General features: G+C 44.3%; 3 protein-coding genes across 3 annotated transcripts; all 3 read right to left on the bottom strand.

Moving 5' to 3' along the window:
• Window positions 1-4487: 4487 nt before the first annotated feature.
• On the bottom strand, window positions 4488-13167 carry KLF11 (KLF transcription factor 11). Its single transcript, XM_075707361.1, has 4 exons — window positions 13120-13167; window positions 10555-10809; window positions 8217-9210; window positions 4488-6200 (listed from the first exon to the last, which is right to left on the bottom strand). The coding sequence occupies exons 1-4, from the start codon at window positions 13159-13161 to the stop codon at window positions 5896-5898; spliced, it is 1596 nt and encodes a 531-aa protein (XP_075563476.1). The 5' UTR covers window positions 13162-13167; the 3' UTR covers window positions 4488-5895.
• Window positions 13168-28400: 15233 nt separating this feature from the next.
• Window positions 28401-74656, bottom strand: GRHL1 (grainyhead like transcription factor 1). Its single transcript, XM_075707553.1, has 16 exons — window positions 74637-74656; window positions 70764-70950; window positions 67660-67730; window positions 65745-66135; window positions 64871-64947; window positions 63897-64053; window positions 63296-63407; window positions 62224-62318; window positions 49183-49341; window positions 39281-39332; window positions 36858-36997; window positions 35410-35447; window positions 35219-35307; window positions 33341-33426; window positions 29731-29795; window positions 28401-28515 (listed from the first exon to the last, which is right to left on the bottom strand). Exons 1-16 carry the CDS (start codon window positions 74654-74656, stop codon window positions 28401-28403), a joined length of 1854 nt encoding a protein of 617 aa, XP_075563668.1.
• Window positions 74657-83371: 8715 nt separating this feature from the next.
• Window positions 83372-135347, bottom strand: TAF1B (TATA-box binding protein associated factor, RNA polymerase I subunit B). The gene is made up of 15 exons (XM_075708126.1): window positions 135330-135347; window positions 134363-134461; window positions 133780-133867; window positions 131819-131916; window positions 131430-131525; window positions 130591-130723; window positions 127023-127179; window positions 120332-120431; window positions 96024-96171; window positions 93743-93920; window positions 93395-93441; window positions 90479-90569; window positions 89953-90023; window positions 87676-87901; window positions 83372-83564 (listed from the first exon to the last, which is right to left on the bottom strand). The coding sequence occupies exons 1-15, from the start codon at window positions 135345-135347 to the stop codon at window positions 83372-83374; spliced, it is 1743 nt and encodes a 580-aa protein (XP_075564241.1).
• Window positions 135348-144179: the final 8832 nt, after the last annotated feature.

Here is a 144179-nt window from a genome sequence, read left to right as displayed (position 1 = left end):
ATGGATGCTGCTTCTTTTTGCACAGTTCTGCCTTTTCAGGAGCCCAGTAAATGGGCAGAACTCTTTCCCAAAGAGCAAGTAAGAAAACAGATCAGTGATGGAGTAGTTTTAGGAAGCAAGTTGTCTTTTTTCTGCTGTGTAGTGATCCAGTAAAATCTCCTACAAGCTTCAAGAATTCAATCGGGAGCTGTAGGTAGACTGGAGTGGGGAAAAAGCTGTGACCTGGTCCATGCTTGGGTGAGATGGCTGGAAAGAACAATGAAAAACAGCCAGTCACCATAACTATAGCTCCTCAGGATAGGTCTTTATAGCCCACCTCCATCTCTGGAACTCTGAATGCCAGTCCTTTTGCCCAGTGTATGTGAGGATGGCTCCCATACGTGTGTATCCGCCAGCATCCCACTGCCAAGGCCTCTGAGAGCAGAGCAACTAATAGTTCCCTGATGCATCATGTCCAGCACCCTGCTGTCATCTACTCGCCTCAACAATATTAGAGGAGAAAGGAGGGTGGCACCCTCACCACCCCAGGGATGCTCTTCCCCAACCTCCTTCCTCTGAGGATCAAACCCCGAGAAGCTTTCAGCCAAACTATTTGTGCGCACACACCCTAGGAGCTGATTCGGAGCCACCGCCCGGACGAGGTGCAGCCCTGGAGTTGTGCCACACGAGCATGGCAGAGCTCCCCACCGCACTTGGCAGGGGAGGTGGAGCACCAGCAGCCTGGTACGGACTTCATCCACAACAGGGGTTTGTTTTTTTTCTTTTTCCCCACACTTTGGACACGGGGCATGGCAATTATTTACACAGGGTGAAGTGCGTTTATCTGGACAACAATAACAAACAGAAAAGAAATCGCTCTGAACTCGAGAGATGCTACAAGGGAGAAAATTAAACCTAAGGTATTCTTCTCATCTAGGAAAAACTCTCCCAGGAAAGGGTATGCTCCAGATTCCTCATGTTGTCTGCACTGCAAGATGTGCAAGAGGGCCACCTGCACACATCAGAAAGTAAATGACACCCGATTTCCTCCTCCTACACTCAAGGACTGAAGCAGAAATTGAGGAAGACTGCAGTTGACAGAGGATGAAACCAATCTGGAAGGAAAATGCCTCAGTACTAACATTCGCTGTATCCCCATGGACTGCAAACAGACATAGCTGAGGCTTTGCAGCACCCTCCTGAACCGCCTTGCTGTTCCCTTAGTCTGTATGTTGCTGGGTTTTGACTCATGATTTACTCTTTCTGCATGCACAGAAGAAGTTTGTCTTCTCATGTCCATAGCCTGCCTGCCTCAAGCTGCCTTGCCAGACACGAAAGGAAGGTAAGCAGCCAGATGGGCTCACAGATTAAACTTCAAAACCAGTTATAGGATTTATCCCAGAAGATGAGCTCAAGACAGATGCAACCCTGAGGCAGGATTCGGCTCACAACAGATGACAGATGAAGTGCCACCTTCATCGTTCACAGGATGTTGAGCACAGCTTTCACAGCTGGAATTGGAGAGTTGGCCAGAGCTGTAGCCTAAGCCAGAGGAGCACACCAAGCGTGCAACCACCCAGCAGCACGGGCCACCTCTGCCCACCCCCATGCACCACAGCTTCAGAGCGGATTCATGCTTCCAGTATCCTTAACCGCAAGCGGATCAGCGCTCATCAGGTTTGTGAGCAAGACGAGGCAAGCTGCCGCTAAGCTGGAGGTTTGGCACATGCAGGAAAGCAATGCTGGTCTAACTGCAAAGTGTAGCATTAAACCAATGGACACGTTTGAGCACACACGCGTTTTTCTTTAGAAAATTACTCATTTTCATGGATTTAGAATAGCTACAAGACAGAAAGAGTTTTGCCCACACGATACTCGTTAACACAGCGGTCGCTGGGAAGGCTTCCTCACACGTGAGCTGTTTTCTCTCACAGGATGAAGCTGTTCCAGACTCCAGCTCCGTTAGGATGTGTGCCAACTGCACCTCCTGGCTGCACATAACAGCTCAAACCACAGCTTGGTTCTAAGGAAAAGCAGAAAGATAAGCACAGAACTGTGAAATCCATAGTCGTGCTTCATGTAAGCAAAGCAAGGGAGATGACAAAAAATTTACAGGTATTGTTTAGGATGAAAGATCTGCCTTGAAAAATAGCAGTAGGAACAGACAGGTAGGACATCTTCCCCTGGGAGACAAAAGCATTATGGAGACCTGCAGAGCCCAGGGGCTGAAGGGTTCGGGCTCCTCTACCAGAGCACTGATCCCGCAGAAGCCTTCCCTTCCAGTTGTTCTCCTGAGAGGAAGCAGGACCATCCATGGGATCTTCTCTTCCCATCTTCTGCACGCTTGCAAGAATGACGTGCTCTTCTGTGCACAATGCCGAATCACCACTCCCAGTCTGCTCTCCGAGGGCTCTGACTGCAGAGCCCAAGTCACCTTGCAGTGAAAGGCTGTGACAGAAAGCTGGTGTCCTTACACCCGGCTCCTCCTCTTCCATTAAAACGTGACCCTGCTAGAAATAAACATTGCTGCAGTTTGGGAACTGGTCAGAAGGAAAGAAACAGCAGAGATGGTTAAATTTTGAAGTAGTTGCTGCTGCTGTCACCGTCACTAGACACCTCTTTCCCAGCTGAGACCTGGAGGTGACACCCAGCCTGCCAGGGCCACTTCCCCGCCAGAGCGCAGGTACGCGGGGACGGGAAGAACCAGGGCTAACGCAGCCATCTTTTGAGTTAAACTCTCATCTCTCCTTTATTTCCAGTGTTCGTGCCATGCACAGCTTGCAACGCTAACAGAGCAGCACTCAGACCATTAGCTTTTGTCGATAGCTTCTAGAGGCCATGCTGGAAGAACAGTTATGAACCCCAAGACTCTTGTTTTCAGACAGCATGCAAAAACCCCAAACCCTGGTGGTGGTGCACACGTTCTAGTAAATACACAAGAAGCGTTGTGTAAAATTATAAATGGACAAGCACTGGTTGATTTACAACAGGATCCAGAAAGTCCTGCCTTTACAAGTAAGTGAACTAGTGAGCCCCAAAGTCTTCCACTGGCCTAGATACAGAACTTAATCCAGATGGATTTACATAGTTCTGGAATGGACGTGTATGAAACCTGAAAATTCACAATTTTTTTTATGATTTAAAACCAGTCACATTACATACTTTTTATTTAATAAAAGTTAAAAACAGGTACAAAAATGTGATTCCATTTCTTTAAAATATAGGCTCAAAATAAAAAGGCTGAACAATATAGTTCAGGCAGTAAAGTGCAAAGAGAGGAGCTATCCCAGTCATGCTTAATCCATAAATAACCCTTACACGGCAGGAAGGAATAGAAAGAGCAAACAGAGCAGATGCAGCCACACAGCGGCTCAGCTATTCGTGCACATCCACAGGGGAAAGAGCCGCGCATCCCGGACACGGGTGGTAGGAGGCAGCGCACACCCCGCGGGAGCGGGCTACCAGGAGCCGCAGGCCGGGTAAAACTAGCAAAGAGGGAGCCGCCGCTATTCCACATCGTGACACACATACACGACACACATTTTTTGAAATTCCATATTCTCCAGTCCACCATTTCCCCGCCACGATGCAACAAACTAACATGACAACTTCTTAAGTTATGACACTAGTTTCCAAACTGGTTTTGCTCAGGTGAATATTGTAAGTCTGTAAAAAAAAAAAAAAAAAAAAAAAAATGAAGTGCTAAATTCGCTACTGGACTGAGACAGGATGCTCTTCCCCCAGTTATAAGCATGCTAAAATGGCATCCCAAAGTCAAACTTCTTGTTCTAAGGGACTTCTGGGGGGGGGGGGGATGGGGAAGCAGTAGCGTCATCTCTTTCTTTACCACACAAATTTGGAAAGCTGGGTATCGACACAGAATGGCACCACTACAAGCATCCACTTTACCAGAAAGAGGGGTTTCAACGGAGCCCTTTGGAGAGCACAAAGCAAGGTTTGCATACGCACACACGCTCACCAGCACGTACGCTGCAGTCAGCGGGATTACAGCGTGTGTCGAGCGAACAGGGTGCGGACACTTTAAAGGTCAGGCACAAAAACTTCAGTACACTTAGCACAATACTCCAATTTAGTGCAGTTTGAAAACCTCTTACCGTTACTTATAACTATAGACTTAAGTATAAAAAATAATGACATATTCTGCTTTCAACTGAAACGGGTCTCCGCTGATTTCAGGGGACTGCTAGCTGAGATCAGCAAGTCTGCACTGACGCAGATGAGAATCGTGCTTTGCCCACACCGAGAAGCAAGACCAGGATTTCAGAACAACAAAGCAGCACAAGAGAGCACGTTCCTAGTTATCCACATTTTACACATCCAGAAAAAATAGTCCTTCCTCAGTTCTCAACTACGCTTTGGCGTAGAAGTGGCTGACGGGAGAAGAGTTCAGAAGGAACAAACACTACAGAAATATTTAATCCAGTAGGTGAGCTGTTACCCAGCAAAACACCTGGTGCTTCACAGCACAGCAGCTCTACTGTCAGCTCTGCTACAATACGTATGCACATCCTTCCGCACCACGGAAACCGAGCAGTCCGATTGTGCTACGGGCATTTCATTTTATTACTCATACCATGCCATTACAACACAGCACTCCTGCAGCCAGCAATTCCACTTCTTAGCCATATTTACACTTGGTGTAAAAGAAAATCCATTCAACAGGGAGAGTATCTCATTTAATAGAAAAGGGTGATTTCATACAAAGTACTGTGGAGAAGTATAAGGCCACATGAAGAGCATCATCAAGTTGACATGGTGGCTATTTCTTAAGTCAAGACATGATTAGTACTTCCTCTGGTGCTTTGATACAGGTAAATGAAAGCCTTGAACAATTTCCTATAAGGTGCAAAAGCATCCACGATACATAAAAAAACCTTAATTTTCTATTTCTCCTGTACTCAGAAAAAAATATATAAACAGAGACCCAGCTAATTATTCATGGGTTATCTTGCCATTTTTGCATTTTTCTGTAGATTCTGATATGCTGGTTTAGTAGGACTGAAAGTAAAGCATAATTTTTAGTGTCAAAGCTTCTAAACAGTGTTTGTGCTTCTACCTCCATCAGAGCAGTCTGGCTCCTCCAAACTTTGCTCCGGTGGAGCGTGGACTCAGGAATGCCCAGTATATCAACCTTTTACCAACAGTCACAACAGCTTCCACTTGCAAAGGGTATGAATTTATAAAATGTTGGGGATTTCAACACTTGTTTTCCAAAAGAAAGTCATTCTGGTTTGGTTTGTTTTAAAAAATGATGACACACTTTGATCTCAAACCTCCAGTGTCACCTGCGTAAGGAGGGTGTAACAGCACCAGCCCATTGCAGGATCAGGATCTGCAAGTGTTAAAATCCCAACCACTAGGAATCATCAAATATTATGTGTTTACAAAATGCTCTGAATGCAGTTCCTTAAGTTCACTTAAAAGGAGTTTCCAAAACTCTGGGTCTCATCCTGCACATGCCTACTAACGCAGGTCAAGTAATTAGCCTGCATATCAAGACCAAAATGAATAAATACAAAATATATTTGGTATAGAAAATACTAGTATAAAAATTAAAAATCACCCTGTTTTACTGTCCATCAAAATATTAACAGCAAGCATTACAAGTGAATTTTTTAACCTATTGCCAAAATCATTTCCAAAGAGTTCTGCTTTCCTGAAGTGCTGGTGATTGCATTTGCCCAAGTATTGGGGAAAAAAAAAAAAACTAATAGGGAAGGGATGGGGAAAGATATGATAGATTTCTCACATAGCATCATTAACAGAGGACCTAAACTGAACAAAACTAAAGTATGCACAAACACAGGGGAAAAAAAAGCCATTGTCAGTTCTGTTGTAGCCATCAGAGCTCTTTCCTGATCTTCAGAAAGCTTGTAGAGAAGGTGCTTCCTCACACTAGCCCTGACAGACAGACGACGGCACGGGGATGAGCATACTCAGAGCACTGCTGCTTTTCGGTTTCTCTGCTGTGGCAATTCTGTTGAGTTTGCCAACCTCTGTCTGCCAGCTGGGGATCTTCTTTGTGGTCATATGGCGGCGGGTGTGCTTTGTCAAGTGATCGCTGCGCATGAAGCGACGCTCACACACAGGACAAACGAACTTCTTCTCTCCCGTGTGAGTTCTGCGGTGGCGTGACAGTTCATCTGAGCGGGCAAACTTCTTGTCACAGCCTTCCCAGTTGCAGCTGAAAGGCTTTTCTCCTGCAGGACATAAAAGAAGCATAACTTACTTTTGAGAAGCTGTGTTACAGTTTTGTCAAAGAACTAACTTAAATCCTGCCTTGCAAAAACTGATGAATTCCACAGAACTGCTCATGTGGACAGTCAACATTAGCTTAAGCTCAAGTTGTGTTCCAGAGAAAAATCATAGGCATCATTTCTACTTATTCCCTCATATCTCTTTAAATGTTATGTAATCGAGTCTATTTTTTTTTAATTGTCCAAAACCCCCAGTTTAAAGATTCTTAATAAAGCCACCTTATCCACTGATTGAACTAGAAGCAACCCCCTGCCCCCATCCACAGCTCTGCGGCTGCTGCATGTCATCAGCAAATACTGTGGGCAAACAGGAAGCCTGGAATCGAGCCTCAGAGTCCTGCTGCTCCAGTGATCCAGTCCTGCACACAAACACACTGCCCCAGCGAGTGCTACGGAGGAACGGCCTGTCCTGCCATCCCCATGCAGCTGGAGGTCCAACAGACAGCTAGGGGAGTTCTGCACGCCCAGGAATGACAGCAGTCGGGAAGGCTGTCCACGTCAGCTTCTGCTCGTCCTGCTTAACGTCAGATCTGTCCTAAACAATGTGATCTACTGCCTGCAACCCCCGCAAAGCTCAAGATAAATATCTACCACATGACCCAAATTCATGGTAACACTTTGGAGCAGAACAAAAGTGTCCAGCAGAAAAGAAACACCACAGAAGCATTGTTCTTACTTCAGATACGGAGAGTAAAGTTCCATGTCTGGTATCCATGATAACACCTAGCTACTCAGTGAGCAGGACAAAAGCGGGAAGAGAAAGCTGAACTGCTCTGCCCCCCGATCCTGTCACGTGGACTGGCTAGTGAGGGGTGGGTATGCTTCACATCCCATAGATGTCCTAGCCTTAGTCACAATACAGGGACACACACAGCTTCCCTACGGATCAGCAGCAGCACGCGCTCAAAGCGAGACACTTGTTGCTAGTCTACATTTATCCTGTAGTGCCAGGTTAATTCAACAGCCTGCAGCACTTACTCTCAAGCCAGAAGTAGAAGCATCATCTACCTCTGAGCTCCGGTTTACAAGGATTATCCGCTTCATACAGGGTTTAAGCTCTTTCCCTAAAGGAACTGTAAAGACAAACTGGCAAACTAATGCAAATCCTGCCATGGAAGCTGACATCCAATAAACCACAGTGTCTGTGGGGCAAGGAAGAGCAGGGGAAAAAAGCCAAGGAAAAACAAAATTAGGCAAACTTTTGAATGAGCTGTTCTGCACTAATCTCCCACTACGCCTGTCCCTCAACATCAAAAACAGTCCCCGACAACTCAAAGTTAGTGTTAACGTAACACGACCTTGGAACTAGAAAAAGGATAAGTAAAACTCACGTATGCTATCTCCACACTGACCAGATTTTAAGGGAGCAAATCAGCTCACATTAATTACAATTAATTTTCATTTACCTTTAAAATTCCCTTTCTGTAACTGAATAAACCGCTACATTCCTGCAGCAGCTCTACTTCGTAACACAGTATCCCAAAATGTCAATGCGCTCCCATTTTGCCTAAACACAACTGTGGAAAAACATGCAGCTTCTGACCTTCTCTCTTTCCTTTTACTTGTGTAACAATTAAGACCAACTACCTGTACTATGGTTTGCTTACACCACTGCTCTCCATGCCCCCAAAAAAGGGACTTGCCCAATTCATTTCAATCTAGTCCAGATGGCAGGATTCCACTCAAATCTAAACACACACACAGACGGCAAAACTTCGCTCCAACTAAAGCACGTGAAATCCAACAAACACTATGGGGTCAGCTGAGGTCTCAGAACAAAGTCTGTCTTGTTTTGTTTGCCCACGGAGAATGAACATTCCTCCCTTCTCTGAGATGAGCAGAAGTTTCCTGATCACCTGCCTCTTCCCTTTCCCACCCCCTCCCCCCAAAAATGTGCATTTCAGCACCCCAACGCAAGCCAGTGCGGGAGCAACAGAGGACCCGCCCTGTCGTACACACCAGTGTGGGTGCGAAGGTGGGCTTTGAGGTGGGAACTTTTGAAATAGGTTTTCTTGCACCCAGGGAAGTTGCAAACATAATTCCTCCGTCTAGAAAAGTCCATCTGTGGGGTGCAGCTTTGACCAGAAGCAATGAACACAGGAGCAGGAGCAAGGGGCAGTAATTTGGTGTTGCCAACAGTCATTACTGTTTGCGGGCACTGCGGTGTCTGCGTGACAGCAGTCTGTGGAAGAACCAACATGACGGTCCCCTGAGGCACAGAAGGTCCCATGAGTACAGGCTGAGAGAGCGGGGCTGTCTGCGGTAAAATAGGTTTCATGGGAGTCGAGACTGTTGGAGTTGAAGGCTTGACATAGGCATTGATCATACTGCTTTGTCCATTTAAAGGGATCATTTGACAGAGAACCTGGGGGCTTGAAACGGGGGCAGGTGTCACTGGGGTAGCTCTTTTTTGCAAGTCATTCTCACAATTCTTTGGTAAGTAGGTCTGCGGCGAAACAGGCCGGACTGGTGGTTGTCCTTTATTGGTCATGCTATCACTGGAGTCACGTGCATAAGGTTGATGTACTGGAGAGGTTTTGTTAATTAAATCATCTGCAGCACACGTGTCCCGTGGCAGTCTGGAATGTCTTCGGCCATCCGCTCCACAGCAGTCTCTGGAAGTGCTGTAGCCTGAAGTTACCTTTGTTTTCCCTTGCACAGCAGGAATGTGATGGTAAGCAGAACTATCACCTGTGTGACGTATCACACTTGTTGCCATGGCCCTGCAAGGCTGAGGGGCAAAGGATTCAGATATCACTGGCTTCTGGCTGCACTGTTGCTCCATGTTGATAACAGATGGCTTGGTTATGGGAGAGGCACCGGTCGCTGATGTGACTGAGCAGGCAGCTGTATTTGCCATGACAGTCCTTGGTTTGGAGTAAGTGACTTGTGAGGAGAGGAGCATAGCAGCTGATATCTCAACAAAGTCAGGGCTGTGCGGAGGGGTCATGCACTGCAAAAAGGAGAACACCATTATACAGCAGTGTAATTTCACAGTCCGATTTTTCACTATCTTTACCGTGAAAAATAAAATTACAACCCCTCCCCAGAATCTCAGAACCTGCCTCCTGGGGCAAACTGATTAAAGCATACATTGCCTCATCTGATGGCCATTCTGAATACGTTTGAAGGCATGTTAACAAAAGGAAGGCAACAAGGCAGATGTAAACCTGCATAAAACTTTGCATGTCTACTCACTGCACTACAAAAAAACTCTCTCATTCCTTTCTCCTCAGCAATAGGTGCAGCTGTAAGAGGCTATGAGCGCTCTGCTGATCACAGAAAACAGACTAGCAACAGAGCGTGATACTGTACCATTTCAGTTTCAACTTCCAGCGAGCCCTAGATCTTTTATCAATGATCACCCCATCAGCCAGTGGCTGCTTCTGAGATGAAGACAAATGAAACTGCTCTCTCCCTTCCTATTCATCCATTTCTCTCCACGCTCTCTTGCTGCCACCCACCTCTCCTTCCTCCTTTAACACTGACTACTCATGCCTATCTCCTGTGCTGCTCAAGAGACAGTGCCAACACCAAGCGGCAGGAGTACCAGAGAAGTCCGTCAACCAGCTGGTCACCTCAGCCTCTTTCCTCTATTACTCCCCTTTTTCCTGACATAACTGCATACTAGAAGCCTACTGGTTGAAACGGGCCTTAACCATCTGAAACCTGAATGGCACCAAGCCCTTTTTTAACACCTACTTCTGTTACAAAACAAATTGCAACAAAAAAAATTGTGATTCAACGGACATTAGTCAGTCAGAGTAGACCAATGCTCTGGAGAAATAACAGACTACGTGTACAAACACATAGCACAGAAACTAATTAAACTGTCTATTTCATAATGGTAACCTGTGCTTTCTCTTATAATGACCAGAGCGAAGCTGAATGTCATCAAGAGCCTTTTTCATATAGCACTGCAGATAAGTCAGTGCCGAATCACTGAAGCTCACTCGGCCATTCTTACTCAAAGCACTCCAAGAAATCTACAACAGCCACCCAGAGAGCATCCTCAGGGCACCTGTCAAATTAAATAACCTGTCAGCAAGGGCTTTCACATCCAGATTTAACAAGGGATCAAATTCCTACATTTGCCATTCCAGAGAGAGCAGAAAAACCCAGACTCGGCGTGCCCACCTCGCTACTCTATGTACGCACACACAGAGCACTGGCTGCGCCACAGCTATTCTACGCAGGGACACACGAGCAAGCTCTCTTTTCCAGCCAAGTTAAAACTTTGCAGAGATGTAACATACAGATGTCCTGCATATTTATTTTGCCTTCATGTTTTTCTTACCAGTGTAGATAAATAGTCCTTTGGTAATTCAGACGTAGCCTCAGCATGCATTGTGAAATCACCAGAATCCGAAAAGGGCGTAAGTGGCCTTATCTTTAATATGTCACCTTTCTGCGACCTTTGACCCCAGGAGCTCATACAAACAAGCGCTTCAACGGCTTCAATGTCGTTCTGCTCCAAGGTGCTGCAGGTAGATCTTTCGCTGTCGTGACGCTGCCTTTCACGGATAGACTCATAGATGTCCACAATGTCAACCTAAATGTAATCGGATTACTGGCTATTAGGACAAGTCAGAATACAAAGCTGACACCACCCACATACTGTCTGCTCACGATGAAGGTCATCTGAAACAGATCACAAGCCCACGGCAAGACTTTTACCAACTAGCTCAACTCTCACCTGCCCCCCACCAGCTCGTCTCCCCACCCCTGTTACTCTTTGGGGAAAAAAAAAAAAGTGTGATTTGCAGGAAAGGAACAGGTATGTGTGTAGCAAGTTTCCAGAGCTACTTTCCTGGATGACACTGCTCTGAATAAACACATCCCACACCTGCACAGAAGCAAGAAGAGGGGAAAAAATCCTGACTTCCAACCTTGTTTAGAGAAGGCTGTTTCCTAGACCCAAAAGACAACTGCTGTTCAGCACTAATCTCATTCTGGTAATATTTAGAAGATAAATTTCAGCTGACAGACAGATGCTTTAAGGTATGATCACTGATTCAGAGTACCACACCTTGCAAAAGCATTTTAATCTTATTTTTACAAATACTGAAGCCAGGGTGGGGGGAAGGAAGGAAAATAGTCTTCAAAGTGCAGTGGGAATTATTTGTATTGTACTTTAGAAAGATATGGTACTGGATAGGTGCTAGGGGTACAAAATGCACTACGAGTAACACGATGACAAATGTAATCTTATTGATTTGTTTCCAACTGCAGGCATCACAGAAAATTTGTGTGCGTGTGTGTGTGCATGCGCATGCATGCAAAACGCTTCTCTGCAAAAAGACACCCAAACTTCATAAGGCGCTCTCAGTGCTCGGCAGCGGCTCCAAAAGCTACGTTGCGCTGTTGGTTTATCGCTCGTGTGCTAGCTCAGTGTCAGCTAGGTGTCCAAACTCTTCCAGCCTTTAGGCACACCAACTAACTGTGAAGGCTGGGATTCAGAAGCATGGACCAAGATTCTTGAGCCTAATGCTGTCATACAGCGTGCTTACATACTGCAGCACAAGAGTTTTAACTAAAAAAGCACCACCACGCCGTTAGCACGGCCTAAAGCCCTAGAGGGAACTATACTTGTTGGGTGACATCACTTACACACCTAAGTCAACAAGTTTTGTCACAGAGTTACGTAACGTGGAATGACCCTGGCTCAACAGTACCACAAAGATGCAAAGCCGTGTGACATCGTTTCCACTACAGGGAGGTGCGTGGCAAATGTGTTAAATGTAACGGACCCAAAACGTCAGTACTGGACTCACAGAGGACTTTCACCTAAAACGAGAGGTACCACGCATGGAGATGACAAGGCTGGGGGCAGGAAGGGGTATAAGCGCTCTAGAACAGGGATCCAAGCGATTAACTGCCCGGAGAGAGACTTCTAAGAATTTCTGCTAAAACCAACGAGAACAGCAACGAGGGCACGATGCCGCCTGCAAGGCTGGAGCTGGAACGCCTGTCACACAGGAGCCACGCCAGGCCAGGCTCTGCAGCAGGCAGCCTGCGAGGGCTCCTCAAAGCGTGACTGCAGGCAACCAAGCCAGCAGACTTTTTTTTTTTTTTTTTTTTTTCCCCCCCAAACCTAGGTTTCAGGAGAGCATTTTTCCCTAAAGCAACATGAAAAAATATTCCCTGCTTCCAAAAAAAAAAAAAAAAAAAAGTCACAGAAACCCTAAAAAAAGCCCTTTCTCAAGGCGAGCGCTGCAGCCCGGGCTCCCCCGCTGCCAGGGAAATGGCTCACGGCGCCGGGCCGCCTGTCCTCGCATCACCCCGCCGGCTGCCGGGGCCCTACGTGCGCGGGCAGGGGCGGGCAGGGGCGGTGCGGGCAGCGGGGGCAGCGGGCGGGGGCGGTGCGGGCAGCGGCGGTGCGGGCAGCGGGGGCCCCCAGAGCCGGGCAGCGCCGCTTCCCGCCCGCGGGGCCGCGCCACCCCCGCCCGCTCCCCGCCTCACGGAGGTGCCCCCGGCCGGGCGGCGCCGCTGAAGGGCGGATGGCGGGAAGGGAAGGAGGAGGAGGAGGAGGAGGAGGAGGAGGGGGTGGGGGGGGGGAGGGCAGCTCCCGCCCCGCCGCCGCCCCCACACGGCCGCTGCGGGAGGCCCCCCCCCGCCCCAGGTGACCGGGGCAACGCCCGCCCGAGGGCTCTGCGCTGGCACGGCCGCCCGCCCCCCGCGGCGGGTAACGGTCTCAGCCCAGCACCCTCCGGGGTCAGCAACGACCCCCGGGGTCAGCAACGACCCCGCTGAGGCGATCCCGGTCCCCGCGCCCCGGCCCGCCGCCGAGCACGTGCCCCGCGCCGGACCGGCGCCGCCTGCCCCCGGCTCGGGAGGCGCGCGCCGCCCGCCCGCTGCTTACCGCGGACGCATCTCCCATCTCCGAGCAGGGCGAGCCGTGCATGGCGCGGCTCCGGCGGGCGGCGGCGGTGCGACCGGCGAGCGGGAGCGGGAGCAGCAGCCGCCGCAGGAGCAGCGCGCGCGCGCACACACACAGAGCAGCAGCAGCTGCCGCCGCAGCGCACACAGCAACAGCAACAGCAACAGCAGCAGCAGCAGCAGCCGCCGGCGCCGGCTCCTCCCCCTCCCCGTCCCCCGCCCGCCGGGAGCCGCGCGGCCCGCGCGCCGGGGAAGCGCTGCGGCTCGCTCCCTGCGCCAGACAGCGCGGGCGGGGCGGGGGGGGATGGGGGGGAGGCAGGCCGGGGGAGGGAGAGGGGGCGGCTCCTCGCCAATCACCGCCCGCCGCGGCCCGCGCCCGGCCAATGAGCGGCGGCGGCCGGCGTGACGGCGGCGTGCCGCGGGGCCGCCGGCAGGAGGGGCGGCGCGTGGGCAGGTTCGGCGGCGGGCGGGGCGGGGCGGGGCGGGGCGGGGCCAGGGCCGGGCCGTGGGGGGGGGGGGAGCGCGCGCTGGAAACTGGGGGAAAGGTCGGGCGGGGGCGGGGCGGCGGCCGGGAATGCCCGTGCGCGCGGGGGTGTGGCGGGGCGGGGCGCGCGGCGCGGCGCGCAGGCCCCCCCCTCCCCCCTCCCCCTTCCCCTTCCCCCCCCCCCTCCGCCGGTCCCGGCGCCCCCTCGTGCGGGGGGCCCCGGCACGCGCCTCCGGCTTCTGCAGCGGGGCCCGGGCGCGGGGGCGGCCCCGCACCCCAAAGCGCTGGGCCCGGTGCCCTGGGTGTCTCCCCGCCCCGTGCCCTGGGTGCCTCCCCTCCGGGCGGGCGCGGCGAGCGGCCCCGCAGGGCCTGCCCTGCGCCGGCCCGCGGGCGGCCTTCGGAAAGGCCTCGAGTCACGACGAATCCCAAAAACCCTCCCTTGTATTCCTTGTGTTCTCACCGTCCAGCCCCCAGCCCCTCGGGGGTTTTTAATGGAAGCTGGAACATACCGGCCACCCGGTTCCCAGAGGGGTTTGGGGGTTCTCGGTCTCGCCGAGGGCCGCGCTGCTCCTGCGGAGCCTCGAAGGGACGGGCCCGGGGCCCCCCGAGTGGAGACGGCTGAGGGCCCTGCGAGTGCTTTCCCAGCCTGGCCCCCGCTGGACGCCTTGCCGCCGTCTGAAACAAAACGCGGACAGTAACAAGCCATTTTTTTCCTGCTGGATTATCTCTGCTCTTCCCTTCCTCCGTTTCTCAAGACGTGACATCCTCCTTGTCGATGCGGAGGACATGGGAGGGATCAGTCTTGAATCTTTCATCTCCTTTTGCTGCTAGCTTCCTTTGACCACTGGGGCTCATTTTTTCCATTACAGCTCTTCTCAATCCTGGTCTTTCCCTGCTGTCCACGTAGTTCCTAAAGCTTCACCACACCGTGCTCGTCTCCGCTCTCCATCGCTGCGCATTTCGTGTACTTTAGCTTCCCCAGCGCTATTACTTCCCAGCCCGTCAAACACCAAATTAAAACAATCTCCCTGGCCCATCCATCCGGGCATTCCCCTTGCCTCTCTGCATCTCTCCCTGCTGCCCCCTGTATTTAACCTAATCTCTCTTTTTTCCCCCCATTGCCAGGCCTCCCACCACCGTCTCCCCCACGGGGGGTCCCACAGGGACTGCGGCAGCCGGAGCAGCTACAAGCCCTTCACCCCAGAAGGTCCCACGGGGTTTCCTGCACGCCGCTGTTCCTGCCTGCGTTTTGCAACCTGCAAGCTCGTGCCTCTGCCCGACGCCTCGTGCTGTACTTAGGTTGCGAGCAGCTTTCTGTCTGTGTTTGTGTGGAATGAAACAAATTCGGGGAAAATGCTGTCAGTAACTAAAAAGCACGATGGGGGGTAGCACAGTGGGGGCACAGGATATGTGCCTCTTCTATAAATCACTGGCTGTTCCTTGTAAGGCCAGAGCCACTCGCACGGTCCCATTTTGGGGGAAACCTTCAGGGAATTCTGGAACTAGGAAAATACTGTGCCATTCTATTTTGCATTTTCTTCAGTGCTGCTGTAGTTGAGAAATGACTGTATTTGTCTCTATGCTGCTTGTTGAAACACATGCAGTTTCTGCTTAAAGCGCTTACACGCACAGCCTTACTCATTTACAGCGCACATTTTTAATTGAGTAATAGCATCCGAAGGCAGCACAGCAGCCTTGCCAGTGAGGAAATGGTTGCAAGTAAGCAGAGTGCATCACTTCGCCTCCCGACTCCCAGCGGGATGTTTTCCCATGTCACAGGCTGTGCCGGCGTGTTCTGAGTCCCCAGGTGGAAGCTGCTGGACCGGGGGTCCTCACAACAGCGTACAGATGCAAGACCAGTTGAAAGAAATGATATTACATGTCTGCACTCTGACTTGCACCACAGGGAAAAAGTGTGTGTTTCATTGTGTTCCCTTTGCTGAGCTAAAAATGGCAACTAAGGTTTTTAATATAATCCTCAGAGTTCTTACCAAAATCACCTGGTCTGCCCTGTTCTGCTGCTGCCAGCTAAGGCAGTGCTAGATGAGGAAGGGGCGTCTTCATCCTCGCATCAGATGTCAGCGGCAGAGCACGGGCCTGAACCCCACGGAGCCCGAGCCCCCGGCCCTAACAGCCTAGAGCTTCTCCTCCTCTCTTCCCTCTCACTTCTCCCCCCTTTCTCTTTCCTTTCCTGAGGCTGCGCTAAGGTGAGTTAATGCAGTTAATATTATCTTGCTTCTCTGTACTTCTGCCTACAGCCACCCACTTCCCTGTGGGTTCCACCCAGCAGCACAGCTTCCTGAGCGACGTAGGAGCGCGCTCATCGGGATGATCCGTGCTGGCTGTGGCTTCCCTCCTGAAGCCAGTAACCTGGAACAGGGCCCACATATCCCCAGTACTCCTTTCCGAAGAGCTCGGAGGAGCCCGCCCGTGCCGGTGTCGGTGGGGTGCCGGTGCCCCTGCCCTACCTGGCCATCCTCCACCAGCCGGCCCCTGCCCTGCTGCGCCCGTGTCCTCGGGATCGGGCTCTCCCAGTGCCATTTGGTTGTATAAAGGCGTATTTAACTTCGACTGTTGGCAAACACTTCAGAGAAAAGCTTTCTTTGTCAAAGACAGACAATGTCTTTGTTCCGGTGTAGGAACCAGCAGATGTAAGTGGCTTCGGCGGAGGGTTGGGAAGGCTCCGCTCGGGTTATCTTATCCTCTCGGCTGGGAAGACAAGAAAAGAATCAAACATTGCGTGTGAGTAGGAGGGAAAATATTTAATACTGTGGACTGGGAACAACAAAAGGGCACACAGGCAGCTCTCCCCCATTCCCTTTTTGCAGATAATTATACAATAAACAATTCAAAAGAGACTAGAGGAAGAATATTATGGGCTCAGACAGTTTTCCTAATGTTTACCAGTAGTTAAAAAGAGACCAAAGCAGTTGTCTTGGGTGCAGCTTTAAAGTCAGTGCAATTTGTCAGCGGCATCTGGTCTGGCTGAATGCAGCAGCAGGCTATTGTAGCAAACGCATATAGCCGAGTAAATGGGGCGGGATTAAATAAATATAGATAATTACAATCAGAGCTCCCACACAGGAGACGTGAGAAGATGCATCGGAAGAAATGAAAGACTGCGATGCACGTATAGGATGCGTCTCTCCATCTACCCTCCTTCCTCTGTAGTGCTCTTGAAGGATGGAGCAGTCGGAGCTGCCGCAGCCCCGGAGTGCCCCGCAGCACGCTTGCCGGGCCGACAGCAGCAGCCAGAGGAGAAACCCCCACCACGGAGCAAATGAAGCAGCTCTGCCAGGTGGTGCCTGACACCAGCCGATGGACACAGCTGCAGCAGCCCCTGGCCCAGGGCAGGAGTGGGACCAGAGGGATTCACCCAGGGGGTGAACGCACTGACCTCAGCGGGAATAGCAGAGTTATAGAAAGGATTTATAGTCACAGAGGTATATATGGGATATCCAGGAAGAATAGAGGGGGAAAGGGATATAAAGGATATCCATGAAGAATAGAGCAGGGCAAAGGAAGAAAAAGAGAAGGAAAAAAAAAGGCAGACAGACCGACAAGGAATATTTCTTGCTAGAGTAATTTCTGAATGCAAAAGTGATGATAAATCCAGGGGCTTTTATGCAGACCTTGGTCCCAGCTGACAGCAAGGGTCTGTGCAAACGATGTTTTGATGGATGGCGTCTTGCCTAGCGAGCGAACGGGTGCAGCCGTAGAGACCATCCAGCCTTTGGCTGCTCTCGCGCCTGTCGCCGTGCCCGGCAGCATCGCGGAGCCGAAGGGACGCGCTCCCAGCGTGCCGACAGAGGCGAGCGCGGAGCTACACAGCGCCTAGGAGGGAAGGGGAGTGCAAACGTGCAGTCCCTCCGCACTGTCATGCTGCATGCAGGCCAGCTGCCGAAGAGGAGATCTCATTTATCGCTGCGGGCTATCGAATAGCACAGCAAATCCCCCCGCCGCTGGGCGAGGAGCCCCAGCCCTCCCCGGCAAAGTGCGTACGTGTCTGCTCGCAGGGACAGGCTGTGACACAGCAGCCTTTGCCCACAGGGAGGACGAAAAACACGGTCCTTGCGTGCCATCCCCAACTGGTGTGAGTGGAAAGTCGACTTCTTCCTCACCTGCATCTTTCATATTCGCTTTCAGAAACAGATTGAGCTTTCAGTACGTGGATAAGTGTCCAAGGAGCGGGTAAGCAGACAGCACGGCATAAGGAAACATAGCCAGGTTACGGCAAAAGGAAAGGGTTTAAGAGAAGAGTCACGCAGACTGTTTCCCACTCTATTTTGGACCCTGGGTGCTTATTAGAAGAAACACACGCTGCCAATTTTTTTTTTCTCCACTCCCAAAAACATGTTTCTACCTGAAAAAATACTGACTGCATCAAACGCTTCCTGAGACCTGGCAGTACTAGAGAGAAATCACACTCAGCCAGATTTTTTCCAAGTATGTGAAACATAATGTTTACTGAATTAAAAAAATCCAATCCGCAAATATTGATTACAGGTGAGGACCGTCCAGAGATCCACCATAATAGAAATAATAAAGTAAGTGACAGTAATAAGTATGACACACTAACGCACCATCTGCTCGCTTGAGTGCACCATCTGGTTTTTCTACTGCTGCTATTCGTGCCCTGATCCTATTTTAGTGGCACCAGAAGATGGATTCAAATACCAGCAAAAATAAAAATGACATGTTATTTATTTATCATTCTGCTTAAGTGGATGTCTTCATTGTTTTCACCGTTCTCTTGACCTCAATATTACTGTTAGCTAAACCCACGCGTATTTTCGACACACAGTATATTAAAGTATTAGCAACACTGACAGATATTCCCCTCTTTTGGTCATCTCACGACTTGCTTGGGCAGGTATCAAGCCTCTGTGTAAACATGTGTTTCATCCTGAATCATCTTTCACATTTTATTAACTCTGAAGTGTTTTCATGCAGCAGTCGGATGCTGGGAAGATGTCACTGGGCAGGAGCGGCCTCGCACATGGAATTTGCAATGGTGTCCTCACAGGCAGAGAGAAGGTCCTCCAGTACCAACACTGCCATCTCCTCTAGATGTTGTCCGTATTGACCTGCGTACCTGTGCAGCACCCAGCACAGCGCGGTGCCAAGCCCAGGGGAGGTCTGTGGGCGGGGGGATTTGCTGATTGCAGGTGTCCAGCTGTCTCAGCAAATGTCTTCAGTTATCTCTTCACTGGCTCCTTGGCCAAGGGCCATGTGTGGTCAGAAGAGATGGTCGATGCGGTCTTCCCACACGGCTGCAGTGGGCAGCTCACCAGGGGTGTTTTGACACCAAATGGGGTTTGTTTAAAGATCCTGGCACTTTTTCCCATTCCTTGCACTGCTTCTGGATTAACTCGCTGGTATCAGAGGGGCTTTCTGCATGGCTCAGATGTATAACTTCCATCCCCCGTCATGTTTGATAACCTGAGACAACACTGCTGAGCATCTTCAAAGGCTTCCCCCAACACCTCTTTCTGGGAATGGGCCCTTCTTATGTGCCTGGGAAGGGCCATGACATCCCAGACCTGGTTGCCCGGTGAAAGGTTGCTGCCTCTCGGATCACATCTCTAAGCAGATCTTAAAATAATTGTCCGTTTTGCTTCTGGGCTAGTGCCTTATCTGTATTTTTTCTCCCTACACCCTGTGGTGACTCCTGACCCTGCACATCCCAGGGAATTAATCACTCGCATATCCCTCATCCGCATCATCCATCCTGCAGCCTCCCTTGCTCCTCCCTGAGCTGCGTCTCCCACCCTTCCCCTCCCCAGCCCTGCAGAAAGAGCCTCTCCCTCTACCTTCTCGGCCTTCTCTTGGTAAAACATTAAGAATAAGGAACATCCACGTAAAAAAATAACTGTCTTGGGTTGCAGCTAATCACCATCACTGGAAACAAGACAGATGAGGGGGCTGAGGAGGGGCAGGAGACCAGCCAGGGCATCCTTGGACAGAAGAACAAGAGCTTGTGTGGAAGAGAAGGGGACAGATGAGATGGCCACCTTCAAGCGACTGACCTCAGCACCAAACACACCTCTACTGCTGCCCTCCTGCACATGGATGTCCTCACAGACACCAAGGCTCTTGCTTGCTCCCAATGTTTCCTGGCCAGGGCTCGAGAACCTGGCTGTAGGGCCACCAGCGCGGTGGGAGCATGGTCCTCCCCACCTTGCCGCTCACAGATGCATAGGGTCTGCAGGAGTAGATGAGCAAGAGATAAAAGCTGAGCTACCCCTGCTCTGCATGTTCAGCTTCACTTGCAGCTTCCTATAACAACAGAAATACTGACAACACAATGTCTGAGTGAGTGCCACAGTGAATTTTGCTGTATAAAACCTTCCCCATGACAGCTAGCTGTCACACTACCCTGACGTCCTAACCGAGATGCGATTGCTAACCCATTTTTATAAATAAACTCCTCACCAACCAGTGTGGCTACGGCATCACCTTCTTCCAGTTTCCTTGGGCTGCGCTGTGCCCAATCCTGTCTCTGTTCCTCGCTGCAGGGTCTCCGTCTGCGCTCACCTGATGCCTCCCTTTGCCTCCCCAGATGCTGCTGGCGGGCAAAGCAGCGGTGCTCTTAAAAACGTGTTGTCTCCAGCTCATGTCAGCCCATGCTCCCTCACGGGTGACGGGGTTTCTGTGGCCCTCTCCAATGTCACCTTCCTGCTGGGGGGCCCGAGCAGAGCTGCACATGGCAGGACAGACGGCAAACCCAGGGACAAGGACACGTCCCTGGTTAATGGCAGCCAAAGCAAAGGGGGGCACGAACTGGGCGTGAGATTGCTTGCAAGGGTAATACCCCACCCCCCAATGCTTGCACTCAAACTATACAACTAATAATTATATTCCCTGACTGCCCTCTGTATATATAATGCTGAATTAACACTGTGCTTTACAATTAACTGTATATATTAAACAGACACAATCAAGAATAGGATTTTACTACTGACAAATATTTTTTCCATTAAGAGCTGAATAAATAAAACCCACCTATGTTCTGGCTTTTTAGGGGAGAAGTCAGTAGCAATTGAGTCGCTTAACAGTTTAAATCCCTGCCCTAGTGTCTAAGGGGGGTGGCTCACCCCAGTGATGTCTGCATCCCATCCCTGCCCCAGCTAAGGATCTGAAAAACAGAAATTCCTGCTCCTGAGACACTTCCCCAGCAGTATTGCTGGTTACAGATAACTCAGTCTCCTCTGCCCCCTTGCTCAGAAGCAGAACATACCCCACTTGCTGCTTCCATAAAGGATCCTGCCAGGCTGGGCTGCTGAATGTGACTTGATGCTTTTTCTTGTAACTGGTGCTTCCGGGAACCTACTTGCTGTTACTCCCCTTGCAGAGTGGAGACCCTAATGCCCTTAACTTGAAGGTTTGTGCTTCCATTTCAGTGCCAAAGACAGACTTGCTCAGCTGAGAGCTTATTTTTTCCCCAGCTCTATCAGTCTCTGGCCAGGTCTTCCTTCTCCCTTCACCTGGGCATGAAATCCCAGCACTGCTGCAGGCAGCCAGGTCCCCGCCGGCCAGATTTCCACCTGCTATCTCTGCACTTTATGGCATTCACACGGTCTGTCACGCTGTGTTACATCCGCCCGAGCGCCGTCGTCAGGGAGCTCGAATATGCTTGGTAAAAGCCTCGAGATGTACCTTTGGAGCAAAATAACAGCAGGGTAATGGATAGATGTAATGCAGCGTGAAGAAAACCTTGAGGATCAGAGAGAGAGGCTTTTCAAAGCAGGGTGATGGGGAGAAATTCTGCCAAGAAATTAAATATTGACAAATTTGATGGCGTTGAACAGCACCATTAACCCCAAGCGTTTAGGAATTGGAAGATGCACCTGAAGCAAAAAAAAAGCAAAAGAGAGAGATTTAGGGTCATAATTATCTTCTTTATTTATCTTCCTCTTGAGGCATCTTCCAAATTTCCTCCGCAGTCCCAGAGGAGGGCTCAAAATTTTCCTTTGAAAAAGCAACAAAAGTTAGCATGGGGTCCCAAGGGAGCTGCTGGCCACGGATGGGGCAGCGCCGGCACCGCAGCACATACGGACGAGCAGGGACAAGCCGCGCCTCTGCAGAGATTGGGTGGATTTGGGCCCCTCTCCTGACGAAACCATCGCCTCTGCTGAGCTCGGGGAAGCCCACAGGCACGCAGCATCCCCACAGGCACGTCTCAGCCCCTGCTGAGGCCGGGCTGGGGGTTGCTGACAGGCAAAGCTCCGCACAGGACTGCCACGAGGTGCCAGCTCATTTGGGAACAGCCACGTGGCATGGCATGCATCCTTAAATAAGCAGGAACAGATTTTTTTTTTTTTTTTTTTTAGCTTGCCATTGCTGCTTTTCTAACTGTCCTGACCATTATCCTGACCTGGGGCTTCATACGTGGCAAGCCTTGACCAGCCTCTCGCCTGCAGGCTGGGCTCCTTTTTAAGCACACAGAGCAGAAGCAAGCAGGAGAGCAAGGGCTGGTTTAAAGCCCTGACACCCACAAGATGGGGGGCCCGGCACTGCCGCCCCCTGAAAGCCCATGGCCAGCACTGGCTGACAGGCTCAAAGCAAAATATTTCGAGCGAGAAGAGTCACAGAGCAGAGACTGTGGAGACACGACCCGCAGAGCTGACCGAGCGATCATTGTTACTTTATTTACTTATTAATGTTTGCAAAGCTCATGTAATTATTTACTTTACGGAAAAAAGAAATCAAGCAAACCTTATCATGACAGAATTAAAAGCAGCATCAAACCAAGCGCTGGCAACAACTCCTGTGCCACCGGAACATCTGCCCAGCAGAGCTGGTGCCGAATCCTGCGCTCCTGCGCCCTTGTCCCCTGGCACCCGTCACCCCTGGAGCAGGGCCGAGCATCGCCGTGCGGTCTGGTCCCTACCGACGGCAGCCGCTCCAGCCAAAGTGCCTCCCCGGGCAGGGGAGGGGGCTCTGCCCGGGCACGTGCCGATGGCTGGAGCAGGCGAGCTGATTCAAGCTGGGCTGCCTGGCAGCAGCGGCAGGACTGCCCCCTCTTTGCCCCAAGCCATCGAGCCCCGAAACCGCGGGTGCAGACTCGACAGGTTGGCAGGGCCAGTGCTGCCCGGCCGGGGCTCCATCCAGCTCCCCTTGCCCACCGGGCACCGAGGAACCATGGGACTTCATTTCCCTGGTGCTGGGGAACCACAGGACTCGATCTGCCTGCCTTTCCCCACGTCACTTCACCCCCACTCCGGATTTCACTCCAATTTACACCGTCTTTTCCAGCCTGGCGGCAGCAGCCACCCACACACCATGCTCCATCATCCCTTGCTGCCATCGATCCCCGAGCCCGGGGCTGTCCCCACCTCCCAGTATCAAACCCCCAAGAGGTACAAACACTTTTCCACTGTGTTCCCGCTCTCCAGAGCTGCTGCCGGGCTCAGCCACGCACCTTTCCTCTGCCCGGCACGTGCTTCCCACCCGTCAAACTGCGACAGAGGTGACCGACCTGCAGGCCAGCGCCAAGCTCGGGATGCCGCCCGAGATGACCAGTGCTGCAGCAGGAGCACGCAAGTTCAACGCTGTTGACACTGGTCACCAGCTGGTATTTGCACATGCATCCGCAGCCTGCAGGATGGCCATGCTGGAGAGATGGCAAAATAAATAATGCTTAAGCCAACAGGCACGCCATCCATCCACACGCTGTGTGCGCAGGCAAACAGATCGATGGTGTAATGGAGCATTACCCTCTGCAAACAAGAAAATGCAAGACGCACCGAAAACCCCGCAACCACCCTGGCCACAGCAGCTACTGAAACTAGCCAAGAAGAAACAAAAAGCCAAAATGCCCCTTCTGCAGTATTGTGAACTATGCAAAGGTACCCAACGAAGAGCGCTGGTGGCGTAGCAGGGTAGTCCAAGGACAAACAGCAAAACAAGTTGTAAGAACTCGTATTTTTTTATTAGAGCAATTAATCTAATTGAGGGGTCATCTAAATATCATCTAATATTTAGTAATTTAATTATAATAACAAATCAAATAATCTAAAATAACAAACCAACCAAATAGAGGAGCACATAAGCTCCATGCTATTGCAAAGCCTTGAGAAAAAGCTCCTGCAATTAATTTGTATAGACAAAAGATCCTTGAGTAAGCTGCAGAATTCAGCTTTCCCATACAAAAAAAGATCGGATCTTAAAAGCTTAACTAAATGTTTGTGATATTAGAGCCCCAAGTCATGCCCCAGGGAAGTAGCACGGATCTCCCTGTAAGGCTGCCTGGCTCGGGAGTTCAAAGCTGCATCTTTGGGAGTTCACCTTTCATCCACTGATGCTCTGCTGAGGTAACAGCTGCTTAAAAACGCACTTTAAATTCACTAGGTGAACAGAAAAGGGCCGACGGGGTGGCAGGAGGAGGAAGGAGGGATGGCGTAGGCGCACGCACACATGCTGCGTAAAGGCTTGGGAAGACAAAGCTATCACATGCCCGAAGAGGCAGTGGCGCCGCTGCCATTTTGCAGCCGGCCCTGCAGCGGGTCCATCTTCACGCTGAGGTTTACTGTGAGATGGCTGCCACGCCACAAACCAACTGTACGGGGGCTAAACCCCGCTCAGCCTTTCAGTGGGCACCAACGTGGGTGGAGATGACACTCGGCATCACCTGGCACTTCTGCACCACCCAGGGCACCGCAGGACTTGCTGGATGACATCCTGCAACATCTTCCTACATCTGGGACACAAACGCTGCGAGCACAGCCCACACCTGAACTTGAAATGCATAAACAAACAGATAAAAAGCGTTATTGCCTTTTTCCAGCCCAGAAATCTGCTGCCACCCACGCTGCTCCTCACCGAGCCCCGGGCACGCTGGCACAAGCCCAGCGACTGGGAAGGTGCCAGCGCAGAAGCTGCCCCAGGCAGCCCCCTGCAACCGCTGCAGGGGCTGGGGAGCCAGCTAAAGCAAAAGCTTGTCGAGGCATTTTCTGTACGGTGAAAAAGAGGAGGTGAACACCTCTCCAGACACTACAGCAACAGCAGCATTAGGATTATTCTGGAGAATTAGTGTGGACTTTAGAGTGGTTTTGTATCAGCAAAGTCAATGCTTGCAGCTTCACCGGTGGTCCCCCGTGGCACCTGGGAAGCGCTGGTGACGACAGCTCCTCCTGGAAAGACACCCACCGCTCCCGGCGGCGACGGCGGGCTAGCGACTGTGTGAAGCACCTCGGAGCCAGCAGCCAGGCACAGCCGCTGGCCCTGCCGTGAGCCGCGGCTCCCGCCTCCACGCCCGCAGCCCGGGAGACCCCATCCACCGCCCCACGGGGCCCAGAGCACAGCGATGCCCCCGCTGCTTTTGTTCAACCTCCAGCAGAGACCATCAGGCATCACCGACCCACTACGCATCCGAGCTTACCCATGGCTTTTTGGTTTTGTTTTGCTGCCGAAGGAAAGGGTCCTACTGAAACAAGATGCTACACGGCTTCCCCACACTCAAAAATGAACAAGGTCAGCTGAAATCGAGCAGGGAATGAGAATGGGACTAGCCATTGCTTATGTGGGAGGAACAGCAAGGGTAGCATTGGGATTATTTGCTTCTGCAAAGAAGAGAAACTAGTAAATGATCACTGGGGTTTTGTTTTATAGATCCCCTGTCAAATTAAAAATACAGGGGGAAGGGCAGATGCGTTTGCTAGATAAAAGACTCATCATTAGAAATGAACATATAAAATTTAATAGCTTGGTTTAAAATACATTTTCAATTAAAAAACAGTAGGCAAAACCCAAAAAATCAGTTTCACAAAACATACGTGACATTGCTGCTACTGTTATAAGACCCGTGTCCCAGAATATCTTATAGTGGAAAACAATCGTCAGATTTAGTTCACATACTTCATTAAGCAGTAAAAAGAAAGAACATTCACATCAATCCTACCTCTATGGAGACTAAATCTACTTCCCTGACCCTAGACTGAGTTTCTGTAATAAAACTTCCATTTTCGATAAAAATGTGTAAATATATATGCATTCTATATATCAGGTTTAAAAAAAATTCCCTTGCCATAGTAACATTATTCCCCGTGACTGATGAAGGGAAGCCCAAGCGGCGGGTTGGTGTTGGCTGGGTACAAGTGCCGTGGCTGCTCTGCTCCGCAGGCGGTGGATCCCTGTACAGGGTGGCATGTTGTGGCCAAGTCTCTGCAGGCCGGCTTCTCGCCTTCGGCTTCAAGCCCACAGGCTCCATCCATGTGCCCACAGTGGTGGATGCATCCACGTGGAGTTTGCTCAACTCCAGCCACAGAGCGAAGAGAGGAGCATGTGGTGCTCAGAGCATCGGCAAGCCTTTATAGGGCCCGTCAATGGAGGAGGAGGAGGAAGGAGGGGGGAATGGAGTGGTCTATGAACTAGCTCAGGGATGGTCCGAACACAAACCCCAAAATACTATGTTTCATGTAAATCACTAAAAAAATATGGGGGGGGGGGGGGCCTTAAAGTGGTCACCTAGCCTCAGCACCAAGGGAGCTCAACTATCCCTGTGACAATCCAGAGATACCTTTGCTCAGCCTGGCTCTGAAGACCTCAGAAGCCAAACTCCACCACCTCCCTGGGCAACCTGCTCTTCTCACTAGAGAAAACCACGCTGACACCTAACCTGAATTTCTGCAATTTACGCCCACTATTTCTCGTTGTGCTTGTGATGGACCGGGAGAATGCTTGCACATGTTGGGAGGCTGCTCCCCTCAACCTTCCCTCCTGAAGATGACCCCTCACACCAGGCAACTCATCCAGCCCTTCCTCCTCAGAAGCCACAAGCTCTGGCTGAAGGACCAGGCGGGCCTGGCCTCTCCGGGACATCTGATAGCACCAGGCTCTGCTGGAAGGGCCGGGCTCAGCACAGGGCACAGCACGCCAGGGGAGGCCTCGGCGATGCCAAGTAGAGCAAAAGGCGGGTCTCCTATTTCTTGCAGGCCATGCTCCTGTTTATGAAGTCAACGTGGCATTTGCCTCCCTCTTCCAAACAGCAGCATGACACAGCTGAACAGCATTTGGTTACGATCCGTTAACTGTTAAGTAGAATCGTTAACCATTAAGTAGAATCATATCCTACTTTTCCAGACTATTTCTCCAGCCTATCCAGATTGACCTTCACGTCCTAGGTGAGGCACGTGCAGCTTTGTGCTGCCTGAAAATGTTATAAACCTCTCTTTCGCTATCCAGATCCCTAACAAAAGCACTGAGGGACACCGGACCTGATACTCATGCTCATCTGCTCACCCTGTAATGCAGGTTTTTGCCTGAGAGCCAAGTGCTGCTGTTTAAATGTTCCTCTCTCACTTGCTACTAAACAGTGTGCCTTTCCTTCATAAGCACATGCACGCAATGAGTAAATACTGTATAATCTACTGCAGAACAGTATTTTTTGGAGGTGTTTGGCACTCCCAGCTGGGGCTTGGCTCAGGACACCTGCTACCAGCTGCCCGTTTGGTCTCTCCACCTCAGCAGCAGGTCAATGTGATGTACATAAACCAGGCTTGCAGCCCCTAGTCCCTGCTAATGCTTGGCCTGCCGAGCCGGGATGCCACCTTCCTCTCTCAAAAGCCTTGCCTGTGTACCTCCAGCTGTTGACATCCTAGGACCTTGCAAGCCGGCTCCAACCCATGGGTTCATCCAGCCTGAGATGCTGTTGAGGGCAGCATCCAGCTGAGCCTGAAGCGCACTGCCACAGAAAAAAAATCCACCCTCCGGGAGACCTTCTTCCTGACCCCAGAAGAGAGATTTCAAGGAAACTGCATCTGCTCAGCTCCTCTTGGGACCCAGCTCTCAGACTCAGCCCAAATCGCCTCCCAGGGCAGCAGTATGCAGCCATTTCAGGGCTCAAACTGGCAGTTCATGAGAGGAGCCAGGACTGCCATTGCCTGGCTGTACAGGAGGGTTTAGGAGAGAGCCAGTACCTTTTTCATTCCACACAGGAAGATCCATATTGAACAAGCAGGTCTCTTGTGCCTTCTATGAACGTACAAATGTGTGCTCACCTTTGGTGCGTGTTAAGGGTTTGTCTGTTTTTAAATAGCTATGTTAAATATTTGTTTTCTCTGTATATGGCATCCTTTCAGATGGGCTTCATTGCATATATTCATGGTATATACAGAACACCATATTTTATATATATTATATATCACTTGTATGTACACATTTACAAACCTTCAAAAATATATTGCACTTATATACAATATAGCTTCATCTGATGAGAGTTCACACAGTTACTAAGGCGAGTTCTTCATAAGCAAGGCAGTTTTACATTCCCCCCAAATGACACAAGTGATTTCAACAGTCTGCCCTGTTCAAAAGTAAACATTTTAAAGACTTTTCTCCAACCTGCACGCAATGCCTACTAGTATCAATTAGTAGTTTTGCAGCTCTACCTAGCAGAAAACAGTCCAATAAAATGGTATTAGCTGATAACGGGCTCAAACATGGTTACTGAATAGATAAATAAGATATCACCACTCTAAAAGGCCACCTTCCAGGAGTTTTCCCCTCCTGTATTTACTAGTGTTTTATACATGCTCTCTTATTTAATTGCCGATCTTTGCTCACTCATTTCAAGTGCAAATAAGGTCATGAGCATTACAACGTTCTTTGGAAAGAACAGAAGCACGAATGTATTAAGCAAAACCACTGCTCTGCTCCCCAGAACAAGTCAACACCTGGCTTTCTTCTGGAGAAGGTGATTAGTGTTTTGCCCAACATACTAAATTCTGGGAAAATGTTCACTTGAGACCTCTGTTAAAATCCACAGAGGATCCGTGATCTTAGATCTCGGTCAGAGTGAGCTTGTAAGATCCTCCAACTTCTTCAATCTGCAACTGGAAGGTATCTTCATTAGAATAGTGTTTCACGATGTTATCATCCATGTTGACCAGAATTCTGGAAAAATAAATCAGGGATATATTACCGTTCTAAATGCCAAAGACAGCAAAAGTGCCCTCAAACCTCAGAGAGCCTGGACTGTCCGGGGGTAACACAAGATCCCTGCTCACTTATCTCTGACTCATTGCTTCCTATAGCAGCTCTATCTGTCCTTACCCAAACTGGGCATCAAGGCTTGCAGCTGTGCTTCTAGGATCTGAACAAGAGGGTTAAGTCTGCCTCCTGGACCAGGGAGGGAGAGAGCTCTTGGAACTGGCAGAAATCCTTCTGAAGCTGCAGACACTTGAGCAACCTTGGGGCTCTGAACTGGTTGGTTTGACTGTTATAAACAATCAGCACAAAACCCTGCAGAGCTTGCAGGGAAAAGGCCTCTGATGCTTGGCCACTTCTTTCATTTGCCAGAAAGGTCAATACCTGTGTGTCTGTGTGCACGCATGCATGGGAGTCTGTGTGCACACACAAAGCTGTCCTTAGCAGTGGTTTAGTTACCATAAATTCAAAACTTTTTCAGTTATTCTGGTGGGGTAATTCTGCTATGAAAGCACAACCCTTGAAACTACATTCCAAAGGGGACTAAAGGACGTAATTTTCTGGCCAGAGGGGCTTTGGGGAAGGGGCTGAGACACTGAAGTGACTTTAGAGAAAAATCAAGAAAATTACTGACAGATTGAAAGGAAAACCAAAAGTGGACCATGTTCAGGAACTCAATTATTTATGCTATAAAATAAAAAGATGGTGGAGTGCAGCCTCTGTGGGGAACGGGCACTTCGCAATAAAGTTCTCTTCAATTTAGCCCACAGAAAGACAACCAGGTTTAGTAATTGTAGCCAAATGCAGATATAGTGAGTACAGTTAACCACTGGAACAATTTAACACGGGTTGAAATATGTTCTTCGTCACAGAGAGTCTTTAAACAAACTGAACTCTTCTTCCTCTGACATGATCAACTCTGGTTCAAATAGCAACTAACTCAGAGAGGTTCTGTGACTTGTATTTACCCAGGAAGTCAGACTACATATTTCTATAGGTTTCTTCCAGTCTTCAGCTCTATGAATGACATTGGAATGTGTATACGTTGCGTGCACATACACATATCTGCAAATGGCATTTGCATACGTGCAATGCATGGAGGAATTATAAAGCAGATTTGCCCACAGGTTTGAAAACAGGAGTTCATATTCTCAGACAGTTGCTCCATAGGTACATACTCACCCCTTTTTACATTTTTTGAAGATTTTTCCTATTTTATCAAAAGGAACGTCATACTTGTCAGCTATCTAGAACAAAAGAAAGCAAGCATTGGTGAAGCAAGGAGACTGTTGGCATTGTCTTCCACTTACTATATTACAGAAAGGAACAAAAAAAATGTCTGCAAATGAAAACAACTGCTCTGCCCTATAAAGGCAATACTAAATCCTGAACTATAGCATAAGCCTACAGACAAATCACAGAATCATTTAGGTTAGAAAAGACCTTTAAGATCCTCAAGTCCAACCATTAACCTAACAATGCCAAGTCCACCACTAAACCATGTCCCTAAGCGCCACACCTACACATCTTTTAAATACCTCCAGGGATGGGGATTCAACCACTTCCCTGGGCAGCCTGTTCCAATGCTTGATAAGCCTTTCCGTGAAGAAATTTTTCCTAATATCCAATCTAAACCTCCCCTGGCGCAGCTTGAGCCCATTTCCTCTTGCCTATCACTTGTTACTCAGGAAAAGAGACCAACACCCACCTCACTACAACCTCCTTTCAGGTAGTTGTAGAGAGCGATAAGGTCTCCCCTCAGCCTCCTCTTCTCTAAACTAAACAATCCCAGTTCCCTCAGCTGCTCCTCATAAGGCCTGTGCTCCAGACCCTTCACCAGCTTTGTTGCCCTTCTCTGAACACACTCCAGCACCTCAATGTCTTCCTTGTATTGAGGGGCCCAAAACTGGACACAGTATTCCAGGTGCGGCCTCACCAGCGCCGAGTACAGGGGGACAATCACCTCCCTGCTCCTGCTGGCCACACTATTCCTGATACAAGCCAGGATGCTGGTGGCCTTCTTGGCCACCTGGGCACACTGCTGGCTCATGTTCAGCCGGCTGTCGACCAGCACCCCCAGGTCCTTTTCCTCCAGGCAGCTTTCCAGCCACTCTTCCCCAAGCCTGTAGCGTTGCATGGGGTTGTTGTGACCCAAGTGCAGGACCTGGCACTTGGCCTTGCTGAACCTCATACAACTGGCCTTGGCCCATCGATCCAGCCTGTCCAGGTCCCTCTGCAGGGCCTTCCTACCCTGAAACAGATCAACACTCCCACCCAGTTTGGTGTCATCTGCAAACTTACTGAGGGTGCACTCAATCCCCTCATCCAGATCGTTGAGAAAGATATTAACCAGAGCTGGCATCAAAACTGAGCCCTGGGGAACACCACTTGTGACCGGTCACCAACTGGATTTAACTCCATTCACCACAACTCTTTGGGCCTGGCCATCCCTCAGCAAAGAGTACGCCTGTCCAAGCCATGAGCAGCCAGTTTCTCCAGGACAATGCTGTGGGGAACTGTGTCAAAGGCTTTACTAAAGTCCAGGTAGACAACATCCACAGCCTTTCCCTTGTCCACTAAGTAGGTCGCCTTGTCATAGAAGGAGATCAGGCTTGTCAAGCAGGTCCTGGCCTTTGATAAACCCATGCTGACTGGGCCTGATCACCTGGTTGTCCTGTACATGCCGTGTGATGGAACTGAAGATGATCTGCTCCATAACCTTCCCCAGCACTGAGGTCAGACTGACAGGCCTGCAGTTCCCCGGATCCTCCTTCCAGCCCTTCCTGCAGATGGGTGTCACATTTGCTAACTTCCAGTTGACTGGGACCTCTCTGCTTAGCCAGGACTGCTCATAAAGGATTGAAAGTGGCTTGGTGAGCACTTCCACCAGCTCCCTCAGTCCCCTTGGGTGGATCCCATCCGGCCCCATAGACTTGTGTGTGTCTAAGTGGTACACCAGTTAGCAGGTCGCTAACCATTTCCCCTTGGATTATGGGGGCTTCATTCTTCTCCCCATCCCTGTCTTCCAGCTCAGGGGGCTGGGTACCCTGAGAACAACTGGTCTGAGTGTTAAAGACTGAGGCAAAGAACGCATTAAGTACCTCAGCCTTTTCCTCACCATGTGTCACTATGTTTCCCCCCACATCTGACACAGGATGGAGGGAGATAAGAACCCCTCTTCTGCAGTTTGCCAACTTCTGTGCAAAAAATTTAATCATGTTCCAAACCTGGCCACTGACTTCTCATACAGCAACACCCTGCCCCACACCAAAAAGCCCACACATTAAAAAACCACTCCACACCCTGGTTCACATCCTCTCTTGGCTCTCTATTCTCTTAGCATACCACAACCATTTTTAAATTCAGTGTCAGAGGGATCAAGTGAAAGCTAGTCATCACAGCGGCTGGTGTAGGAAGAAAATAGCAACAGAGCGAAGACCTCTGCTGCTAAGGACACGAGCTGATCAGAAATGTCCTCCCTTACCCAGCAGGGTGACCTTAGTGTGAAACCATAGCCACTAACTATGGCACTTCACTGTACAAACCTCCAGAAAGTCACAAGGTCAGAAACCTAATCCTGGTTTACTTTGGCAAATTGCTCTATCACACCGACAGCAAGTACCAAACCAATATGCTGTTTCAGAATGCAAAAACACAGGAGGTTTCCTCCAAGCTACAGTTTTGAGCTCTTGGTTCCTTGCTTTAAGAAGTCCAAGTGAAACAACAAAGGTGCAGCTTCACTTCAGGACCATGGGGTAAGGGAGGACTTCACAGCCTTCAATCCCCCTCCCCATTAGCCCCTGCCTCCAGCCTGCCTGTGCTGGCAAAGCCCCACAGCCAGGAAGAGAGAGCTTCAGGTTACAGAACCATCTCTGGGTCCCAAAGCTAATGGCAAGACCTGGCTGTACATCCCCAAAGCCTCCATCCTCTGAGCATGGATGAGGCGTTAGTCACAGAAAGAGGCAGCTAGAAACGTCAGTTTTGAGCTCGCGCCAAACATTACACCATTCCTTGGCATTAAGCTCTGTATTTCCTTTGCAACACTGCAGCAGCAGGGGTAATGGAAGGCTATTTTGGAAGTCAAGTACCAGACAGCAATTTCACACATATGTGCACAGATATATAAAAGTCTTCAAGCACACTCAGAAGCTGAGACTTGGAGCTCTTCATAAGCAGGTTATGAAAGGGGAGGGGAGGCCCCCAAACAAGGCTTTGAAAGACTGAAATAAACCCAAGCCACCGAACACATTCTGGAAATCACTCTGTCTTCTACTTAAAATACCCTCTCTGACATGAGGGACATCCACAATGGGAGTCTGTTGACCATTTTTTGATGCAGCTAGGAAAAGACCTACACAGCTGCAGAAGCAGCTTGGCCAAAGCAGAGCCTGCATAAGAAGGGAGCCTAGAAAGCTCTCTCTCCAGCAGCACCTATCATTTTGGGACTATCTCAGGTATCCAGTCATCAAGCTTGACACACCTGGATTTTCAGGAAGGGTGAGAAACACCTTCTTACACCCAGACCCCACAGCTGTGGGATAAGGTACTCAAAAGGGAAGCTTCCTGAAGTCCCTTAATAATGAATTAAAGCATTATTTACATTAATTTCCACGTTACTGAAAGGAAATCAGCCTTATGCTTCTTATCCAGAAGAGCAGGAATATGTGGACACCAGCTGCGATTGAGAGTCTAGCTCCTGTGACTGTCCAGTGTATAAGACTGGATAGCCAGGGACTAGACGTGCTTTTTCTCAAACTGGAGGCAAGGACTGTAAACCGGCTTTACTACTTACCGCTTCCATTAGACCTTTCAGAGACGGTGTCTTTAACATTAGTGCATCAAAGACTTCCTCTGACTCTTTTCGGACATACAGCAACACTGAAAAGCAAATTGGAGAGGGGAATTAACTGCATAATTGCTCCTCAGAAAAGATCTGTATATGATAGAAGCTAAGCACACAGTAACATACACTGAGGATCTTATGAAGCGATATACATACATATATTCAATACACATTGAAGATTGCATCACGAACATGCATAGCTAGGTTAGCTTAAAACATACTTTTTGCATACAGAAATACTGCATGCTCAAGCATCTTTATAGTCAAAATACTTTTAAATTTCTATTTGATATTTTCTCTATTATTTGAAAAAAGGTCATATTTGAAACATGGAAAGGAGGAACACAAAACATGGAGCTTTGAGACTCTTGGGTCCCTCCATATCGCACAGGTCATTTGCCATAAGATTTTGCACAATAAAATGATTTGACAGACGCTGCCACAGCGGGTGAAGCCATCCTGGCCACCTCCTCATTTTTAAATAATTTATTTGTACAGTCCTCTGCTCCTCTTACATTGTCTCATCTCTCTTCCTCCCCTTGCCATGTTTCAGTAATACTCATACCACCACAGCTGACATACAATGCAGACTTAGTCTCCTGCTAGAAGGGGAATGAAAGAAAAGAAACCCAATTAGGTAAGCATCCCTAGCGTTCTCAAGCTAGCACAGAGTCGTTGTACGTAACATCAGCCTCATTAAAAACTGCATTAAGGCTGAGGAATAAGCCATGAGAGCAAGAAAGCTTGGACTATAACAGCTTTGCTGCCTTTAATCCATCTTCTAATGACTAGGTATTGCAGCCTGGGTTGTTTACAAGGGTTCATCAGCCACAGCTTTGACACACCTGCAACACAGAACAACTACTGGCATATCTAATTGAACAAGGTGAACTCAGGACAGCACAGCACCTTGATGGATTTCCTCTGCTAAAGGCAGGTTTAAAAAAGAAGGACTGGAGATTTAAGAAATGAAGACAGCCCACAGACACTCTCAGTTACAGCACAGGTCGGATGATACACTGGCCAAAGGAGAGAGAAACCCATGTGTCTCGTTTTATGGCATACAGCAACAAGAAAAAACAAGTGTAATTTCCTTTTATAAAATCCATCCTTTCTTTTTATCCAGACTACAGAAATGCAGCCCCATTAAGGGCAGACTTGCTAGACTTAACCTTCGCTGCATCACAAGTTTAATACTCCTCTTTTAATCCCTTAAGCTTTCTCATGGTCTTTCCACACATGACTGTCATCAGGCAGGTAATCCTCTACATCTCCAAAGGGACCTCTCATCTCCTTCCACAACACCACAGCAACATCTGATCCTACATCAAATTGCAAAGGTTGACAACAGGTTAAAAATAAGCCAAATATTCTCTCAGTTTGGCACTCAGCAGTGAATAGCCCGTTTTCTGGCACCATGAAAGATGCAAGTTTTATACTCAGAACCAGTTCTTAGCATTCATTGCTTAAAGTCCTGGAGAAGATTTCCAAAGTATTTTGTAGTGGATTACATGATGAGTTCTCTCCCCCAATCCACCAAGGAGACTGGTAAGCTGCTCAACTCCTCTGTGTCTCTTTCCTTACAGGTTCAGAGCCAATTAGTGTCTGAGTTGGCAGAAAACCCCAGAAATTCTGAATTGTAAAAGATTTGCAGAGCTGAACTACATCCTGATATACAAACTCTTTCTATTACTACTCAAAGCCAGAAAAATCAGGCTAAAGTACACTCCAAAATAAATTAAAACAACTCTTTAACCTCAGATGCATATCTCTATCATGATGGACAAATACTCCAGTAATTCAGTCTCTGAAAGAAGAAAATAATACCTCTTTTTGGTTCTTCTATTCTGGCCATCTTATTCGGAGTGGCAATAAAGTCCTCTTCACCGATATAAGCTCCTCTCTTCAGGTTGGAGCTGTCATTGACAGGGCAAAAAGTTAGCAGTGGTACAAATACAGGGACTTACCCCTCTGTCTGAGGGCAAGACTTCAGCAGGCTGAAGTAGCACAGCTCTTACCTTTCACCCTCCAGTTCTTCTGAAGCAACAGGAAGGACCTTTTAAAACAAAGAGGAGATTTTCTTGACATACACAGAAAAACACACACTGAATTAGCTAGCTAGTGAGAACCTTATGTGGCACTCAGTCCTTGGAAAACACTATAAAGGGCTCTGAACATTACAAAACAAAGTTGCATAAGGACAGACCCATTAGCTGGCGTAACATGGTCTTGTCAGCAATGCTCTCCCCATCCCTCTAAGTGCTATCTGTTAATAGTGACTTAGCAATAGCTCTGTTTGCACCGAAGAGTCACTGGCACAGAACAACAATCCTGCTGCATCTGGCATGAGCAGAGGTCTAACAGCATCAAGTTAAAGGAGAGGGAACCCCTGAGCCCATGGCAGGAGCTGCAAGGAATAGGCAGATGGCTCACCCACCCAACTCACTCGTAAGCACATCAGTAGAGGACACAGGGGAAACCAAGGCTGTCAAGTAGGGAGCCAGCCACAGCTACACTACTAGGAGAAAGATGCTTTGGTCTGAGCAATGAGCATTGGCCTTCATTTTAATACACAGATACTTGCACTTAGGGTTCGTGAAAATTTTATCCAGAACTGGAATTCATTTCCTCTTATTATCTTTCAACCCTGTATCAAATGACACTTTGGCTCAATCTTCCAAAAGCCAGTAAGCATCTTCTTTACCTTTTTTTCATAAAGAGAAAGGATCTCAAATGAGAGAGACAGGAACGTACAAGAGCTAACCAGCTTTCTATATGGACTGGTGTGGAGTCTTCTGGCAGACCTCAGCACTAGAGCCTTCATAGGAAAACATGCAGAAAAGTCAGCCTTAAGGATACAAGTTTATTCTCCATCCCCACTAGGAGTTTAGGCAATGCTCTTAAAAAGTAAGGCTTAGATTATGTTAGAGCACACCAGAACTCCCAGCACAGCAAGGTTCAAGATTTTGAAACTTGGTTGCACTCTAATTTTTTCCCTTCCAGTTTCCTGTCAGCTGGGACTTTCCAGGAATGCTGAGGCAGGGTGCTCTGGCATCGGATCACAGAGTTCACACACTTGCCAGTTCCACAGAATGGATTTTCACCCTGCAGCAGCAGGCTGGAGGAGCCGGTGGTCTACAGCAGCACACCAGGAACCCACTGGACTTTACAGGAGAAAAATCAGCCTGCAGTTCATTCAACGAACTCTCAGCTGGCGATGCTGTGGAAAAATCCTTTCAGGTTCACAGAAACAGGAGTACATAGGAAAATAATTTAATCAGAAAACATCCCCAGTTAACTTCAGCCAATGCGTCTAGGAGCAACATCTCCTGCTCATGTGATACTCAGCCTGTATTTGTTTACAGCATCAATGCAGACAGTCTGGCATTTCGTATGTATACATCCCAGGCTTTCTGCAAACACATCCCATAGCTTCCTCATTCCCACACCCATAAGCTTTACTTACGTGAGCCCCACGCTGAAGATTTGCAAAGTGAACGTCAGGAATGAAAAGGACCGGCTGAGTGTCTAGATCCATGAAGGGCTTGAAGATGGTGATGTCCGTACGTTTGTGTGAGGGAAGCATGGGCACTTTGACATCAGAAACTGCAGAGACCAAAGATTGGAATAGATGATAGTGAAGGCACTGATGGGGCTGTGGCTTTCCTACATCATTTAACAGGCACATGTGCTGTTGAACAAGGGTACTCTGTAGTCAGGGTCAAAGGGAGAAGCTCCCGTGGTAGAGGAGTTTGAACCTGGGTTGTCTACCTCTCAGATGAGGGCCCGGACCCTGAGGAAACAGCTTCTTTCACAGAGTAGTAGAAGTTTGCGCCATCTCTCCAAGTGAGCTGCTTGAATTAAGCTGGGCTGGAGAATGGCCTGGCCACTCACCCCAACAGAGGAACCTAGGTCTTCCACGTACCAAGCAAACCACCCAGAGGGCAAAAGCTACTCCAAATCCCCCCTTCGGCCCACCCGTTCCCTCAGAAGGTTGCTGGACTTCCTGTACCAGGAAGGCAGAAAGATGACAACCAAAGAGACAACTCGCAACCCATGTGGTTCCAGTTGGGAGCCTCTCAAAGAAACAGCACCACAGAAGCACTATCAAACTACAGAGGTGGTACAAATACTGTTTCTTGCAAGATTCTATATTTAGAGTTATATTTCTGTTCCACACTTTCAAATTTTACATTTTTGTTCATCTCACTGTTCATCCTGGTCACCTCAAGCCGCCAGACCCCAGTTCATCCCCCAGCTGGACCAGCACTGTCTCCCACAGAGCACTTGGGCTCTCACGACGCACCAGCTGATGTGCCACAAGCCACCAAGTGGACAGACTTCACCCACAAAGACCCACTTGGGAGAGAGTGAGGCAGGAGGTGCTTTAAATTGCACTTCAGACACGTTCATGTCAAACTGACCCCGACTGAAGACTTCATTTTACCAAGTGAAAACATTTCATTTTGAGTCAAACCAACTGCAAACAAAACACTTCATTTCTCATGTCCCCAGTGGGAAATATATTTTTTCTTTCCTTGCAAAACTAATTTTTTAAAGATTGCTCAGTCCCTGTAAAAATAACTTTGACCAAAAACCACAAACTATTTCTGCTGTTGATGAGTCGATGCACACATGGCATTTGTAATCCTGGAGTTGGGTATAACATCTTATGCATTAAAGCAATCAAAAACTTCCCAAACAAGAGCTAAACAGCAATGGATCATACTTTCCAGGAAAATAAAGGTCACATCAGTCTAATCTCAAGCCTAGGAAATTCATATTGGAAAGCAGCTTTTGTAAAATCGTAAGATCCTAGAAATCTGTATTGAAACTGTTTGCACTTTCCAGCCATTATGCAAAAGGCTGCATGCAGTAATCTTTTGGGATTTGTGAAATACTAACAGTATCCTAAACCTACCCTTCACGATGTACTTTGGGAAAAAACCAAAACCCCAGCCCTTTCTGCAACTGCCCTTGAGCAAATGGGTTCCCTTGTAGCATTATCTTCTTCTGAAGCTGCTCCAGCAGCCTGCATGTGCTGCATCAGGAAAATCCTGCCCAGCAAGCTGTGAGGTGCATGCTTGTTGAACCAGTTGGACTGTTAATAGCACCGCCCTAACAAGCACACTGAGCAGAGCACGGGAGAGCATGCACCTGCCCCATGCAAAGGAAGAACAGGGAGATATATCTTCCTCTAAGTAGCTCTGCTGGTGAATAACTAGTCATCCAAACGCAGGATCTGTTGCAGTCATCTGCAGCAGTTAAAGGAAAGATGCTCAGCAGGAAGAAGCTCCACAGCCTTTACATACTATGGTGCTGAGGCCTTCACATCCTTCACATGTGCAGAAACAACTTCTACTGAAATTATTTACTAAGGACCACTTTGCTCTAGAAGAGTGAGCGTAGGGCTGGCAGGCTGAAGGCTCAGTCTCAAGGCTGCCACTGCCTTGCTGCAGAGTTGTAAACACATTTTTAACATAAGTTAAAGCCTAAGTTTAGGATCAAGCTGGAAACATTTGGAACAGCTCCAGTTCTCACTGCCACCTGGAGCTGCAGGGGCTCCAGCAATGCCCAAGAATCCCACCCTCACCCTGTCACTTCAACTGCTAAAACCCATACCTGACTGAATATGCAGCAGGACCCTGTCTCAGACAGGAAGAACTATGTAGAAGTGAAGTCCTAAGTTACCCAGTACGTTGCAAAACACAATTAATGACTCCATAAGCAACTACTTAAAACAAGCACTATTCCATAGGGGATAAAAATTCACTTAAGCTTTCTACTACACAAGTTATTTGAGCCAAAATGAGATCTAGTATTTAAAATACTGATGGAATAATTTCTACTTACAGGCATTCAACTGAGAGCTGGGGTCAGTGCACTTGCCTTTTCTTTTGCTTTGCTTTCGCTCTTCGTCCCTGATCTTCCTCTCTGCTCCCTGCCAGACAAGAGATTGGGGGGGGGGGGGGGGGGGGGGGAAGAGAGAGAGAGAAGGTCTTTTTAGTTTTGGGGTTTTTTTTTTCAGCTGCAGAGGCAGGAACACTGATTCTTCCAGACCTGTGTTTGTGGAGGTCAGCTCCACGGTACCTGAGCTGCAGGTTTGCCAGAGCGTGCCAACTTTGAGATCTGTTTACTTTTGAGTCCTGTCATCTAATGAAATCCAACAACCATATCCAAGACACAAACACTTGCTTTTCTTTCAAGTCAGATGCAGATATGATGATAAAAGATACCCACAGCTATAACAACTGTGTGAAGTGTGAGATAAAAATCTATCTGAAGTGTTTTAAAACAATAAAAATTGCAAGTTCCCTCAGTTTAAGAGTTCACTAGATCATCATTAAATCCTGATCTATGAAAGTCATGCCACATTTGGATCACCGAGTGCAAGATACCTTCTCGCATGCTCCACGTGGAGCCAGCAGCAGTTATACAAGCCCTCACTGATCTCAAGCTATAGACATGCATCATTTTAAAGCAGGCATTATTTCTTCTCTCTTTTAACAGGGCCCGGCTATGGTGGAATCCACAGACACCTAACTGGGTTCATGCCTGCACGGTTCCTGGCCCTTGAAACCAAGCAACAGTGAGGAGAGCCGTATTTTCTGCAAGGTGCAGGCAGCTATGATGGAGAAAGAGAAGGAAGGAAGAAAGTTTGTATTTAAATCGTGTTCATTCCTCCAGCTCTGCCCAGACCCCACACGTGACTGTGGGTTAACTTAGGGATGTCATGTTGCCAGTTGCATGGGGCAATAAGCCCACAGTAGCTCCCCAACACTCAATCCTGGTGCTACCACCAGATCACTGCCCAAACCGGTATACACAAGTTCTACCTGTCTCCCAACACCCTCCTGCAAAGCACGGTAAAAGGTAACAGTTATCTGGCCACAGGAGGCCATTATTTCTCATTCCCACCCCTGCAAAACTGTCAAAACATGCCCACATCCTTGCATGGCACTGGGGGAAGACTAGATTACCTATGGCAAAAGAGATGTCAAAAAGCACGTGGTGATGGGGTGGGAAATGGTGCCGAACCATGCACAACATGGGAGAAGGGCAACAGCCCTCCTAACCTCCCAGTAAATCAATACCCTATAGGTGACATGATGCCTATGCCTGCTAGGTAGCAGTGGGCACATCTGTGCTAGTAACAAAAAGGAAAATTAGCCTAGATATTTGATGTGCGTTAACATATATCACCTTTTCTCGCACCTTACAGCAGGGACACAGGCAGCTTCAGGCAGCTGCTGTGAAAAAGAAAAAAATTACTAATGAAGACACAGGCATTGCCAGCTTTGCTTGACCCCATAAAGCTGATACAGCCCACTACAGTGAAGACATCCCACCTAAAGCTTGGCGCAGCTGGACCCACACCCCTCTGCGACTTCCCTTCCCAGAATAGTCACAACATCTCAGCTTGACAGCAGAAAGATCAGATATGGCTCCAGACCTGTTTTTCACCTGTCATGTAATGAAGTTCTGCTACTCAAACACTGTGCTACAGAACAGCACCTGCTTCCTTCTGGAGAATGTGCTAATCCATCAAGAGCACACATTCTGATAAAACCTCTGCCCTCCTATACCTACAGCCAGACTTCTGCTTGAAGACCAACTTGTTCCAAGCTACTGGGGCCCAGGTAAACACATCTAAAACCCCACATAAAAAAAATAAAGTCATGTCTTGATAACAGGATTTTCTGCCTTGCCAGCGGAGCTCAGCAACAATCAAGATCAAATACTTTTGAAGAAAAGACACTAGCAATCCTGTATTCTGCAATTATGTAATAAATAAGCTTGTAAGAGGTTTTCTCAACTTTATCGCCTAGAGAACAGCCTACAGTCTGAAAAGCAAGATTTCACACTCTTGTTTATATGTTAAGGGTGGCAAGGTTTTTTTGTTGTTGTTCTTTCCCTCAAAGTCTCCAGTTGTGTAATGGACTCTTGGGCTGAGAAAGGGAAGTGGCATTTTGGAAGAGCTGCCCATCCCTCCCTCCCGTGGAAGAACATGATGTATTTGATAAGCAACATAGATGCAGGGAAAGGATGTAACGACAAGTCACGACACACTGGATTCTGGACCCTGCATGACACCATGGGACTCCCCACTTCCGTGCATGGGCTGCGTCAGTCAGATGTGCTCTGAAGATGGAGGGCTGCTCCCTGGCCCTTCTCTGGACACCCTCTCGTGCTGGGTGAAGCTCTGGCACACAGCCCACGAGCTGTTTGAGCTCTTCTCCTGCCCTGTGGCCCCAGAGGCTGAGCTGCCAGGGGATACTGATGGACAAAATATTGGACAGCAGCTGGCAGTGTGCTCTTGTAGCCCAGAAAGCCAACTGTGTCCTGGGTTGCATCAAAAGAAGCGTGGCCAGCAGGTCGAGGGAGGTGGTTCTGCTCCTCTACTCTGCTCTGGTGAGACCCCATCTGGAGTACTGCGTCCAGCTCTGGGGCCCTCAGCACAGGAAAGACATGGGCCTGCTGGAGTGGGTCCAGAAGAGGGCCACAAAAATGATCAGAGGGATGGACACCTCTCCCGTGAGGACAGGCTGAGAGAGTTGGGGTTGTTCAGTCTGGAGAAGAGAAGGCTCCGGGGACACCTTGTGGCCTTTCAGTACTTAAAGAGGGCTTATAAGAAAGATGGAGAGAGACTTTTTACCAGGGCTTGTAGCAACAAGACAAGGGGCAATGGTTTTAAACTGAAAGAGGGTAGGTTTAGATTGGACAAAAGGAAGAAATTCTTTATGATGAGGGTGGCGAGGTACTGGAACAGCCTACCCAGAGAGGCTGAGGATGCCCCACCCCTGGAGGTGTTCAAGGTCTGGATAGACAGGGCTTTGAGCAACCTGATGTAGTGGAAGATGTCCCTGCCCATGGCAGGGGGGTTGGACTAGATCATCTTTAAAGGTCCCTTCCAACCCAAACCATTTTGTGATTCTCTGATCATGCAACAGAAGGAAGTCTCCATGTTGCTGCGCATCTGCATCAATGCTGCCTCCAGCCGCCTTGCACCATCTCTCTCACTTATTCCAATCATCCCATAAAAACCTTCCCACAGCACTGCCCATCGCTGCAAGAGTAACAGTAGGTCCCAGAGGACAACACTAGCTGTAGCCTGTGAAATCCTGTATTTAATCTTCCCCATGTGCATGCTTAGCTAAGGCACCATTTACAGCAGAGATGGTCTTCTTCCTCTGGGACAGGTCACACTCATCCCCGCACAGCCCAAATATTGCTGGGCCAAGCCTGAATGAAGCTTATGCTGTAACATGGTACAGGATGACAGTGTTATGCCCACACTGCTTTACTCAGGTCTTGCAACTACATAGGATTAGATGAAAACCAAATGTCATGGGCACCTGTGGACCCCCTTCTACAGAGAGCGCACCAAGGGGAACACAGAAATGCACAAAGAAACTTTGTCTCAGAGGCAGCAGCCAAAAACTAGAAACAAGTATCAGGGCAGAAAACGGGTGCTCTTTCTGAAATGTCAGTGCTCTTACAAGAGCCTGGAGAAGGTGGCCAGCATTGGGGTCTGCAAGCATATTGGGTTTGCATGGCAAGGTTTTGGTAGCAAGGGGGCTACAGGGGTGGCTTCTGTGAGAAGATGCCAGAAGCTTCCCCTACCTCCAATAGAGACAATGCCAGCCGGCTCCAAGACAGACCCACTGCTGGCCAAGGCCAAGCCAATAAGCAACAGCAGTAGCACCTCTGGGATAACATATTGCGGGGGGGGGGGGGGGGGGGGGGGGGGCAGGGAAGAAACAACTGCAGCTGGAGAGAGGAGTGAGAACATGTGAGAGGAGCAACTATGCAGACACCAAGGTCAGCGAAGGAGGAGGGAGAGGAGGTGCTTCAGGCACCAGAGCAGAGATTCCCCTGCAGCCCATGGTGAAGACCATGCTGAGGCAGGCTGTGCCCCTGCAGCCCATGGAGGTCCACGGGGGAGCAGATATCCACCTGCAGCTGGGAGGACCCCACACCGGAGCAGGGGCATGTGCCCAAAGGAAGCTGTGTCCCCGTGGGAAGCCCATGCTGGAGCAGGCTCCTGGCAGGAGCTGTGGACCCGTGGAGAGAGAGGAGCCCATGCTGGAGAAGGTTTGCTGGCAGGACTTGTGACCCTGTGTGGGACCCACGCTGGAGCAGTCTGTTCCTGAAGGACTGCACCCCATGGAAGGGACCCACGCTGGAGCAGTTTGTAAAGAACTGCAGCCTGTGGGAAGGACACACATTGGAGAAGTTCGTGGAGGACTGTCTCCCGTAGGAGGGACCCCACGCTGGAGCAGGGGAAGAGTGTGAGAAGTCCTCCCCCCGCGAAGGAAGGAGCAGTGCAGACAATGTGTGATGAGCTGACTGCAACCCCCATTCCCTGACCCCCTGCACTACCCCGGGGGGAGGAGGGTAGAGAAAATCAGGAGTGAAGTTGAGCCCAGGAAGAAGGGAGGGGTGGGGGGAAGGTGTTTTAAGATTTAGTTTTTATTTCTTGTTATCCTACTCTAATTTCATTAGTAATAAACTGATTTCCCCAAGCTGAGTCTGTTTTGCCCATGACTGTAATTGGTGAATGATCTCTCCCTGTCCTCATCTTGACCCACCAACCTTTCATTATATTTTCTCTCCCCTGCCGCTGAGGAGGGGAGTGATAGAGCAGCTTTGGTGGGCACCTGGCATCCAGCCAGGGTCAACCCACCACAATGAATCAGTACCTGCAGCTGTAAGGACACAGGTCTGCTCAAAGGAGCACTCGCCCAGGGCCTCAGACAAGCGTTTGAGTACAGAGTTTGATTCAATGCAGTGACAAACAGTATTCAGCTTGTTGGACTCTGTCCCCAGCTCTCATTGCCAGGCCTGGACCAGATCTGAAAGGCAGCAAACTTCAACACCATTTTTATAAATGCAAATTGCAATCTTCAGGAACCAACCTCACATTGGCTGCATGGGCAACAAATAGGAGGAGCTGGAAGCAATCGTGCAGCATGACAGCTATGACTTAGTCGTCATCACAGAAACATGGTGGGATGACTCTCATGACTAGAGTGCTGCACTGGATGGCTAGAAGCTCTTCAGAAGGGATAGGCAAGGAAGGAGAGGCAGTGGGGTAGCTCTGTATGTTAGGGAATGTTTCAATTGTATAGAGCTCAACAATTGTGATGATAAGGTTGAGCGCTTATGGGTAAGGATGAGGGGGAAGGCCAACAAGGCAGATATCCTGCTCGGAGTCTGTTACAGACCACCCAACCAGGATGAAGAGGTAGATGAAGCATTCTATAAGTGGCTGGCAGAAGTCTCACAATCGCTAGCTCTTGTTCTTGTGGGGGACTTCGACTTGCTGGACATCTGATGGAAATACAACAAAGCAGAGAGGAAACAGTCTAGGATGTTCCTGGAGTGTGTGGAAGGTAACTTCCTGATGCAGCTGTTTACAAATAGAGAAGGACTCATGAGAGATGTTGTGGCTGGTGGCCATCTTGGGCTTAGCGCACATGATATGATAGAGTTCTCAATTCTTGGCGAAACAAGGAGTGGGGCCAGCAAAACCACTACCATGGTCTTCCAGAGGGCAGACATTGGCCTGTTCAGGACACTGGTTGGGAAAGTCCCTTGGGAGACAGTCCTGAAGGGCAAAGGGGTCCAGGAAGTCTGGGCCTTCCTCAAGAAGGAGGTCTTAAAGGCGCAGGAGCAGGCTGTCCCCATGTGTCGTAAGATGAACTGGCAGGGAAGACGACCGGCCTGGCTGAACAGGGAGCTTTTGCTGGGACTCAGGGAAAAAAGGAGAGTTTACCACTTTTGGAAGAAGGGGCAGGCAACTCAGGAGGAGTATAGGGATCTTGTTATGTCCTGCAGAGAGAGAATTAGAAAGGCAAAAGCCCAGCTAGAACTCAATCTGGCCACTGTTATAAGAGATAATAAAAAATGATTTTACAAATACATTAACAACAAAAAGAGACCAAGGAGAATCTCCATCCTTTACTGGATGCAGTGGGGGGGAAACATTGACACCAAGGATGAGGAAAAGGCTGAGGTACTTAATGCCACCTTTGTCTCAGTCTTTAATAGCCAGACCAGTTATGCCCACAGTATTCAACCCCCTGAGCTGGAAGACAGGGACAGAGAGCAGAATGAAGTCCCCATAATCCAGGAGGAAGCAGTTAATGACCTGCTACACGACTTGGACACTCACAAGTCTATGGGGCCGGATGGGATCCACCCAAGAGTACTGAGGGAGCTGGTGGAGGAGCTTGCCAAGCCACTCTCCATCATCTATCAGCAGCCCTGGTTAACAGGGGAGGTCCCTGATGACTGGAGGCTTGCCAATGTGACGCCCATCTACAGGAAGGGCTGGAAGGAGGATCTGGGGAACTACAGGCCTGTCAGCCTGACCTCGGTGCTGGGGAAGATCATGGAGCGGTTCATCTTTAGTGCGCTCAACAGGCATGTGCCGGTCAACCAGGGGATCAGGCCCAGCCAGCATGGGTTCATGAAAGGCAGGTCCTGCTTGACCAACCTGATCTCCTTCTATGACCTGGTGACCCGCCTAGTGGATGAAGGAAAGACTGTGGATGTCATCCACCCGGACTTTAGCAAAGCCTTTGACACTGTCTCCCACAGCATTCTCCTAGGGAAGCTGGCAGCTCATGGCTCAGGCAGGTGTACTCTTCACTGGGTAAAACACTGTCTGGGTGGCTGAGCCCAAAGAGTTGTGGTGAAAGGAGTTAAATCCAGTTGGTGACCGGTCACAAGTGGTGTTCCCCAGGGCTCAGTTTTGATGCCAGCTCTGGTTAATATCTTTATCAACGATCTGGATGAGGGGATTGAGTGCACCCTCAGTAAGTTTGCAGATGACACCAAACTGGGTGGGAGCATCAATCTGCTCGAGGGTAGGATGGCCCTGCCATCTGGACAGGCTGGATCAATGGGCCAAGGCCAACTGTATGAGGTTCAACAAGGCTAAGTGCTGGGTCATGCACTTGGGTCACAACAACCCCATGCAACGCTACAGGCTTGAGGAAGAGTGGCTGGAAAGCTGCCTGGCGGAAAAGGACCTGGGGGTGTTGGTTGACAGCTGGCTGAACATGAGCCAGCAGTGTGCCCAGGTGGCCAAGAAGGCCAACAGCATCGTGGCTTGTATCAGGAATAGTGTGGCCAGCAGGAGCAGGGAGGCGATTGTTCCCCTGTACTCAGCACTGGTGAGGCCACACCTGGAATACTGTGTCCAGTTTTGGGCCCCTCAATACAAGAAAGACATTGAGGTGCTGGAGTGTGTTCAGAGAAGGGCAATGAAGCTGGTGAAGGGTCTGGAGCACAGGCCTTATGAGGAGCGGCTGAGAGAACTAGGGTTGTTTAGCCTGGAGAAGAGGAGGCTGAGGGGAGACCTTATTGCTCTTCACAACTACCTGAAAGGAGGTTGTAGTGGGGTGGGTGTTGATGAGAGGAAATGGCCTCAAGTTGCGCCAGGGGAGGTTTACATTGGATATTAGGAGAAATTTCTTTACTGAAAGAGTGGTCAAGCATTGGAACAGGCTGCCCGGAGAGGTGGTGGAGTCCCCATCCCTGGAGGTGTTCAAAAAACATGTAGGTGTTGGCACTTAGGGACATGGTTTAGATGGCATGGTGGTGCTGGGTTGATGGTTGGACTGATGATCTTAAGAGGTCCTTTCCAACCTTAATGATTCCTAGTTTTTAGTTTCATTAAAAAATAATCCAGCCACCAAGCCAGGAAACATGAAATTAACTATTACTCTACCCTTAATTGGTTTAGTGGTGGACATGGTAGTGTTAGGTTAATGGTTGGACTTGATGATCTTAAAGGTCTTTTCCAACCTAAATGATCCTATGATTCACAGAATGAACAACAGTCAGATTAAATACAGAAAAGTAGTCTTTTCTCCTTCCCCTCCCTCCTCTTTTAATTCAGTTACAATTTGCAAAGTATCTGGAGGCATAAATCAGGAGAAAAGGTCAAAATCCCAAAGGAAAATAAAAGATACCCTGGCATTACTGTACCACTAAATTTGCTGAAGTTTATGGTATAGATTCAAATGGTCTCCTTTAAGCTATGTAATGACTGCATGTCTGCCCTTTTATTAACCGATTTGTCTGATCAGCAGTGGCGCAAGCCTGTCAGTAATTTCAGCACAGTGTCAGTAATTGACTGGATAACTTATGAGTAAAAGATCCCCCCCTTCCCTGCAGCAAGTCTATACTCACTGTTATTGCAGAGAATACAGGTTGCTAACACACAAGACTCTCAGATAATGAAAGAGCTTTAGATGACACACTTGCCTTAGTCTCATTTTAGAGGAGGAAAAAGAAAAAAAAAAAGAAGGGGGTGGGGGGAAGGCCTGAAGAAAGCCCATGAGACCCAAGCTTCTTAGGCTTACTGGCAAGTCTTTAAGATAGCTCTGGAGAGCGTTCATTAACTCCCTGGTAAATTCTTTGCAGAAATCATCACAACAGGAGACATCTCAGGAGGCACTTGAAGGAAGATGACTAAGTAGCTTTACACTGGCAGGCAGCTGCAGGCAGCTTCTCCCAGCCATGCAGAAAAGCAGAAGAGCCTATTAAAAGCATACAGATGGGCCGTACAATGTGGCAGGACAAGTCAATGGGATACTACAGCAGAGGCAGACTGTAGAGGGCTCCAGATATTTTGGGAGGTAAGTGGAGGCAGAGCAATAGCTTGCGAGATGAATCTTTGTGGCAGTCCCCTGGGGGATGACAAGGCAAGGCTGCACAGTTGTGACTGGTGCAAAGCTAGCACAGGACTCAAGAGTGGGGGCCACGAGCCCGTCTCAGACCTGCAGCTGCACAAGAGAGGTATTTGAGATCTCACTTGCAAAGAGTCCATGCAATGAAGACAAAGTCTGGAGGCAAAGAATGAGAGGCCCTAATCAAGTAGGATGCCAGCAAAACAGGACGTCAGAGTGGTTCAGTGATCAAAAGAGGAACTGGGGAAGTCTGGGCAGCACTCATCCCAGCCTAGAAAGATCTTGGTTGCTCTGGAAATAGTAACATTGCACATTACTTGCTCTGGGTCCTTCAAAAGACTGTTCTGACAGGAATAGGTTACAAAGATTGGGGAAACGACCTTCCTTTGCAAACTCAGTTAAGCTTTTACAACTGCTTTCAGCTCAGCTCCTGCTGTGTTTCTTTCACAGCTTCAGGTGAACAGTGGCTTTGGGAAAGGTGTTAATTCTCTGTGTGCTAAATGCATTAGGTAGAGCAGTCAAATTACAGCACCCATCCAACTTGTAACCGGGCTTCGTTATACTGCTGTATCTCACAGGGGCACAATGAAAACAGAAATATCTTCTGTTCACAAGATGTGCAAGTTGTTGGGGTTTTTTTAACAACAAATGCAGTAAGAACACACAAAGAAATTTAAAAGAATGAACATAACATAGCTTAGGCAAAAAGACAAGCCTCCACTTGCTCCAATTAATTGTAATGATTTCTCCTACTGAATGCACTCTGCAGGATTTCCCAGTGTCTGGAGTACCAACAGTCAGTCTTCTGCCACTGACTGACCTTTCTCCCAAGTCAATGCTCAGGAACACTTCTCAGAGCTCCAGCATTTTGAAAGCAGCAAATTTATCTGAGGTCATTGTAACAGCTATGAGCCAAGTAGAAGGGGTTGAAATTTTTAATTTGCAAAGGCTGAACACAGACAGCAGTCCTCAGTGAGCCAAAATAGCAAACAGCAGAATTCGAAGGAAGGGGGGGGGGGGGGAAATACAGCTAAGCTGTGGAACAGCCTTTCCCAAAAGGTCACTGGCACATTGACCCAACCTTACCTTGTCGCAGAAGACTTTAATCTGGCAGTAGGCTCTGTGGACAGGTTTGTTACTCCTGTTATTGTAGCTGTAGGTGTCGATCTGAAGATTCAGGGGCAGGCCTTTAACTCCCTTCTGAGAGGAGAAATCTGTGCTGAGGCAGTTCACAGAAATGAAAACCTGCAGAAGAGGAAAGCAGCACACATCAGTAGTGACATGCAGACTCCTGGCTGGCTGCTGAACAAGGCACTACTCGGTGACTGCTGAGATCTAAATGCTGGTACTTGCTACTACAAACAGGACCTTCTGTCTTCTGAGAGATCAGGTAAAATCCCCAAGAAGCAGTATGGCATTCTTAATTCTTTATATAAGCCATTATAGGGGACAAAGCCACTTTGTCCAGAATGAATTTCAACAAACTCTCCAAACTTCATGAAGACTCCACCCATCTTCCCCAGATATTTCCACCCAAGAGATCTCAAATGTCGTCATCAAACTTTTAGCAACAGGAATCCTCCTACACCCCAGCCTTCACTGGCCAATGTTTTACCACCTTGGTAAGAACTTTACCTTGGGCAAGTTAAAACAAAGCTTTCCCCGAGTTTTACATTAGCTGCTGCAAGCACAGCTTATGCTTGAAACTACTTGAGAGTTTTTTGTTGGGTTGGTTTTTTTTTTTTGTGAATGGTATTAAAAGTTTTTAAAAAATATTAGGCAAAATGTTATCTTTAAACACAAGAATAATGCCATTATTTCAGTGAAAGAGTTCCTGGGCTTTACACTTAAAGATGAACACCATTTTGAATATTCCCCAGTAAGACCTACAATACCCTGTTAATGTTCAGATCAAAAGGGAAAAAGTAGTATTTTCATTATTCTAATAAAAAACTGAATTATGGGAAAAATTAATTAAGGGTGATTTTCAACACATCTAATTTCATTTTCATAATTGCCTGAAAAAAAAAAAACCCACCAAACACAAATCCACAACCAGAGAACAAGTCCAATGCTGCTTAACAGAAGGAAGAAATACCCTTGTGCGGATATGAACAGATCAACCAGAATACTTTGTATCCAGAACATGGGCTTGCTGTGTGCTAGGCTTTTCTCCAGACACAATGCTCATTATTGGCATGTCTCAGAAGAAGCTGCAATGATTAATTTACCAGGAATTTATGAGCTACCAAGACCTGCAGTGGCTACTCTCCTCTCTGCCTCAAGAATAAAGCTGGGAACCCACTGCTAAAAAAAAAAAAAAAAAAGAAAAAAAAAGTAAATAAAATAAATCAAAGCCTTGGGAGTCAGAAGCACCTTGCCAGAGAATTTGCAGGAATACTGTCCCACCACCCGATCGCTCACTTATCGTGCTACTACCACGAAGCACCCGTTAGACAGTCTCTGCAGTGAGTTAGTGCCACCTCCCGGAGCCGTCCCAGTGTTGCAAAGTCTCAAGGTAGGTTTCCAAAAGTTTAGGGGTTTGGGTTGGATTTGCGGTTTTGCAAATTGCTTATCATGGGCTTCTTCACACAGGTTCTGCAACATCCTTTACTAGTCTTAACAAAAGAGGGGAAATGGAAATGTAATAACCATCACCAGATTAGGGATATAAGCTCTTTTTTTTTTTTTTCCATATATAACACAGCAGTATAAAAAGCCCGAGGGGGGTAGGGGGGTGGAAAGAGTAGTATAGATAAACATCTTCTCTCGTAATAACTTGTCTGAATGTTCAAGATTCACATGCAATTTCTTGCAGCCCTTGTAAGCACCAGCTGCCCCAGAGCAGGGAGACAGCTGCTGGCACACCAGCTCAGCAAGCAGTCCCCATCCCTTCCCCTTGTGCACACACACGGTCTCACAGAGCTGGCAATGCCCTCACCGAGTCCCGCCTGTGCAAAGGGAAATGGAAACGTGTAAAACGACATCTAACTCACACCAGCACGGCATGCCGGCAGAGCCCCATCCCCAGCCACCCCAACCTGCACCGCTTGTTCTGCGGTGGCCCCAGCCAGGACAACGTGCAGGGACAGCGGCGCTGAAGGTGAGCCAGCACTCAATGCCCGCTCACCTTCCAGCCTGTGTCTCAGCATCCCAAAACCGTGTTGTTCCAAGATGACTTTTTGGAAAGCATTAAATACATCCCAAATTGCAGCCAGGAAAATTATTTTAAAAGAAGCACTTCTCGATCTTCCCCAGACTAACCCAGCTTTTATCCACCCCCCTTCCCTTTTTGCTAACTTCAGCTTTACAAGGACATTTTGCTTGCGGCGCTGGCACGCCCTGGGGGAAAGCTTCAAGGAGTTTGAAGAGCTGCTTTCACCCACTTCGGAGCTAGGTAATCAGATGTATGCACAGCCTAAATAATTGTGTTCCCTGAGCAGGGGGGTTATTTTTTAAAAAGAGCCTCAGCTCTGGTGTTTGCATATTTTTACATGTTAAATTTTAATTTTAAATTTATTTACCCATACTGAATATTCACACACAACTCTCATGTCTGTATGAAGAAATGACTGCGGTCTTCAAGAAAACATGCCCGAGCAGCCATGCCAGCAGGTCCACCACAGCCTCAAAATTTCTGTGAATTCCCTTGCTTGAATTTCACACTACTGGACACCAGCAGACTCAATATGCAGCATCGTCCATCAGTTCCCTAGCAAGTGTTGTCACTTCTTTACCCGGTAATTCAGGTCTACATTTTCAGTGTTCATGGCTTACCAGCCACACAAAGCCCACGCAGCGTGCTGGGCTCAAGGTAGAAGCGTTGGTCTCAGCACAACAGACATGCTACAGCAGCAGAGCTGCATGGGTATCCCATGGGAATTTGGGATTACCTGTCAGATGACAAAGATTATCCTCCTACTTTAGAGTCTCCTCATTTGATTACTTTTGGCTTTGAGCAGCTGACTTCATTTCCATGCCATTTAAGTCTTTGGGACTCTGGGTAGAAGATGACAACTAAAAACCTAATCACCTCTCTGAAGCAACAGAGCGCCAGACTGTCTTCTCCTGTTCATACAAAGCCATTTCAGTTCAAAAGGATCATCTACTTCTCCCTACCCATCCTGCAACTCCTATTTTTGAGCAACTTCAGGTTACCTCAAGTTCCACAAAACCAGAGATATAGCAAACAGCTTTTCCAGTTTGGGTGAAAACAGTTTCAAGCCAGTTGCTTTTTGTTCAGGAAGATTTGACTTGTGTTCGAAGAGAAACGTAAGGCCAAGTGACTGTGCCAGCTACATCCCCACCCCAAAATTGCCAGAAGAAAGAAAAACGTAACCGCAGAAGTTGCTCTGCGTCTTCAGCCTGCTGAGCAAGATTCCTTTTCATGTGTCCAACCTATTTTTCTAAGGGCAGTTCCGCATTCTCAGCTATATTAAGATTTGTTGTTACTTTTAAAAAAAAACCAAAAAACCACACACAACCATTTTCATCTCACCTCCCAAGATTCAACGTAAAGACAGCACTTAAAAATAGAGCATTGTCAAGCCCGAGCACTTACAAACATGAGTCAAGCCCTCAAAAGTTAGGCAGATTTTCTTTAAAACTGAGATTTCCAAAAGGATTAGAAACCTGTTCTCAAGTTATTTAGTTTGCTTGGCAGTTAAGCCTTTAGTCTATATTTGAATCATATGTCCAGGCTTTTCTCTCCAACCAAAGCCAGGCTTTATTTTCCTTTTCTTTTTTTGCTGATTTATTTCATGCTTTTTTATTATTATTAATGAAAGCTGAGATTCTCATCAAGACAAATGGCTCCACAATGGTGACGTTTAAAGATAAAACACCAAACAGCATGAAACCTGTACGAGCTGTTAATCCCCCCACATCTGGTGACGTTCACCCCAACATGCTACAGACCCTCCTCCATCCAACACCAGGTTGGGTTTCCTGCAGCCTTTGCAGCAGACGAGCCGCAGCCCAGCCACACACAACAAAAGACCGAAGGCAGGAGGATTAAAGCACCTCCTCCGGGATCACACTGGAAGTCAGCGTGGGAAGAAGCCAGACCTCATGACTTCTCAGTCTGCTTTAACCGCCCGACCACTCACACCCCTCCTCGCCTAACTCAGGAGAAACACACTGTGCCTACGTTCAAATCTACAAGAAACAATCTTCCATTTTAATAATGCAGAAAAAAAAATTAATCTGGCAGCTCTGCTGTGTGCCCTCAAGGAAGGGCAGCAGAGACAGCCAAGTTCTTTCCACACAGCACCTTTTTCTAACAAGATCTGCCTTTCAAACAAACCAGGAAAAACAGGCATAATTAAAGGGCAATCAAAGCGCTGCAGGAACCTTGCTGTCAGCGAGATGAAAGATGCCTTTTTTCAATGAAGGCTTGCATACCCAGATCTCCTCTCCTCGGTTTATCTTGGATGCTGTGCTCTTTTGTCACACAAAAAGCACCAGCAATTTTGATTAGACCAAAGGCTACGTATGCAGCAGCTTTAGATGAAACATCGCCTTGTACAGCCTCTTCTGACTCACTGGAAAGCAAAGTTGAAAAGGAACGCTATGTAGGTACACATCAACAATGTCTGGAGTTGCCATAGGTAAAGGCAAGCAACTCGGATGGGTATTAGCACGCTGTGAGCTCTGGCCAGTCCCCAGCAAACCCAGGCACGGATAAGACTGTAATGGCCATGTAACAGATCTCCCTGCCGAGCAAAGTCTTGCACGTCCTTCTGGATAAGACCCTACACAGATGGACCTGGGACTATTCCAGTCTGATCACCTTGCTCCACATGGCTTTCATTTCAATAGAAGACAGGTAAATTGAATTCACCTCCTCCTATTTATGCTCCATTATATTTTTTGTACCCAGAGGATGAAGACATCACTCCATAATGCAAGTCCACTGGGTATTTCTTTCTCTACTGAGAATTCAGATAAAACTTCAGCTCTTTTCTAGTGCTAGTAGGCAAGCCTCTCTTTTTAATGTTATGTTCAACTTAAAATTGTCAGGATGCTTTTGATTTTGGATTACTGTGTTTGGACAGAATACAGAGTTTGGAGCCTACAATGTAACAACCAGGGACAGGTGAAACTGTGATGAGCTTCTTTCCAGGGAATGCAGTTGGATACTGTTTTTCTTGACCGTGGCTAAATAATTTCATCCTCCTGCCCAAGACGCAGTAGGCAAAGGGATTCCAGCGTGTCCTGGGACTTCCCCAACACAACAGGAGCCACAGGACCTACGCTGCGTCTCCCTTTGCTTCCCCCCGGAGCAGCAAGGCCGTTCCTGTGCTCTCTGGCTGGGGAGGGCAGCAGTCACTGCACAGCCAACTTGATCTACGTGTTATTTCCACTTTTTACAGGACAAGGGGTCACACAAACCCTCAAACAAACTGACGTGAAGAGGAGCCTTTGAGGCTACAACAGCAGATTAAAAACCAGAGGAACAAATAAGGTAGAGGATCCATCAGACCTAAGCAACAGGGCTTGGGTATGGACCAGATGACATGAACAACTCCCTCCTCCACCGCCTGCACAGACTCCCTCGGAGAACCAAGACACGCACCATCCAACACTAGGGAGCGGAAAGCTGCACAGCTACCGCCAACGCCAGGACACAGCCGCTCCCCACCCCGGCTGCCAGCAGGAATTCTGGGAATGTCAGTGCAAAGCCCAGCAGCCACCAGGTTGCTTGGTCTCCCACAGATGTGTGTGCAATTCGGGGGTATGCAGCCATTTGGTCACAGCACTCCTTGCTGGCTAGCTGAAGGAGCAGCCCTAGGCCCAAATTCCACAAACAACTCATTTATCAGCCCTCCACTAGAAGAAAAATTACCCGGAAGCTCAAAGGTTGTTATTTAAATGCTGGTGGCTGAAACCATGTGGTTTCTTTAGAGACTTGGACAAATATAAACATAAAAGAGAAAAACAAAGGGTCTTTTCCTAAAGATCTGTCCACATGGGTGTATACCAGATAGGCCTTAACATGCTTCACCTACACTGTGAGCTGGCTGGATGCAAGTCACCTGCAGCCCAAAAGCCTTACAAATTGCACCAGCGCAGCCTCCGAGCCCTTCGAGAGGCAGGGCTGTCAGGCTGGGCACTGCGCTGTGCTAACACAGCTATGTGGCTTCCAGGATTGGCACTGGGTCACGGCCAGGCAGCTTGGAGTGCAGGCAGGGCAAGCATAGGTCTGCCTGCACGCATCCGCGGAGGCACGTCCTAAGAAAGCAGCGCTGGGAAGACTGTTCTGTCTTCAAAAGAAGGAGGGGAAAAAAAAAAAAAAAAAAAGCTTGCTACAGATCACCTGAGAGGTGACTGATCTTACTGCTCTCACATTCGTTTCTTCACCTCCCACATGCACCACAGGTTTTGCATCAGCAGGAGGCAAGCCAGGAAAGACAGATAAAAAAATTGGGCAACTCGTGCACCTGTGGGCTCCCCAGCCGCCTCCTGCCTTTGGGATCGGACGCTCCAAATAAGGCTTGTCTGGCAGATGTGCGACAGGGCCGCATCCATTCCAGCTCTGCTCAGCCAGACCCAGCACCATCCTGCTCACAGCCCGCGGAAGTTAGTTTGCATTCAGTCCTACCAAGCCCAATTTGGGTGACTGACACAAAACACATTGTGGGTCCCACACCACGCCAAGGAACGCCAAGCGGGAAATATGACCCAGCCCCGGATAAGAGAACATCCTCCTAGCAAGTTCACTCCATCAAAAAACCAAAAATGAATGGTAATGAAAGGAAAATACATATTCCTGCTCACAAAGAGCAATGCTGATTGTTATTCCAGCCTCTTCTGAGGCAAGGAAATACAGGAGCGTCTCCACTTGCAACACATGGGAAACCTGGGGATAGAGGTTCCCAGTCCTACTGATGCTTCCTGCCACCCCACGCTCTGATAAGATAAAGGTGCGAAGCCAGGTGTCAGCTTTTGTTAGGTTGGTTGGAAAGAAAGTAAACACAGCAGTTTGGCAAAAAAGTGGAAATATGTAAACAACCAAACAAAACCACCCCCCCAAAAACAACCTACCCCCCCCAAACGAACAAACCAAACTCCCAAAACAAACAACAATGAAAAAAACAACACCAACACAAAACTGAAAGAATTAAGTCTACAAAGGCACAAAAATGGCTGGAAAGGAAGTGTTGCCATCAAGTATATAAGGGAAAGGGGGGGAGGGGATTGTGGTGAATCACCTCCCAGTTTTCTCTATAGAAAAGCTAATGTTGGGAAGACTTTTCTTTCAGCTTTAGGAAATACAATGTGAGCTCCATAGCTGGTTGGAAGACCAGATGGATGGTGGAGTTTGGGACACCAAGAAAAACTGTGAGTTGAAAACCTGCTTCTAATTTGCAATGCTTCAAGTCAAGGGCAACACATGCTTATTTTTAAGGAAACCCAGGACAGAGTAGGGAGAGGTGTGCCTTAAGAGGCAGGTAAGCAATACTGGCTATGACTTTCCTATGTCACTGCTCCAAAGGCTGTGTGTACTTGTGCCTCAAAGTACTTGTGGTCTCCAGCCTTGGCTTCAAACCAATCTCTTTCCTTTAAGTATGTTTGACTCATCACATTTCATAGTTTCATTTCCAACTAGCCAAACCTGTACCTCCTCAATGCTGCTGAAGGTGGCAACACCTTCTTTAATGAGGCATATGACTGCCGTTTCATTACAATGGCATTCATATAAATGCATGCAATATTCATCAATCAAAAAAGGTGAAATTCTTCCTACAGTGAACACCAAGTGAGGATTATGCCAGAATAAACTCTTAAAATACATCAGCGGTGTACACCCCAGCCTTACTTCAAGTTGTAGCAAGAGATCCACCCTCTCCAAAAATTGAGCTCATCTGAACAAAAAATCCTACCCAAGAACTTCAGTCAACACACATGAGGATCTGCCAGAAGACCACCCTTGTTGCCCAATCTGCTATTTCAAAAGGCCAACCCAAATTAGCTGCACATTATCTTAATACAGGACCATTCCACCTTTTGTAGACCGAAAAAAAAAAAGCACTGTTTAATTGCTCTGTCATTCAGGGAGTCACTTAAGAGATACCACAGCACCTTCCCTTTGGTGGAAAGACAGCAAAAAGCTCTACCATGATATTCTCCAGCTCAAAATGCCCATTACACCCTCACCATGTATCCCTTTTTAGTAGAAAGGGTCTTTTCACACAGAGCATCTGGCTTACAATGCTGCTTTTTTTTTTTTCTTCCTGGAGGGAAGGAGTGGGAGGACAACAGAGCCCTTAATGTGCAGTGACATCATTTTTGGCTACAGTCCCACCACCCAGCCTAAAGCAAGCCAAACAGACCACCTCCACAGGGGCCCTTCTCTGGAAGCTGCTGGAAGCAACGCTACGTTTCAAAAGTGACCCATTGGCAGGCACGGAACGGGTGCCCCAGCACAACAGCAGGGTCCTTGCACTGTTAGGACTACAAAAATGGGGCAACAAGGCTCTTGTAATCACTGTGCAGACAACACCTTGCTCTGTTCAGACATGAGGCCTCAACCCTCCTGCTCCACGAGGCAGGAGCTCAGACGGGATTTGAACAAAGCGGGATCCAGCAAAGCCAGTTAACCCTGGGGAAACTGATCTGTCCAGATTGTTCAACTGCCACTGACCTGAGAGCAGGCCATGTCCGCAGGCCAAAGTTAAGGCATAGAGAATTTGCTTCACAGCCTAACGGGTAACACAACAGAGGTAACAGGACAATGGCCAGCATTATGAAGAGTAGCAGGAAACGCGCAAAAGAAATGTGCACTTAACCATGCACGCAGTTGCAATTTTCATTAAAAGGCCTCTAATGGGTACCAACCAAGAGAAGGAGAACTGGGCATGCTGTACAGACCTGGAAAGAGATGGTTCCCAGCCTCAAAAACTCATGACCTGAACCTACAAATGCTTCTCCTGATTGACATATGGAGGTCAAAGACACAAAAAGGGCTGCAAGGATAGGATTCCTCTTCCCTACCTTCAAAATCCCCTGATCTTAAAGATGGCCAAGCCTGCTCAGTCATCGAGGAGGGGCAGGAGCCTCCAGAAGAAGCTCTATCCCAGTTCTAGACACCCCATCCCTAATGAAGTCATAGAAGCAAAAGATGACGAGCTTGTGTTCAGACATCTAAAAGCTTCTTTGCAGCAGAAGAACCCCACCTCGACTGTCTGCCCAACACAGCAGACATCCAGGACAGGGTGGGAAACTGTTTGAAGTCTCCACAAGCCTCAGGGTAACTCTGGCATTACCTGTTGCATGCAAGCGAGTATCAGCTACACATCTTTGTCAGACTCATCGGACCACGCTTCCACCCAGCCAGGATGGCTCCTGACTGAGTAGCTGTACTGGCTTTCCTAAATATCCCATTCAACAACTCACCAGTTCATCAACTAATTTCCCAGTTGACCATCTCCCCCCTTTCTTTTCACAAAGCATGATTGTCTCCTCATCCAATTCTTCCCCTCCCCTGGTCTGTCAGGTGATTGGGGTCAGACCTCACCTCTAACACGGTTCAAGCCCACCTGAATCACCGCTTCCCCACTCCACAGTGTCTCCTGTCAATCCTTCTAACCCTACCCTCGGCTCTCCTTCCAATCTTAGGAGCAACAGTTCAGGGCAGTCAGTCTTTCCCTCTCAAAGCCTGGCCTTCCTCCCCACCCTCAGCTCCCTTCACTGTCTCAGAGCAAGTAGACTTTGGTTCCTGGGCCCTTTTCCAGCTTGAACACACTCTTCCAAAGGTCAGAGAATACTTAACCCATCACTCTTCTATAAAGCAGCTGCTTCTAGCAGCTCCTGTGATGTCCCAAAGCAACAGAAGAGGGCAGAGAGGAGCTGCCAGAAAGAAGCACACAGCATTTGCTCCGAAACCCATGGACACTGTCTGATCCCAGAGTGGGAAGTGTCTGTCATGCATGAAATACTCCCGGTTTCTACACACACGGGCTCACAAACAGCACGCCAACACAGCCAGCTGTGTGACAACTCCATCCATGCAGAGCCAGACCTGCCTGCTGCATCTGGCATCCAAAGCCCTGGAGTTGCCCTCAGCTCTCCAAGCACAATGCAACTGGGAAATATTGGTTGCTGAGAGCATCTCAAACATCCTTTCCATTCCCCAACTCCACAGCTGCAAAATCCACACATTTTCCTTGCTACAGAGTGAGCACATGACTCGTATTGCCTGAAAACAGTGTTTCTTTACCAGAAAGCTGTATTTTACAAAAACCCTGAAGCACCCCAAAGGGACTGGCAAAGCAGTCTCTCAAGCAGGTGACACCCTCCTGACAAAGCATCAGAGGTCTTATATTCCTGTACATCCCCACAATGAGGGCTAGCACAAGAAGGGCAAGTACCTGGTCCCACAGCTGCTAGGGGTAATTTCTATTATAATAATGTAATATGCTATTTCTCCCTTAAATCTGACACACACCCAGAGCCCCAGGTACCTAAATGAGTAATTACATCAGAAACCCCCGATGCAGAGCCTCATCACCTCCTGTTTGACACTGCTGCACAGGACCAAATCATTCCCACAGCAAACTGGGAGCAAGAGGTAAATGGGAGAAGCAGCAACCCCAGAAGACTCATTTGGCTCTGGTCCAGGTGACTCTAGGGCTCAGGGAGCAAGTTTCTAAAATCAAGGCTTTCTAGCTGGTTAAACATATCACCTATGCAACACTGCTGCTGTTATTAAATGTAAGACGCTGTATTTATTACTGTGTAGAACTTTCTGTAGCATCAGAAACTTGGCTCTCTTTGTTGCCTGCTCTCTTCATATACTTCAAGACTATTGCGGGCGGCGGGGGGGGATAAAGAGAGCGAGCATGCAAGATAAATGAACCATGCAATAAAAATTGTTGAAATTGGCTCAGGCATCTCCTGATAAGATCACAAGAGTTGAGAAAGAACTGCAGCTCTACTGGTGAGATATCCAACCATTGACAAAACACATCCACTCAGGAGAAAAAAAAAAAAAAAAAAAAAAAAGTTAAACAGACACCTAAACAGAGCACTTGCTAAAAACGCCAATTCTTTGAACACTGAACTCCAGAGTATTTTTTGTTTTAATATGACTCTGATCCCAGGAGCCTAGGCTTGCACTCTTGGTATCAACAGTACTCTCTGCAGGTTCATACAAATCCATACTCAGAGTATATGGATCTCACACACTAAGATTGTGAATCTGGAGGTAAATTTGCCTATGTAGCTGCAAAACCAGTCTGGGTTACACCTCCCCACACGTCATCCCATGAAGTTCAACTCTGAGCTGAAATACCACCTTGAGGGTCCTTGTGCCTTTTCAAGCTGCTATTGGTGATTTCACTATGGACTGCAACTACTCATTCAGGGGTCTGTAGAGCACCTGGGCAACAACCACCTGCTTCATAGGGCTGGGCTCTTGTCACCTGGTGGGAAGGGATGGCTTTCCTTGGGGCAGCCACAGGGTTCTCAGCACCAGCTCTAAGCCCTGTTCCTGGGTTAGCAGCCCATCCCTACTGCTGTAGGATGGCTCAGCCAGCAGAGAGGCAGCTGCAGAGCTGCAAAATGCTTCTGACTCCTTGGGGACCTGAAATCATGGCTCTGTCTGCATGAGCCATCCCCACATGCAAATCCTAAGCCCTCAAGTACCTCACAGACACAAATTACCAGAGTTCCATGAACGGGACAATGTCAGACTGGCTATGGCAGCAGGATACCATTTTGCCATTTTGGGAATACTTACTGCCTCCTTTTGACAGCCCTTCTGAAGCTTCATCTGTTTGTTTACACAGCGAAGTGCTTCATGCTTCAAAAATCACATCGGCCTTTTAGCATCCTCCAGCAGGCAAGGCCCTCCCTGCCATCCCTCTCAACCCGACTGAAGCCAAATCTGGTGAACAGGGAAGCCTGGCACCCAACACCAGCCTCAGAAGTAATGTCACATATGCTGCAAGGCAGAACTTTCTCTCATCAGCAGCACACACAGCTCCTCGCTGCTGCCTGCCAAGCATCCCAAACTTCTCCCACAGAGCTGAAACCCAACAGCAGCCCCCACACAACCCCTCCCTCTCTCTTTTCTCCAAAGCTTTTGTGCTGCACAGAGTAAAGCTTGTGGTGACAGTGAGCTCTGTGCAGTGACACCACCCCTTGTGCCTCCTGCAGAACACAGTGGTGCACACATCTCCAGAGGACCTTTGCATTGTCTGCCAAGAGCTCCTATGTCCCCTAAGCTAGGCCTCTCCCGAGGCGAGGCATGGCATTCTGCAGCCACCAGTAGTTTTCCCCATGATTCTATGATGCTGGTGACTAGCACGTGACGTACTAGCAAGGGAACAGCAAGCCTCCAAAAATTGAAGGAAACTGTTCCCGATTTTTAACAAAAACCCAGGAAGTAACAAAACTCTCCAAAGAAAACTCTTGCACTTTGACTCCAGCAACAAACTGGTGGGAAATGCCTTTGGAATGGAGATGGCTCCGCTCTCTGACCTGCTGTCCTGGCACCCAGAAGATACACAGACCTTTTTCAAAAGCTGGAGTGGCTTCTAGCTGCTACAAGCTAGGGAAGCTACCCATAGTTACACATCTACTGTAGTGCTCAACAGTTCTGAAAAAAGATCATATTAGAGTTCACCAGGAGGCTGCTCTAACTTGAAATAGGTCACTGGGTGTTGGGATCTGCGGTTTCAGCAACACGTGCTTTGGGAGCTCAATGGCAGCAGCTACTCCCTCTTCTGCTAAAGGCAAGCCCCTTGCCACAGCCTTAACTCCCTCAGTGGCTGCCCCCCCGCCTCCCGCAGGGATCCTCCAAGACACCGTGCTCCCTGCCAAGCCCAGCTATGCTCCATCACCCCTCCCGCACCACTTCATCTGCTCTGGAAACGCTTGGCGCTTCCTTTTGTCAGTACTTGTCTGTCAGGTAGGCAGTTCTGCCAAGAACCTTAAAGCAGTTGCAAAGCTCTTAACAGTTGCACATGCAAACCCTCTTAAGAAACAGCCAGAAGGTTTGGCCTAATGTAAGAGCGTAAACAAACTTGTTACATGCTAATCACCAGGTAGGCCACACACCCTTCCCCTCCTCCAACCCCTGAATCTGCTAAAAGGACAGGAAATATAAACGTGGTCACATACCTTTGCTTCCTCATTGATGTCCCAAGTGAAGGATATGGCATTGTACGCGATCTCCTCAATGTTACTGATGGTGTTGAAGCTCTCCTTGTAGTCAGCTGTTAGAAAGAAGGATACATGAGGGAGAGGAAGAGGCGATAACATCTGGAGTCCTTAATCACACAAAGCAGCCAGAAACCACAACTCCTCAGCAACCCCTTGGTGGGCAAAAGAAGCTGAACTGTACTTAAGAATGAATCATTAAAAAGGCTGGAAATGGTCCTCGTACAAAAACAAAATACAACAAACAGGAAGGAGGAGGAAAACGGGACTCGGCAGAAATTTGAAACTAGAAACGCCAGTGAGAAAGGCAGACATCCCAAATATCCCACGTCCTGCGCCATAGCCTGCTATGTGCGGGAAACTCTACCCTTTATGGCAAGGGCATAAGCTCTCAATAAAACTCCTTCAATAACAAACAAAGATTTGCATGCGCGTCTGCTTTAAGTGCCAAGCGATTAATCCCTGCTTTTATTCACAGAAGGAAGGGACTAGGAGTACAACCCAGCCTTCAGCCAGAGAAGGCTGGAAGCCAGCCAGCCCCAGCCTTGTCTGGAGGCAAGTGGAAATTTGCAGTGTTTTCTTTTTTTTATGTGTACCAAAGACAAGTTGTGAGTGAAGCTGTGGGAAGGAGGATCATTAGTGTCGAGGTATTTCTACGAGGATCTTGTCCTTTGAAGAAACACAGTATTTGGGACAGCCACAGAGTCTCTAAGCTGCGATTTAGCTACAAGCACCAGGATATGCCAAAGCAACTGTATTTTGGAGGGGGGATATCAGATCTGCCAATGCAAAACCCTAAACTCAGATTGCTCACCAACCAAAATCCTCCACAAATCAGCCTCTTTAAGGAGTCCTAAAAACTACAGCATTAGCTCCAAGCAATCAAAAGCTCTCTCCAGGCTTTCAGCAAAGCTATGGATAGCAGAGAGCATGATCCATAGGTTCCTTAAAACAACAAAGCTTTAGCAGAAAACCAAACCTTGCCAAGGAATTAGGTTTCGAGTTTGACATCAGCAATGAGAATGTTCCTTACCTATGTCAATGCATCTTTGTTTGGCTGTGTGCTGTCTTGAATGCCAGTATTTCCAGTGTCTGAGCTGATCTTCTCTTGTTTTGTCTTCAGCAAACACAACCATGATGACACTCTGAAAAGAGAGGGTGACAGGGCAAGATTAAAAAAAAAATAAAATAAACGCAAACACGTGAAAGAGAAAAGGCCACAGAGTACATTTGTTTTGGAAGTTCTCCTTGGTATCAGGTTTTCTGCTTTAGGCTTTCCAACTGCACTGCAGTATACCTGGCACACTGCTGCCAAAGAGGAAGGCACACAGCAGGGTTTTCTGGGTCATAAACAGAGATGAGCAGAACTGTTCTCCTAACTGGAGTTCAAGGATCTCATTCCAGGTGTTGCATCACCTTTACACAAGTGCTGACACCACTTCTTAACAGACTGAGCCAGGATGGGTTGGTCTGGAAGTAGGTGGACAGCAAAGGAACGAATACTGACGTAAGAGAGCAGGTAAGCTGGCCTTAGTGCTGATGCTCTGGTTTAGATTACTGCACTTTGGGAGAGTTTTCAAGGCTACCATTGTACACACCCTCTTTCCCAAGAAACCACAAAAGCTGCCACTCACTCGGACTTTACTGATGGGGTGATGGATTCCTTCACTGCTGCTGACTTCTTTCAGTGTGATTGGGTAGAATTGACCTTTATTCAGGTAAGTCATCGTGCTGTCCCCAGGCTTCTGTCGGAGGGACTTGGAGGCTTCCAAAGTGTATTCAAAGTTATTCCTATGGAGCGAAGAGGGCAGTGATTGCTAAGGCATTTTCCTGGAAAGCTGATTTAATGTTCCACATTTAATTTGGAGAAATTCCAAAGTCGTTAGTTGACTCACTAAGTCATCAACAGGCAAGGAAGTTGGAAAACAGGATGAGCCCCTTTTTCAACCATTTCCTTCATGAATGAACATTTAAGAGAAGTTCCTGGCAAGCTAAATTCCAAAATACATCAGCAGGCAAGACTGGAATCTCCCTATTCAGGCCAAGAGCAGCAAGCTGCTCTCATGGAACAGAAAAGTATTGATTAGCAATTAAATTAAATTCACAAGATAATAAGCCATTCAGTGGCCATGGTCTTCTCCTCTTGGTCAGCTGCAGCTAACCAAACAACTAGTTTATTCCCCTCCCTTGGAGTTCAGATGAGTTTCATGCTTCCTATTTCTGCTGTAGATTTCCAACAGGGGTAAAACAAGCCAAGCAGGCCAGGGAGAGGGACACAGGTGGAAGCCAGCAATGAGACCACTGCAGAGCTGACAGACAGCACTGCATCTTCCCATGTGACAGAGAGTTGGTACAAGCACATCGACTGAAACAGGGTGGTATTTCCAACCCTGCATGTAGTTTTCCTTAAAGATACAGGGAGGATTTTCAACTGTGACATTCAAACGAGCAGGCACTGTTGTGTTTCGACTGTGTTTTGAGATCCACAGCGTCCCCAGTGCCTGATAGTGACTCAGTGCAGACGGGAGTGAGCTGTACTGCTTGCTCGTGGACAAGCCAACTTAAGAGAAGAGGAGGATATAGGCAAGCAGGGGGCTTAAAGCATTACCCAGAAATGCTGTCAAACACATAATCTTCTGAATTCATGTTGGCCATCCGGAGATTCAGTTCAGTAGGAAAGAAAACCTGGGGTAGACACAAAACAAAACAACACAACAATTAACACAGCAGCAACAAGAAAAGTCAAGATTAAACAGATACTCTTTACCACAGAACTTCTGACAGGCAAATTCATCATCAGATAACAACTGATTTTTGGTCTGTACAAACACAACACTTGAGCAGGGTTTTAATGCAAAACTTTTGGGTGTCAACTAAGCACAACATCTCACAAGCCTTCTGAGTCAGCTTAGGGCAACATTTTAAAGCTTTCCCAAATCTCAAAGAAAGGGCATTAGCTACACAGTTCCTTGAGGTCTGGCTTAAAAATCAAAACCTGGTTACGCTGTTGTTTTCAGTTGGTACCATGAAACAAGAAACAGATTTTCATCCAGGTTTAACTCTCACTCAAGGCCCCTAAATAAACCAGCTGTTTTCCACTGACACACACCACACCTAGAAACTGGCAGTAAGGAAGCTTACAGACATAGTCACTTCACTTTGGTACCTGCAAAGGCACTGAGGAGTGCTGAACTCTTGCAAAACCTGGCCCACTGCTGCAGAGCGAGAGAACTATTTCCACACTCTGCAAGCCAAAGGCTCTGTCACTAGTAAGATTAGTCACTTGCTTTCGATCATGATTTCATGTTGTGAAGGTTTTATTTACTAAATTATACTTATGCACCTTTCTGAGAAAGTCTATTCCTGAATCACTGGACAGATTTCTGGCTCATGTGACAAGAACAATTAAAGATGGAACTGGATCTCTCCATCCAGATCAAGACACACGCGCACACACACACAGCGACTGCCTCTCTTGGTACCTCTTGCACGCCCTCCTTGAAAGTCTCTGAGAAGGTGGAGTCTGGCGTTCGCCTCTGGGAGTTTTGAGGCTGGGTGTTGGAACTGAACTGGTCGGGATTGAGGTTCCTGTCGAAGACCACCACCCGCTCGGGGGGCTCGGGGTGGTAGACGCTTGGTGGGATGCCTACTGCAAAGCCATGGGGCTGCGTCTCCGTTTTGATGGAATGGGTGGGCATCGTGGCAATTGAAACGGTGACCGTTGTGTCAGGGGTTGTAAGGTGGCCTCTCTTGTCCATGCCCATCTGGGGCGTGTGTGGAAGGACAATATTGAAAGGCACATTTTTCAGAACCTGGACTCTGTTTTCTCCAGCAGAAATAAGCGACTGTTCTGTCACGTTTGGGATGCTGTTCCTTTAAAGGACAAGGAAAAAAAATCATGCATAAATTATACAGCTCATTTTCCTCATGAAACAAGAGCTAGAAATACTTCTCAGCCTTTCGGACAAGGACAGCCGATACCAACTCCCCTCCTTCTGCAAAACAGCTCACTCCTAACCTGAAAAGCTGAGAGTCATTCAAAAAAGAAACCTCACCCACTGCTAGCAACCCCACCTTGGAGATGAATTACCCTGGAGCAAAGGGTGAGGGTTCACAGCCCAGATTCTCACTACTTGGAAAACAGTGGTCCAAAACTAAGCGCTTTGAGGCCCTTCTCACCACGCATCAGCACACACAGGTTCCATGAAACTGCTCTTTGGCGGTTGGAGAAGGACTGAGAACAAGGTTGCTGTTCCTCTGCCCTAGGACTGCACACCACCCGGGAAGCACTAATAGGGAAGTTACACCCCTCTTTCATGCACAAACCCCCAAGAAAATCCACACTGAGACTCCCTGGAGTGGTTTGCATAACTTCACACTCTCCACCCCACCACATTAATTTCTGCCAGAATGACGCTGAGATCTGTGGCTAAGCTGACCTCATAGCTAGTAGCCACTAAGTCAGCCTGCCCTCCCTTTCTCCCTCCCGACAACGTGGTCCTGCCCTCTTCTTTGCACCAATTCAGATGCTCCCCTGTCCTCCTGGTGAGCCAGTTTGGCTTGTTCCACTGGAAGAAAACTAGCCACTTCTTTTTTTCCTGCTAGGTTATGGGTCAGTGAAAGACCAGAGCTGGTATGAGGGGAGCAGGAGGAACACGTGGCTGGGAACCAGACCACTCTTCTCAACAAGAAGCCATTCAATTGGCTCAGCCAGACCACAAAACCTCACCTCAAGTCCTTAAAGCATTCTAATCTGTCCAAAGGAAGAGGATGGTAGGAGTGGAAGCCTGGCTTGAATGAACCTCACATTCATAATATTTACTTAATCAGTATCTTCTTTTGCTTGGGAGGCACCAGAGAGGGAGGGCAGGAAAAGGAAGAAAGAAAGGAGTTCCAGAGGATACAAAAGAAGTCCACAAACAACACAAAACCAAAACTAAATCACAAGCACTTTGAACTCCTTCCCTATCAGCCCGTGCACGAAGCAGCAGTGCTGCTGGTGACTGAGAACAAAATCAGCAGTGAGCAACTGATGCAACTGCATGCAAAAATAAAAGGGTTACCAGCCACCTCTGCAGCCTTGGGAAGGGGTGCCTGTGCTACCAGGCTGTGCCTAGCATTAACAAGAGCAGCTTTTGCTACGCTGACTGTATAACACCAGTACATAGAAAGCAGATGGATGGCAATGAAAAGCAGTTTGGGCCTCAGCTCTCCACATCATGGTCCAACCCCCATCCTGTTCCTGGGGTAGCAGAGGAATTCGGGGCACAGAGTAAAAGCAAACAATTTCTCTCTTCCAGCACAACACTGCAGTGCAGCAAGTTACTTTTCTTCAGCAGCTTTGGTGGTCTAGGAGGGAAGGGAGATAAGCAGACACACAATAATAAAAACTAATACCTTTTGCTATGGTCTTGCTCAGGATGTTCTACCTCTGGTTTAGCTGTCGAAGATCTCCTCTCCCTTGGAACCTAGGAAATACAAGACATACTACAATTGCATTCTTCCTCCCATTAAAAAAAAAAAAACAAACCCAAAAAATGCTCCTCAAAACACAGCCATCTGGTCAAATGAAGAAAGCATTGCTCTCTGATAGCAGTCATTATTAGCATTATAGCTTGACCAATGTTCGCATGGCTTTGGGATGCCAGGCCTGCCCCAGGTGATGCCCCCAGATCCCTGTGTAGCTGACCTGGCCAGCTGTGCCAGCCCTGCGCTCCTGCCAGCACCAGGCAGTGAGAAAACCGGTGCAGAAAACTGGCCATCCCTGGCTGGAGCACCAGCACCGGAGTGAACAGGATCAGGAGGAGAGCCCCCAAGGTTGGCACTGGCAGTGCCGGTTTTCTCCTCTGCAGGCTGGCAGGGTTCAGCTTGCTGGATGAGCTCAAGGCTTGTGAAAGGACGCTGCTCCACAGCCCCTTCCCCATGAACAAGTGCTCTCTAGACCACTTCCTCAAAGACCACTCAAGGCTTTCCTTTCTCCTTGGAGACGAGGGGATTTGGGGAGGACCAGGGTCAATAAGTGTATTGGGATGCTACAGCTCATTTTTTGTGTGTGGCCACGTACAACACACTGGCCCAAAGTGTATTAAATCTTTTATAAAAGAAACGTAACCACCAGCGCTCTGGATTTAAGACAGCCCAACACTGCTCCTCGTATTTTATGCTATGGACAGGATTTGCCCTGAAAACACCACACACCGATCACACAAGCCACCTCGTCCACACACAGACGTACACCATTTTCCCAGCCATGATGCAAGGTCAAGGCATACAGAAGAAGGTGAACTCCTCGACCTACGGCAGCTCAGTTCACCAGAGCACGCAGCCAGCACCCCAGTGACCCGAACGGCTCTTGCCACCACAGGCACAAGCCCGTGGTGCTCAGGTCCCCTCCACAGCGCAGCAAGTCCACACAAGCTCCTCTGCAAACACACACACGGTGCCCAGGACTTTTGTCACCCTCAACACACCTCCTGAATGAGCAAAGCAAACACTTTGCAGTGTAAGGAGGAGTAAACTCCCACCACTTTCCTCCTCCGAAGCCTGCTCAAATACTGCCCGTGTTTGCCAGCTTGGGTGCAACGTGGGGAACCACCGCTTTACTGCTAACTGATGGCATACCTGCATGAACAGCATATTTCTCTAAACAGTCCCCGAATCTCCAATAACACAAGAATTGTTGGATTTTCCATGGTAACCAGCAAAATTTGGAGAACCTCTACCTGGAGATTACTAGGAGGCCGACACTAACTAGTCACTGAAAAACAAGGGTCTTCCAAGCTGCTTTTGGCCTCAAGCCCAACACTCCTAAACTCTAGGTTTCAATCAAAAATTTGTTTCCCATAAGGCCTTATTAACCACAGTTGAGCAATCAGGAGAGCCCATTAGTTAAATGGAAGAAAACTCAAATTGTTTGATTTTGTTGTTTGGGTTTGTTGGGTTTTTTTTTTAATACGAAGGTGATCTCATCAGCTGCCTTTAATATCGTGAGGGGGTGTATTAGAAATGCCTAGACATCACCCCTCTAGCATTACTTCGTAACAGCCCTCAATAAATCTTTCAACCTCTAACCATTTTGCTTCACTCAAGTGTGCAGCATACCTGTTCTCCCACTGATTTTTCTGTACACCCACTGACACCCAAACATAAGAGGAAACCCCGAATTAGACATTAATGTACAGCAAATCCCTTCTGCTTTGCCAAGCGTGAAGGATCAACATCAACCTTCTCTTTGTAATCTACAGGTTTAGGAATCAAAATTTATTTTGTGGATTAAAATTGTTCTGGTGAAAGTGTTGGTTTTTTTTTTTTTTTTTTTCTAAGAGCATAGCAAGTGCAGGGACAAAGCAAAAAGCCGGTTTTCTCACAAAACTAGCTGAATAACATCCACATCAGTGAGTTTCTGGCATTTTGTCGTGTGTGTGGAGTGCTAATCTCCATATTAAGCATTACAAGAACATTTTGATACATAAGACGTGTTCAATTCCTAAAAGGAGAGGCAAAGATTTTGTATGCACAAGGCAGCCTCTCCTTGTGCTTGAAGAGCATACCAAGGCTTGCAATTGCATTCACTACTGTTAAAAGACACAAGCCAAAGCATCCGGCATGCGAGCCAAGTCAGCCTCCTGGCCTCCCTGCATGCTCAGTAAAGAAAAAACAGGCATCTCCACCCGGTGAGCCAGGCCACCGTAATGCAGGTGTCTAACACAAGCAGGATGCCTCCCTGCCTGGAAATGCCTGCTGGTCTCCACTGACTTGGACATGGAGCAGAGATAACTACCCTGGCTTAGACTTCTGGTATTTAGGAAAGAAAGCTCAGCAAGATGTATCCCACACAAACCAGAAGGTTACCTGTTTGACAGTGTTCGATTCACCTGTGAACATCTAGGACAGCACATGTCCCTGAGAAGACCGTGAACACTGGGGAAGATGACCACAGCTGCCAAAGGATTAACAGATTACAGCAGCTGAAGCTCACTGAAGGTTAGAGGGATGCAGACAGCAACTCCTTCAGGTGGACACTTCTGCCCCACACACCACCAAAAACTGCAGGTTTAGCTTAGCATCAGCTGAGACTAAGGTAGCACATCAAAGCCCCAGCAAAAGCCAATGGTTCCACCGGAATAGGGATCACGTGAGCAAAAGAAGAGAAGTTTCCTTCTCCATGTATATTTCCATTCAGATAGGGACATGCTCCCAAAGTCTCACTCGGCACAACTACTTCTATAATACATTGCCTCCTGCAGAACCTCCTGGAGTTGACAGGTAAAGTGCAACTGAAGCTTTTGACCCATTACATTAAGATCCAGGGGATCTTATTTTACTGATCTAAAAATAAACCAATTTTCAGAAAAAGGGACATGGAATTTTTTCCATTTAAAACCCGCATAGTTTAAAGTCCTCATGATATAGCTTCTGTAAAATCCTCCAGCAAATGACACCTTTTCCACAGGTGGAACAAGAGCTCTGCTGGCTGCCAGACCATACCCACACCAATCTACCTTGTAGTAATCATACAGCAGTCCGAGGGCAGCTGCGCTGTCTTCATCACCATTGATGCTCATCATAGCTTTGGTAGCTGCTGTAAGGGGATTTTCAAGAAAGGTTTTCCAGGCCTCATCTTCACTGGTGTAAGGACGTCTCTGAGAGTAGAGAGAGTCATTCTGAAGAACCAACACGGGTCTTTTACTTGAATCATAACAAAAAAAAAAAAAAAAAAAAAGAAAGAAGAAAGAAAAAATCCACCTGTTAGAACACATGAAAAACATTCCTGAAGTTCTTCAAAATTAGCTGCCCCAGTTTCACAGGTTCATGTTCTGAATCAGTGCACTACAAGGATTAGTCAACACAAAAAGCCCAGAAACCTAATTCTGATCTCACTCACGCTCAGTGTAAATCAGGATTAATTTGACCAAACTCAGCTGGATTACACCAATCTATCCAAAATCGCAAAGCCATTTAAAAGCACTACTGACCTGCTCACCCTCTGAATCCAACCCCGAAAGGGTTACATGCGCTTACCGGCCTACCGCCTACAAAACCTCTAGCACATCCTACGTAAGACTACCAAGCCACAACCTGCTCCAGTTCCCATGTGGGACTAGAAAATGTGAATTAACGAAACATCTCTTTCCCCTAGAGCTTTCAGAAGGTATCTTCCCTCTGAAAACACCACCTAGAAGCTGCTGATTAGTTATAGACTACACAGGGAAATTGGTCAAAGGGACCTCAAATCAATTTGGCAGTGAATTTCTCTGACAAGGGAAGCCAAAAGACCTACTGCCTGGTTACTGTTGAAATAATCTGCGACACTAGTTGGAAACACCCTCAACAGGTGACTGGGGAAAAAAAGAGAAAAACTGGAGTTTTTCCCTTTATGTTGTAATATACAAAAAAAAAAAAATTATAGTTACTCTGAACATCTTGAGATTGCTGTGAACAAGACAACTTGGACCTTCTGCCCACAGGTGAAAGTGGGACATCTGTAGAAAATGCTGTCCTACCAGCTTAGACAACTTAATATACTTTGGTTCTATCGCTAAAATATATGCTTCATCTTTCAAGTCAGCTCAAGCTAGTGTTGTTTAAATCTGACTTTTAAACCAGTTCAAACAGTTCTCTTTCCAGCACAAGTGTAACATTAGTTTACTGCAGATTGGCAGGGAAAGGAGGGAGGCTTTTTTATTTTCTTAAATACTCCCAAACTCGGCATTTTTTAATGAATTGGTAAGAGTTTAAAAGAAATAAGTAAGTATTAAAAAAACCAAACCCCACAAAAACCAGTTCCCCACCACCATCACACCCCTTCCCCAGTAGATAAGCATTCTTTTCATCTGTTTATCCAGATGCATTCAGAGATTGAAATACACTACAAATACAAAAAGTTGTGAAATACAAAGTTGTGAAATACTCTAATCACTATAATCAGCTTAACAGTATCCTACATTTATGACCACCTTCTACCAAAAAGATTGCAAAGCACTTTGCAAATTATGCGTTCGATCCTTTATCAGTTACACAAGGGGTAAGCTGAGCTTCAGTGGGACAGCCTGGCTGAGCTGAAGACGCTTAAAGCGAGTGGGAGTTTCCAGGACTTGTAAGAGCACTTTGTGGCTATAAATCAGTATTATACAGTTGGAAAAAAGCAAACAATAACAAAAGAAGCAAGCTCTTGCACCGAGCCCTTTCTTTAGGTCTTCGTACATATTTGTGTACACACGGACGCAGACACCAAAATGCAGATACCTCTGGTATCGAGGACATCCACTTTCTATCAGGCTGCACAGCAGAAGATAAAGCGGAATTTTCTTTAGGAACATGGTACACGCTCCTATTCTTATACAATGTGATAAAAGAAACCTCAATATCCATAGCAAATGGGTAAATCCTTCAGTTAAAGTGACTCAGAAAGAAAAAGGCAACTGAAGTATCCTGGGTGCAGTTCGCTTGATCTGCCCCTGCCAAGCTGAAGGGCTAAGTCAGCCTCACTGGGACTCACAAGACCACTAAGCTGATTCCCTCCAACAACACAATGCTCACATGGAAAGAGAGCTAAGGGAAAAACAAAAATATCGAGAACTAAAGCAGCCACTAACCAGAAATGCAGCAAAGGCAAAAACTACGTATTTTTGTGCGATTTCTTTGTCATTGCAACACCTAAATATAATGCACATTGCCCTACAGGTAATCTACACCTCTAAAAGCAGCGTAGAAAGAATTATCTGCAGAATTATCAAGAGAAGCACACAGTTTGGCAGTAACTCAATCCCTTAACAGAACCACAGCTTCTTTCAGGAAAATGAGAACATATTAATAAGAGAAGGCAAACATTTATTCTTCCGAAGTTTTAGGTTTCAAGATTACTGGCACGTGGATCTGCTCACAAAGTAGTAGACATGTCCAGCAAAGGCTGGAAAAAAGTTTCCTACTGAGTTTTAATTATTTCTGAATTTTATTTGCTACGTGACTGAAGCGGAAGCAGAGGAATATTATAAAAAGCAGATACTCTCTCTTTACCTGCAAGGATCCCACAGCCCACAATGTTTTGCGTTCAGATCACAGCAACTATTCCTACTTACTTCGCTGATCCAAAACCCAGCCTTTCTCTCCCTCACCGTGCAATTTAACTCGAGACCTTAAGAGATCCTCAGCCACACTGTGCTTTACACCTGGTCTTTGCACAGAGCACACCTTTAATGCTGAGGCAGCAGAGGGAATTTCTTTCGCCGGCTTCTACGTGCCAGAAAAGTGAAGCGCGTGTACCTTAATTACTAGGGCCTCATCTATTAAGCGTCATTGGAGGTTAAAAAAATAGATGAAAAATCCTAATCACAGGGTGAAGTTAGCGAGGTGCTGCATTAGTCCTCCTTCTAGAAAGGATCATATTTAAAAAAAAAAAAAAAAAAAAAACAACGAAAAAACCAAACCCACAACTGTGGTCAAAATCCTATGCTTTCCCTAGGAAATGAGTGCATTTGAGTCACCGATCATTCAAAACGCAGTGATTTTAAAGTCGGTTCTTCAAATCACTTCAGACTTATCCCGACTTCTATCAAGTTGCAGCGTCCACGGCCACCGGCTCCAGCCGGACACGGTGACGAGCGCGGCAGCAGACCCACGCCTGCGAACACAGCACGGGATCCGCTGAAGGCGTCGTCTGGGCGTTCAACACCGCGAGGTGACAGAAAACACGCTTCAGGCTCCGCTTTAGCTCCTTTCACGCCCGCTCTCCTATCGTACGAGGTCGCCCGCCGACCCCCTTACCTGCCGAAATCCACCTTGCCGGAGGGGTGCGCCTCGTAGAAGTCCATGGGGGCCGCTCCCGCCGCCGGGCAGCGGCGCGGGGCTCCGGCGGGGGGGCCAGCCGGCCGCTGCGGCTCCGCCCGCCTCCCTCAGCCCCCGGGAGAGGGGCAGCCCGGCGCTGCGGCGGCGCCCGCTCCTCCCGACGGCGCGGCCCGCTCGCCGCCCGCCCGCATTTAAGGCGCGGCGCGGCGCGGCGCGGCGGGGCGGGGGGCGGACGGCGGCGGCGCTGACCCACGCCTCGCTGCGGGTGTCGGGTTTCAAAGCCGGCCCTGCCTCGCCGCTCGCCCCGCGGGGCGGGGTGGCCGCCGGGGTCGCCCCGCTGCGCCGCCGGGCCCCCCCGGGGCTCACCCCCCCCGCCGCCATTTCGCACCGCCCCGCCGCAGCCTCCGGTTACTCCTCCGCGGAGATGGAGGGGGGCGGGCCCCCGGGGACAGCGGCTCCCCCCCCGGCCCGGCCCCGCAAGAGAGCGGGCGGCGGGTCCCTCTCGCCGCAGCCCCCCGGAGGGGCAGCAGCACCGGTCGGACCGGACCCGCTTCTCCCCCCCGTCTCTCCTCCCCGCCCGCCTCACTCACTTGTCGTAGTCTTGTGTCATGTCTGGCGGAGGCAGCGGGCGGCAGAACTGGCCCGGCTGGTCGGGAGGGCGAGGCGGGGGCGAGCGGAGACAGCAGCGCGCAGCCCGCCGCACCGACGGGTTTTGTCGGCTTTTCTCGCCCGCTCAGGTGGCTCCCGCAGCCGCAGGTGGACGGGCGCCGCGCGACGCTCCCCATTGGCTGCCGCCGACGGCGGGGCGGAGCCGCCGCGCCCCCATTGGGCGGTCGGGCGCCGGGGGGGCGGTGCCGGCGCTGGTGCGGGGCTCGGCGGGGGACGGGGGGCGGCGGCGCGGAGGCGCAGAGGCGCCCAGGCGGGCCCGGGCCGAACCGAGGCGGGCCGGGCCGGGCCGGGCAGCGGGTGATACCGGCCGCGGCCCCTTCGTTACAACGCTGGGCACGGCGCAAGTAAGGGACGGGTAAAACTTGGCGGGGAAGGCGCTCCCCCGGGGTTGGGGGCCCCGGCGCCCCGCCAGCAGCGCACCCCGCTGTCAAAGAGCGGTTTCCTGAGGAGAACAAAGCCCCTTTCCCCCAGGTTTCACCTCTCCCGCTGCGCTGAAGCGGTCACGGGGGCTAAGGCACTCGCACCGCAGCCCCCAGCCCTCCTCCGGGGCGCCAGGGCCCCCCGCCGAGCCGGGGCCGCGCTGCGGGGGGCACCGCCGGGACCCCGGCCCGGGGCGGGGGAAGCGGCCGGGTACGCGGGAGGCGCCCTGGGATCGTCTTCGCACTAGAAATGGGTTTCGCTTCTCCCTCTCCCATCCCGTATAACCTCAATTCTTCTTCCTGCACTAAAGCCGTTTTTTGGGAAAGTCGAAAAACGGCACAAGGCGCGTTAATTTGCGCGGGCGCTGCGCCGACTGCCAGAGCACAGCGGATCCTAGCATCGTTACGCGCCTCAGGCGAACCTGGGTCTGGAGAGAAGCAGGTTTACGATGGACTTACTGCTGGAAATGCATCTAAATCCTCTGCTTTAACAACTGCAGCAGCATTACAAATACATTGGGTATATCCGAAGTGGCGTGCACAAATTTAAATCAGAAAGATCTTAAGTTTCTCCTTGAGAAATAAGGGTGGGAGGCTGCTTGTTTAAGTAACAAGTTGAATCTAAACCCATATAGCAACAATGCTATCTCTCATATGTCCAGATGCTTCAGATAGCTACTGTAATTTAAAAGTACGCACACTAATAAGAGGTCTGTCCTTCTAGGTCAAAATCTCTTCCGTATTTGTACGGGATATACTCCAATGAAAAATTATAGAAGGATAATTCAAGCAGCCAACTGAAGAGAAATATGAAACTAAAGGGAACAAACTTTCACTAAGGGTCTAATCCTGGAAGTTGCTTAATATCCTCTGACTGGATTACAACTAGTGTTCTAGAAAGAAAATGCTTTGTTTGAATCTGCAAACATTGCCATTAGGATGGCAAAAGATAAATACCATTACTGAAGTAAGATCTTGCTTTACAGAGTGAAATGAACTGATGTAAATTGTTCTTTATGACATGCAATAAAAGGTACTCTGTATTTTTAACCCACTTGAATTAGACTTTAAAGATTACGTAGAAGAAAATTTCTTATCTGCTCCCGCCTATGACAAAAATAGTGTCATCCAATTAAGATGTCAGAAAATGACATTTTTCCAAACGAGTATAACTCGCTTTGTTTCCAATACAAACTACAAAACCAGCTCAAAATTGCAAGTATAGGAAAGGACTGCTAACTTTCTCAGGTGTTATTCACTCCTCACGCTCTCCGCTTCTGTTTGTAGAATTCTGGGATGTGCAGACACAATCACTGCTTTTTGGCACATGTGCACATTTTCATAAGCAAAAAAATATAATACTACCCTGTAGCTCTAAGTGACCCAGATGCAGTACGTGCTGAAGTTCAGTCACATGTTTACATTGCACCCGAATTGCTAAAATCTTAGTAATGTGCCATGCTTGGCATTTCTACTACTGTCTAGTTAAGAATTTACCATCATTTTATTCCAAAGAAATCAAATAAATAAATAAATCAAAGCTGTTGCCTCTGCAAAAGGGACAGCTTTTCTTAACAGCCTGGGCCGCCGATGATAACTTAGTTATCAACACAGCAATCACTTCCACATTCAGGAGACAATGATATAAACACCGGATTGTGACACAGCTGACTAATCTGCCGGTCACAATCTAGACTCTGTAACACCACTTGTAGGTGTATTTCTGTGATGTCACTAACTGGGTTGCATCATCGCTGAATAAAATCAGGCAAGAAGCACAAAGGGATTTAGCAGAGCTTTGGCTCGGGCATAAAGCTATGCCAGCCTGACGCGGCAGCGCTCTGCCAGGACTTCCCTTGCCCTGCGCTGACTGCTGTTCACTCCAACTTCGTCCCTCGCTCAAGCCCTTTTACCTTGATCTCACTGCTCTCCTCCACCTCTCATGCCCTTCCCTTTACCTTAGCCTCTGCCTCGGTCCTGCCTTCAGCGTCCTCTTTCCCTTCTTCACGTATTTGTTTCCTTTTAAATGAATCCCACTCGAAACACACAAGGAACCCCACCGAACTCACTTGCCATTTGCAACCATTTGGCCAAGCACTGTCTCGGCATGTTTGCACCTCTTCCTAGTGTGTCTTTTGACATCGCTGTCTAGAGAAACTGGGAATTATTCTGGACAAGGATTAGCTACTGTTATGACTTACCTAACAAATAGGGTTTTAAAATCTCATACCTGATAATTATCATCTACACGCACTGGCCATTCACACCCGCGTAATAAACAAGTTGCATCAAGTTCGTAACAGTACTTTTGATTTCACAAAACACAGCAGGGAGTCAAAACAGGATACTTTCTACTTAATCCGAACCCTAAGATGCAAGGGCCAGACTGCAGAGCTGGCTGTAAGGAGCAGTGAATCTTCCATACTTCTCTCCATCACACAGCACGCTGGGCAAGCTCTTCTCTTCTGCAACAGGCCTGTGGTCACTAATGATGGAGCCCGAAAAGTGAGCCCGAAGCTGATCACTGACCCTCGCAGAATTAACCTGACAGCATCAAAGAACTGAAGAAAAAAAAAAAAAAAAGAGAAAAGCCCAGGCAGAGGTTCATGAACTCACTGGGAAGTGAGGTGAAAGCAGGCACAGTGGAAAGAAATAGAAAGGCCAGTGAGAGTGGAAAAGGAAGCTGGAAATGCCTTATAGGAAAGAGATGGAAAAAGCTGGGGGGGGAGGGAGGGTAAAGAAATAAATGAAAGCACAATGTGTGAAATACAGAACAGGAAAAGAAACAGTTTGGTTTTGCTTCAGTCATATCCCTATATGCAATCTTGCAGGCATTCTTTAAAGATTGCCCTTCTAATTCTGTACTTAGCCCTAAAGATAAGGCAGAAACTGTTGAGACCATACAGACCGTTCAGGGGCAGGAGATGCAGCTCCATCAGCCTGACTGAGGACACTCTGAAATGACTACAACATAAATGAATCAATTTTGCAGTAGCCTATATATTAAGAAGTCAGCCTGAAGCCTAGAATTTTATCAATGATAAAAATCTTTAGCATGCTAACCAGTCTCACTGAACATTTCTCATCTCTGCTCAGTACTGTGCTTCCTCCAGGTTTGATTTCTGTGTACATAGCTCCTGCCACACAGGCTGACAGTGGTGTAGCAAGAGAACAGCATGTGCAGCTCTTTCGCTGCGTACTGTTCTCCGCCTAATCCGCTTTGCTTTGCAGCACGGAAACCGCCCAGCTGCCCAGTTAGGAGTTACAAACGGCACGGATTTCAGTTCAGTAAACAAAAATGTTTTGTCACGATCTTGTATCAACATATCACGACTTACTGTGCTGATGAGATCCCGGGCCAGGTGGATTCCTTCACATCCTAGCGTCAGAGCAAGTTGCAAGTGGTGGTCATGGGGAACCCTGCTGCGCCGTGTTGAGGGACCACGGTCGAAGTCCTGCTCAGAAGCGCGAGGACCAGCCTGCCCGCAGGCGTGAAGCCTGCCTCGCTTGTGAGGAGCTGACGGCTCACCAGGAACTCACTGGCTCTGCAGTCTGATATCCTGGCCTTGAGAGCTGGGGCACTTGGATATCGTTTTAGGACACCCTTCTCTTCCCTGGGCCCGTAAAGAGGTGGTGTCTTCACCCCTCTCTCTCGCAGCAGCCTCTACTCCGCACCCCTCAGGCAGCCCTGTCAGAGGCAGGCAATGCTCGCTCAGACAGCCACCACAGGCGTCCCCCATGAAAAGGCAGCACAGAAGCTCCCAAGGATCCGGATCAAGCTTTCGGATTGCAGCATGGACACTAAACACACTCCATGGTGTTCTCACGAGGCAATGGCAGGGTCCGCAACTGATAAGCAAAGCCACTGCTAGGACAACAGGGAGTGGACACACAATACTTCTACAACACCAAGCAGCCTTGTGAAATCATTAGAGGAATGTGCTTGCATTTTCTTTTAAAACTACCTGATGTGCTGCCGGAGGCAGAGTATAGATGCTGAGAATCAGGGAGGAGTGTTCTGGCTCTGGAAATCCTGCCATTAGCAGTTGTACAAGGGCAGCTATAACCTCACGTGAGGACACAAGCATTCGTCATCTGTTCTGCCAATCCTTATCCACTCTCTTGTTCACCATTTCAGCAGCATCCTAGCATAAGCAGCAGCGAGGCATACTCTTTCACGTATGCCCGTTTCCAGTCTTGGCCTCCCCTTTATGCTCTCCCTCATCTAATCTGGCCAGGAACAAAGGAGCTTCACATGTGAGGAGCAACAAGACCAGTAACTGTGCAGGAGATACTGGAAAGCAAACATTCTGCATTTAGTGCAAGGGCAAATGCAGCAGGAGACACTGCCTTGGCAAATCCACATACTAACATGCTCAGCCAGGAAATACGTATGACTATGTGCTGGGAAGCCCATGTAATTTTGGATCAAAATAGGAGATTCATTAATCGAAGTTATCCTGACTCTTCTCTGCAAGTGAAGGAGCATAAAACTTACTCAACTTGACATGGGGAAGGGATGGAAGAACCAGGGAGCAGACACTCATTCAGGGACTTAACATTTCCAGACTTCACCTCTTCCAAAAGCCCTAATCCTGGCCCTTTTGCTCCCAGCCCTGCAAAAACATCCTCTTAACACCTTTCCATAAATACCCTGAAATCATTTTTCAAGACCATCAGCAAAAGTCTTGTTTATCCATACAGGGAGAAAAGTCATTTCGAGGAAGGGACTTTTGAGCCTCCCAAGAAGTTAGGAGAAAACGAGTTATTCATTGTGTTGCCTGCAACATTGCACAAAGCTTTCTCAAAGCTTCCAAACATGATTGTTTCAGGGGTCATGCTAAAAATACGTTAGGAAAGATGTAATTACAGTAAAGCCCATACAACACACTACAGACAATAAATTAGGCTAGTATTGCTTGTAGGCATAGGGCTTTGCCGATTCTCATTCTCTGGTTAAATCAGGTTCAGGACCCTCACTCTATGTAAGAGGTTAAGGAGAAAGTCAAACATCTCTCCTTCATGCCTGGAAAATGGTAGAAATTTAAAAAGACAAATGTATTTGACTGAGAGTAAGTTGATACTGAGAATGCAGACACACTGCGGTAGTGAAAAATTAGTAAGGTGAAATTCCAATTCTGCTGAAGGCTGTACCTTTCAAAAGAAAATGAGCGCTCTCTCATATTTCTCCACTGAAACAACAGAAAGGTTGCATTATTTAGGAGAATTCATAAAGCAAGGTTACTTTTGCACTCTTAAAGATAGAAAAAAACCCAGTGTGTTAAAATATAACACACAAACTAGGAGAAAGCCTAAATTCAGTTCAGAATGCACATCAAGGTCTCAGAGTAACTGATTTGCTATTATCTAAGTTAATAATTATTTAATGATTCTAAATCTTCTCAATATATAATGTTTTAAAAGTCTAATCTAAAAAAAACCCACTTGCCTTGATCTATATACTTAAGAACCCTCATTCGACTTTTAGAGTAAGAAACGAAACAAACTGAGTCTCTTTACTTAAAATTTCCAGGGGAAGAAGTACAAAAAAGTAGCAATTGGAAAGTTGCACTTCCCCGGACATTTTCAGCAAATAGTTACAGAAAGGAGCTGTAACTTCGAAGTAGGTAGAGGAGGTGGCTGGGACTGCTGGATTGCGGCAGACACCCTCCCCTTCAGCTGTCGGCTGGTAGCTGTCTGTTCAACCAGCGCCGCTCCACCTCAGGGTTACATTACCTGGACTCAAAGTAGCTGTCCCAAGGGAGCTCAACTACACTTTGCTGACGATAAGGCACTCTTGTGGCTCATCAGTTTCTTAAACATCATTACTCCAACGTAAGTGTTGATTGATTAAACTGGATAGAACTAACATTAAGTATTTTAGGGGCACACCCTTTACTTTTAAATCGGTCTCTTAACCTATGTGTCCAGAAGGCACATGGCTCTTGATGATTAACTGCAAGCTTTATTCCAGTTTATTAAAGTACAGCTTTAATTTATTCTAACATCTAAGGGAGCTTTGTTACATTTGTAACAATGTAACAATGAGCACAGTATTTTTAATTTATGAAGCTCAGATTTTACTGCTACAGTAGTTTTAAAAGAAAGGTATACCTATAATTAAGTGCATAAGTCTTTCAAATAAAGACTTCTGAATTAAATGAATCCTTTATATATAATAAGGTGTCTTTTAGATAGTTAATTCAAAACTTTAACAGATATTATAGTAAAAAGAATGAGACACTTTCAGTCACTTGAGCAAGCACTGTTGAAAACACAATGCGTATTATACTCTGTAGGTTTTAAACTGATACAAATACTCATCTAAAACAAGAACAATGAATAATTTTACCAAATATTTACGAGCTTTAGTAATTCACTCAGGTGAGGGCAAACATAATAGATAATGGCTAATTTTAAAACATAAACACCACACACAAGATGAGATTCAAGTTGGTATATTCTGAGTCCATTAATGTAAACATCAGTTCAAGACACGTCTTGTTAAAAGTCTGAGGTATCTAGCACAATGTGGCAACAGATTTAGACATACTAAACTGTACATACTTATGAAGTCTCTAACACATACAAGTAACAGCTCAGTCTGCTCTTTCCTCTTCCTCCATTAAGCACAGTTTAGTTCTGCACGGCTAAAACTACACCTTCTCATCTGCATGTTACAATCACATTACAGGACCACTGCTCTGAGTCCCTGTTCTACAATAAGTACTTAAAATACCTGAAAAAGTAAAAACTTTCACCCAAACGATGTCTTTTCTGTCACCTTAAATCAGGACACCATGCTCAATTACCTCCTGCCTTTACCGAGCCAGCAAAACCTCCTGGTTTGCCAGTATTTGCAAGTAACTATTACAACTTACCTTTAATAGTCCTTTCTGCTCTACCCATGCGTGAAATACTGCTTTATCAGTTTGCTCCAGACAGGTAGGGCAGCACGTCTCCTCTCCTATCATTCGCCTGTTCTCAATTTTTACACAACAGCTTCACAGATTGAACTGCAACAGATTTTAAACCCTTCCATCATACTCAGAGTCTACCTGCTGAACTGATTACCTTCCCAGATTACATCTCACTGAAGCCCTTGCTCAGGAAAGAAGCTATTACTCTTTTTAAAGTCTGCGGACACCATTTTTTTTTGTCTATAATAATGCTTAGAAACAGCTGTTGATTTTGGTTTTGATCAAATAGATTTGGCAACTTCTGTACTCCGTACTGATGGTCAGAGTTGCTGAATTTCATTCAACTGAAAGCAGCATTCTTCATCTGGGTATCTACTCAACATCTCTGTTCAACATACAGTTATGGTGTCTTTAATGTAGTGGCAGCACCCAACTTCATTTACACATTTGTCTGGGACAGTTTAAAAACACAGTGCATAAATAAGATTGAGCATGAGAAACTGGTAGAATGGCTGAGGCGCAAGCTGCTGAAGATGCTGGATTATAAAGCGATCAGAAGAAATTCAAACAACAGTAGCCTTGCAAAAGAAGAATGACAGGAGGACCTGGCAGTTACCGCTGCACAAGAAATAGGATGGACAGTCCCAGCTACAAAAGTAGCTGCAAAAATCTGTGAAGCCTGGAGTGGAACATGGACCTGAAAGGTGTTAACTTGAATGAGAGGCTCAGGCATAACAAGAGACTGGGAGATACTCAGGATGCAAGGAAAGGTAGAAAACAGTGCCAGAGTTGCTCCAGAACAGCCTGTTTAGAAACAATGACTAAAAAACTCACTGCAGTGAAAACATCAACCAACTGCTCCTTTTATTTGTTAACACACTATTTCAAAACGAAGTAAACGTTACTTTCTAGAAATATATTTGCTGTCCTACAACAGTAGGTAAAAATAGAGATAGTATTTTAATTGTAAAGTCTCAGAATGTAATTAGATGCTAACATGCTGTCCAGTACACTCAAAGTATGTACAATTATGCCAAAAAAATGGTAATTTCATAGCTTCCTGTTGGCTCTGATGCAAAGTGAGGAAATAAATTGTGATAAACAGTTTCCTTGGTAACTTTCCCAGCTGGAAACCAGTGACTTAAATTATAGATAAAATGACACTACAACTAAAGTATAGTAGTAGATCTCAGCACTACTATCTTAACAAAAAATTTCCATGCAGGCAAAAGGATCAGTATAACTTTAGATGTAATACCATGGTTTGGGATCCAACCAACCAATTTACACGGTTTTAACAGTTATTTTTAGGCCTTTTTACTTACTTAGGCCTGTGTTGTATTTTGGCTTTTTACAGAGTTTTTTATTGAAAAGTTTGTGTTCTATCACACACACCTCATCATGAATATAAGAGGGCTGTATCCTCAGAAGAAAGGAGAATAACCTTAGTACAAAATGGTAACTCTGGGGAAAGTCCACTTCTCTGTAATGAGCCAGATGACCACACAATCTGAAAAGAAAGGCGGGAAAAAAAAAAAAAAAAGCCCTGAATTACAATTGTATTTAGTTAGTATTTAGCTAGCATTTATATATTTAATTGTAATTAGAGGAAAACTCTACATTTTACCTACAGCATAAATCACAGTTCTGGTCTACAGTGTCAATTCTGTGAAGGGATCCACTCCTGCAAAACCTTGAAACAGAGGACCAGACCAAGACATGTTCAGAGCTGGTACAGACACGGTAAGAAGCAAAAGCTTCTTGCACTGTGACTCAGGATCATACTCAACCAGGCAAAGAATATGTTCCTTGCCTTTCTGGACTAAATTGAACCAGTGTTCATTCTGCCAGCTTTTAGCAAATGTAGCAGAGTGTGAAAATAAGGCTACCTTAACCTATTTTTAAAATTTCTAAGACTATCCAATGCAGACATCCCAGGCTCTTTTCTCTGTTCTTTGCCCACACTCTCCCTAGTGTCCCCTCTCCTCTTCCTGACATTATGCCATGGGATTATAACCCATCCATTTCTTTTCCATTGCCTTTGTGGGCTAAATATAAATTACCTGTCTAGGAACAAGAGAGAAAAGCTAAGTTCAAGTCAATGGAGTAATACAGGAAACACTGGGGCAAACATTGACCAGGTCTAAAGAAAGTAATTAGTGCTGTAGCAGCCTTCTGCTTAATTATTTTGTAGCTTTCACAGTGAAAATGTTAATGAAAATGATGAGGTGATTTTATTGATGAAGTATATAATGAAAATAGCAGACTGGACTTGCTGGTAACAAGTGTCAGACTGAACAAAAGATGACATGGACTGCAGAGATAGCTCTGTAAACATTAAGTTCAGCAATTTAGGTTGGAAAAATACCTTGTTCTGGGTTAGACCCAAATTTGTTTTCATTAAGAGTGGTAAGTTTAAAATACAGTATATTTTAATATATATAATATAAATAGTATAAAATCCAGCCGTTTCAATTTTTAAAAAAATTTTTTGCATTGATACGGAGATTTAGGTGCTATTCACCATATAAGTCCTGTGCGTCTTCTAGCTAACTAGGTACTGCCCTGGGATGTGGAGAAGCAGAGTTAAAATTTCCCCTCTGTCTGATTCAGAGCAGCGGTCTTAAATATTCACCAGAACAAGGACTGGAACCTGTCTGTCCCAATTTACAGGCAAGTGTGCTAATTACTAGACTATAGAGTCATTTGCTCGCTCCCTCTGGCCCAACAAACATTTACATTTTACTTCAAACTGGAGGAACAGACGGACCCGTCCTGGAGTGCCATGCAAGCCGCACTCCGGGGAGCAGAGTCTTTGTTCAAAGGCTCCCAAAATCTGGCAGATTGGAAATCTGAAATTAGGTCTCTTGCACTGCACATCCCATCCTCTGCCCTACCTCACGTTCCCTGAAAGCTGCCAGTGACTTCTTACAAAAACTAAATTAAATTAGACATTTCAGCAGTGTCAGAATGAATTGGCTGACCCCACAACCCAACGCGTTTGCTAAATTCAAGCTTCAGTGAGAAATGTTGGTTGAACCTAATCTGCATTTTTGGGCTAATATGAATTAAGACATTTTGCTACGTCCTAGTCCTAACCCTGAGATTCAGCAATTACAGCTCTTATGGCAACTTAGGTGTCAAATCTCAGTTTTTGGGATGGCGGGAAGTGATATTGTAGACTCTGAGGCAAATGCATAAATTACGTGAATACTGTAAAGCATCTATTTGATTAACTGCAGTTACACTTTTCACAAGAGTACCTAAATACACACACATTTTTGCCCCATTTTGTGCTATTTTTGTGCTATTTAGGCTAAGAGCATCTCTGAAGAGCTAAAAAAACCCCAAGTGATTTTAAATTTAGATGTAATAAGTGAAATCCACTTTCCTCAACATTTTTCACAGATTTTAATACCTCATCATATATATCACCTAAAGACTTCTATACCAAATCAATTTAGAATCCAGTTTAAAACTGGAAGTTTTAAAATAAAAGACAATGTAAAAGCATTCTACCAACCATTTGACCGATCTCAGCTTTGCCCACACTGAAATCATAACTTAGTCCTAGGATTAAAGCATTTCAGTAGTCCCAGTTAGACCATGCTGATTTTTAGAGAAAGAGAATTTGTAAGTTTGGGTTTAGTTCTATTATACATACACACACTTGCATAGGATAAAACCTCATATCTGAGGGAGTAGATGATGTTTTCCAAAGTTAAGTAAGTGTCAGATGTATAATTAACTACTTGCATTGCAAATGATATAATGGGAAATATAACCGGTAAGAATTTAAATTCAAATTTTGTTTCATGAAGGCTATGACAGTTTGCCATTAACATTTTAATATATTACATATGAAAATGTAGGCTTAAAAACAGACTTTGCATGAAAGATTATTCACACAAACACACACTGAAATATCTACTCATTCAGTGTGTACATAAGATTTACGCAAATTTGTGGTAAAAGGATTATTACCTCTCCTCCCTTAAAAAAAAAAAAAAAGCTTCTTATTCATACAAAAGAATGAATCCATACAACCAAAGCTCTTGTAATATAACACTGTGTTTACATTATTCCAACCCATTTCTGTCACAGTGGATATGTGAAAGGTAATGTGAAAAGGAAAACAAAGATAAGCAAATAAATCCACTGAAAGACAGAAAAGACTGCATACATGTAAAAGCCAGTTATTTTCAAGGGGAATATTTAATGCTTTAAAAATGAAGAATGTATCACTAAGATTTTGTAGGGGCTGTTGCCCTCTTAAGCATGACACTTAGCAGTATACACCAGATAAAGATTTAGGATGTTATTCAATGCGCTAATGAAATCTCATTTCACATTAACGTACCCCGACTTCTTTTCCAAAAACACCCTGCAACTGCACACAGGAGAAATTCAGGAGAATCCAATCCATCTGCAAAGTTCATCTTTTTCACCAATACCCACCAGTACATTCATTTTCTGGATTAGGATTTCATGATACAACCAATGGCAGAAACCAAATCTGATCTATGATCCAGAAGCCTTATCTACACCACCAAGGGAGTTTGTGAGAAACGCTATTTTAGATATTTTCGATTCTTTGGAGTAAATGCTTCCAAACTCCTGCGCTCCCTCAGCAGGGCTTTTGCTCTCTGTCTCTGGCCATGGTTCTCTGCCAGCACCCACCAAATAGAAAACTCACCAATTTTTGCAGAATTTGACACAAGAGGAGAAGATATTAGAGTCAGAAGTTTGACACAAATCAGGCAGATACTGAAATAGCTCTATAACTTTGTACAAGGCTGGATTAGCTGGGCTATCCTTCTCCTTGCTACTTAGGTCCTTTAAAGAAAAAAAAATTACTAACAAATAGCATGACTGTTTCAATATACCCTTAATTAAAAAAATAAAATTCCTTTTCACTTGCGAAAGTCAGGATTTGGGACAGTTCTCTAGTAAAGACAGACACTAAACTTCCTTAATAGCACAAAATGTTTTCTTTTCCCATATTTCTTCTTTTACTTTTCTGCTTGTAAAAAAATACAACTGTTGATTGCCGATATGCTTAGATGAAATACTGATAGAGTCCTTCTCACTCATAATTAATTTTTTTTAAATATGTTCTGGAGGCATTAATTGCGTGCTTATTTGAACTCCGACTGCTAACTTTAACTGTAATTTTGATTAAGGCCACTGCAAAAGAAGGACAGTGATTTAAAAAATTAATTTCCTATGCTTTTTGGGGGGGCCAGGGAAGAAAGGAATGGAACCATTTTCCCATTCTCTGGAGAGCTGTGGTGCAAGTTTTTTCTAAAATACTATGAAGAAGCAAGCGAAGTGAATATTTATATCTAGCTGCTACTCTTGCCATGTGACTCTAGTTGTTGATTTTGTCTCATCTCCTCTCTTCTCAAAAGCTCACTTTGATCACTCTTCATATTACAATTTGTCTACTCCCAATCCAAGACTAACCATTCTGCACACACCCCTTTCTACAAATTATTTTAACTATATGTGAATACATAGCTGTGTACAGACCCCATAGTTGTCATTTGTAAAAATGTATATAGCACTTTACTTTCAGGAGAACTTTCCAAAATGTATTTAACAAAAATCTGAATACTTACTTCTCAGTACATAGTTTAACTGTACACAGCCAATAGTCAGGGTTCATGGCAGTAAGCACACCACATTTTTCTTGCAAAATTCCCTTCAGGCTATGCCCGTGAAAACAACTCCCATCTGTGTTTTCTTCAGACCAACTTAACTGAAAACTTGAAGGCTTTGGCTTTTCAGCAGGTTGCACTGAACCAGACAGCTTGCCAAACTGATTTTGTAAGTTCACAACCATTTCTGTACAAACAGAAACAAAAAAACACGGCAGAAGTATTAAGTATTAGAATACTGTTTAGAGGTGATTAATACAGGAAGAATAATAGGGTATTTGTGCTTTTTTTTTTCTTTTTCCTTTTTTTTTTTTCTTTAAACCTCTCTATGGAATACTGAGAAACCTTGAAAGTCTGTATGTTCTCTCCCCCACTCCATTTAAAATTCAACTCTGTCACATTTTAAAGAAAAGATTTTGAAAGGCAACTTAAAATGCTATGTCTTTCATACCTAATGCTATTACTACTGGGGTACTCCAAAAGGATTCCCCAAGTAAAAACAGCAAAATCCATTTGATACTGCTGGTATTTTTATTCTAACAGAAGACACATGCCAGGATGCCTTTCGCTACATTTACCTGGTTGTATGCTATCACTCAGACTGGCTAAGATTTTTTTGAGTAGTTTCTTGTGCACCAGAATTAAGGAAGCCTGGTTTCATACACATATGGATCTAAGGTTAAACTTTTCATAGTGCAGATTTCAACTGGGAAAAAAAAAAAACAACTCCACCTTTCTCCACTGCTAGTGAAAGAATGACAAACTTTTGTAAGTTACTGAGGCCGAGAAGGGAAAGAAGGTATGATGATAGATCAGCACACACAATATAACCGCCTAAGCCTTGTTTTCCTAGGGTAAAAAGCAGGTGAAAAAGCACTGTTGTTGGAGCTTCAACTTCTTTTTATGACCTGTATATGAATAAACTAATTCATAAACTGGAAAAAGAGCAGAAGAGACATCCTAAAGTAATACAAGGACTGGGAAGCTTAGTTTTCAAGAGGATACTAGGATCTACCATCACAAAAAAGGGTGAGGAAGGTTTCTGAAAACCTGTATCTGGCACGTAAGTGTTTCTTTGCATAGGCATTCTTTGTCTCTACTATTTTAAATTTGTTTTAATCTACGTGGTGCTCTTTTAGCTCAAAGAGAAGCAGAGCCAGAAGAGGAATCTACAGTGCCACAGAAATCATGAACAATGAATCATTATTCACTTTTTCTTATAAACATAGGAACTAAAGGACATCTGAGCAAACAATCAGCTTGAAATAAACAAACCTAACTGTGTTTTTCCATGGAACGTGCCTTGACTGAAGGATCACCCCTACCCGATTTTGAAGAGTCAGAACATTCAAAAAACCCCAATTGCATTCTTGAAAGAGAAATCCAACATGAGGTACTCAAACCAAAGAGGATTATACAACTTGTTTAGAAGTCCCTGAACCAGTCACTTCGAGAAACTGGAAGAGTACATAAAGGGAAAAATATCTCTTTCCACACTTAACATCTCTCTCCAAATATCTGCTGCTCACTAGATACTATTAAATGTAGAATGAAGAACTTCAGATCTAATTTGGTTGAATAAAATTCTGGTTTTCCGTATTTCCATAGATACGTGGGGTTTTTGTTTTGTTTGTTTGCTTTTATGTCAACGTAAAACACAGTAATTTCTTACAAGTACTTCTAGAGCTACTAAAATAAAGTAGATGTACTTGCATTCTGACCCTATATCGCTAGCTGTTCAAGTAAAGCCACGTTCAGACAAACCTTCCTCACTTTCTATAGAAGACTGCAAGAAGGAGTGGGAGAGAAGAGGGACATGCAAGGTCTACCAAAGGACATACAGGGATATCCATACCAAAGAATACAAGGAAGTAAAGGAGAAAAGGGACAGGAAAACTATGGAAGACCAACAACAATTCATGAAGGTCATGAAGAAGTTACATAAAGGCAGCTGACCAACCAGTGAAGATGAGGACAGAGTACTCAGAGATGAGGTTCAGTAGGTCATTAGGACGACTGGCAAAGGCAGTTTCAGTTAAGCATGAGGAAAATGTCTGTTTGAAGAATTCCAGCCATGGGCTGCAAAATAGTACTACATTAATTGTACCCAGAGATGAAAGAGAGAAGAGAAAGTATTTTAAGACGTAAATGTTATCACAGTCAGGGCTGCAGATTTGCCATGATGGGAAAAGTTGGAGCAGATTTCTGTGTTGCTGGGAAGAGGCAAAGTTTACTCACGTCTTCTCTTAAGAACTTTAGATTTCTTCTTGGCTGAATAAAACAGGGGCTTTTCACATCTCCACAGATACCTACCAGTAAGAGACATAAGAATTGTTAGGAAAAAGAAAGCTGGAGCAAACAAGTAAAAGAACAGTGATTTCTTAAAATACTGCTAGAGCTATTAAAATAAAGTAAAAGTAATCTAATGGTTAGTGCTACTAAAAGCCACTGCCCCTCCAACACATCTAGGAAGTCTTTTTTCAGAGTAGGCAAACTGAGGCATGTAAGCCTAGATTTACTGTAATCAGTTAATTGTTCCGTTGTATAAGCTACTTGTCACAGAAAGTGAGTATTGAATTAATATGCTGGAGAAACATTACGAGTGTAAATAGAAAATTAAGATAGGGATTTAATTGCTCTATTCACCCAAGCTTGCTGGACGGGAAGTGGAGCAAATTCCTAACCTTTTTAATTTCTGCAGGGGTCAGAGTTTCACATAAAACTGTCTACCTTAAAAAAGGTAAAGTACTTGAAAACCTCTTACTTGGCTCTTTCTTCATCCAATTTCTTTTGCTCTCTATCCAAGGAACATTTTATAACCTTGTACCACTTTTTGAGCTCAAAATACGGACCACCTGAATAAAACATTCACATTTTAGGTTGGGAAGAAGTTAAAGAAACATGTCATACACAGAAGGTGGTCGCCACACAGTTAGACCCTGCATCTTCCAGGGTCCACCCTGCATGCAGACCTATCCTGAATTCTGTGTGCTTTAAGAAGACATACTTGATCTAACAATTTTGTAAGAAAGAGAAATGCAGAAATGCAGCGAAAGAACAGCATGTCATCAGAAGTGCAAAGAAGTGCCTTAGCTTAGAATAGATTTCACAGATTAGCACAATTCAACCCTTTTCCCTCCTTTCCGAAAGTTAAGCCTAGAAACTACCCTCTCTCTACCAAATGACCTAGATCTCCACAGTGTGAAGTGGCCTTCCTCTGTTTGAAAGTTGACCTCAAGGGATTAATCAAACTATACATCAAGCTTAGGTTTAAACAAATAAGATCTAAACAAGCTCAGATGTAAGATTTCAAATAGTTTCATCAACTCCCCACTGTCTATCCCACTATCCATGAAATTTTACAGGGCAGGAAGGATGGACTAGACAATTGTATTCGCTTTGTATCAGCCTCCCATGTTTTTGAGCACAGGAACTTCACTCATTGATATGTGAACAAATATTTACCAACACATGCAAAAACATTAAGGCATATGGCATTCTAGCAGCACATTTCTCAACGATGCTCCAAAGAGGCACAGGACTCAAGACCAACTGGGTACAGTAAGTATAAGAATTCCAAACAGAACTATGGTGTAGATTTATATATTTAAAATATAATCAACTCTCATTACCCGTGGGTGGATTATCTGCATTGTGAATTAACCAGGCTTTGCATTTCCCCATCACCCCAGCTGCACTGCATGCGATGCTTGCATCATGCTTAGCTTTGCCAGCTAGCTATTTAAACTGTTTTGAAGGTGAATATACTGTTCTTATAATCAAGCTTATATATGTTTTGTATTATCTGCATTTTTGCTATTCAAGTTATCCTGCCACAGGATGTCTCAGATGCTAGAAATACAGATGGACTCAAAAAGCAACAGACAAACAAAAGGAAGAAAGACCCTTCAGTAGTTCTTAAAATTCAGAGGCGTAGGTACAACTTCTTTTATGAATGCCTTAAACCCAGAGGTTTCAGTAAGTACCCCTAAAGGGCTGGGAGGGCAGTCGGGGTGGGGGGGGGGGGGGGGAGGGAAGGGAGTGGAAATTATTATTAAAACTTCCTATAAATTATTAAGCATCTGTCACAAGCAAAACCACTGTCAGAGACATGATGCTACACTGTAATAACCATTTACCTGGCCACTACTGCTAGTCCGATGTTCATATAGCTGCACTGACTGGAAAATACACAGCTGTGTGATACATACAGATATATATACATCTCAGTCACATGGTTTATTTGAACATAAACAGTATTGTGTATGTGTGCAGTTCATAGAACATACACACACAAACACACTAGGTAACTACAACTATCTACTGTACAGCTTCCAGTCTGTCTTGAAAAACTGTAGGAGCTGAAATACTATTTTTTTTTAATTAAAAACCAAAAGACTAGAGAAAAATAGGTAAATTGAGAATAGAGTCAACATAAATTGGATCTTTAAAACTCAGTACTAACCATTATTCATTTCAGCACGCTAACTTTGGGAAAATGCCAGAGGCAGTTTTGAGCTCTGGCAGTAAGCAGTGCTCTAACAGAAATTCTCACATCAGCTCCTCTGTGCAGCTGCTCACCGTCACCCCAAAATTTTAAGGATAGGGACAATGTAACATAGCATATAGATCATTTTGCACCAGGAGATTTTGAAGTAAAAAAGTGGGCAAAGAATGAGCTGTTAATTCCCAAGGGCAATGAGACTTGTTAATAAGGAAGAAACCCCATTAGGACATTAATGGCTGTGAGCCTCAGCTTGTAAGCAGTTGCACAACTGCTACTCTTGTCCCTATTACGTACTTCAGGTTTTCAAGGGAAATGAAAAGGGAAAAAAAAAAAAAAAGATCCAAAATAAGTTTGTGTATCCACTCAAAAATGAGAATTACTGGTTTTAGTTAACAGTGATGACTATCTCTAGATACAGCAGTAATTGTGCTCAACTCATGGCCAACACTGATTTCATTATTGACTTAAATTTTTAAAAAGTAACAGAAGGGTCAAAATGGACCCAAAACTGGATGGAAGGCTTAAAACATAAACCACTGTAACACATCTTTGATCTTATCTTCAGCTGTGATCTGGATCAAGCCATGGAACATCTTCCTGAAGATTTCTAATCTTTGATTTGGTCTTTCTGCCCTCAAAGAACCACGTTCACACCGTTATCTTCTCTATCTTAATTGCTGCTAGCTTTTCCACACTCTCTCAGGATTATTTGGACTAAGAAAATAGATTACATCTGAAATATGTTACACACTAAGACATTTTATTTAACAAGACTAAACAAGTTTGGATTTTATCATAAATGTGGTTTGATGCCCCTAATAACTATCTGCTATTTACGATCAAAGTGCCTTCCCTCTTTACTGCATATCCATCCACCTTCACCTACCGTGCATAAAATTCTAAAACAAGAGGCATGCACAAGGAGAAGCAGAACAGTACCTAGCAAAATGCGTACCAAATTCCCCTATGCAGTACAATAAGAATTATGCAGGTAAACTGAGATGATTTTATGTGAACAAGAGCTACTGTTTTCTTTGAATAAAGATTTGCCCTAAAAGAATAAGTGACAAAATCACGTTTTAATGATCAGTAAGACAAGCCTTTCTAACCCCGATTACAAAGTTATTTCATTTACAAAATCGTAAGACTGCTTCTACTACAATATTTATGTACCTTCTTTGTTATTTTTATTTCTTTCTTCAGCTAAGTCTGAAAGTAACCTGGAAAAAAAAAAATCAGGCTATTTTGTAGATCCAAATATTGCACTTTTCATGTGAAGTTCAAATACAACTGACAAAAATTACAGACTAATTTTATTCCAGGTTTCAGATTCCAACTGATGATTTTTAAAAAGAAGTAATATTTAATGTTTAAAATGCCTTCAGTGTATGTTTTATGCTACTGAACTTAATCAAAATTCAAATACCATAAATTTAATATAACTACAGAAAGAATGATCCAAGACGATCATTTGCACTATTTGAAATTTGGGCTTTGCTACAGATTTGCCTGTACACTTACCATTCATAGTGATCATCTAATAAAAACAGTAATTTGAGCACAACTACAATAACTGCTACAGCAAGAACATCATATTTCACATTTCTTGTTGACTTATTTCCAGGCACAAGAGTCAGGAAATCCGCTTCTCCAATACAGATCTTTTTCACCACTCGACAAGTCCAATTATGCAATTCATCTGATTAATGTAAATAAAAATACAAAATGAGTATGTTGAGATAAGGTAGAGCTACTTTTACAGTGCAAATATGTTGGTCATTTGAGGAAAACAATGCTTATGTCCTTTAGGACCATCAGACAGCAGTGTTTTTCAGACTGAAAAGTATTTTGGGGTATTTTTTTAAAATACTAGGCAACCTTCACTGTGCTTACATGGAAAACAGTTGTGACTTAGTATATATTCACATGAGGGGGGAGGGGAATCACATTTTTAATAGTGTTTTGATGTTACTCAAATGATGTTGGTACATCATCCTGAATATTGTTGTGGGAAAGCCTATCTTAAATCTACATAAATATAGTTTCAAAACCCCAAAAGCCAAAAACTTGTCACAAACTTTTTCCCTGCATGTCGACTAGACACCCATGCAGGGACGGATTCAGTACCGTGAAGAGGAGCAGGGGCTAGTTTTAAAGAAGTTGGGTACAAACAGCAGCCCAGCATGGCAGGGCAACGTTTGCTGCTACCCTGACAAAACCCGGCTGAGGTACAGGCAGTCCCAGCCAAGGTTAAAACTGGCAGTACGCTGTACAGCCGGGTTACGTCAAAAAGATACAACTACAGCTCCAAAAGCAGCAGTATGATATCTATACAGTCTCTTATTACTCTGTGCTTATTTTTCACAGATACAAATCCCCCAAATTTCTCACCTTTCCTGTTCAGCAAGAAACGCAGGAGTTGATTACATCACGTTCGGATTCCACAAAGGTTAGCAATGTATGACTAAGTACAACCTTAATCCAGCTATACTTTATACTCTTGCTGCTTACAAAGAGTTCAGCAGGAACTCGTTTTTAATCCTCTCGTACATAACAGTAAAAGTTAAACAAAATCTGGAAACCAAATTTTCTTATAAATACTGTCAGTATGTTTTCTTTTATTTCAGATACTTAAAATGGCCTTTTCATTATTATTGTTATGCCTTAAGAGGCACTGCCAATTCACAGCTTAATTTATTTTTTAGTTGTTAGACAACAATAGTAGTCTTTTTTTGCTTTTTCAAATTGTAAAAAAATGCTTCTACATGATAAAAAGTTTAGTTGCAAGGAAAAAGTAAAGGACAATATATTCTTCTTTCACAGTAATTTTCAGAGTACTTAGCTTTGTATTTCTCTAATAAATCTGAAAATGCCAAATTTCTGGCTGCTTCTTTGATTCCATTGATACCTCAAAATCTGAAACATAATGTGATCCTCTATAGGCTGTAGCGCAACAGTGGTGTAAAACTACAAAATCAGAATTTCTACTCTGGAATTTTAGCCCTAAATCTGTTGTTTGTCTTTTCGTTCAACTGTGAGTACACAGAAAAGGCAAGTAGCTTTATTCAATGTAACTAACTGCAAAATAAGACAAGAAAAAAACCCAAACAATTAATTGTTGGAATGCTTTGAGGAAAAAAAAAAATATTAGTTTACAGGCTATTTGTCTGTATAACTCATCTTCAGTGACAGTAGTATTTGATAGGAAGTATGGTAGCCCAAAAGACTAGGACTTACTGGTCTTTCTTTGGCAATTCAATATTCAAGACATAATTTTAGGATAAACAAAAATATTCAATATTTATGCAATATACGATTTCAAAATTAAATTGGAAATCAAGTGAGACAGCAGCTGATTTGTCACACAGGATTGCTTGTTAATACTAAAATTAATGCTAATGTACAATATCATAGAATATGTATATTCACTATTATATATGACAATCCAGTGCTAAGCAATCAGGTCCCAACTTCACGAATCATTTAGCTAGTTAGTAAGTCAAGTGACTTGGACTAGTGCCTCTTGGTTCACATGGATACTGAAAGATTTGAAATGAAGTATCCACTCCATAGCCTTAGAGTGCCAGCACCAGAGTGCCCCTGCATATCTGGGCCTATAATACATCCTCTAAATGTTTGATGAAGGTGCTTTCTATAGAAATTATCTTTCAGTTCAAGCTTAAACAGGTATAAATTAGAAGGAAAAGAGCAGGCACTTTTAAAGTAGTAATTCAAGTTTTTTGGCTAGAGTTTAATAAACCAAAGAAAAATTTTATCAGTTCAGGTTTGGGAAAATATTTACCAGGTAAATTAGCTTCCATCAAGTACTTCATGCACAACATGTCTGGATGAAGAAAGCAGCTGTCTGTTATATCTGGAAAACGAGGCAGGTCTAAAAATGCTGCAAGCTCAAGCATTTTGTTGTATACTTCTTCATATACAGGCCATGACTGAAAGACAGGGTTAGAGAGTGTTATACATTTGCTCTATTACCATATTTGTTACTGATTTTAAATTAGTTATCCATTTGAAATTCTGTGTTATTTAGTACGGAATAATTTATACAGACTCTTCTAGCACTACGTATGACTAAACACACATGCAAGAATGGAACCAGACTGCGGAAAAAAAGTGAAATGCGCTAGTTTTAAAGCCCATGAAATATATTAAAAAAAAACCCAAAAAGTTGCTTCAGACCTGCAGTCAATCCACTGCCGTTTTTCTTGAAGTGATCAGTATGTCTCCAGATGCTCCAAAATTAAAAGAACATTGAAAAAAAGAAACAAATAAAAACAAAAAAAACACCAAACAAAAAAACCCAAACGGGTGCAATTGAGGGTGAGCTGTCTAAAGAGCTAAGAGATCACAGAACCACTGAAGGGTGGAGGGTTGGCAGGCACTGCTTGAGATCAACACATCCAAGACCCTTGCACGGGTCAGCTAGAGCAGGTTGCCCAGGACCATGTTTAGTCGGATTTTTAATATCTCCATAGATGGCAACTCCACAAGCTCTGTGGGAAATCTGCTCCAGTGTTCCACCACCCTCACTGTACAAAAGAAAAAAGGTTTGGTTTTTTTTTTCCCTTATGCTTAAATGGAATTTCTTGTATTTCAATTTGTGTCCACTTCCACTCATCCTGTCACTGGATACCACTAAGAAGGATCTGGGTCTTCTCCTTTGCACCCTCCTGTCAGGTATTCGTACACACATCATAACCTCTTCAGTCGAGTCTTCTCCACCTCCAGGCTGAACAGTCCCAGCTCTCTCAGCCTCTCCTCGTTTGCCAGATGCTCCACGCTCTTCATCATCTTCATGGCCCTTTACTGGACTCACTCTAGTATGTCCAAGTCTTCTTGTACTGGGGAGCCCAGAACTGGACCCAGCACTCCAGATGTGTCTCACCAGTGCCGAATAGAGAGGAAGGATCACCTCCCTTGACCTACTGGCAATGCTCTGCCTAATGCAGCCCAGGATGATGTTTGTCTTTGCCACAAGGGCACATTGCTGGCTCACATTCATCTTCACAGCATCTTGTCCACCAAGACTCCCAGGACCTTCTCTGGAAAAATGCTCCCCAGCTGGTCGGTCCCCAGCATGTGCAGGTGTCTGTATTTATTCCTCCCCAGGTGGAGGACTTGACATTTCCCTTTGTTGAACCTCATGAGGCTCCTGTCGGCCCATTTCTCCAGCCTGTCAAGGTTCTTCTAAATGGCAGCATGCCCATCTGGTCTATCAACGACTCCTCCCCAGTTTCACATTGTCTGAGAATTTGCTTAGTTTTCAATCCACCTTGCAGTCCGCTTAACTAGTTCTTGAATTCATCAGTTTATCAATAAGGATGTTGTGGAAGACAGTGTCAAAAGCCTTACTTAAGTCAAGATAAAGAACATCCACCAAGCCTTCTACTCCTCATAGAAGGTTGTCAGGTTGGTCAGATGATTTCCCCTTCATATATCCGTGCTGAGTACGCCTAGTCACCGTCTTGGCCTTCTATATTTGGAAATAGTTTCCACATTTATTTGCTCCATCACCTTCCATATTTATCATATTTATGTATTTATTTATAATATTTATCAATAGGAATATGATCAATATGAGGCTGACAGGCCTTTAGTTCCCCAGATCCTCCTTCCTGCCCTTCTTGAAGACAGGGGTGATTTTTGCTTTCTTCTGGTCCTCAAGAAACTTCCTCAGTCACCATGACTTTTCAAAAATTATTGACAGTGTCCTTGCAATGGCACCAGCCAGCTCTCTCAGTACTTGTGGCTGCATCCCATCACAACCCATGAAACTTAATATGTTCAGTTTGTTTAAATATTCCCTAACCTGCTCCTTCTCCACGAAGGGTAAGTCTGCCTTCCCCTGGACTTTCCTACTGGTTTCAAGGACCTGGGACAGCTGAAGGCCGGTCTTATCAGCAAAGGCTGAGGCAAAAAAAGCATTCATCAATCACCTTAGCCTTCTCCTTGGTCTTTGTGACCATGTCCCCGTTCCCATTCAGCAGCAGGTCCACATTCTCTAGAACCTTTTCACAGAATCTTTAATATAATCTCATTTAAAAAAAAAAAAATCTAATTCCATATTGGCATATTTATTCATGAAAATAAATCTGCAACTCTCTTTTCAAAACTATTGACTGCATGGAGTTCTCCCAATCTCTACTAAGGTTTTCCTCCTAGAGCAAAATAGAACTTACAGACAGATTTTGACATGCTTACTCATAATGAACCCAGCAGGACCTGAAGTTTGCATAAGCATGGACTGTAAGACTTGACCCTCATTTCTTAATACTTTAACTGTTTTATTAAACATTCTTAATTCTTTATATTTTAAATTATTACTTGAACTTACCTCTTAAAGCAATAATTTTCAGTTGTTCAGGCCACTTTACCATTTTAAACATATAAAAAGCAATGCTTTTTCTGCTCATGTTGGTGGTTCTAATTCAGCAGAGCATTTTATCATGTATTCGTATTTATCAAGTCAATTTGTGCATAAGGTACTTGCCTTTAACAGGAATTTAGCAGGGGTTTACACTTTGTGCACAGATTCAAACCTTTCCTGAACAAGAGTGAATTAATTGAGGCTTCTCTTTTTTCTAGACTAGATTAAAAACAGAGCGATCATGTTCACAACACCAGTAAGACTGAAATAATGCATTTTTATTCAATCATTTGGTTTCATCTGTTTTAATATAAGCTGTGTAGCCAATGCTCAAATTTTATTGTTTTGAATGATTGCCAACGTTTCCTTTTCTTTCTTTAAATCATCTCCCCTCAGACTGCAGGTCGGCCTTGCTTAACTGCATGAACACATGCTTAAGCAAATGAACAATACTGCTGTCACTTACTATTACACATGCAACTTTTTGTAACAGTTAGGAAGTTGTATCATGTTCATTATGTTTTCTAAACAGTGTTAAAAATTGGCTTAGACTGCTACAGGATTATCCTGAGAAACAAGAAAAACACGCATTACCAGACTTCTACAGAAGACTAGGCTCACAGCGCTTTCCATTCCCCTTAAAGAGCAGTGCTAAATTGAATACCAAAACAATCTGGAACAAAACCTGAATCATATGTAACTTCTTTTGAGCATATTTGGAGAAAAATTGAAGTCCCACATAATTCAAATAAAACCATCACATAAATGCTATTCCTAATTAGATATAAAGAAAATACATTTTTCCTTTTAATGAAAAGCAGTTGAATTAATAGCTTCTTAATAATGTATCACAGATAAAAATAAATTAAGACACGGAAATTCAGTCATTTGAAGCATTTCCATTCTCAAAGATTAAACTATCACCTGTGAAGGTATCTAAACAGACTAACTTAACACAGAGGTACTTTAAGGAATATAGCTCTTAATTGGAAGGCTCAAGGTAGGCACCTATATCACTTTACATCTGAGCTTCTCTCACTGCATCAGGCTCAGACGACAGCTTTCCTCTCCTAGGTCCTACTAGTGAATCATCCCTTCCTCCTCAAGCCCAACACCAACTTTTGTTTCAAAGCTTTTGTTCGCAATTTAGAGAAGGCGATCTGGTTCTTTTTCAAAATGGCTAGAAAATACTCTTTGCTTTGCAATGACAACTGATGCTTGCTTTTTTTTTTTTTGAAGAGCAAACAAGTGTGTAAAAACTACAAATAAAAATTAATACCAAGAGCTATTTTAGAAAGGATGTTAACAGACAAAAACTGGGTTTAGTTTATGTGTTTTCCTAAAGAGATGTAAATACAATTGGACATGCAGATCTAGGAAAGGCATACTAATCCACCATAAAGATCAACCAAATCAGTTGCTACTTTCCAGGGCTTGACCCCCTAAGCTCAAAAACATTCACTGTAGTACTCATGTTTCTACAACACAGCGCTGAGTCATGACGATGCAAGTTGAACTGAACACCACGCTTCCAGGAGTACTCAGTAATCTCCTGAACTCTAAACTGCAAGCATAAGCTGAATCCAACACAAGATCACATCTCAGTGGGACACATCATAGCAAAGGGCTGAAGGCTGAAAGGCTGATGACTGCGGAGACTGTAGGGTGTTTCAGTAATCAAGCACTGATAATTTTCACCAGTCACTACATACCCTGTTCATACTCTGTTTAATTCTGAAAGAGCTGTGAGTTCATACAGCAAATCTCTTTTTCTGCAAAAAGCTTCATACATACTGGGAGGGTTAAAACAGAAAGAACACCCAAATTCCACACAACCTACATAGCAAATGTTTAGGGCAATATTAAGAAAAAGCAAGATACAGCAAACAAGCAGCCTCAAAATTAATAGAAGTTCTACCTAGCTATGTATCTCTGCCAGAAGAAAAGAACCTGATAAAACAAGTTACACTGAAAGTCAACCAGGAAACCAACTAGGAAAGCAAGATCTAGAGCTGCAGCCTCCCTCCCTCAGGTGAAAAAACTCTGCCTCCAGCACCCCATGATTAAACCCCAAGGGAGGAGTACTTGGACAAGAGGGGACAGCGTTAGATCATACGCCACACACTCTCCAAGTATAACTTTCACTTATCCAATCATAAATTAAAAAATTTTGTGTTACATATTTTCAAGTTGTATTTCTGTGCCAAATATTAGGACAACTCCCCTGTCTATCAGCACTTGGAGTTACTGAGTTTTCACCTTGTTTTGAGAACCTGGGAAACACTCCACATATAAAACTCAGTTACAAACCCTTGAGGGCACTTAATAATTTCAGGAAGACTGACAGAAAACTCTTCTAAAGTTATGCCACCTGCTAGCCTTTTCAGGTGTTTCGCAAGCTGGGATTTCTTCAAGACTGATCAACAACGCTGACAGAGTCTATAACTTGTCTAGATTGGGTACAGAGGTTACCGAGAACTTTTCTTAACTTTGTCTTTAAAGTCTTTGTATCTTATTCCCACACGTGACAAATACAGCAACTTCAGGTCTTCTCCAGAAAGCAGTAGGATGAGATGAGTACTACTTGAGGACATTTCCCCCATCTTCAACTGAGAATAGGAGGACAAAATACACACTGTTGAGTTGGTGAAGAAGTGTCTAGAACAAGATTTTCATAATGATAAATATTCATTAGACTATTTAAATTGGTTGCCTTTATCTTTCAAAGTTACATGGAATTTTTCACCTGTATTAGAAAAGAGCAAGCTGGTTTTCAGAAGCAGATGAGCCAAACTATTAGCATGATAATCAGATCACAGTAACAGGTAATTGTTTTGGGTAAGCCGAGATTGCAGCCTCTCCTACTTGTTTGGACAATATCAGAATGTTGCTGATCAACAAGCAGAAAACAGCATGCATTGGCTGGCTTTCTAGATTCCTTTGCAGGCTCCATAGCTTCGTGTTTTAAATGTGGTCTGACTGACTCTCTTCTTAGATGACTGTATAAGCCATTTCCTTCTCCTGTATCAGGACAATATCCCAGCAGCCCGTACTTACATATTCACAGTTCAGTCTATTTTTGTGTGATAACGTTCTATCCTTTCTGAAAAGAATTAATTATAGGGTTGTTTTAAGTTCTCCCTCTTCTATTTTTCCCCTTCCACCCTCCTCTCCTGTTCAGTACTTTTTCTGCAGCACAGTTCCCTTCCTCACCATCCTTCTACCTGTGAATTTCCATCCCAAGAACCCTTTCTTCCCATGCCTGCACATTCTCTAAGGCTCTGTCTTCACCTGTGCTGCTCATGTTCAGCAGTGGACATCCTTCCTAAGTGATTCTTTTAATGACCATTTAATACTGGCATCTAATAAGGTCCAACTTCACTTTTTCATTATTGGCTTTTTGTAGGCCTCTGGGAATCTTTGACATTTAAAGTTTGGATATGCTTGGAATTATCTAAAAACCAGCAAGGCTTCATCATTTTTAAGATGACCAAGTCAACCTAGACCAAGTTTGAAAAAAAGTGCACTAAACTTCTCAGGAAACAGACTAAGAAAGCAATTTAACTTGAAGATTTGGAAAACATCAAGTTACGAGGTTTGGAGAAGGGGTTTTTACAACACAATCCAGAATTTTGGTTCAATCCTTGTGTAAAGCAAGCCACGTTCATAAAACAAGAGATATTTATTGTAAAAGTAATAAATCAAGTGGATGCTCTAACATGTGTAAACATCTTTGAATATAGCCTGCATTGAAACATACATTGCCAGGAACCCAAACTAGCTTTACAATTACGTAAGGTAAAATTAGGTGCCAACAACAAGCACAGCAGTCGACTGCTCTGTGGAGCCTGGTTCACCTCACTTTGCTTCTGCTGCTCAACTGGTTCAGATATATCTGGTCATCTGCAGCATAAGCCTGATGTGGGACACCAGCCACAGTGCATGCAGGTTACATAAAAGAACTGACAATAAAGACAATAACTGTATCAGCTGTGAAATTTACACCAAAATTAGTATTTAAAACTGAATGAAATGACCGTGTGAACCAATCATTATGTACTACATACTTAATGTTGTTGGCTAGCCCAAAATCCTAGATTACTGAAGGTTTGGGGGTTTTTTGGGTTTGGGTTTTTTTTTCATTTTTTGCATGTACTCTCACAGTACGCGATCTGGCTACCTCCCGTACAAGCACACGCCAACAAGTCGGGCTGATGTATATTTTTAAATGACATTTTTCCCCCCCTTGCCTAACCTCTGTCCTCCTTTCAGGGACCATCACCATCCCACCTGGAACAGCAGCAAACTAATGCAACAGCCATCACACACAAATTAAACGTACTTTAACACTGTGTTTTATTATGGATACAAACTTTAAAAAATAAGCAGCACTCACGAAAACCTTTTTCCCCTGCTAGGTTAGATAGTAAAATTAATGTAGTCAATTCTGTTGCACAGTTAGATTCTGTGTAGTCTCAAGCTAAATTTTTCATGAACGCCTTCTTTGCCAGATCACAGGGCATACAGAAAAGACACACGCTATGTAAAGGCTGGGCATTGTAAGCACTGTTACCACTGCTGTGTAGAAATGTCCCAGACTTGTGAATTGCTGGCGAGAGTGAAAGTACACTGGGGAGAGCCACTGCACCCTGCTCTTACGTCCTTTCCTAGGTCACTATCAGAAACAGGAGACCAGATTGAATGAGCCTCGAGTCTGACTTGGTGCAGCCATTTTGATGTGGACTAAATGAGCAGATACATTTCTTCAAACCCTGATATCCATGAATCACATACAGATGGTGATGTAACAGCGAGAGGGTGTGCCTGGAATTATTGAAAGGAAACCAAATGACAAGAAGAACAAAGATGGGTGAAACTGCTACAACTCCATTTAGGTAACTCCTAAGAAACAGGCGTCTCATGAGACTTCTTCCACTAGAAAGAGACCAAGCACACACTCACAGCTGCTGCTTTACAGGCCTCTCATCAAGCAGAAAGGATAACTGAAAGGTTAACATAAGATGATGAAATCAATCTGTCCACCTTGAAACCAGGCAAACACATTGCCCAAATTATCTGCCTGGCAACAAATGGGCAAAGGGGAAAAGGGGGCGGGAAGTAAAGTCAAGATACCATTTGAAAATCATAGAAGCCGTCACACTGGCAGCCTCTCTCTCACTCTCTCCTTTGATAACTGTCTCAGCTGAAATAGCTACTACATCTTAAAATCCCAAATTACTCCTGATCATTGTTGCAGAAGAAGTGAGAAGGATCTTTGTATAGAAAAAAAGATTAATTTTACAGGATGACTCAATAAACAATGTTTATGTATTTTTGAGAGAAAAAATATCCAGGTGTGCTAGGATATTAGACTCCATTAAATTGACACAGGCAGTTTTTACTAAAGAATTCAAGACGGCATGTGGATGAGCCAGCAACCCACACACAAGAGAAAAAACTAACTGAACATCCAGTACAGATCTACTTCTTTACTGGGGGGGATGCGGGGTGGAAGAGAAGATATTTTCATTGGATGCATAGCAGACCTTTTAACCTGCTACTTTCAGAGGAAGACATCTTGTTCATTACATGATTCCTGGCTAAAGTGGTTTTTGAATAAATGAGTTTCAATATTATTAAACTAACAGAGACACGTGCTTGAGCGTTAGCCTGATCATGCTCACAAGCTAACTCTGACAAATAGCACTTTTCTAAAAAATGCAGTCTTTCTACACATGGAGAGAGTAATCCAATAAGGAGCTGAACTGTCATAATGTATTGCAATTTAGGAGTTTAGGAACAAATTTTATTGAATTTCATAAATATTTTGGTAGGTTTGTTTTCTTTCTTCATTAAGTAATACTTTAAGACAGGTATGGACAAGCTAGAGTTTCTGTTACACAACAGCAAGCTCCCATGATAAACTTGATTACAATAACCCTTTCAGCAGTGAACTTCCTCCTCAGCTCTTCTTTTTTTTTTTTCTTTCAAATAAAAGCCTCACCCTTGCTTCTTTTCATTCTGCACTTTCTATCCTGAATAAGTACTGCATGTACCTGTTAAAATGCACGAAAAAAAAATGCAGGAGTTAGACAGAAAAAAAAAAATCCCACAGATAGAAAGACACCCACCCCCAACAAAACTAAGATTATAAGGTATCTCAAAACACCAGCAGACCAAAGCAGGAATCACTGCTTGTTTTGGAAAGCAAAAGCAGCATAGCTCATTAACAGAATTTGTATGGCTAGAATTTTATACCTCTTAGAAGATTATTTTTAAACAAACAAGAATGACCAGCTTCTGTCTTAATTTGAATTCTTTAAATAGTTACCACTAAAAGAAAAAAAAACCCCATCATATGGCAATTAAGCTCATCCAAATTTTAGTGAGGAAACGAGGCTCTTACACATCAGACCTTGAATGTTTTTAGAAAAGGACCTCAGCAAACAGAGGAACGTGTCTAAAAGCCAGTCTGGTGGATACACTTTCCAGGGAAGCAGAAAGCCATTTCATTCCAGCCTGAACACTCTGGGAGAAAACAGAGCAAACGTTTTGACCTGCATTCATGAGTTTATTAATAGATTTAGTCAGGAATTACTTTGTTTGAATCAGATGCAAACTAAAATATAAATCTGCAATCCACCAAAACCTGGAGTGTGAGACAATCTGAATGGCAGCAGTTTCCTGTGAGCTGCGTGATGACTTGAAGACATGGGTATTAGCCAGTAGCAGATTAATAAGTGATATGAAATACTTTTGAAAAGCCAGTGTGGAAAAAAAGAAAATAAATACAGGGACACAGGATTGAGGAAATCTTCAGGTGTCGTCATGACGGTGCCACAAACCCACCCCATTGCCTCAGGCAGGTCTCTTTGTCCCAGTTTTCCACCTTGTGATAGAGCAGCACACCACCACCCCTGAGAGCCCAGCCCTGGAGGAGCAGCCACCGGGCAGCTGAAGGCACCGTCGCATGACGAGGGGGAATGACCAGCATCAAAAGAAGAAAAAGAACCAAATATTCTGCAACTGTGCTGGCTTCACACGGCATGCGCTAAAGCAGGCTTAAACTCCCACATTAAACGAAGAAAAGGGAAAGATACACAGAGCAGCTCATTATTTTCTGCATGCTAAACTAAGACGCTATCTTGGTTTAGAAACAATATGAGATGAAATGATTAATGACTACACCCTAGTGCACTTATACATCAGTCCCAGCTAAAAGCAAATTCATTCCAGTAATTCTTAAATTCCATATGCTTAACTTTAAAACCATAATCGCTATTCAAAGACATGAAAAGAAGATAATATTAGCTTAATCTATTCACAAATCCAAGACCTGTGCTTACTTTAAGGGCCAAGAAAAATTGCACAGACTGAAGCCTATTTAGAAATACTACAGGTCAAGTGCAAAAACTCCTAAGCTGCCATCTCTGCTGTTCCAGGATGGCTCCCCCACGACCTAGAATTTATTTACTCTTACATGGCTTTTCATGTTTCTCCTCTTTCTTGCCACATTTCTAGGCCAGACTTCTTGCAAGCATTCCTTCTTCCTCCTGGTGTTGGGATCATCACTACTACTCAACAGTAAGAAATTTTACACCGTGAGTTTTTAAACAAGCAATTCCTTTAGTTCCTCCGCCAAAACAAACCAAAGGATCACTAGAAAAATACAAGCATGCAAAATTCTTTTTTCAAAAAGCAAAGTTTTGCTTAAGAAAACTGTGTAGCTTTTATTGCTTAGGATTCTTTGCAATAGGCTAGAGGTACCCCTTTTAAGCAATTAATTTGCATACTTTTACCATTTAATCATTCCTCAATGTTTTTCAAGTTCAGTAAGAAACATCCCCAGATCTCTAAATCTGAAACTTTAAAGGACGGTATTTAGTTCACCTAACTTAAAGGCCTAAACTATGACTTAAAAAAGAGCTGTTGTGAGATAACTAGTTAATGGAAAATGAAGTTTTATGATCTTAAAAAAAGTCTCCCCAGAACACAAAAACCACAAAGTGAAACCCTAACTGAAATCGCAGAACACAAAAAAAAGCGGCTGTACCACATCAATCTAAAAAGATCTATTTAGCCTTGCATCCAGCAGCGAGCAAGAGAGATGTGTAGGGAGGAATTTAGGAACCAAGCAAGCCACAATGACACTTTACCAAGCATCTGTCCAGCTTCACATTTGTGGCTGAGTCAGCGGTGAGATCTCTGCATTTTCTAGTTCCAGATCCCTTTTATTTCGTGGCATTTGTCCAGTCATTATCTGGACCTTTTAACATCCAGAACATCCTACCGTAAGGAGTTTCACCAGTTACCCACAAAACGTATGAAGCAGCATTTCCTGCTGTTTGATTCTGAACCTGCAGACCAGCAACCTTTCTGACAGCCCCCCAGTCCTTGTATTGGAAGAGACAATGAACAGTTGCCTCTCAAACACGTTCTACAAACTATCAGCCCATCTTCCTCTTAGCTTTTCTTTAGGTTGAAAACGAAGTAGATAAAAATTGTTTCTTGTATGAAAATTGTCCCTACATTTGATGATCCTTGTTGTGACTCTCTGTACCTCTTAGTTCTTCTAGAACTTTGAGAAGAGTGAGGATAAGAAAAGAGAAAAAAAAAAACCCAACCAGAATTCCATGGAGTATTTAAAGTATGGGTGCACAATAGATTTATACATTAACATAAGGTTGATCTCAATTTCTTTACTAAAACTCAGGAGTTATTAGAAAATAATTCCATGGTAGCTGGGCTACAACATGTTCCAAAACAGCATCATGAAGGGATTAAAGAAACATGTATAATTAATATCACACAGATATTTAAATTAATGAACATAATAGCATTGATAACACCAGCTTTCAGAGCACACCACAAATTTTATTCTTTAAAAAATAAAATCTCTTCCTATTTAACAAACATAATAGCATGGACAAATCTGTTGATTGACATGTACTTCATGGGCGTGTTTGGACACAAAACAGACATTGGTGGGAAAAAAGTATATCTGTGTGTTTTAAAAGCAGCTTGTGGGTCAATGAATTACATCTTTTTTTAAAGAAAACCAAAAACTAATGTGTAATGCTTACCCACTGTAATGATGCCATACAAAAAACCCCAAACTTGCATTGTATCTGTCTTTTAAGGTCTCCTTCCCACTCAACTTTTCTTTACTTACTGCTCTTTTCTCCAAATAGACTCAAGATATTTTCTAAGTCACCTGTTGGACAGGAAGAAAATTTGAGAAATTTCAAGCTGTATTTACTCCATCTGTATTCTCACAACTGTGAAGCTCAGAGGTTACATATTTCACTAGGTGCAGAATGAGGGAAGGTTTGCCTTTTTTTTGTTGTTCTTTTTTTTCCCCCCCAATAAATCTGATGAAGAGGGTAGCATTTTTTCAAGACTTGCTCCAAACTGCTCATAACATAGCATTAAGAATTGTATGAAGACAGAAGAGAACAAAAGTGAAAACACAAGACTGAATAGAATGATGAAGACTAAGCAACTTGTAGGTATACTTTTGTTTACACTGGGATTTTTTGTTTAAAATTATCATTCTTCTTTAAAAATTACTTCTGCAAGTGTAGATAGTCTTTACTTGTGTCAATGATTTTTACTTTTTCCTACAAGGTTCACTCATCAAAAAAGGTCAGCAGACCATTTTATTTTAAAAACCATCTTCAGACTAGAAAATGATTTAACATATCGGCATTCAAAACAGTAATGTCAGTTTAGAGAACGCATTGTTGTCACCTATCAATTTAGCAATACCAAGGCAGTCTCCAAATGGTATAAATTATTTCCACAGTAAGAATTTCAGTACAGTGACCTCATGCAATATTCAGAATACAGAAGTATACAGAGGAATTTCACTCCTCCTGAGACAGTGGGACAAAAAACGTAAAGCCCTAGAACAGTGATTCACTTCATCTGCCCCTCCTAGAAGAGTACTATAATTAGGAGACTAAATCCACACCCACAACTAAAGAAACACGAGCACTTAAGAAATATTGTCAAGTTTATAAACTTCTATTCACATACCCAAACTCTGTAATGAAGCAAATGCTAATCCTTTTGCTTTTAACTTGATGAAATTATAGTACCATAAATAGCATCTTTGATATAAAACAATCACAAAGAATGAAATATCATTTGCTGTGTAAAAGCACTCGGCCACATCACATCCAATTTAGGGTACAAACCAAGGAATGATACCAGCAAACCTGAAGAAGGCATTAGCCCAAAGAACAGGACAAATACCTGCCTTTTTAGCAATGCTAAAAACAGTCATCATGAGATTTCTAAGGATCTTCAGCGGTCAGTATTACAACTTCATATAAGCTTATGCCACCGCTAGAGTTTACCCAGAATCTCTAGCCCCTGGCTCCACGCACACAGAAGGGCAGATCTGAGCAGCATGCTCTCCAGCCATCCCCAAGGAACAACGTCCTCACAGGCATCGCGCTCTTCCCTGAGCACCTCATGGTTTGAGTACAGACTTCACCCTTTCCTGTGCTCACCACACAATATAAAGTGGTGTGTACAGCTCACCACTCATCTGTTTCATTATGTGAGAAGATACTAATTTTTTCTGTATTCGAAAGAATGATGAAAAAGTACTTAGGCTTTGTTCTTGGTGCAAGGTGGGAAGAATCAACCACCGTGACTGAAAGCAGCATGCAAACTCTATGAGCTTGCCCAGCCCTCAAGGAAAAGAGCTGAGCGTAGGCAAGAAGAGAAGCATCAATACTCTAATAACAGTCCCTCTGCTGATCTCTATCTATCCTCCTTCAGCATCTACATTTAAGTTATCTAATGAAAATAGTCTCAGTAAGTGAGAGAGGTAGCTACTTTTCAAAGCCTCCCAAGGAAGATCCTATCTGTCTAAGTTTAGGCACTTCAAACATGGTAAAATATTTTATCAATTTGTGATATGCTCCTGACTGCAGGAAACAAAACCAAACAGTAGCAGCTCAAAAGTAGCTAACAAGAAAATGCAAACAGGTGTTTCCAATGTGAATAAGCCAAGCAATACACTTCGATACAGAAGTGATAGACAGTTTTCACAGGTTATTCAGTACAGTATATTCAAGGCACTAGTTTCCAGGAAACCTGTAATACTGATGCTACTTCTGATCAGAAGATAGCTAAATTATTCAACCAATCCTAGCAGCATAAATTACATGAACCCCCTCACACTTTATAACAAGCTGGCAGAGATGATTAGAAAATAATGAGGATTGAATGCCAAATTACTTCTAAAATTGAGCCATTAGCCTCAAAAGCTGAAGAGTACAACTAAGTCCTAGTTTCGGTTGTATACAGCAGGTAATTGTCAAAATATTGAGCAATCTTCTTAATCCATGAGAAACCCTCCAATTTTATGTTTTCCTCCAGGCTACCTGACAGTTCTTCTGCCCCCAACATTCACAGGGAAATCAAAATCAGGAGGCATCTTAAACTACTTGTCAGCTAAATTTACAAAACAAAATGGCTTTTACTATGCTTGAACAAAGCTGAATTGATTCAAATACATTTTTGTGGCACATCCCCATTTAATTCAAACCAGTTTTTACCGAGCAACTGAGTAGTTACATGGTCACAAGGCACAAAATGTTTACACAGCGCAAGTATTAATAACTGTATTCCAATTGAAACGTTGACTATAACAAAGAGAATCAGAAAGAGGGGCTAAATCTGAGGTTTGATATCTTTAACCTTCTTGCCACAGTAAAACTGAGCAACATTTAACCATATTGTAACATAAATGATTAACACTACATCATCATTTTGAACCGGAAGACAAGTCCCACACTGGGTAGTACTGCGCTAGGATACAAGTCCCGAGTTTAAACCTTGTTATCAAGTAGGATAGTAAAAGTTTCAAAAATGTGTAGCTCCTAGATATGAAAGCACACACTTTAGACCTCTCCAAATACAGTCCTGGTAGGTCACTACTCTTCCAGACAGGTCTGTCATATACCTCTTTTTATTGTGGGATAATGGGATAAAGGGAAAACCACAAATAAAGATCCCCCTTTTGAAGCAGAGGGGGGATTTGACTGCATAGTGCTCAGGGACAATCTCCTGGATAAAAAAAGGCAAGAAACAGCACTATAGATATTCTGCAATGAAACAAGAGGTAAAGGCAACTAAGCCATAAGCAGCAGGGAAACTGGGGAAAAAAAACCAAAAACAAAAACCCAAAACCCAAACCCAAAACCTTGAATTTCAATGCTGCAGGTAAATGGGTAAGTCATGAAACAAATATGAAGAAAAAGCAAGACTGTTCTGTGACTGGAAAAAGAATATGATTCCATCTCCTTAAAATCATATGTAAGGAAGAGAAAAATTATGTCTGCAAAAAAGCAAACCAGTATCGGATAAAACTGAGTAGTTTACAAAGGAGAGGCCCAAATAATTTACACACAAGAAGCTTCAAGGAAATAACTAAGGAGCTCTCTGAAACACAAATGTTGTTTTTTAAATAATCTTAAGAAATTCTAAACATCAAAGGACTCTCCACATTAATATGCATTATTTAAAAAAAATATAAAAGGGGAGATTCAGGAACTCTAAAATTATTAGCTTGGCATGGATCCTGATCAAAATAATACAATGGCAATGGGAAAAATGGAAGCTAAAAATATCCTGTCAGTCAAGCAACCTTCAAAAGGTCAGGAAAGGAGAGAGATGACTGAAGCTCCAGCTCCCACAAGGAAGACAGCACATTCTACTGGCGTTGCTGCTCTGAAAAACCTTTTTCCTTCATTATGGAATAGCTAAAGGGGACCCAAATAAAAAAAATTTACCACAAAGTCTCACTGGAAGACCATAACTTATAATTGTACTCAAAACTCAAGAGCTGCTCGGCTGGAAAGCAAAGCATGCAAAACAAAGGAGCAAACCAGAAGCATCCTTGATACCAGAAGAAAATTTTGGCAAATTTATCTCAGAAATCAGATCTCTCAAATCCTCAGCAGAAGTGAGATTTGACTGAAGCTGACATGGAAAGATGGGTGGCAGAAGGATTAGTGGCAAATCAATACGGATACAAAAGCCCTGCCAAGAATAAAATCAAGCAAAATTAAAAAAAAAAAAAAGTAAAGAAAGAAACAGAAGAACAAAAAGAAAATACAGGCTATAGGATACAGTAAGAGAAGAAACCAAAGAACTGGAAAGTTTCCAGACAGCGTACAGAAGAATGATCATCTCTCAACGTTTAAAGCAAGCCTTTCATTCCCAAATAAAAGAAGAAAGAAATTTAATAATCCAAGCTAGAGAGGGTTTGTGTGTGCACACATGCATGCAAGGTATATACTCCTCCAAATCAAATAAAATAAATGTAAAGCATCATACAGAATAAAACATTCTGCACTGAAGTGGCACATTCTCAAAAGAGCTTAAGTTTTTCAGTCTACTTTATAAATACACTATGGTACTTACTTCAACGCCTATCACAGGTTACTTTAAGGAAAAGGAAAACCCTGGATGAATTAGACCTTTTCTTAGGGCAGCAAATATTTCTTTTCAGACTCTTCCCATCAAAGCCAACATCAGTTCATAATGGAGCATGAATGAAAATTCTTATTAAACTGAACACAATGGAGAGCTGCCCAGAACTACTGGCCTAATCTGACAGACAAAAACAGACATCATTTTTATACAAAAAGATAAGCCTGAAAGAAAAGAAGATATCAGAGAGAAGAAACAATAAGCCTTTCAGTTAGGTGGGAGAAAGGGGAGAAAATCCTGACACATGCTTTCGAGTTTCATGATTCTTCTCCTCTTGTCCACAACACTAATTTCTGACAAACCCAACATATTGCTGCCACTTTGCCAGGATGCATTCAAGAATTTTCCACAGGCAAAGGTAAGGAAGATGCTAACATCCCTCTCAGCTGGAAGTTTAGGAAGCATTTCTGTATCATGGAAAAACCTGAAGAGTAACACTAGGAGTTACTTAAGAATCAAGACATCTAGGGATGGAAATAGGTGAATTATATACAGCAGAATTCAAACTAAACAGTGCTTCTGTTAATATGGGTAAGTTGGAGGTAGGATGTGTAAAAGGAAACAAACAAAAAAAATATTGTATACTAAGACAATCAAAAACTAACCTGGATATTAATTTTCTCACGTTGCAAGGTCAAAGCTGTCTAAATGAGAACATTTGTTGTTATAGGCAGCAATACTCAGTGGATTATAAAAAACAAAAAAAACAAACCACACACACACAGAGGAAGAGAGGAATGGAATTAAATCATAAAACAAAAAAGGAAGCATTTTCAAGATATAGGTTCCTAGACAGCATGGTATATCAACACTCTGTCAACAATGAAGCATTCAGTGGCCCTCTCAGAAGACAGGTTTCAGACAGACTTAGAATTGTGCAGCTACTTCCATTTAAGATTAAAAAAGAAAAAAAGGAAAAAAAAGAGAGAAAGGCTTACACAGAGAAGCCGTTCCATGACGCCACTCCAGGGCAGAAGTAGTAGCAAGGATAATCAGGTAAATACCTATTCCTTTTGTCTTTGAGGGCAGGTTGGTGGACAATTTCTAAACAGAATTCATCTAACACTCACCAAACTCAACTTTCTCCTAGCCGCTCCCCCCCCCATCCCTTAGAAAAAAACCCAGATTCTTAGTAAGTTTAGGAAAAAAGGAGTTATTTTAAAGTTGGAGGAGAGATTGAAAGAAGGGAACTTCACTAAGGTCACACACTGGACTCCTTGCCAAGTCCAGATACTTGTGCATCTAAAAAGACGACTATTCCCGAAGCTCTTCAGAACTACAGGATCCAAGGATATTTATAAGACTACACCTGCCCTGTTCCACACAGCACATACTCCAAAATCATGTGTTTGTTATCTTCAATACTTTAGTAAATTACGTTGCCCAACAGCCATGGGAGCGGCCTGCTTAACTATATATACACACACACACACACACATTTAAGTTTGCATGTGTTTGTTTGGAACCTGAGAATCAACAACAAAAATTATTTTTGGGCATTAAAAAAAAAAAAAAAACCACCAATCATTAATGGTAAAATACACCAAAAAGTAATGAGCTTTATAAAAAGTAATGAAAGCTAAAGGTAAACTTGAGACAGCAAAGCACAGAGAGCTAAGAACCAACTTTAAAGCACAAACAAACTAATTACATAAAAGATAATCAGGTATACAGTCCTGAGTCACAAATGTAAGGAAAAATGATCTATGGCAAGGACAAGTTGTTGCTAGCTCACGAGAAGTGGGATGCTTTAATCAATTTTGTATGAGGATAAAGATAAATCCCTAAAAGCAAAATAGAGGATGTGTATATTAAGGATATATCCCTACTTCAAGCAGAAATGGAAGAGGGAATTTGTATGTAGCTCCACTGGAGGACAGATACTATCAATAAAAATAAAACAAGCTGAAAGCAAATTACCCACGGAACTTTATACATACTACTACTAATTTACAAATTTGTTTTAACTCCTACACTAGCACGCTTTTAAAGAAACAGATATCCTCTACCTTAAAAAGGAAACAAAGATGACTTCCACCTAAAAGAGAAAAGATTACTGTGCTCATTAAAGACATGTTGGCTACTAGCACAAGCCTCCAGATCAGCAGGGATTTACTGTAGTTAAACAAATTGCAAAGAGCAAGGAAAAAAAACTTGATCTCCTGCATAGAACAAAAACCAAAATTTAAGTATCTTATTCTTTCTTGATGCATAAAAGAAGGTTTTAATGGAATGGAATAAGAATACTTGTTTTAGAAAAATGAAATTTTGCAGAGGAAGGTGAAAACTTGCTTTTCTTCTCTTGTATTGGGAACTTAGAACTTCTGAACTAAGAAGCAAGCAGGAGCATCCCGCTACTGCTGCTGTTTGCCCCGTGAACCCTCTGTTCGTGCATTTAGGCAAAACCCATTTATCAAAGGCTAACTTCTAACATACACGATTTTAATAGAGGAAGGGATAAATAGGATGACTAATCAAGTGAAGGCTTAGAAAAGAGACTTGGAGCAATGGAAAGATAAACACATATGGAAGATAAACAATTCACTTTACACAAAGATCTTTTATAAAGTACTTTTATCCTTCATAAAGTACTTGTGAGGTAGTACTTGATCTCCAGTTAGAACCTGACATGTGTCTTAACAGTTATGCATCATGATAAAGATGATACGAAGAGGTAGAGGCTCCTTTTCTCCTTATTTATGAGGCAGTTACACCCAGAGCTCCCAGACTTCTAGACAGAGGTGTCCAGATACGATAACCTTTGTGGCAGGTATTTTAAAGTTCAGTTTGGGCAGAATGAAAAGTTATGCCCTTCCATTATGCTGTTCCATTATTAAATTATGAGGGGCTTATCTGCCACCTACACTGAAAACGTGAAATAGAATACAAGGCATACTACACCATTTGAATCATAGCATACTTGAGGTTGGAAGGGACCTCTGGAGATCGTCAAGTCCAATGCCTCTGCTCAAAGCAGGGGCAACTACAGTAAGTTGCTCAGGATTGTGTTGTCAGGTTTTGTGCAACTCCAAAGATGCAGACTCCACAGTGGTTCAGCGCAGCCTGCTGCAGTGTTCAATCATGCTTACAGTAGAAGAGTTTTATGTTTAAATGGAATTTCCTGTATTTCAGTTTGTGCCCATTGACTCCTGTCCTTCCACTGCACACCACAAAGAAGAGAGTCTGACTCCATCCTCACTCCTTCCTGTCAGGTGTTTATACACATTACTGAAATCCTTCCCCAGCCTTCTCTTCTCACAGATAAAAATCCCAGTTCTCTCAGCCGCTCCTTGTATGACAGATGCTGCAATCACCTCTAATTGCTAAATTGTACGCAGGACAGGGAAAAATTGCCAGTGATATGGGCTCCATTCCTGTATTACACAGCACAGAAGTTCATCAGCTGGAAAGCTGGAGACTAGTCACATTCCTTGCATATGAAATACTACTACTGAATGACAAGGCATTAAAAAAAAAAAAAAAAAAAACTTGTGCATGTACGCATACACACGTCACTACATAGAAAGATAGAAAGTAGATGTGACTCACCTTGTAATAATCGTTCCATTTATTTTTTTAAATCTATAACAACTTCAACCTTGTACAAATTCAGTGTATTTTGGGTATCTGGGAAATTGTTACTAAAAAAAAAGAAAACCTTTAAACCACTGAGAGTGTTTTTATATAAGATGAGCCTTATCAAGTTAGGCTTCATCTGTACTTAACTGATAAAACGATACATAGTATGACTTCAAATGCTTCAAGCTACTACAACATAACTACTTCTTGATTCAAATTTGACCAGCATGGCTGAGTCGAGACCTGCTGGTCAAACTAAAGAGCAAGAGGGAACTGCACAGGCAGTGGAAGCAGGGACAGGTGTCCTGGGAAGAGTACAGGGAAGCTGCCCGGTTGTGTAGGGAGGGGGTCAGGAAGGCCAAGGCACAGCTGGAGCTGAATTTGGCAAGGGATGTAAAGAATAACAAGAAGGGCTTCTACAGGCATGTCAACCAGAAAAGGAAGGTTAAAGAAAGTGTACCCCCCTTGATGAACAAGAAAGGCGACCTTGTATCAACAGACAAGGAGAAGGCTGAGGTACTCAACAACTTCTTTGCCTCAGTCTTCACCTGCAACCTCTCTCCTCACCCCTCCCAAGTCGATGGACCAAAAGATGGGGACCAGGGCGGTAAAGCCCCTCCCACTGTAAGGGAAGATCAGGTTCGAGACCACCTGAAGAACCTCAATGTACACAAGTCTATGGGACCTGATGAGATGCATCGCAGAGTCCTGAGGGAACTGGCTGATGTAGTTGCCAAACCACTCTCCATGATATTTGAAAAGTCATGGCAGTCCGGTGAAGTCCCTGCTGACTGGAAGAAGGGGAATGTTGTGCCCATATTTAAAAAGGGAAGAAACGAGGACCGTGGGAACTATCGACCTGTCAGCCTCACCTCTGTGCCTGGGAAGATCATGGAACAGATCCTCCTAGAAGCTATGCTAAAGCACATGGAGGACAGAGAGGTGATTCGAGACAGCCAGCATGGCTTCACCAAGGGCAAGTCCTGCCTGATCAACCTAGTGGCTTTCTATGAAGGAGTGACTGCATCAGTGAACAAGGGAAAAGCAATGGATGTCATCTATTTGGACTTCTGTAAAGCATTCAACACAGCCCCCCACAACATCCTTTTCCCTAAATTGGGGAGATATGGGTTTGATGGGTGGACTGTTTGGTGGATATGGAATTGGCTGGATGGTCACATCCAGAGGGTCGTGGTCAATGGCTCAATGTCCACATGGAGACCGGTGACAAGTGGGGTCCCTCTGGGGTCCGTACTGGGACCAATGCTATTTAACATCTTCATCAGTGACATAGACAGTGGGATCGAGTGCACCCTCAGCAAGTTTGCAGACAACACCAAGCTGAGTGGCGTGGTTGACACACAAGGAGGACGAGATGTCATCCAGAGGGACCTGGACAAGCTGGAGAGGTGGGCCTGTGTGAACCTCCTGAGGTTCAACAAGGCCAAGTGCAAGGTCCTGCACCTGGGACAGGGCAACCCCCAATATCAATCCAGGCTGGGGGATGAAGGGATTGAGAGCAGCCCTGCAGAGAAGGACCTGGGAGTACTGGTGGATGAAAAGCTGGACATGAACTGGCAATGTGCACTTGCAGCCCAGAAAGCCAACCGAATCCTGGGCTGCATTAAAAGAAGCGTGGCCAGCAGGTCGAGGGAGGGGATTCTGCCCCTCTGCTCTGCTCTGGTGAGACCTCACCTGCAGTACTGCGTCCAGCTCTGGGGCCCTCAGCACAAGGAGGACATGGACCTGTTGGAGTGGGTCCAGAGGAGGGCCACAAAAATGATCCAAGGGCTGGAGCACCTCTCCTACGAGGACAGGCTGAGAGAGTTGGGGTTGTTCAGTCTGGAGAAGAGAAGGCTGCGAGGAGACCTTATTGCAGCCTTTCAGTACTTAAAGGGGGCCTATAGGAAGGATGGGGACAATCTTTTTAGCAAGGCCTGTTGTGACAGGACAAGGAGTAATGGATTTAAACTAAAGAAGAATAGATTTAGACTAGACATAAGAAAGAAATTTTTTACAATGAGGGTGGTGAAGCACTGGACCAGGTTTCCCAGAGAGGTGGTGGAGGCCCCATCCCTGGCAACATTCAAGGTCAGGTTGGACGGGGCTCAGAGCACCCTGATCTGGTTAAAGCTGTCCCTGCTCGCTGCAGGGGGGTTGGGCTAGATGACCTCTAAAGGTCCCTTCCAACCCAAAGCATTCTATGATTCTATGAAATTTGGGCTGCAGGGAATTAGCACAGTACACAATTAAATGCACTAAAAATCTGTTCAAAATAAAAAGGAGACATATTGAATAGTCCTGCCAGTTATCAAGATTTTTGAACATGTTTGCAACTTACATTCACGAGACTTGAAGCACAACAAATGCCATTGCATTAGAGCATCTTACCTGCCTGGTTATTAACAGTCATAATCCCATAAAGGTTTTGAAGATAATTGTCTATAGAATATTATATACAGAACACCAAGGAGAAAAGAATGCAGGCTGTATTTTCAGGATGGAGTATTACACAATCTGACTTCCTGCTCCAGGACAATAACCTCATCTCTTGAATTTCTCAAAACTCAGATGACAAAACTAGATACAGTAAGCTATTGGTAATCTCAGTGCTGCAATGAGCAGTAAGATCAGTTTTGAAACATAAGATGTAGGAAACAGCTAGAAAGGTTTTTGCAATTATCAGCCAATGATGTAGACAAAAATGTTAGAAGTAAATAAAGCTGAGGCTGCATTACTAGAGGAACGTTGAAGGTAAAGTAGGGAGCAGATACTCCTAGAAAGAGGAAGCCACAATAATACTGTAGTGGCTGGAAAATAAACTGTACAGTAAGCTTACAGAACTTTACCTGTGTATCTCAATGAAAACAAAGTTAATAGATTACTTGATTAGTATGTATATTTACTTATACTTTGGAAGTGAGGGGTGCAGGTGTCAGTATCACAGACAAGCAAGATGGAAGTCAAAAGTTACACAAATCCAGCTTTTAGATCAGCAATTTCCGGTAAGCTAAATAGCAGACCACACTACATACAGACTCACCATAAGCAATATTAAAACAAAAAAAATCAGATTTGTGGGGTTCCCCCCCACCCCACCCCTAGTTTGTGAAAAAAGGAAAGCACATATATGCTATATAAGTGTTTAAGACTGAGGACGAAGTGGCTAGACTTCCTCTTTTAGACAAAAGGTGGAATGAGATTAAATTGACCAGCCTGTGGCTCTCAAGTTATGAAGTCCCGCTCCCACATCAGGACATGCTACAATCCATAGTGGAAATGTGCTTATAGAGGGACAGTAGAATAATCCAAACCGACAGCTCTGGGAGAAATCAAGCTAATGGGAACTGATAATCACCTTCAGGATTGGCAGCAGATCATCCCGCATGCCAGGACCAGCTCTATCCCAAAAGAAAGCAGTAGGATCCTCCAAGGGCAACTGTCATCTCCTCTCTGCAAACCCGATCTCCCACTTTGAGGCATGGTACAAGTTTTACATCTGCAATTCATACCAATTCATACAAAAATTCTATCTGTGTGATTCATAGAATTTGGGGGGGAGGGGGTATTTTCTTTAGTCAGGCCAGAATACAAGTTCTATGTAACCATTTCTGAGAGACAAAAACACCTCCAAAGGACAGAGAGATTAAGAATTAAAAGAGTTTTTTTTAAAAAGTTAACACCCACACCTGATAGACCTTTCCTTAATAGAAAAGATACAAGACAGAAAAAGAAATCAAGAAGATTTATATTAAATTTATCTCCTGATTTTTAAAAGCTGAGGTCATAATTATAATTTATCCAGACAGGATAGCAGTAGTACCAAAAAAATGCTACAGATTAGCTTCTGAACAACTCACGCCCTGCTGAATATAAGCTACATATTGGAGAACAGTAACATTACTCGCAACATCATTACTGAGGGCTTGGGCTACAAACACCTTACAGCAGACCAAGAACCTAGCTTTTCCTGTTAGCAAAATTACTGCTTTCTGCTCTTAAAAGCTAAGATTTTATTTGCACACTTCAAAAATCCATAATAAACTTTTTTTCTGCAACACAAACACCAGTGGGCAATCATTACCACAATAGATAATAAACTTAAATAAGGGAAATTTACATTTTACTCAAGACTGTCCATCACTATTCAGCTTCTACAAGGGCTGTAACCCTTTACGTAGATTTTAGGTTTGCTATATTTCAACCAGTACAGCAAGAAACAGAACAAGAGCTAGCATCTAAACCATATTTCATGACAAGAATATGGAATTACAAATTCAAGAGATATTTTAAATAAACACCTAAAAGGATAATATATTGCCCTTAGACATGAAGCCAAATCCTATTTCTGAGTGTTCCAAGAGCAGTTCTGAATACCTTTTTCTCCACAAGTACTTATTGATTTCGTTTTAACTTAGGTAAGCAGCTTAGTAAGACTGGTTAAAGATTAAAGCACTCTTGAGTCGCAGAGTGCACTGCTTTCTGCACAGGCTCCAATAATGCAAAACATGAACTCTACAACATAAGAATAGATTTAATAATTTATTAGTACAGTGACCAAAAAAATTAAAATACCACAAGATAACTAGGTCTTGGTTGGTTTTTTTAATCTTTCCCTTTAAGAAAAAAATTACCTCTACACAAAAGATCTTAAGATCAGGTCCACATAATTTCATCTTCTCTGGAAAATGCTGAAAAACATTCAAATATGGAATATGACCTTCAATGACAAACCTGCATAAAAAAAACCCATGAAGACCAAATCAAAACAGTATTTAATATGACAAATGCATATGTTTATTCTAAAATTAATATACAAATCAACTTCTGATTTGAAACAACATCAATATTATACTGCCTAAGCAATTCTATCTGAAGTTACACACCCCTAAATGCTCCACACGACAAAAACCAGTTCAATCATTTAACAGGCCTTTAAGTTCAAGCTCAGATATAATTGACAAATAATAAAGTTATGGCAGTAAGCTTACAATCAGCACACTTATATGGAGCTTGTTCTGCACATTCTTCAGCTACTGCATTTCTGAAACTGCTTTAAGCCTCCTTTGAATGGCATAGAGGTTCTTTTCAAAATTCTAAAGCTTTAAGTAAATTTTATTTTTAAAACACACACTTTCTGCTTGAGGAGTTTGAGTCAGGTAATGTCATAGGGAGGAAAGTCACAGAATAATGAGCAGATACACAGAACTGAAACCCCATTAATTGCATCTGTATCATTTTTTTAAAAAAGTATTATTTGCATATGACTAGAAATGATTTTGTATACTGATAAATACAAAATAATTTACTTTTTATTTGCACCCAAATAATGCATTTTTTGTTAAAAAATGGCTTTGGTAAGTGGTTGACAGTATTATTTGGGATTTTTCTTGACTTTTTCATACATATATATATGTAAGATGGGACTTAACAGCAGCTACCAATAAAAAGGTACCACCACACCAAATCCCTGCTCTTATCTAACATCTCAGTTGACATTCACACCAGGCAAAGCAAGCACTGAACAAGCATGGATCCTCACAAGGGAACAGACATTACTTTCATTCCAGATGAAAGCATATTAGTGGTCTTCCATAGCACTAAGCTAGCACTGCCTTCCTGTCTCCTCCAAAACAATTTTGTTAAAAGAGTACATTAAACTGAAATAAGTTAACATTTCAAACAGAGAAGACCCTGTTCTTTAAATAATATTAGAGATTTTAAAACAATTTTCTCTCCTGCCACTGTGTTATCTGCACCGTATCTCTCTGATCTTACTACATAGATTACTAACTTCTTGGTCTATGAACTCTGCAAGTCCCTCCTGGGTTCCTGCAGCGGTTGTAAGGCTGGGCTCTGCATCTGCTCCCAAGATGGGACAGTGCCTAAACACTTCAATTGCTAGCTGGATCCAACCCCACAAGCTGAAACACCGAGTTCCTCATAAAGCACAGTAATCTGCCATTTTCATTCAAAATGTGCCTGGAGAAAAAGAAAAAAAAAAAAAGGCAGAACAATGTCTTTACAGACAGAGCAGCCACTGTTGCGGAGGATTCAACTCCCTCCTGAGCCTACGGCAATTCACAAGTTTGCCTTCCCTCTCCCAGTCCAGTGCCCTAATCGCCATTTGTTGCATGTTACGTAGTGTATATCTATTGAAGTTGACTAAAATTCTATTTAAAGGCTAGTTACTGCAGAGTTTACAGTAACATTCTAATTTTTTTTTAAACATTCTTAACTGAATTTTCAGTTTAATTAAAAAACTGAATTCAAACCAGAATTAAAATGAAAAGTGCATTTCTTAATCAAAACTCTCTCAGTTAGAATCAACCCATCATTTATAGTGATTTCTGAAAAATAACAGCCATCTGAAAAAATCACATTTCCCAATACTTTTTATTCTGAAGCTCTGCATATTAGTCTCTTAAACGAAGAGGTAGAAGTCACTGCACAGTCCTTTCGAATCATGTGATGTACATTTTGCTAATGAAATTTCAGTAGTTTTCCTCAACGAGCATAAATAGCATTTCCACACCCCAAGAGGAGATGTGCACTGCTCCACATACTCGGTGAGGTTATCATCCAAACCCAGCACCAGTTGCTTGCCGTTGCCATGCTGCCTGATCTGCTGAGCAGCTTGCACGAGAGCTCCTTAGTTCATTTTAGTCAAGGTCAGCTGCACTAAATTGAAGAACTTAAACTTGAGGGATAGTTTCACAAAATGGATTGAGCCAACCTAAAAGCTCAAAGTAACTAGTCGTACTTCCCTCCTCCTGGTCTGGCTGTGTGCTCCTGTTGCTCATCATCCTTCCATAAATGTAACTCACAACAATGGCAGAAGACTACCCATTACCCTATGTAACTCCCAACAATGGCAGAAGACTACCCATTACCCTATGGCAAGAAAGAAGGGTTTGTTTCCCATCATCTAACAAACTGAGGAGGCTCACCGATGGCTCCAACAAGTGCAAGAGTCAGCAGAGAGAAAGGGATGCATCACACAGGCAGGAGGAGAGAAGAAAGGGAAGCAAGACATTCCTCTCTCAGCAACAGTGACCCATTACTGGCTCAGCTGATGATAAGCTTTGGCTAACACATGTTAAGGCACAATCACATGATTAGCTGTCAGATCTGAAGAGCTGGTACCAAGACACCGACAGCAGCAACCTCCTGAGCCAGCACAGCAACAGCTGGAAGAGGACAAACAATCAAGACCTTCCTTCGGGTGTGGTGTAGTGGTGATCGCGGCCAAACCACCCTAACAGCTTGCTGCCTCTGAAATGGGAAATCCCACCCTCCCTTCAGTCGTCTGCCACACACTCCTCCCTGCTGACAAAAGCGCTTGTGTGACTTCTCAGACAGAGGATTAGATTGAGAACTAGTCTTTTGTTTTCCAGGGTTTGATTTCAACCAGACATATTTCCAGACTCAGCTGACTGCAGGAACATTATTGCCAGCACAAGGCGGAAAGGGACTGTGGTGAAGCAAATTAACCTGCACTAAAAATGTCTGGTGAAACTTTCTTTTGCAAAATTAGTTTTCTGCAGATCTGCTTCTTTCAACTAATATACCATAAACCGGATGAATGCTAGTACCCAGGGCAAGAGAAAGAGCAGGAATGTTTATGCAGGACCACAGCAACAGAAACTTAGATCAGCTTAAACTGATGCTAGAACCACATCCTTACACTGCAAGAGCCAAGCAACGTCCATCAAAACGTTTTCTTAAAAAAAAAAAAAAGTTTTCACTAACTTGGCTGTACCAAGTCAAAGCATTGCAACTGTTTAAAAAACAATGACATCTTTCCCAGCTTGAAATTAGTGTCTCCGTACAAAAGAATGCTCTTCTCTCTCAGGTTAAGAGTTGGTTTTACGTTCTAAAAATACATGAAACAGCATAAATGCCCTGTTATGAATACAATGTGCTGGTGATTCAGGTTTTTAACACTTACTCTAAAAGCCCAAATTTGGAATAGCACTTCAGAACAGTTTCTTCTGCTGTTCTTCCAAACCTTTCATTTAACAGACAGCTGATCAAAATACTTGTAAGACTACGTTGTATCAGTGAAGTGCTTGAAAACTTGACTGGCAGACAGAGTACACAGTCCATGTTCTTTTAATTACAGGAGCAGCATACATTAGTAAGGTCCAAGTATGAATAAAATCCTAGGTCCTCTGCATGCTACGAGGAAATGATACATCTGCTAAAGCCACACAGTAATGCCACAAACTGATGACAAGTTTAGTCTTGCCAGCACAGCTAGGTACCTCCTTTGAAAGGCATTAATTCTCAGAATCTCGAAGTCTAGCATCTTGAAACTTTTTCCACAAGCCAAAAACTTTATTATTTAGATAAATAATATACAGCATATGGAGTACTGTGAGACTATTCACAATGGAAAAGGATTTAATGTGTTGCATAGACTTGAATAGAAGGTTGATAAAAATGTTATTTTTAAACCAAAATGTCCCTATGAGAGGAGGTAATTGCTCTGTTTTTCTGCTAAGTGTGTCAAGTAGCAAGGAGGAGTATATTTTTGGTGTTGTAAATCCTTTAAAAGCTGGCAGATTGCCCTACCATGGTGCCTAAGCATGTATCACAAGGGAGGAGCGGTAGTCAGCTGACTTCAGGGCAGGGAGAAAACCAAACTGAGGAAAAAACAAGGCAGAACTTTAAGCACAACTGTAATTCAGTTGGTTTAAATAAAACAATTTGCCTATAAAGATTTAAAGGGTAATGCTGAATATTTAATGTTTTCTCTGCATAGTTTTCATCTCTGGTCTGTCGCTATTTTGATCTGTGTATCTTAATGTATGCAAAAATGCTAACGTCTGATTTTTTTGAAACTTAAATATTCAGAAGTTAGAAAACAAGAGTTTTATGGTAGTTCACGCAATTTAAAAGTCTTTCCCCTTCTTCATCAAACTTGTGAAAAGCAAAGACCTTAAGGGTAGGGAGGGAAGCATGATAATGTAATTACGGTCTTATATAACTATCGTATCATTGTAAAACTTTGCAATACAAATGACATTCTTTTAAACATCACTTTCTGCATTTAATTCAGTTCATATGTTCAGTGCATTTAAAGTCACTGAATCATTGTGATTTACCCCTGTTAAAAGTATTAAACCCATAAATTGTATCCAATTAAATGATATCTTCTCATTCAAATCAGCTTATTTCAATTTCCAATTATTAGTTTCTGATTATGCCTTTCTGTGCTATATTTGGTACTTGATTTTTTTTTCCCCTCTCGTTTTCCAGCTTTTTTTGCTGTTTTCTTGTTTCCTCTAAATCCTTTCAAGCAAATGTGCTCAGCTCTTAAGGATCTCAGTACAATGGATGTTCTCCAGGTTCTGAATCATTTTCATGGATCTTTTCTGCAGTCTCCAATTTTTAAAGTGCCAAATACAACAATATACCAGTAATATGCAAACACCACAATCTACCTTTCCTCTTAACAATTGACTTTGACAGTTTGGTTTTTTTTAAACCACACTGTCATAATAAGACAGGAACGTGTGAGGATATATGTGCTTCAAATGACCCCGCATGCTTTCCAGAAACAGTCTCCAAGATACAGTAACCCAAGAATAGATACTTAATTATTCATTTAATTATTAATTTTTCTCTCCAAACAGGATGGGCTAAGCAAGAATTCTTTACTGTGAACCATTTGCTCCATCCCAGTAATTGTAATTTACTACTTGGATTTTTGCCATATACAAACATTATCAGACAGGATTTATATATTTATTTTCTAATCATTGACAAAAATACAGAGTACACTATAGTAGTTCCGATTCCTACAGAAGATACTAGCCAGTAATAAATCTTGTTATTGAAAACTACTTCTAAGCTCTGCTATTTCTTAATCCACTCAATAAATACTTCTGTATTGAATTCTGAATACTGTGGCATTTTGTTGAACATTTTACAAGCATCTTTTATGCAACAACAGCATATCCAGTTATGCAAATATGCAATAGTTTGTGCAATTCTGATCAATGAAGGCAACAGCCACCCACTGAAGTTAAATCAAAGGGTTAAACACTGGTTTGCATAGAAATCAATTAGCTACTATTAACTACTGTACTTCGAGACATACAAACCTCCCCTTTTTTAAAAGTACTTGCAAAAGAGAGTTCTTCAATACCCATCCTTCTTGGGAAGCTTGTACAAAGCAGGTGGAAGCTGGCACTCCATGGGGGGAGAGGCCATGGTGGAAGATTAGGCTCTGGCGTAAACTTCCCTGGCATTCATCACACTTTCAGCAGCAATACTAGTTATATGCACCACAGGTAGCGGAAGATGTACTCACTGCCTTGCCTTTTACCTCACAGGTTATATATTTGAAAAATAAAAATTAAAGAACTGAAATCTACCGTACCAACTGAATTTTGAATCAGTTTTTCCTTTATTTTGTCCGAGTTTGCAATCTGAATTGCCAACGTACAGTTACTTGAGTCTCTGTTTCTTAAATTTTGGAAAAGTAACATTTTTCCCCATCTTTTTAGAAATACCTAGTATTTCAACACTAATTAAAAAGGAGTATCAGTATACAAAAGGTCTTCCAAGGATAATATAGAAATTGCTGAATTTAAATTATTTGGGCCTGATTTAAAATATTTATTGCTAACAAGAAAAGTTGAATTATTTTTCATTCCTTAAGTAAATAAGGAACATTGCTATAGCCTTGCTGTAGGGGGGAGAAGGGAACTGCATTGTCAGCAATAGTCTGACTGTCTCCATTTAGCATCAAACCCTATTATTAGAACATTTTATTTCTACTATATTAAAAGCTGTATTACTCTGAACTCTGATAATTACAGATACAAAGATATGAAGACAAAAAAGGACTTCCTATACTAACTTCTGTGCCCAACACCATTGCACGAAGCTACTTAGCTAGCTACCTTTCAGAACACTGTATACTGCTGGTATTGTTTGCATGATGACACTGACGTAAGTCTTTGACAATGTTTACTCATTTAATTCTGGCATGCTGACAACAGCAAAACCAGCAAAAGCATGACCATACACACCCCCAGTGAATCTTAAGAAATTTTGAAGGATAAGGATAAAAAACTTCTTTAGTTCCAAAATCTTCTCCCTTACAGGTCTTTGAGATTCATTGCAAGCAACAGAGGAGAACGTTCTCCAAAAGTAGCAGCACAAATTGTTATGTCAAAGAAAAGATACAACAACTAAATACAGAGAACTTCTCACTGAGCAAATTAGTAAGAGGGTAATAGTACCAATCTAATTTTTTTAAAATATATTATTCATAAAAGCAACAAATATTTCACTAGAGACTATTCATACCTTAAGAGATCAGATAACGTCATTGGTTCTCTCAACCAGAGTAATGCCATGTAACAAAATGAAAGGGTCATTGGCATCGTCATCCTCAGTTTCTCCTTTTGGTTCTTCATTAAATACAAGCTACCATCTACTGATCCAGAGCACACAGAGGTGCTTTCTTGGGTTTATGTTAAAAAGAGAAAAGAAAAAAAAAGTAATTGATATGATATACACACGATCCATGGTATACAGAAAACAAGATAAAAGAACATACAAGGACCCCTGTTACGCAACTACTAACATTTGGAAATCATTACTTTGAGTAGTTTGGTAGTTTGTGTGCTTTTCTGCTAAACAGCTTAACTCTAATTTATTCATATACCATGATATGAGATGACAACCTGTTTCATAAACTGCTACTTCACTTGGCCAAGACACTGTGAAGAGACAAAACTCACCCTGGTACCCATCAAAACGGACCTTTTGGTGGGAACTACACTTAAACCTGGAGTTCTAGAAGGACATTAACTCTTATACAACATATAAATAACAGTACTTAGGAGCTGTAAATACTATTTTCCATTTGAGAGATAAGGGAACAGTGGGGGAACAAGGGAAAATTCGATCTGCTCAAATCAATGCCTTGGAGTTGTGGATTAAAACACAGTTTTAAACTTCAGCGCAGTCAGGACTTCAGCAAGAACATGATTTACACTGCAAAATTTTACTGAAGTTAAGGTATGTATCCATCTGCGATATAATCTCTAACTGTGGAAATGTAAGTATTATTTTAAAAAAATGTATCTACATTCAGTGAAAAAGAAAACACCTTTAGAACAAAAATATAGCAAATGGTAAAGAAGGTGGGTGGGGGGGGAACCAACCAATAACATGCAACCAAACCTCCTTACTTCCTTACTGAGATGAATCACTGAAAACTAAGAGAAGCAGCAACGAGAAATTTAATTTAGGGGAGTGATTTATGAGTTAGGAACCTTTTCAGCAGTGAGACCTGGGAGTTCAGGGAAGGAGGAAAAGAAAAAGAAAAGCCTCTCTTCCCTACATCATGACGCAGCTAGGACAAATGAAAGTGTTTTGTATTTAAAGCACACCAGCACAAAATACCAGCACTGATTCTGTAGATACTTTCTCACTGTTTCCCCACAGACTGTTCACCTGTTCAGAAAGGAGCAGCAAGGGCTGGATCCACAGCTCCCCAGCTGGGAGCTGCAGGGCCATGGCAAGCAGCCTGCAAAAAACAGTTTAAAACTTCAGAGAGTTTAAAACTTCATGGTTATGTTGGCAGGTGACAGCCGAGCCTGCAAGGTGACAGCAGCCAGCAGCAGAGGTCCAGCGCCCACTGACACGCAGTATGAAGACAGGCACTGAGAACAGTGTGATCCTGAGCCAGAACTGGTCTTTGATGCCACCTACCGGCTCCTAAAACGGCGGCCAGTAGCACCAGGGACACGGCAACAGGTTAAAAGAACCGGCTCAAACATACCCTTCGTACAGACCAAGACAAGGTCTAGATGAGAGCATCCTACCAGGTCTATCACGTATAGGTGCATCAGAGAACAAAAGCAGGAACATCAGTTAATCCTTTCAGTCAACAGTTTCACCTTTTATATGGATACTTGTGCTTAAAGGCAGCTTCACGAACGAAGCTTCATTATTAACTTCACATTCAACTCAATTTAAAATAATCCTCATTATATTTGTGGCCTTGATGATGGTGTACAATTTCCTTTTATTTCTTCCAGCTTATGCAAGGCATGACAACACACAGTTACACACATATAATAATTTAAGAGTTTAATAGGCTTCTCTAGCAACATTCAGTGCTATACTCAGTGGAATTTGCCATTATCCCTGCACAAAAATAACAAAAAAAAAAATGCTTGCACATTGGACAAGCCTCTTAGGAAAAAAAGCGTGTTGAGGTTTCCAGTCTGTAGCAATAACAGCTCAGTAAAAAGGGCACAGAAAAGGAAACCTATGAATCTTCACAACAATTTATAATCAACTAGAACACATCTAGTATTACTTGTCTTATATTTCCATATACAAAACAATTCCTAAGTCTGTTTGATTTCACCAAAATGTACTTGTAGTGTCGCTGAACTCTTAATCCATTTCAAGTGCTTTTAGTGAAACCGGTATGACTACTTAAAGCTGTATTCAATTTCTGAAACAACAGACCAAGAACACATTAAAATACGGCCTATCTTAAGACTATCTAGCTGTTCTAAAACTCTAAGAAATATAACTACAAAAGGCACAAATACCAAGGAAGAAAGGAGTTCCTCTAGACATCAAAAAGGGGAAGAAAATTCAATGGAATATTTTCACTAGCTGTCTTTCACTCAGTTCTTTCCTGTTCATATATTTGTGTAACACCCAAGATGTGCTACATGTACAAACATACAGCGGCCCTTTACCTGAAAATTTTGCCGGTTTAATATATAAGGATGAAAGGTACTTGCGTTATATTCACAAAAATTTGTATCACCATTTTTGCACCTTTTTCCCCTCTCTAATTCTGTTTGGATTTTAAAAAATGTCTTCATTTTTTTAATTGCTGCAGATCAAGTTTCTCATTCTATTACCATTTCTGGACTTCACAAAATAAAAAGAAAAACATGAAAGAACAAGAGTGCATTCTTCTGAGGGTAGACAGGTAATATCACAGAAGAACAGAAATAGGACACAAAGAGGACAGTACATAACAGGGAAAAAAGAAACACTGAAACAGACGAAGAAGGAAGAGGCAAGCAAAGAATAAAGCAAGAAAGAAAAACCATCAGAAGTTTCAAACACAAGCAAAGGCTTTCAAATGTGCCTTGAAATGTACTTCCAATATCAGACATTGCAGCATTGTCTGGCATTACACTTGCCCAGTAGCACCAAACACTCCAATTTTCTGTAACATTTTAATAAAAATGTTTAACATTCTGTAAATATTTTCAAGTTGATATTCTGAACAGAAAGGAGAAACTGATGGAATGTTAAAAGAAGATTTTTGATAGAAGGGATTATAGGGAAAGTAGTAAAAAGAATGCAGAGACAAAAGATACAGAAGTACCAAAAATACTGTACGGAAAAAAATTAGAAAGCTAAATATATCTATGGGATAGAAAAAAAAAACCAACAACAACCCCCCCAAAAGAACAAACTCATAGTTTTTAACATCTGACAGGTCTGCTAGTAGCTAAACAAGTGCTTATTCTTTAAAGCTGCTGTGTTTGTGAGCATGTAGCTTTGCAGATATAATAGAAAAAATTTTCCCACTCCAAACAGGAGGCATGGAACAAACTTTCTATAAAATAGAACTTCCTCCTGCATTTCCCATTATATTTCCAGGTCCTGTTCAACTTTCATCTCTTCGGGTGCGGTTTGGGGGGGAAAGTCTTCTATATCTCATAGCATATAAAGTACTCCAGTGGCAAACAGCACTGAAAACTTTACATACTCCAACCAGTTCCTCCAATTCATTCTACATGAATATGCTTTTTTTATATATATTTATTTATATTTAAAGAAGACTATACAAAAATGGTTCCCAGATAGTTCAGTTCATTGATCCTACCTGAGACCTTGCTAGTTGACGAGGCAAAGCTGCAATCAGTTTGTAGATCCCCCTCACTTTCAGAGAGAGACAACAAGTGAAGAAGGCTAGGTGTCTCTGGTTCACTGTCCACGTCAGTACTGCTATCGCATACCTGTTTTTTGTAAGTCTACTGTTAGTTACTGTTTCAATGTGAAGAAACCAAATAAAGCATGATAGATGCAAGATCAACAGTAAATGAAGTTTAAACTCAAACTGTTTACAATTTTACTTTCTTTATGAATCATCAGTATGTAAAAAAAAACCTGAAAAAAGGGTATTTTAGAAGCATTTCTCAAGATAAAAAGACTTCTAGTGATTACATTACATTTCAATCTGCTACAATGACCAGAAAGTTGGCAATACCTACAATCAAAGCTTGATGATATAAGTAACTTCAAGAGAGCAGGCAGGAAAGGATGATAGTTGATGATGCATTTTATATTGTAATTTCTACTCTATCTACTATCTATACCAAGACAAAGCAGTATTTTTAAATGAGTAGTTTTCCCTGCTCGGAGAAGTATTTGTCTCTCAAAATGGAAAAAAACCCAAACAACAAAATGGACATGGGAACCCTGTTTAGAAGACATAGAATCATAGAACCGTTTAGGTTGGAAAAGACCTTTAAGATCATCCAGCCCAACCATTAACCTAACATTACCAAGTCGATCACTAAACCAATTAAGGGTAGAGTAGCAATTTCATCCTTCATACTGAAGTGACACTAATACAAGCTAGATATGTAGGTTGAACAAAGGTTTCTGTTGTTGCTTTTTAAAGATACCCAACATCTCATGGGATTTGAGCTTTTCACTTACTGATAACGCTTTGACAGTTTCCCCAGCTGGTCTGTTGCAGTATGCCTGTTTGCTCTTCTGAAGATAACGCCTCCAAAAATTGCACAGAATTTCATCCTGATAAATACAAATGGACAGTGATTAGAGCAGAGTTTACAAGATCATTAATTGCTGAGAGAACAGAGTGTAATTTCTAACTCAGGAATCTGAATAACGTTCCAGCTCTAATTTTATTAACTGTGATCTATAAACTATGTTTTAAAATTACCAGAGAAACTAAGTTTGTCTTCATATGCTCAATGTTTTTAAACAGGGAGTTGTTCAGTTCACTTTAAAAATTACAATCTTTTTACATAACACCCCCTGTTACACACTCACAGCGTGCAGAACTCACACTGACATCTATATACCTTCATTTGTGGACATACTCCTAATGCTTCCAAAGCTTCAGCTTGTTTCTTGAGCACAAGCTGAAAGCCTTCACAAACATACCATTCACAGCCTCCATCTAAGTTAAAAAGAAAAAAAAAAGAAAGTATGGGTTTTTTTGTTTGTACTAGTTTGGGGTTTTTTAACCTTATGCACACTTATTTCCACTTAATATTCTGTTCTCTTGGTATCAGGACAAAGACATGTCTCTCTATTAAATAATTTCAGATCCTAGAGCATAGACCAGCTATGCCAAATACTCCATTAACTTCCATTTATTCACAGTCTTAATCAAGAAGAAGAGCTACTGAACAAGCACTGTTCTCCACACATTTCCCAAGAACAATATATTTCACTGTAATTTCTAGCGTGGCAATTGAGTGGAGAGTTAAGTGACCAGTTTTAAAATAACTGAGAACCTGTCATTAAAAAATGAAATATGATCATTTCTTTCCCATCCCCAGCACATAAAACTGGAACACATTATGGTGGTGAGTCAGGCAAAAAACAACCAATATCACCACGTTCTTCACCATTCTCTCCCACGGAATTATACCATTTAAATGAAAGAAACTTTCTCAGATATTCACAGCTTCTAGCAAAACTCAGCACAACATGAATTTCATAAGGAATGGGCCTTCTCCAGTCTGTTTATTATTCCCGCAGACTGTGTTACATTTACTTTTTGCCCTTACCTCTCTATATTTACAACTCCTTTCCTACAGGCTTTTGGTCTTAGAAATTTTCTCTGCATTTCTCAACTTCCTTTTCATTCCCTCCACACCTGTTCTTCATTATTTTTCCTTCCAATCACACCTCTCATCTCACCATCTTAGAAGTTATCTGCCCAAGCTTCTGCCCTGCTTTAATGATGTTGGCTTTAACTGTTAACCACAGACACAGCTTACTCCTATAAATGCATGAAAAATAACCTGCCATAGTATAACGTAACTGTGCTTACAGAAGGGACTGTATGAAGCTAAGGATTTCTTTCTTAAGAAGCCTGGGGGATAGCTAACGATATTCCTAACAGGAGAAATAAAAAGCATGAAGTGGTACACAGCTCAGACTTTAGAAGCAATACAGAATAAAGACACGCGGAGGTGTTAAGGTTGTTCCCTTTCCACTCCTCCCTTCGCTTCCTCACAACTGTTCTTTTCAAAGGAATGCAGTAATCCACTGCCACCGCAGTAGAGCAAAGATAGGTCACTGCATCAAAGATAACCCCATGCTTCACTTAGCACTGTAATGCATTTTTGCTTTTTGAAAGTGGCCACAACAGTAAAACATCTATCCAGCCATCACAGTATACATACATAGCTCCAGCAGCAGCCTTACCATAACATCCTTATGGCATATATCGTCATACATAATGACTCCTATTCTTCTGAATTATGAAATTAAAAGTATAGAAGTGACTCTGGATGACAGATGTAGTACTGGTTTAGCTATTGTAATTGCTTGAAATCTCCTCCATGTAGGTTTGTGTGTAGGTTACAGGGCCAAGTACCTGTAACGCAAGCCAGACTGACATTCTAAGAGCTGGACCACCGTCACATCTCACTTACAAAGACAGACAACTTTTCTGGTTTTGTGATAGCCATCACAAGGAAGGAACAAAGGGATCACCACATCTGAATGCATGCCACCAGTATCTTCAGTGAGTACTGGCTTCCACAAATCAAAGTGGCAACAAGTAACACATAGTTCTGTTCAATGCAAAAAAACCACCACCCAGGCTCACAGGAGTCACCTCTGGCTCAGGAAGTCACCAAAGGTGACCGCTTAAGGTACTGACAGCATTTGGGGGGTGTATTTTGTTCCTGTTCTTACAGTCTTTCCTACCTATCTGCTTTTGGCCACTGTCAAAGACATATGGGCTAGGTGAACCCTGGCTGAACAGCCACTCTTACGCAAAATACAGAGGGAAACTCATACATACCAGTTTTTTCCTGCTTTCTTAAACCTTTGGAGATTGTCTGGATTCTTGCATTAGTAATAAAATCAGTGTTTACAACTTCTCTAGTTCTCTGCAAAACAGGAATATATCTTAGCAAGAAAAAAAGCCAGGCCCAACTTGCATAGGTTGTCCCATCATAAAACATAGTGGAGGAACTTGTTCAAATTTCCTAAACTAAAGGGAGACAGAACATTCTGAACTTTTCATTCAGAAATTACAAAAATAGAGGATTACTATCCAGACATACAAATAATATGCATCAGTGTTTGCCTACGTTGGTACTGTACTAAAGTGCAGCAATACCCAGGCAATAACTCTAAGGCATCTAGACAGCATGCTGGCACTACAGCTGCAGCAACACAGCATCTTAAAAGGGCTCATTTTAAATTTTGTGATTTCAAGGAACATTAGTTTTAAACAGTGTCAAGTAAAGCACAAAAAAGGAAGAATCACAATACTGCCTTCAACTCCTAACACCAAGGAGGAAAATCTAATATTTGCTTAATATAAAACCAAGAAACAATCAAAATAAACGTCTTCCAAGGCCAGTAGCTTAGCTTTTTACCTCAGTAACATTGTGGCAAGATCTGCAATAAAATCTGCCTCCATCAGTGAGACCCCAGTTCACTTCTGAACACTGGGCACAGCGTTCATTAAAATCTCTCTAAAAAAGGAAGAAAAAAAGCAAGAGTTTCACATGTGTTCAAGTAAAACAAATGGCACTATTACTAGGCTACTGCACAGCTTTTGAGATGATTCATAGAGGAGAATATTATGCTTTATGTTAGCTCTGCTTGATAACAAGTAATCATAGCCTTTGCTATCAGTCATGGATAACTGTGAACAAATAATTTTAGCTGGCAAGCATCAGCTCTCATGTATGTGAACATTAGTACGAGCGGAATAATAATCCACACCTAGCACACGACATGGCTTGAAAAAAACCCACCCATCAGAAATGGAAGCAGAGACAAAAAGTAGAGAGCAGGAGATATAAGTAAAAATAAATTTCTAGAACTGCGAAGAAACATATGCAGTGGAACAAAGCCTGCGCAAGCCGGTGAAAAGACGTGCCGGGAGAAAGGGAGACTTCCCGGAGAAACCGGAGGAGGAAAGAGAAAAGAGGGAAAACGACAGATTTCAGAAAAAGCGTTTTTCAGAAGCACCCCACAGGAGCGTGCTGAGGCCGGGCAGCTCCCCGGGGGCCCGGGCCGGCGGCACACCGCGGCCCCTCACCGGCCCCGGCCGGGACGAAGCGGCCGCCACCGCCGGCTGCCGAGCACCGACCTCGCGGCCGCCACGCCGGGGGGGCCCGGGCAGGGCCTCGCCCGTCGGGCGGGGCGGGGCAGGGCCGGGCCGGGCAGCGCCCAGCGGCGCCTCAGCTCTCGGGCCGGAGCCGCCGAGCGCCGCCGGACACCCCCCACCCCGGGAAGCGCCTCCCAGGCGGCCGCCGCGCTCCGCCAGCTCCCTCCGGCCCAGCGACCCCAGCCCCCCCGCCGCCCCCTTGCGCCGCGGAGCCGCCCGGCCCCCACCGTGGCCTCCTCGTCCATGCCGGCAGCCGCCCCGGGGCCCACACCGCGGCTACCCCGCCGAGCGCCGGCACTGCGGGCCGGCCTGGAAACGGCAGCCCCGGCACTTGCGTTCCGCGCTCGCCGCGGGGCCGGGCACCGCCGGCCCGGCTGCCTTCGTCAAGCCTGTCCCCGGCTGGGGGACCGCCATCTCCCGCCCTACCGGCTGCGCCGGCCGCCCGGGGTCCCGCCCCGTCCCCCCGTCTCCCCTCGCCGGACAGCTCTCGGCCGTGCGGCTGGCAGGCGCCGAGGGACCCCTGCGCCCCGGCGCTGCTTGGGGTGGCGACGGGCCCGCCGCGGCGGCCAGGGGGCCCGCCCGGGCGCCGCGGGGAGAGCACGGCACCGAGGGGGCGCGGGCGCGTCCCCGCTGAGGTGGCACGGGGTGCTGCGCCTCTGAGGGGACATGGAGCGCTTCACTGACGGGACAGGGCCGCTTGGCCTGTTGAGGGATCGTGGGGCGCTTCGCTGAGGGACACGGGGGTGCTGCACTTCTGAGGGGACGTGTGCTTCACTGAGGGGACCTGGGTGCTTCGCCTCAGAGGGGACATTAAGCGCTTCACTGAGGGGACCTGGGTGCTTCGCCTCAGAGGGGACATGGGTGCTTCGCCTCAGAGGGGACATTGAGAGCTTCACTGAGGGGACCTGGGTGCTTCGCCTCAGAGGGGACATGGGTGCTTCGCCTCAGAGGGGACATTGAGCGCTTCACTGAGCGGACATGGGTGCTTCACCGCTGAGGGGACATTGAGCACTTCACTGAGGGGACATGGGTGCTTCACCTCTGGGGGGACATTGTGAACTTCACTGAGGGGACATGGGTGCTTCACCGCTGAGGGGACATTGTGAACTTCACTGAGGGGACATGGGTGCTTCACCACTGAGGGGACATTGAGCGCTTCTTCACTGAGGGGACATGGGTGCTTCACTGAGGGGACATTGAGCACTTCACTGAAAGTACATGGGTGCTTCACCGCTGAGGGGACATTGTGAACTTCACTGAGGGGACATGGTTGCTTCACCTCAGGGGACACTGCTTCACTGAGGGGACATGGGTTCTTCACCTCAGAGGGGACATTGTAAACTTCACTGAGGGGATATGGGTGCTTCACCTCTGAGGGGACATTGAGCGCTTGACTGAAAGTCCATGGGTGCTTCACCTCAGAAGGGACATTGTGAACTTCACAGAGGGGACATGTGAACTTCACTGAGGGGACATGGGACGCTTCTCCACAGCGGTGTCCTGGGGACTGGAGGGGATGCATGCCCCTCCAGCCCCATCCCACTACCGTGCCTCTGCGCTGAGCTCCTGCGTCCTTGCCCTCGTGTCGCCCTGGGCAGGTACACATGGCAGGTGACTGCTGAGGCTGTGCCGAAGCTGTTGGAAGGGGGACTGCTACTGCCTGCACAAAAGGAGGCCACCAGAACTCATTTAACTATGTAAAGTGCTTGGAGATCCTTGAATGAGGGAAACTACGATTTGAAATTCACTTTCAATTAAAAATAAAAAACAAACCTCCCAATCTTGATGTAGGTCTCTAATTTCTTGCACGCTAATAATAATGTTTAAAGATGTCTAAACACTGAGATCTGTTATTGCAATGAATTTGCCCACAAAATTGGAGAACAGGTTTAGGCCCCTTAAAAAAAAAAGGTCCACTAAGTGAAAGCATGGGAAAAAATTAAAGCTAAAATATACATAGAAAGAGGTGAGGCTGCCTTGACAGCTGTGGTTACATTGATGTTGGAGGATATGTACAGAGCTAGAGGGGAACTGTTGATGTTCAAGAAAAAAAGTTATTACTCATACCAACTGTGATCTTTCTTCAGTGTGGGATGAACATTTGTAACACCCATTAAAGAGAATTACGCATATAATTCCTGACATGTTAAAAAGGTGATTGTCAACCTCACAGAAATCTAGCTAATACTTTGATGAAACAGATCCTACTTGTGATTTTAATTTCCATATTTTTTGTTTGTGGAAATACTGTTCTGGGAAAGCAAGGCTATTTCATGTGACAGAAGGAGTTTGATCTTTTTGTAATGAATTTCTAAGATGAAATACTACCTTGAAAAAAATCAGGGTAGCTGTATCTGTGATGAAACAGGAAGAGCTGTGTGCCAGTTCAGAAGATAAGGCATTGCTTCTGCTGAGAGCGGTGCTCGTGTGTGACTCGACACTGTGAGCAGGCAGTGGGCCTGCTCAGTGGATTTAACTAAACTGAAGAACTTGTTTAAATTAAGCGTGGAAGTGACTGCTTTGATGAGGCAGGACCTCAGAGTTCGGACTTCTGTCTTCTAATTACAGCTCATCAAAAAAAATGTTAAAGGGTAATCACAGGACTCTGCCAATTTGTCAAAACCAGAACACTTCATATTCAATGGCAGCAGTTGAAGATAAGCACGACAAGCAGAAAGGTGTGAGTGACTGCCGGGGAGCTATATTGGTGTAATTCTGAGGATACTGGTGTAACGTGCCAGTAAAGTTTTTGAACAGACAAGCAACTTACTCTCTGCTTTTGGACAACCCACGCTGCTTTTCTGAGCTGCATTCTCCATGCAAGTGAAACAGAGATATGAAAAGCTACCAAACTTCAGAAGGCAAGTTGTACAAAGACTAATACTGATATTACTAGTTACTTATTAGTGTCCATGCTCTATCTAAATGCAAAGCTTCTATCGGTATTTCTTCAGACCATCAACTAATTAGTGCAGACTAGTAATCTAGTAGCAAAAAATCAAAGCATAATAGGGGTAGCAAGTCTTATGTCTATTTCTTAAATATTTTTTGAAATTACATGTATAAAACCGGTTTTTCAGCATATAAAATTATGTGTAACCTTTGTCCCTAATTACAAGTTACCTAAGCATACTGATAGGAGTATGATAATTTCAAAGCCAGGAGACAGACTGTCTTCCTGCTTTGGCTCACTTTTCTAATTAAGATCATTATGCATAGTAGTCAGATTGATTCAAGGCTTAGATAAATAATACGTCCTGTTGTTTCCATTGATTTGAATTTTTAATGAACTGGGTTCCACTGCTGATAGCACATTTCTGGCTCTTGACTGCAGACTTTCTACATGTGAAAACGTAAAAACTACATATTGGGCTGAAAGACATGTCCCTTGGCCTATCCTTTGGGATGTAGCTCATGAAATTGTGCTGGCTCCAGGATATGAACTTCTGTAGCAGAGATTCTGCCCAGAGTCTGTACCCATTGTCAGACACCTACGACAAGGGGTTAGAGCAGAAAGGCAACCTCAACTGCTCTAAAGATTGTGCAGATCAACACAGGGCAGATCTACCAGATTCAAGTTTATAGAACATACACATATCAGCACCCACAACTGGATTTTTGCACCATCTTTCCATGGAAGAACTCGTGTTTAAAGCCAGGCAGAAAACAAAAGGGAAATTAGGAAGACAAGAAACCGATGGCTTCACTCTAACTGATCTTTAAAAGAGGCCACACTACAGAAAAGGTCAAGGGGAAAAGCTGTGCCACGCAGAAGTGCGGTGGAGGCAAAGGCACGGAGGGACAGTTGTGCAAGAAGCCGGCAGGAGAAGGGACAAAGGTGGGAGCAGCAGCGAAGCGTAGGGGTTGCAGCAAGCTCGGCAGGGGAGGATAACCAGGGAGGGGCTGAGCTCCCCAGAGCTTTGAAGGAAGCAACAAGAAGAATGAATTTAACGTTACAGCTCAGACACACCCAGCATTGCCTTGCGATAGTTAGTGTTTATGATACAGCTTCAGCTCCCAAATTTTATTTTTTAAATACATTTCTAGCCATGCTGTGGAAAACATGAAAATATGACCTCAAACATCTGAAACAACAGAAAGCAGATAACTTTTTTTCCCAAAGTTTACTCAGGTTTTCTTAAGCTGTTCTTAGGATGTGAGCAGCATGAAGTTGAATTTTTGACTACCAAAAGCAGCAATACTGCACCCAGGAGGGAGGGCAGACTTATCCAGTCTTACACACCGAGTATGAGGTTCACGCCATCAGCTTCTGCTTTGCACATACGCTGTGGCCCAGACCGTCTCACAGAGGTACGTTGCGGTGCCAGTCTCACTCCAGTTTCACATGTGACTCCCCATACCACAGGGAGCTGATCATCTGTGATCATCTAACCAGGGGTGTTTGGAGATGCAGACCACAGGGGAGGACCTCATGTTCAGATGAGCTGCTCTAGGAGGTAAAACTCTTCGGGTTCAACCTCCTCGTGTGGTCTGAAGCCATACTAGCAGGTGGTCAGCAAGGAAGTGATTTGGGAGATCTGCCTGGGGATGCTGAAGTCCTGTCTGGAGTCAAGTAAAGACCTCATTGTGGCTCGTGACCTTCAAAGGCAGGATCTCTTTCCTGAGGAGGACCAAGCTGCTATCTCTCTGTCCATACTAGCAGAGGTTGCACCCCTCAGTACCTGGTGACTATGTTAACCTGATCCTACAGAGATACAGAGTGGGGGAAGAACACTTCTGGGAGAGAAGGTGATCCTAGCAGCCACAAAGGAACAGAGCAGACAGTGGGTGTTTGAATGCCCCATTTCACATTCCATGCATGTATAATGCCTATATTTTCTCCTTTTTCAGATTTTATTGAGCAGCTAACATGAAACATTCCTTCAAATTGTAATAATTTAGTAGTGTCAGACTTTGGTTTCCAGCTTTACTGAAAGAAAAATACGCAGCATACTGAAGGGGATTTTGGGTTCCACTATAGCCTTGTGTGAAGAGCGTTCTCAAGGTCATTCTCAGATGTGTTTAGTCCACAAACGCAGTAGTATTTTTAAAGGAATCGAGAGCCACCTTGTGGAGCTGGGATTCATGAAGGGGCTCCAAATAATACTGCTGTGAACAGCTACTCACTGCTAGGAATGCAGATCCAAAGGGGTCCTGGAGGTTGTTAATCTGGTAAACACGTACATGTCTGTGCATATTTAGTGAGCGCACAGCTCCTCTGCTGATTAAAACTGGGCAGCAAAGAAATATACTTGTGGGCAGTGGCCGGCAGGAATGTAAGACTCACAGAAAACGCAGAAAGTGGCAGAATCAACAAAGCAAAGTTACATACTCATTATGTCCTACACAGCCTTGGTGGTGGGGGGGTGGTGTTCATGGGGCATTTCTCACCATATAATTAATAAAGTCCTCAAAAGTGCTGATAAGTTTTGGAATCGTTATGTGTAGATTTCTGTCACAGGCTTATTTTCTCCTGCAGTCATTCATTAACATTGAGAATTAGCATTTCCAGAGCCCAAGTACTGGCCCATGCTCCATAACCAGAGAAATAGCAAAGATGGGATCACTGATGGACATAATCCGTAACTGGAAGTACTCACTGGTCATTGTTCCTGCATAGAAGTAAAGAGTAGTCTTGGTTCTGAGGTTACAATAGGGGCTATAAAATGGGGTTTTTACCATTAGTCTCCCATCATTTCTCATGATGAACGCTGTCACGAATGCAGGTTTGTGAATCCTGCTGATTATGTCAATTTTCTATGAATGAGTGACTTTACACAGTTTGATTTAGTAACAGTTAGAATTTACTTGTAGCAAATAGCAGAATTTGATTATAATATTTTAATAGCCCTCAATCATGAATGATTAATAAAGTGATTAGACAAAATTGATCAAAACAGTGACTTAGTTACAGATTCGAAGATGGCAAGGTTCACTCTATTACTACATGGAAGAGCATAAAGGAAAATTAAATCACACTGAGTTGGAATGATTCGTAAAGGGATTGTGTATATAGGGGATAAGGAGGACCCTCCCGTTGAGTCACGAGGTTTAGAATAGACCCCCTTGCTTTCTAAACTCCTTCTCAGAGAGGAGCCTAGGTGCGGCTAGGTCTAATCTTAGTCTCAGACTTGGTCAACGGTTTATGAGAGTAATGCTATAAGAATAATACAGCAGTATAAGACTCCCTTTGAAATTAAATCATACATCTACAGATTACTTAAATTGATTCACGCATGCACACTCACAAATATGAATGCATATATGAAAATGGTATACCTGTTAAAAATTCCCCTTGAGTTCAGTGAAATATTCACGTCTAATGTCTTGGCATTTCTCAACGGGTGAGGGTTGAGCCTCGAGGAGTGAAGGGTTTCAGCCCAAGCTCCACTGTCAATCTTCAGCAATGGATTTCTGGTTGCAGCAAACTTTCAGAGTTTGCTGGCTCTGAGGGGCGTCTCTCTCAGAGGGAGATGCTGGTGCAGCCCGCGGCAGTCCAGGAGAGCTCAAAGGGCCTCACTTAGGACTGCTGTTTATAGGATTGTGAGATGATTGACTTTAATCACCAGTAAATTTCCATCCGAGCCACAATTTGGGTCGGTAGTTGCTGGAATTCCAGTAACAATGATACCACTCTCTTTCAAGGCTGTCAGGGGTAGCTGTTTGTTCTTGCTCCCCTCGTTAGCCATAACACGCAGATTTTGATAAAGACAGGGCCTCTCTCTGCTTCAGCCATGTAGGAGTTTCTAGTACAATTAAGAGGCGCTTAACTGACTAACTTGCTACACAAAAGCGTGTGCCTGGAATTCCTGAGATCGTAAAGCCATTGAAGAGAAAGAGGAAGGTGTGGGGGGATGCACCACCACAAACGCTGAGCCGCTTGTCAGTACCGATATGTGGATACCAGCACACCGGGTTGCCAAAACAAGAGGGGAGGTGTTTGATATTTTTCAGTACCTTAATGCAGCAGTGACTTTATCTTCAGCACATACTGTCATTACATGATGTCTTAAAAATGTATTTTATCTAAGCACAAATTTTAAAGGCCTTTCTAAGTGGTGGACCTCAAGTATCTAAGGAAGCTCACATAAAAAAGAAGGGACTGTGATGATGGAGTCATTCTCTAGGTGCTAGAGAAGCCATTGCTGAGGTAAATGGCCGGTAATCCGCTGGTAATCAGTCTGGTTGTGGAATCATGACACAACCAAATCCAAAACAGACACCGAGCAGTCCTACATGCTGTTAACCATCTTCTAGTGAGCTAAGTTTCAGCTCCAGAAGCTTTTTTAATTAGTTACACACTAGCAGAGCTCTAAGTTAAATTCAGTTTCAAAAAAGATACCACTTTCAAAATCCTTGTTAGCCAAACAGTCATTAATATCCCAAAACATGCTACAAAGCAAGTAGCAAGTCATTCTTTTTAGGTCAATATTAGGTCAATTAGGTCTTAATAAACAAGCCAACATATCCTTTATGCTTAATAGAGTTTAGTTTCCCCTTTTGTTCAAACATTGTTTTGGTAAACAGGAGGTATCTGTTGGTATCCTTAATCGTCGCTTCAGACTGGTTTAATTTTTCCCCCAGTAATTTAAATGTAACCACATATAAGATGACATGTGGTAGTAGGAGAAGATTCAGAAAAAGACACAACAAGGCTACAGCAAGGAACCAACAACTTCTATTCTGGTTTCAAAAAATGGAAATCTCAAAAAACCTGCACCTTTTCCTATCATATTTCATTCCATCATGCTTCCAAGAGGCCATCATGCATGAATCTATAGAGCACTGGGAGCAGTTTTCCAATGTTTGTTCCAAAAAAAACACGATAGATGGATTCTGCATAGAGAATTCATACACAGAGGTGAAGGAGAGCCAGGTTTAGAAGAAATAGAAATGAGCAGAATGCAAACTCCTATTTTCAGAATATTCCCAAGCTTTGGACTCAAGTCTGCACTTCCCAAGTTGTCTCTGTCAAAAGGAGAGTGCAGCAGCATTCAGGAGAATCCAGAAGAACCAGTAGGATCACCCTCGCCAGGATGCTGTACTCTTCAAAACCAATGTGCATGTTCAAGGTTACAAAGGATGTGTGATAAATGCTGTTCGAAACTAGACATGGTCCTGGCAAAGTGAATGTTCTGCAAAGAAAATTAAACAGAGAATAATATTTAATATAACCTTAAAATAAAGAAAAAATTTCCCTTTCTCAATTTCTATTCCCCACCCCCAATACACAACATTTATGATAGTTTTTATTGTAAATACTTGTGCAGGACTGTGAAGTTTAAAAGGAGGGTTTAGAAACATATATTTTCTCATCTAACTACAACATTTAAGAAAAATTGCAGTTAAATTTCTATGACCCCCTGCAGTTCATGAACTGTTTTTAAACAGGGGACTATAAAAAGTCGTTGTGATTGCTATTATAATAATAAAACCGAAAATATAGTAAAATAGAGACATAGGTTTGCCTTGACTTACAATCTCATTTCCCCAGTGGCTTTTGCCCTCCTTTTCGCACCATCTATTTTTTCTGTCCTTTCTTTCTGAAGAAAGAAAAGCTCACCATCCCTACTCAAAGCTTGATTGAGCCTGTAAGTTACAGCACACTATGGGACCTAGGTAGCTTCACACCAGAGTCAATACATTGTGCCTCAGCAAGGTTCAGTGCTGTTTTGAGCTCACCTGTGTACTGGGGCATTTGTGGTGGTGGTGTTACTAAATAGACCATGATGACAAGGGGGCAGAGCCATGACGGTTCCTTTTTGCCTCACCCCTACATAATATCCTTAAAACAACTTATTTCTGTAGATACACAGAAAGGTCTCAGAGGAAAGCTCCTACAATGCTGAAGGCTGCACACGTCTTTGGTTTAGGTATCAATTATGCAATGGGGGCATGAAAAGTGTAAAAAGGCTCTGCCCAGGACTGAGAGGTACCTGAGACTCTGTGAGCACCTGTTTGAGTGCAGCAAATTGAATTGCAGCCCTGTTTATCAGCACAGTTCAAGCAGATTTTTGGCTTAAGAGGCTGCATTTAGCAGTGACAAAGGGATCAAGCGTTATAATCAGGAATAAAAT

This window comes from Pelecanus crispus, chromosome 3, assembly GCF_030463565.1.
Source record: "Pelecanus crispus isolate bPelCri1 chromosome 3, bPelCri1.pri, whole genome shotgun sequence".
Classification (NCBI taxonomy): Eukaryota; Metazoa; Chordata; class Aves; order Pelecaniformes; family Pelecanidae; genus Pelecanus; species Pelecanus crispus.
Note: the sequence above shows the minus strand (reverse complement) of the source record. Positions and strands in the feature narration are given on the sequence as shown.

Coding starts and splice junctions, on each gene's coding strand:
- TAF1B (XM_075708126.1), bottom strand. Junction 133,868..134,362: donor CTTGCCACAATGTTACTGAG/GTAAAAAGCTAA, acceptor CCTGTTTTGCAG/AGAACTAGAGAAGTTGTAAA. Junction 120,432..127,022: donor ACGTTATCTGATCTCTTAAG/GTATGAATAGTC, acceptor TTTTTTATGCAG/GTTTGTCATTGAAGGTCATA.
- KLF11 (XM_075707361.1), bottom strand. CDS start 13,161: ATGCACGGCTCGCCCTGCTCGGAGATGGGAGATGCGTCCGCG. Junction 10,810..13,119: donor AGATGGGAGATGCGTCCGCG/GTAAGCAGCGGG, acceptor GATTACATTTAG/GTTGACATTGTGGACATCTA. Junction 9,211..10,554: donor AGGACTATTTATCTACACTG/GTAAGAAAAACA, acceptor TCCTTTTTGCAG/TGCATGACCCCTCCGCACAG.
- GRHL1 (XM_075707553.1), bottom strand. CDS start 74,656: ATGACACAAGACTACGACAA. Junction 35,448..36,857: donor ATCTTCAGCGTGGGGCTCAC/GTAAGTAAAGCT, acceptor TTGTTTTAAAAG/GTCCTTCCTGTTGCTTCAGA. Junction 33,427..35,218: donor AATAGAAGAACCAAAAAGAG/GTATTATTTTCT, acceptor TTTGCTTTTCAG/TGTTGCTGTATGTCCGAAAA.